Here is a 111,720-nt window from a genome sequence, read left to right on the forward strand (position 1 = left end):
ATACATTGTATCTTTCCACTTAGATCTGGTTGTTACCCTGTACATCTATGTAACAGCTTTCTCCAAGTTTACCTAGTGACCTTTCATTTCCTCCACAATCCGAACTACAGATTTTAGTCCACATCTTGCCTGATCCCGTTACATTTGATACTTTTTTTAAATATTTATTTATTTTTTTATATATAAGTAGATTGTAGCTGACTTCAGACACACCAGAAGAGAGCATCAGATCTCATTACAGATGATTGTGAGCCACCATGTGGTTGCTGGGATTTGAACTCAGGACCTCTGGAAGAGCAGTCAGTGCTCTTAACCACTGAGCCATCTCTCCAGCCCACATTTGATACTTTTAACAAATTTCCTTGATACTTTTCTGCTGCCCACCTTCCGATCTGTGCCTCCTCACTGTCCTATTTTCAGTCTCTTTCCCTCATCTCACCCCTCGAATGCACGCATCCTCTTTAGGCCACTGTTCTCTCTTATGGCTCAAAGAACTATACGCACACAAGTACACCTTAAACTTTGTTGGTTTCAAACCACATTAATTCATATTTACTTGCCTAAAAGACATCCCGCAGATCGCCCTTAAAACTAAAGCAACCCAGTTATTCAAGTCAGAACATTCATCTCCTTATCCAACGCATGTCTCCTACCTACACATCACCGCCATGTCTTCCTTAGCTTCATTATTGTTCTTTCTACTTTTGTAAACCATCTCTTATATGCTAAGCAGTGATGTCTCTCCATACCCAGCCCCACTCCCCAGGGACTGAACGCCAGGCCTAACCGTCCTAAGAACACATTCTATCACAATGCTAAAATCCTAGCGGTCTTCTTCGCTTAAATTAAGCCCAAATTGATCTCCATCTCCAAGGCTCAAGTAATCCTGCCTCAGGCTCCAGGCCAGCACTAACATGCCCAGAGCTGACAAGCTGTGATCTTTCTACAATACAAATATAATTGTTCACACCTCTGTTTAGACCCTTCAAAGCCTCTTCAACTGCCCTTAGGATAAAATAAATTTGCAAGGTCTTGCGTCATGGAGTCCCTCCCTATCTCACAGATCTTCGTATTACCTTTTCCTTTAGCCACATCAGGCTGTTGGCAGCTCCAGAACATACTTGAGCCTATCCCACCTCAACCCCCAATTCAATTCTCAACAGTCCTTCACGAGTCAGCTGAGGCGACTTTCGACAGGAAATGGGAGCTCAAAAGGAAAATACTGAAGGGATGAATTCCGAGAGAGTCTGTGAAGCGTTGCTGTAAAGTCCGGGTTTCAGAACGTCTGGGTGACAGGAAGTTCAAAGCAAAGGTTAAATCCAGATCTTGAACTTTCACCTAAGTTCACCGGGCAGTCCGACTCCGGTACTATTCCGCCCTTATGTATCATGGCTGCCAGTCCCACTCTCCCAAGGGCCTTGAAGTCCGATACCAGCCAGCTCTGGCGCCACCAAGGCTTTCACATTCAAATACGTTATCTCTCCACTTCTTAGAACCTCCGGGAAGCTGCCGTTAGAAAAACCCTGCGTTGCCAGCTTGCCCCAAAGCAAGATGGCTGCCAGTCTCCAGTCTCTCTTCCCGACGTGAAGCTATCTACTCCCAGCTTAATGCCGTTGCCAGGCTGCCCTCACCTAGTATGGCTACTCTGCTCATGCCTCGTTATGGTCTCGAAGCCGACACTAACCGACCAGGTTCCGGGAGGCGCTGTGCAGGATGCAGCCACCCCCGCCCGGCCCTCCCCTCCCCCACGCCCGCGGCGGCGGCGGCGGTGGCGGAGGCGGTGGCGGCTGGAGCCCGGATGCGGCGCGGTGAGACAGGCCCGGGAGAGCAGCGCGGATGGATCCAACATGGCGGCGCCGAACCTGAGCCGAGAGTGAGGCGGCGGGGCGGCGGGCGTGGGGAGGGGGAGTCGAGTGGGACGGGGCGGGGCCGGGCGGGGCCGCGAAGGGCTTGGGGAAGGAAAGTGAAGGGGGAGGTGGTGGCGACGTCCAGCCAGAGAACCTCCAGAGAGGGAGGTGACGGGACGCTACGAGGTGGGGGAGGGGAGCAGCCGAGGGGGGCGTGCAGGGGAGATGGCAACTGTGGGAGAGGGCAGGGGTCGGGGCGCAGGAGTGCGAGCATGGGGAGGGGCGTAAACAAGGGCCCAGGCTGGGCCAGGCCAGGGGCATTAAAGAGGCCGAGGTGGGGAGTGGGGCTGTGAGCCAGCGCTTGAGAGGGGTAGGAGCAGGAGGGAGAGGCTGAGGGTGTTGAGGGGAAGGGGGCTTGTGGCATGTGGTTGCAGGGAGGACTGGACTCCCGTGAGCGCTGTTGTGAGGACGTGGGAGGGGGGGGGGTTGAATTGGACTTGAGACGTTTGCTGGAGGGAGGTTTTCAAAGTGTTCAAATTGGAAGCGGAAGGGCCTAGAGGAGAATTTGGGTGGAAGAGAAGAGAAGGGGGGCTCGGGGAATGGAGAGAGAGGAGATGTGACGGGGTAACGTAGAAAGTGAGAGACCCGGAGGAAAGTTTGGAAGGAAGGGGGAGATAGGGCAGTGGAGCTGCACGGATGATAGAGGGTTTGGGGGTTTCCCTTTCCCCTGTGGAAAGGCAGCAGAGTTAAGCAGTATCAGTTGCAGCCAATTTTAATTGCCAGGCGCTTAGCTTTTAATAGGGTGGGAAGGGCAGAAAGGAATGGTCATGTGGGTTTGGAGAATTGGGGTTGAATGAGGGTTCAACCGGATTTGCTTTCCAAAACACTCTCTTGCTTACTGCTTCCTTGTTTTTCCTGGTTACAAATAGGGAGATTAGTAAAGCACTTTCCTAGGTGGTTTCTTTTCTCTCTCTCTCTCTCTCTCTCTCTCTCTCTCTCTCTCTCACTCTCACTCTCACTCTCTCTCTCAATTAGCATTTCAGGAATGGGGAAAGAGACTTTTCTGGAGCCTTATATACCAAGGTGGGGGGGGGGGGGCTCTGGAAGCCTGAGGAAGGAATAGAAGAGGCAGACTGGTATTTAGGTAGTCTGGCTAATTAAATATACTCACCTTTACAGACCCTTCTTTTGCTCCTCAAGTTCTAGGAGAGGAGGAGGTGTCAGTATGCATATTTAGAAGAAAAAAAAAAAAAACCGTTTCCTACCGGAGTGTAGAAGTGAGTGGATGCTGCTTTAGTGGTTATTTTGTTCTCATTGTGTGCTGAAGAGGTGAAGCTCGAGTTTGATTCTGGCCTCATGAGTGACATGATGAGGAGAAGAGCTTGCTTTGATTGTAACTTTTCCCCTTCCAGTTCCCCCTTACCAGTCATGTTGTAAGAAACTAGATGGAGTAAGGAATTGAGGAAGGCCAGACGGTATCAGGGTGATGGTTTATTCCCAGAAGCGGTTGAGTTGGGACCTTTGTAGCTATGAGCCTTTGTACCTGGAAAATTTAGGGGCCGATACTATATTGTGAATTGCCGATTAGAGAAGGGGACTTTGGTATGTTTGAGCTCTCTTTAGTTTGGAATAGTTTGGCCAATGAAGTAATGAAGTGACTTTAGGCTTAGATGACTTTTTTTTTTTTTTTTTTGGCACTGACACTAACTGTGAACCTTTGAAATTTCAAAATAAAGCCTGAAACGTTGCTCTTTTACCCCCCTTATTTGTTTTTGTTTTTGTTTTTCTGCTGGCTTTGAAACTTGTGCTAGGAAGAGCCCTGGGAGATTAAGTTTCTTGCAAAGGTAAGTCTGGAACTTCTTCTTGTTTGCACACAATGGGAGGGAATGGAAGTGGTATGAGGTGCATTGGGTAGAGCCTACTTAACCAGGTAGATGCTAGGGAAAAGGAGTGTCTCTCTCTCTCTCTCTCTCTCTCTCTCTCTCTCTCTCTCTCTCTCTCTCTCTCTGTGAGTTCATTAAGGTTTGTTGCAGTCACTGCTCAGGTAACTGGAGAAAGACAGGAGGAGGGAAAAGAGGGGATATTAAATGTCCCGGGACAGGGTCCCAGCTTTGGTTTGCTATTGTCTAGCTTTCTGGTCAGCTCTGAGTGAAACATGTTTAACATAGTGGAAAGCTGTGTTCTTGTACATTAGCTACGAAGTATTTCCCTTGGAGGGTGGCTAAGGATCTTCAGTGAGATTTTTTCCCCCCCAAGTTTACTGTTTCTTCCATCTGTTCAGAGTTCTTGGGATTTTTTGAAAACATACTGTGTAATTCTGCCCTCCAGATACATTCGATTATGTTTTCCTGGTCCCACCAGCAAGAAAGCGCTCCGTTAGCTCTTGGCTCTCTTCAAGATTGCCCAAGTAGTTTTCACTTCAAGGTTCAAGCTGTCGTCCTTTTTGTAAGACAGGTTCTCACTGTGTAGTCCTGGCTAGCCTATAATTTGCTATCTAGACCATGTTAGCCTCAAACTCACAGAGATCTATCTACCTCCCAAGTGTGGGGATGAAAGGGATATGCCACTATGTGTGGCTGTTGTCACTTTTTTTTTTTTTTTTTAAAGTTCTTCCACATGACTTTCTGGTAAGGGCTTCTGAGAGAGTCAAATATTTCTCTCTTTTTTTTCTTGTAAAAATATAGATGTTATTCCTGTCAGAAACTAGACTGCCATTTCCATTTCAAGATAATTCTTCTACCCATTCTTTGCTTTGGTAAGTCAAAGTACTTTAAAAAGCTAGGATTGTCATTTCTGGATGGGAGAGTCTAGATTGCTTAGGCACAGAAACACAATAGAGTAACCTATCAAGAAGAAACTGTCTGGGTACAAATAGACTCTTATTGGCTCTTACTACTTCAGACCTCACTAAAGGAAAATGAGCTACAAGGCCAGGAAATCCAGCAATTCATCAGGCTCTAGAATTAGTCTCTGCTAGGGATGTAGCTCAGTGGTAGAGAGAGCACAAGTAGGTAATACTTGTTAAATCCCTCTTACCATAAAAAGGACTCATTAGTAGCAGGGACATTCAGTGGACCAGTACATTTGTTTACAGTTGTGGAGGGTTTTGTTTGTTTGTATGTAGGGTCTCACTGTGTAGACCAGGTTGGCTGTGAACTCAGAGATCCACCTGCCTCTGCCTCCCAGGTGCTAGGATTTAAAGGCGTGTACCACCCTTCCCTGCTTACTGCTGCTTTTGTCTCTTGGTATTTATCAGGATTTGAGATGATCAACACATGAGTTCTGTCTAATCTGTTTGGAGGAGGGCACTCTCTTCACGGCGGTGTCTTTCTTCTAGGAGAGCTGTGGCTAGGCTGGGCTCTCTTGCCACTGAAAGCTGAGTATAGTTTGCTTTAAGAGGAAGTTGGTGGCGTTCTTTTCATCCTGAAGTTAGATTCTTAGACACCCTGGCTGGGTTGCTGAGTTAACTCACAATCCTGGATGATAGTTAAGTGGGGAGAGCTGCCTGTCAGTCTGCATGCCAGTCTCTTGACATTATTCTGAGAGGCTTGCCTTGGGAAATGCTTGCTTCTGCGTTTTTGCTTCATTGAATACTGTGAGTCTGATTAGTGACCCAACAAGGAAGGGCCTGCTATCCAATCTTTTTTGGGGACTTTATAAACGGGCGCAAGGGTCATTTGTGTTTGTCTTAAGTTGGCCTTTTTCTTATTTCCACAAAACTCCAGATTGAACTGGGTCAAAGTAGACCTCCTGGGATGGACCAAAGGGAGTATGTTCGCCACCTGCTATTCACCTGAATGGCCACAGCAGGTGATGGAGGAGGCGTTCGTTGCTGGGGTGAGATGATTGTCTTTGTGATGGTTGGCTTCATGAGTTAAGTGAGCCTGTGTCCGACTGGCCCTCCTTTGCTTCTAGAGTAAGATTGCAGTGTTTGGGGTGGAGAAGCCTCACAGCTTCCCTCTGTAGGTCTAATAAGGAAAGTGATGTGTACGCTTTTGATCCTTCATCGTGTTTCACTTCAAATAGGATTCTTAACTGCTCTAGACATTTTAGTCCAGGGATCTTTGTTGTTAGTAATTATCCCATGCTGCCTATGGTGTGTGTAACTCCTCTCCCCAAAGCTTGACAATCAGAACTGTCTCCAGTCATTGCTAAATGTTCCCCGGAGAGCAAACTGCTCCAGGTGGAGAACCACTGACCTAGAAGCTCTGATGATTCCTCGTGCCTTGGTTGATCTGGCCTGGGATCTGGGACTTCACGGTGACTCTGTTCCTGTCAAGTGAAGGGAGTCAATTCTCAGAGGATTGAGACCTATTGCAGAATTGCGTTGATTATATAATTAGGACTATAGTGTTTTCCCTTATTTTGCCTCATTTTCTAGGGACAGAGTATGTGTCTGTGGGGGTGGTTTTTCTTAATTGCTTGGGTTTTAAGGACACTTTGAGTTAGGGAAACCAAGCAACAATCTGCTCTTCTGATTGGTTGGATGTGAAACCTGCCCATCTGTTTTCTCTGGGCTCCTTATAATCAGCAGCTGGCCAAAGGGAACAGGTGGGGCAGGGACCATGGAAAAGTTGCAGGGTTCTAAGGGAGCTCAGTTTTCTCCTGCTGCCTGCTTGAGTCAAAAGGTATTTCTCCTCAGCAACCCCATCTGTGCCGAGTGACAACAGGTGAAATGAGAGGACGAGAAGGAAAGCCAGTGTTTGAAGATGAGTTTCTCAGCTGTCTCCCATACTTTGGGGGAGGTAACTGGGCTTCGAGAAGTACATGTGGGTCACGTTTATTTTTTACTTGGGATTCTTCTCCCTGAACCCAAAGGAGAATGAGAGAGTCTCTGTACTTTCCCTGTTGGCTGACTGTGGGAGAACGGGTCACGCTTTATTGCTTCTCGGCTTACTCATCTTCATGGCTCTTCTGAAGAAGCTTACCATTCTGATTTTCTTCTCTTCTGGGTACCAGAAATGCCATCCAAGGCCGCGTGGTTGCTGAGCGTTGCTCTACCACTGTCATTTCCAAAGTTTCATTTTCTGTCCCGTAGATTAGCCTGTATTTTCATGTGTAAAGCGGGAGAGCACCATCTTGTTGAATAGGGTGGTTTGGTGTGAGTAGTTGTCTGTGGTATGGAGACTGCTCTGACTAGCCAGAATCCGCGCATGGTTACTGAATATTGAGTGTGTTTTTGTGTGCACTCCTCACTTGCCCTGCTCTGAGACAGGTTTCACTGTATAACTCAGACTGGCCTGTGTCTGTCCTCTGCCTCAGCCTTCCTAATTCTGGGATGATAAGCATACGTGTGTACCACCATGCCTGGTTTACATGTGTCTTTTGGGTGGGGTCCCCTCTTACTCTTAGGCTCTGATAGTTTTGGTTTTCAACTGGTGTTGCTTGTATTGACTTCTTGGAAATTAAGTTCAGTTCTCAGCAACAGGCAGCTGCTACAACTGTCTACTACTAACTATTATGAATATAAAGATGATTTTGATGTAGCAGTACTCCATGAACTGTGCAGGATTTAAATAATTTTAGTACACTGATATAAAACAAACGTTCAGTTTTCTATAAGGGCACAGAAGAGGACCACTTAAGTCAGCCTTAGAGATAAAACGTTGACACTCCCCCCTCCTTTTTTTAACGATAGTCTTAAATTGGCTTCAAACTCATTGAGATACGCTTGGCTCCACTTTTGCATTGGTGGGATAAAAGGCAAGACGCCACCACCATACCCAGCTAAATTGTTGGGTTTTCTTTGATTGGTTGAGTTTTGTTGTTGTTGTTTTGTTTCTTTGTTTTTGCTTTTTTTTTTTTTTTTTTTTTTGACAGGGTTTTCTGTGTCGTCCTGTCTGTCCTCGCACTCTCTCTGTAGGCTAGACTGGCCTGGAACTCATAGAGCTGGGATTAAAGGCATGAGCTAACACCATCCTGAGGGAGTTTGGTCTTCTGATGGGTTAGCCATCTGAAAAAGAGGGGCATATAGGGATGTGGAATAGACACACAAGAAAGGGAATTCAGGCAAAGGGAATTCAGAGAAAAGTATAGAGGAATGAACAGATTACATAATAAATGTAAACTCTAGAAATGGGTTGGAAGAGTACTGGTTAATAAAAGCTAAGATGTGTGGTAGCTGAGGAAGATGAGCTGGTCTGTTCTGGAAGACTGGATAAACAGTATAAGGAACTAGAAGCCAGCTTAGTAAAGAGCGGCATCCCTCCCTTGGATCCTCAGCTCGCTTGGTTTTTCATTTTGCATGTTAGCAGGTAAATGTGGGGTAGGTTTCTGTAGACTACGGCCGATGGTGACAGGCTCGGTGTAATGGTGCCCACCTTTAATCCCAGTGCTCAGGAGGCAGAGGCAGGCAGAGCTCTATGAGTTGGAGGTCAACCTGGACTACATAGAGTTCCAGGACAGCCAGTGATACATATACCCTATCTCAAAAAACCACTGCTTCCCCAAAAGTATTGATGGCGGCAGTGCATGCCTGTAATCCTATCATTCAGAAGGCTCGGGACTGAAAGGTCAGTGTCTACTTAGGTTACCTAGCAAGTCTAAGGCCAGTCTGGGCTTCATCTTGAGATCTTGTGTCAAAAATGAAAAGATAGAAGCGTTGGAAAACAGACTTCTTGGAAGAGTCATTTTCAGGAGCTGGTGAGATGGCTCAGCAGGCTCAGGCATTCATTACCAAGCCTGATAGCCTGACTTCCATCCCTGGGACCCATTAGTGGAAGAGAGAACCAACCCCTGAAAGGGGTTCTCTGACCTCCACATGTGCACTGTGGTCGCATACATGCACACACAAAGTAAGTAAATGTAATAGAAATTAAAAAGACAGACAGAGCCAGCTGCACTTACAGTTGAGACAAACCATGGCAATGACAGTAAAGTGAAGGTAGGGCACATTTAAGAAATATTTTGTATGTTACTACAGTAGGAATTAAGAACCGATTGAATGGCTGGAGATTGTGGTCAGAGTGGAACGGTACTCGATATAGTGCTGTCTTGAAAGACAGTAGGTATGAATGACTGTGGAAGTGAAAGTTAGTGCTAGATGATTGGTTGATGCCATTATACAGGGTGAATTAGTGAATCAAACACAGGGCTGTGGTTGGTCTTTGACCAGGGTTTGTTATATGCCATCTGTAAGGGCTTTGTTTTGGCTTTGTATTCTTTTTGAGACCCTATGGCCCAGACTGGACTCAGACTCCCAACTTTCCTGTTTCATGAGCTGAGATTATGGCCTGGGCCGCTGTCATCACTTGCCACTGAGTTTGAAGTTAAAGGATAGGCTTAAAGTCACATAGCTAAAGTCGGTCATAGCACAGTCAGTTCTAACCCGTGACTTAAAACTGTTCACCTGATTCAGCTTCTGTAGCAAAGATTGAACTGTCTACTTTTCAGTTTTGCCTATATTTTAGAAATGAACCTGAAAGGTTGTAACACAAGCTCTTAATTCCATCACTCAAGAGGCAGAGGCAGGTGGATCTCTGAGTTCAAGACTAACCTGGTCTATAGAGTTAGTTCCAGGACATCCAGGGCTATACAGAGAAACCCTGTGTTGCAAAACAAAACAAACCAAGGAAAGAAGGAGGGAGGGAGGGAAGGAGAGAGAGAGAGAAAAGACAGACAGACAAGCAAGCAAGCAAACCAGCCAGCCAGGTGTGGTGGTGTATGCCTTTAATCTCATTCAAAAGGCAGAAGTAAGCAGATCTCGAGTTTGAGGCCAACCTGGACATAGTCCTAGGACAGCCAGATTTACATAGTGAGATCATGTCTTAAAAAAGAAAAAGAAAATAGAAATAAATGAACTGCTTAGGAAGGGGGAAATGTAGTTTTCTTTCGTTAGTTTTTTTTTTTTTAATATTTACTTATTTTATGTATATAAGTACACTGTAGCTGTCTTCAGACACACCAGAAGAAGGCGTTGGATCCCATTACAGATGGTTGTAAGCTACCATGTGGTTGCTGGGAATTGAACTAGGACCTCTGGAAGGGCAGTCAGTGTTCTTAACCGCTGAGCCATCACTCTAGCCCTTTTGTTAGGTTTTTTTTTTTTTTTTTTAATTTTTATTTATATGAGTACACTGTCGCTGTCTTCAGATACACCAGAATAGGGCACCAGATCTCATTACAGATGGTTGTGAGCCACCATGTGGTTGCTGGGAATTGAACTCAGGACCTCTGGAAGAGCAGTTAGGGCTCTTATCCACTGAGCCATCTCTCCAGCCCCCGTTAGTTTTTTTTTAAAAAAAGATTTAAAATGGTTTGAGACAAAGTTTCATTGTAGCTTTGGCTGGCCTAGAACTCATAGATCTGCCTCCTCTGTTTTCCAGAATTAAAGCTGTATACCACCATTCTAAAAAAAAAAAAAAAATGGATTTTAATTTTTATTTAGTTATGTGTGTGACTGAAGGTGCCTATCGAGGTCTTGGGCCAGAGGCATTGGGTCCCCTCAGAGCTGGAGTTACATGTGGGTTAAGCCTATCCTTGTGGGTGCTGGGAATTGAACTTAGGTATTCTGGAGGAATAGCCAGTGCCCTTAGCCATTAACACCCCTAAGCCCTTTTGAGACTTGGTTATGCTATTTAAACCTGGCTGGCCTAAAACTTTGTCTGTGGAATACTAGATTGGTTTCACACTCACAGAGCTCCTTCTGAGTTCTAGGATCAAGGGGGTACACTGCTACACCCAGATGTTATCCTGTTACTATATTTTTGTTGTTTCTGTAAGACAGTTTCAGTATGTAGATGGGGTTGGCCTGGAATCAGATCCTTGGCCTCCTCAATGCTAGTTACAGGCATGTACTTCTATGCCCAGCAAATCAGTGTTTCGAGGGACTAAAAGCAGTGTTTTGGGGACAAGGGGAACATTTGGATATAATTTTAAAAACCAACCAACCAACAAAGCAACCAACTTTGAGACAGAGTTTCATGTAACTCAGGCTGGCCTTGATCTTGTCCTGTGGCTGAGGATGGCCTTAAACTCATGATCCTTCTTCCCTCCACCTCTTAAGCGCTGGTGTTTTAGGCATGCTTTATCAGACTGGCTTGTTTTGGTTTTGAGATACGGTCTACCTATATCCCTGGCTGGATGCAACTTGCTGAGCAGACCAGAATGGCTTCAAACTTGGGGTAATCCTCCTGCCTCTGGCTCCTGAGTGCTGTAATTATAGGTGTTTACTCTCATGCCTGGCTGCAACGGAAACTTCTGGCCTCTGCATTACTAAAATCACACAAAACATTCTCACTCTAGGAGCTGTGTCCCTTGTAGGATCTAGACTCAGGGCATCATCTCTTAAATGAAGAACATTGGTTTTTGTTTGTTTGTTTGTTTTGCTTTTTTGTTGTTTTTTGCTTTTTTGAGACAAGGTCTCTGTGTAGCCCTGACTGTCCTGGAACTCTGTGATCTACTTGTCTCTGCTTCCTAAGTGCTGAGATGAAAGGCGTGTACCACCACACCTAGCATGAACACTTTATGATATTTAATAGACGTATTAAGCATTGTGCTGTGTTAGTAGCATGTTAAGATAATACAGATAAATAAAATTGGTTGCTACCAGTGCCTTGGCTCATGGGATCTTGTCCTGTCTTACAGATCGCTGGTGATTGTAGCTGCTGAGCAGAGATTCTGGAAAGCACTCCATTTCTGAGCCTCTAGCATGGCGGGCCTAAAGAGGCGGGCAAGCCAGGTGTGGCCCGAAGAGCGCGTTGAGCAGGAACATGGGCTCTACAGCCTCCACCGCATGTTTGACATCGTGGGCACCCACCTGACACACAGAGATGTTCGAGTGCTTTCCTTCCTTTTTGTTGATGTTATTGATGACCATGAACGAGGACTTATCCGAAATGGACGTGACTTCTTGTTGGCACTGGAGCGCCAGGGCCGCTGTGATGAGAGTAACTTTCGCCAGGTGCTGCAGCTGCTGCGTATCATCACTCGCCATGACTTGCTGCCCTATGTTACTCTCAAGAAGAGACGGGCTGGTGAGGGCTTACGGGGTCTGGGAACACTTGAGTAAGAGAGGATTTGTGGGAGGCCCAGGAGTGAGTAGTGCGGGAGTCTGTAAGGGGGTGGTCCTGAACTGGAGAGTCCCTAGGAGGATGGAAAGCCTTTGGGAGAAGACAGATGACATTTTTTTCTTGAGTGACTCCTTCTCCTCCTGCAGTGTGCCCTGATCTTGTAGACAAGTATCTGGAGGAAACATCAATTCGCTATGTGACCCCCAGAGCCCTCAGCGATCCAGAACCGAGGCCTCCCCAGCCCTCTAAAACAGGTGAGACGATATTACTTGTCATTTTCTTTTTCTTTTTTTTTTTTTTTTTTTTTTTTTTTTTTCTTTTTTTCGGAGCTGGGGACCAAACCCAGGGCCTTGCGCTTGCTAGGCAAGTGCTCTACCACTGAGCTAGATCCCCAACCCCCTACTTGTCATTTTCATATGCAAGAGAACATTTATTCCATCACATTTGTGGCTGAGCCAACATCAGTGAAAGGATACAGTCCCTCTACATCGATCCCATTAAAAAAAAATCAGAAGCTGGGGAAACGGCTCACTTGGTAAAGTGCTTGCTGCATAAGCCTGAAGGTCTGAGTTCAGATTCCCAGCACCCACATAGAAAAAGCCAGATAACAAAAGTGTCTGTAATCTCCGTGTTGGAGGGCAGAGAAAGGTGGATCCCTGGAGCTCATACAGGCAGCCAGCCTCAGCACATTTGTGAACTCATGGCTCAGTGAAAGCCCTTGTCTAACAAAAGATGGGGAGAGGGTTGATGAAGACACCTAATGCTGACCTTTGACCTTCACATGCAGGCACACTCACATAGGAACACATGGATGTGAACATGTACACACACAAATCAGGTCAAGTATACATTGCCTAGGTCTAATGTTTGCTTTCCTTTTAGGTCACTTTTTTTTTTTTTTTTTTCTGGAGCTGGGGACCGAACCCAGGGCCTTGTGCTTGCTAGGCAAGCGCTCTACCACTGAGCTAAATCCCCAACCCCTTTAGGTCACTTTTTAAAAATCAGTTTATGTGTATGAGTATATTGTCTGCATGTGTGTTGAGCCATCTCTCTAGACCCTAGGCCAGTTTTTAAAAAAACTATTCTTCTGTGTGAGTATTTGCCTGCATATCTGTATGTCGCTGTGTGTGTCTGGTGCCTATAGAGGCAGAAGGTGGTTTCAGATCCCCTCAGACTGGAGTTAGACATGGTTGTTAGCAACCATGTAGGACCATGTAGGCGAGCCTGGGTCCTCTGCAAAAACTACAAGTGCTCTCAACCTCTCCAGCCCCAACTTTTTTTTTTTGGGGGGGGGATCTTCCTATTTAATTTGAGTAGGTATAGAACTCTGTAAAGGCCAAGTTGACCTTCCTTCCTTCACCTTTTTTTGTTTTTGTTTTAATTAATCAGGACCACCCCCTTATAGACTCCTGCACTACTCACTCCTGGGCCTCCCACAAATCTTCTCTTACTCTTAATTAATTAATTTGAGACACGGTTTCTTTGTGAAGCCCTGCCTGTCCTGGAACTTACTCTGTAGACCAAGCTGGCATTGAACTCAGAGATTGGATTGCCTCTGCCTCCCAAGTGTTGGGATTAAAGGTGTATGCCACCACTACCTGGCTTTCCTTCCTTCAACCTTAAGTGCTCCGATGATAGATTTCTTCCACCATACTTAGTGCCTGCCACCTCCATTGCTAGAGCTGAATCCAGATCTTCATGAATGTTTGGCAGACATTGACCACTGAGCTATACCCCTCAGCCTTCAGGTGACATCACCAATACTGCTCAATGATTCCTTTGAATATTCCAAATGAAGCATTCAAGTTCTGCTTTTAAAACCTTGTGTTTTCCATTTACTTTCTGGTCAGTGCCTCCCCACTATCCTGTGGTGTGCTGCCCCACTTCGGGTTCTCAAATGTGTAGTAAGCGGCCAGCCCGAGGGAGAACCACACTTGGGAGTCAGAGAAAACGCCGGAAGTCAGTGACTCCAGACCCGAAGGAAAAGCAGACATGTGGTGAGAAAATTCAAGGATTTTTGAGATGTAGACTTGAGGGAAAATATAAAGAACTCCTGGGGTGATGGGCAGTCTGTGATTCAGTGCAAAGCAGTCTGTGCTGTATTCAGGTCAGCTTTAGTTTGCATGAGACCTGTTATCTTTTTGGCAATGGCGTATTACAATTCTTTTTAGTTACTATTAAAGGAATGCCAACGTCATCCTTATATAAGACGAACCAAGTCAAGACAGAGAATTAAACTGTGCAACTTTTTAATAAAACAGGCCTTCTAAGCACGGTGCTGTCTGTGAGTGACCTGAACACACTCATTGTAGGGCAGCTCCAGCGTTAAGGCCAGGGCTACAAGGACACAAGGAAGAACTAGTGCTTGGGGAGAGGTAAAGACATTGCAAGAGGAGGTCTCTGTGCTTCTTGCCTGCTTTTCTAGCTTTCATTGTAAACACAGTCATGTTTTACAACCATTCTCCTTAAATTTCTCCCAGACATCAGGCTGCGAGTTCGGGCGGAATACTGCCAGCACGAGACTGCTCTGCAAGGCAATGTCTTCTCTAATAAGCAGGACCCACTTGAGCGCCAGTTTGAGCGCTTTAACCAGGCCAACACTATCCTCAAGTCCCGGGACCTGGGCTCCATCATCTGTGACATCAAGTTCTCTGAGCTCACCTACCTCGACGCATTCTGGCGAGACTACATTAATGGCTCATTATTAGAGGCACTGAAAGGCGTTTTCATCACAGACTCTCTCAAGCAAGCTGTGGGCCATGAAGCCATCAAGCTGCTGGTGAACGTGGATGAGGAGGACTATGAGCTGGGCCGACAGAAACTCCTGAGGAACTTGATGCTGCAAGCATTACCCTGACCTTTCCCCGCCTCACCTTTCTGGGGACTGTTTGCTCCGTCACCTCTGGAGCCGACATACTGTTCTGGGGTTTGTTCTCTACCCTTTCCAACCAATCACACCGCCTTTTTTTTTTTTTTTTTTTTTTTTTTAAAGGAAAAGACAAAGGAAGGTGGAAGTGGTGTCCCTGCCCTCCCTGCACCCATGTGCCTGGGCTTCCCCGTTTCCTGTTGCCACTTACCCTAATGTGTGTCTACAGCCACCTTACCACTGAGCCGTAAGACAAGTGAATAGGGACAGAGTCTTTGGAACATAGCCTTTGTAAGGGATTGAACACTGCTTTCAGGTGCATTGAAGGGTAATCAATACTTATGGCTTTATGAGGGCTCATAAATTTTGTCTGAAAAACCAAAGGGCTGTGAGTAAAGGAGCTATGTGGAAGGTGGGACTCTGAAGTGTATTTTGGAAATTAATTACCACCTTCTTCCAAATTATAGAATTTTTTAAAAACAAAGAAGCTGTGGCCCTTTGCACTGTCTCCTGGCCTCGGGTGCTGCTCCTCTCCGCCTTCCTTCATCCCATAGCTTGAGACTGCTGCCTGGTGTGGATCCCTCCTTCCTCTGTCAGATCTTCAGCAGACTTATGGAGGGCTGTGCCAGCCTACTTCCCCTCCCAACCGTGATGTGTAGGTGAACACCACTACATGGGACGGGCGGAGTAGAGGCTGCTAGTTAGAGTACACTTTCTCTGAAAAGGAAGGGGCGGGGGCGTGACATTTCCCTCCCCTTTTCCAGTGAAAATAACAAACTCTTACCCCACCCAGGGCCCTGTCCCTTTGCTTCCTTCTGGCTTGAGAGAAAGTGGGGTATTTAGCATCAACTCCTCCTCCTGTTCCTTTATCCTCCCTTCTCCCACACTTGGGAGAACAGAGCTGGTCCATGCACTGAGCATTGCACTTTGTTAGGTAGGGAGGCACGTTTGAGCCAGGAGACTAAGAAGCCTAGTCGAGCAGGTACAATTCCACCTCCCTTCCCAGCCCCAAAAGAGATGTCCAGACATTATGATTGATTATTATATTTTTTTTCAATGCCAGTGCTGCTCAGCCCTCAGCACAACTTCAGTTTTCATGAAATAAACAGTGACTATATAAAATTTCATTTTTCTGAAACTGAAATCTGAGATCAGGTCAAAGTCTCTTCTTTCCCATGGACTTGATTGAGCCTGTGTTCCATTAGGAGAGTTAAGTCCTGCAAGTGAAGGGAACCGTGCTTGGGTCCAGCCTACAAGTCACGGTAGCATCACCTCACAGTTGGCGTGTGTTTGTCTGTCTCAACCAACAGAAATTAAAAACATTAGGAGAGTGGCAGGAGACTGCCATAAAGGTCAGGTCTGCGATGCTGGAACACAGGCAAGTGTTGGCGCATCTGTTGCAGAAAGTGGAGATCAATTCGAGCAAGGCAAAGGCCTGGTCCCTCGGAACAGCTGGCCACCACTGTGCCCCAGGGGTCAACCACCATGCTGTGGCCGTAACTTGCTCTTGTCTCATGGTGGCGTCCACACTGTGCTGCTGCTATCACGTAGCACTGAGACTCAATGGCGCGGGCCCGCAGCAGCACCTGAGGATGAGACGTGCGTACTCAGGAACATACAGCATTTAATAGGCGAGTGACAAGAAGCGGACACTGTGGGCCCAATCTACTCATTGACTATTGATCAACTAGAATTAGTAACTAACTATAACATGACTCACACCTATCTAAGAAACGAATTTCCTCACCAGATCGGAAGGGAAGAAAATCCTTCAAGTAGAAGGGGAGGGGTGTGTTTGTGTTTTGTATTTTTTTATATAAGGTCTCCTTGTATAACCTTGGTTGGCCTGGACCCACAGAGATCTGCCGGCCTCTGCCTTACAGTGCGGAGATAAAAAGCACACACCACCATGCACCACTATTTTGGGTGGTGTGGGTTACTTTTGTTTTGTTTTGTTTTGTTTTGTTTTGAGACGGTTTCTCTGTGTAGCCCTGGCTGTCCTGGAACCTACTCTGTAGACCAGGCTGGTCTTGAACTCAGATCCACTTGCTTCTGCCTCCTGAGGGCTGGGATTAAAGGTGTGCACCCCCACTGCCCAGCTTCTATTTTGTTTTCTGTTTTACTCGAGGCATCACTATGCTGGCTTTGAACCTGTGGCTATCCCCTGAAGTGCTTAGAGTTTAGGTTTGTGCTACTCTGTCCCCACTACTAAAAATAAGATTAAAGGAGGCCTATATGTTATGAAGAGGCATTCTCCTACCTCCCAGTGGGCTGGGCCGGTAACAGATCCAAAGGCTGAAGGATAAGTAAGTATTTCTGCCCCAGCTTGAGCCAATTTCAGAGAAAGTTCAGGGAACCGCATGTCATAACAGATTGCTAGACCAACCTGAAACGAGAAACAACCCACTCATCTTCCCTGTCCTGGTCAACGTAACATTGAATACTACCTCCATCATCCTACACCAAAGGGAGATGTTACAACTTTTTCAACATATTCCTATTTTCTTTTCAAACTCCTACCTTGCCTGCTGGTGTCTTGACAGGTGGTTCAAGAGCGTATCCAGGCATGGTATAGTTGCTTTCTCTCATAGGCCCCTGACCTGGGATCTCTACATCACATAGATGTGTCTTCCTGTAACTGGCCACTACTGATCCTAAAGTAAGAGAAAATGCTCAGTACAGACACTGGAAGTCCAGCTTAGCTCTTCTCCCAAAGAGTAATTTTTAGGCTAAGAACAGAAGCATTCAAAACAAAACAAAAAAACCCCTAAAGCCAAGCAGTTGAGAAAAATGCTGAAGATCTGAGTTGGAAGAAGGTAGATGAGCCTAGGAAGAGGCAAGCTGAAGGACTGTGAAGTCTCACCCTTGCTGTTCAGAAGCACATGACAATTGTAGATTTTCTGAGTCTGCTCCCAGTCTTGGCCACGCTCGTGGAAACCACCCAAGGACAGCCAGATTCCACATTCCCTGAGGGGGAGGGACACTGACAACTCTACCCCCTCTATGTGGCAATCCAGGAACACTGCCCAACAGGGATTCTACCCCTCCCCACCCCCACCCTACCCTTGTACCTGGCAAGCTGGCTATATTGTCCCAAAAGGTCCCCATCCAGTGGTTCGGACAGGAGTAATGTCTCGGCAGGATTTCGTGCAATAAAGTCAAATGCCTCAGGCAGAAAGGCCAGGCAAGCGCCCAGTCTGGTAGCCTCTTGAACCAGCTCAGCACACGTTTTAAAGTTCTCTTGCTTGTTTGGTGTTGATGTTACCTGGCACACAGCCACCAGGGGCAGCTCCCAGGAAGTCGATGAGGACTCTGCCATGGCTCTGGGCCTGTGAATGACACAGGCAGTTTTCTCAGGATTTCTACCGCGTGCCGCGGAGAAACTTGGGAGGCTCAAGTGGGGGTGGAGCCGGAAACTTACTTTTTTTTTTTCTGATTTTACCTCCCCTTTGAGACCGGGTCTTTTTGTAGCCCAGGCAGACCTTTCTATGTAGCGGGGATGATCTTAAACTCCTAGTTGATCCTCCTGCCTGTTTCCCGAGTGCTGGGATTAGAGGTGTGTCCCACCAACCCTAGCGACTTGTTTTCATTCTTCCAGAGCATTAAATAACCCTAAGCTACTGGAGTACACGCATTAAATGTTTGGTGGATGGCAGGTCCACTATTCGGTTAATAAACATGGACTTAGCAACTACGTGCTAGACAAAGAACATAAAATATGTTACCTGGGCTGAGTACAAAGTACTGAGATTTGAGGTAATCGGTATCCGGTACACAGAAGGGACAGGAGTTGATGAGGAGGCCTGGTGATGAAGCCCAGCCTGAAGAAGGTGAAAAATCAGGACACCTAACCCTCCTTCAAGCTGTAAGTTTCTAGAATTCTCTGCCATTTCCAGACCTGGCCAGTAATCCCCTCCCCCAAGGCTTCGAAAACACTTTACTACTAGTAGTTATGAGATCATAAAATGGGAAAATGGAAGAGGACACTATGATCGGTGCCTTAATACCTCAACTTCCAGTGATCTCACATTAAAACTGAAGCCCTTTTCCTCTGCCAAACGTTTCCGCAGTTCAAGTCATCTCATGGAACCTTCCTCGTTTCCCCAATTCTCTCTTCTCGGCTGTGCCACCTGGACAGCTTTATAGACTCAACATGTATCTTTCCCCTTGTACCAGAATCTCAGAAGGAAAGTTCACCCTCCTTAGATCTCCACCATTCTCGTGGTGGGTAGGTAGATGGGTACAAGATCAGATCCCAACCCGAGCCCCCGCCCTCTGATTAGCGCGTCCTTCCCCGGCTCTCCCCGGGGCAAGAATCTCTGTTGCACAAGTTAAAGCATAGCAGGTGGAATTCACCGCAGCAGGCAGGGTTGGGGAGTAGGTCCTACATGAAGACACAGCCAAAACCATTCGCAGGGTCGGATCTGAAGAGCTGCCAGAAGCCAGAAGCGCAGGAGCAAGTGGGCGGTAACCACTAGAGCGGATGTGACGCAGTGGGAGTGCGCAGGCCGGAAAGCTTGCAGGTGGGGAAGATGGCGGACAGCAGCGGTCGTGTGGGCAAGAGCGGCGGGAGTGGCACGGGGAAGGGGGCGGTGTCGGCGGAACAGGTGAGGAACCGCGAGCGTAGAAGGCACCTGGGTCGGTGTCGAGTTCGTGCAAGGAAAAGGACTTGTGATTCAGAGGGGCCTTTAGTCCTTCCCACGTTCTCCGTGGTCACGCACAGGGGAGAGGGCGTTTTTGGGGGTGATCACAATCCTTTCTAGGGCGTGAGTAGGTGGGGTAGGTAGGTGAGAGGCACGCCCGGGGTGTGGGTGGGTAGTCGAGAGAGAAAGCTCTTAGATGCAGGATCTGGGAGGGTTGTCCAGGTCCCTAAGGACATGGATCGTCGTCTCCCCCTCTACGAGGTACCCTAAAGAGAATATGGTGTTTGAAGTGTCATCTAGTAACGAATCCCAGGCTGTTCTTAGTCAGTGAGTGGGTTATTTAGTCTTTGACTCCAAAACCGTGTTCACCATCACAAACACGCTGCAGAGCCACGTGACTCAGACTCTGACCAGTTTAGTGTTCAGTAACTATTTGGACTAAGGAGACTGTGGCTTAGTTATTTTCTTGTTTTGTTTTGTTTTTGTTTTGTCTTGGGGTGGGGATGAGGGTTGCTATAGGGTCGGGCTGGGTCGCTCTATGTAGCCTTGCTTTTCTGGAATTCACTATGTAGACCAAGCTGGCCTGGAACTCACAGAGATTCGCTTGTTTCTGCCTCCCAAATACTGGGATTATCTGGGACTACTATTCCTGGCTCGGGTTGTTTTCGTTTTTTGAGACATGGTCCAGCTCACTCTCTATGCTCCCTTCTGCAGAGACTTAAGTTTTCAGAAGAGGCTAGAAACCATTTTCTAATGCAGGTGTGATTCTGCTCTTCATAACATCGGGATACATCTGACGAATTAATCAGAAAGCCCTTTGTGGTATAGGGACCATGTTTTGTTAGTCTTGGGACTAGTGTTTAATTGATATTAGAAGAACACACAATTGGGGTTGGGGATTTAGTTTAGCTCAGTGGTAGAGCGCTTGCCTAGGAAGCGCAAGGCCCTGGGTTCGGTCCCCAGCTCCGAAAAAAAGAACCAAAAAAAAAAAAAAAAAAGAAGAAGAAGAACACACAATCGAAATGAAAATAGTTGAAGCTAGGGGTGTAGTTTGGTGGGTTAAATGGGAAAGCCTTGAGGTGTGGGGTCTGGGTGGGTGTCTGTTCTCACCTGGTATGGAGGTCCAGGGTTGGGATTGAAGAGCTATTTTAATCATATATTTGTCAGTTGCTTGTTGAGCAATCACTGCAGGTAAAAGTATCAGCATAGGGACTGGAGTGGTGGCTCAGCCGTTAAGAGCACTGACTGCTCTTCCATGGGTCCTGGGTTCAAATCCCAGAAACCACATGGTGACTCCCAACCATCTGTAATGAGATCTGATGCCTTCTGGTGTGTCTGAGGATAGCTACAGTGTACTTATATATAATAAATAAATACATCTTTAAAAAAAAGTATCAGCAGAAATAGTTTAAAACCCATACTGTTGGAGAGCATCGTCTGTTGAAGTGGGGTTTACAGTTCTACTATGAGTCGGAAAGTAAGTATTCAAAGAGAAGTGACATTCTGGGGATGGAAGAGGCACCTTGACAGTGGGAAAGAAAAAAAGTAAAGCTTTTGAGAGTCTGTCTTGTGTTATACTTTGCTTAACACAGAGAAACAGGTAAGTGAAATAGACTTTATCTTAAATTTGGACACAGCCAAGTGTGATGGCTCATACCCATAATCCCAATGGGTTACCCTCTCAGTTCCAGGCTAGCCTAGGTTACAGAGTGAAACACAATCTCAAAAACAAACAAGACAGACAGAATGGCAAATAAAAATGAAACAACGAGACTTCAAAAATATGTTATGTATATTTGCATGTCTGAGTGTGTGCATGTACCACACCTGTGCAGGAGCCATTGGAGGCCAGAAGAGGGGTCCAAGCCCCTGATAACTGCTTATTAGCTACCATGTGGGTCTTGAGAACCAAACCCAGGCCTTCTGCTATAGAAGTAACAGTTCTTCCACCGAGCCATTGCTCCAGTCCTTACACCAAAAACTTCTGCACATGATTTCTCTTCTTACTTTTTACCCTCCTCTATCTGTGAAAACATGTACTTCCCATTTCATAACTATTTAGTGTACTAGGCAAGAAAATTCATTCGACACCCTCCCCCCCCATCACCATGACTAAAAAACAGAGACTACAGAGTGTGTTGACTAAATGCTAGTTAGGGGTGGAGAGATGGCTTCTGCACTTGAGCACCTCATCTCACACAAACACATACATACATGCACATGATCTGAACAATCTTTCTAAATGCTAATTTGTTTTTATTTTCTAGAGGATTCTTCAGCTTAATTCTAAAGGCTGAGGAAAGTTAGTCAATGTGAGGATTTTTTTTTTTTCGTTAGAAGAAATGTGTTCATAAGCCTTGAGCCATGAACTGCCCGGCCTTGGAAATGCTGGAAGATTTAAAAGAGCTGTATTGCAAGACTTGAAGAAGACACAGTCAGCCTTGTTGTTCTTTGACACAAGTTTTTTTCATGTGGCCTAGAACTCACCAGCCAGGCTAGGATGGCTGGCCAGAGAGTCCATTGACCCTCTCTTCCCCAGCACTTGGATAACAAGCCTCAGAATTTAAGTTCCCTAGCATTCCATTGCCAGGCAGTTCATGCCTCAATACCATACCTCCCCCACCCCCCAAGTTCTCAAACTCTGGTTCTTTGGTTCTTTACCTGTGGAACTTTTCTTCCCAATTTAAGTGTTTGTCACTGATACAAATTCAAGCCTGATGTGACTTTCACAAGGAAGATAGGAGCAGGTCATACTTTCTACTAGGCCCTTGTTTTATTTTCGGTTTATCCTATTTCTATTTATTGTTTATTGGTTTGCTGCTGTTTTATCTGAGAGAGGATCTCCCTCTGTAGCCCTGGCTAGCCTGGAACTTGCTATGTAGACCATGCTAGTCTAGGGCTTGTGGCATTCTTCCTGCTTTGATCTCCCAGGTGTACCACAGCACTTGGAGGAGTGAGTGCGCGCGCGTGTGCGCGTGCATGTGCGCGTGTGCGCGTGCATGTGTGCGTGTGCATGTGTGCGCATGTGCCAGCCAGCCACCCACATGCGTGCCTGGTGACCTTGGACTGTGGGGGTCAGAGCATTGGATCCTCTGGAGTTAGAGACAGTGATAGTTATGGGTTTCCATGTAGGTGCAGAGCCACAAGTGCTGCTGAGCCATCTCTTTAGCTCCCCCAAATCGAGACACATAAACATTATGTACACACATATAATAATGAACTAAACAACTGAAAAGCCCTGCTGCAAAGTAGATTGTGATGTACACGCCTGTAAGAGATCCCCTGTATTTGGGGGAGAGGTAGAGAGGCAGGATTAGGAGTTCAAGTTCGGGGTTGGGGATTTAGCTCAGTGGTAGAGCGCTTGCCTAGCAACCGCAAGGCCCTGGGTTCAGTCCCCAGCTCCGGGAAAAAAAAAAAAAAAAAAAAAAAAAAAGAAAAAAGGAGTTCAAGTTCATCCTCAACTAAATAGCATATTTGAGGCCAGTGTGAATCTCAAAAAGACAAGAAAATTCCTGTCACTTGTCAAAGTTCAACAGGTGTTTCGAAGAGGACAGAGCCTACTCAAACACTGCTTTATACCCCTTACCCTCCAAACTCATGACCTTATAATGTAAAATACAATCATTCTGTCCCAGTAGTCCCCAGAGTCTTACATTGTTCCAGTACTAACTCAAAATTCCAGGGTCAGTTGTGAGCCTGTGCAATGAGAGTAGCATATGCACGTTCATCATGTAATGCAGAGGCAGGCAGAGGGTAGACATTCCCGTTCTAAAGGAGAGAAGTAAAGCCAGGAGGAGGCTTTACTGTTAAAGCCTTAAGTCTGAATTCCGAGAGGGCAGGCATGGTCTTACCGTTCTATGATAAATTATCCCTATATATGGCATTTGGAAACTCTGGGGCAGGAATTGGGCCTCTAAAATACTAGACAGCTCCACAGGGCACAGTCCATGCTTCATGCACTTGGGCTGGGGGCATACCAGTGCCTGCAGCTTGCCCGGTTAGGCACTGTCCACTGACAGTTGCTGTACTATTAGAGATCATGGTGGCTGCCTGGCCTAGGGCTTGTTCCAGTGAGGATTCCCCGACAGCTCCCATTCCTACATCAGGGTTTTCCTTGCACCCCTGTTTAACCTCCCACAGTCCAGTGCATCTTGTGAAGTTTTGGTAGAGGAAGCCATTTCTCCACAGCTCTTGCATTCTGCATGCCTCCAGAATTAGCACCACGAGGCATAGATACTACCACAGGTTACTGCTAGTAATGCTTTCTCCAGCTGCAGTACAAGCTGTACTTGAATAAATAATGGAGCATGCTGGGATGTGAGGAGCAGAGGCTAGGTATACTGGGCTGTGAGTTCTTTCTGCCCTTAAGACCCTAGCTTTTGGTTCCATGATTGGAAAGACAGCCAGGGTCTCCAAAATGCCTTCGGAACGTTTTTTGTCATTGTATGGTAAATAGTAACACTCAGCTTTCTCTGTCAGTGCTAATTTGTGCACTTGCTTGGTAAACCTCTTTGGGGGGGGGCAGGTTGGGAAGGGAGGGAAACAGGTTTGCATTTATTTATTTTGTGTTTGTGGAAATGCCACAATGCTCATGTGGTGGCCAAAGGACAATTTGCAGCAGCTGTTCTCTTCTTCCACCTTGTCCATCCTGGGATCAAACTCAGGTAGCCAAGATTGGCTGCAAAGTCCCCTTACCAGTTGAGCCATCTTACTGGCCACTGTCTTGACCTATTTCCACTTTGTACATAGACAGCCTGTGAATTGTATTAGATTTCAGGCTCTATTTCCTTCCTTCCTTCCTTCCTTCCTTCCTTCCTTCCTTCCTTCCTTCCTTTCTTTCTTTCTTTTTTTTTTAAAGATTTATTTTTATTTATTTTATAGATGTGAATACACTGTCTCTGTCTTCAGACACACCAGAAGAGGGCATCAGATCCTGTTACGGATGGTTGTGAGCCACCATGTGGTTGCTGGGATTTGAACTCAGGACCTCTGGAAGAGCAGTCAGCGCTCTTAACCGCTGAGCCATCTCTCCAGCCCCACTTCTTTTCTTTTTTTTTTTTTTTTTTTTTTTTTTAAAGACCTATTTATTTATTTTATGTATGTGAGTACACTGTAGCTGTCTTCATACACACCAGAAGAGGACATCAGATCCCATTACAGATGGCTGTGAGCCACCATGTGGTTGCTGGGAATTGAACTCAGGACCTGTGGAAGAGCAGACAGTGCTCTTAACCGCTGAGCCATCTCTCCAGCCCCTCTTTTCTTTTTTTAAAGTTTATTTTTATTATTTTTATTTCATGAATATTGGTGTTTTGCCTGCATGTATGTCTGTATGTTAGAAACTCCAGAACTGGAGTTACAGAGAGATGTGAGTAAAAAAGGGGGTCATTCTTATCCCTACCTCACTCACAGATGAGAGGGACTCAAACTGTGACTTTTTATTTTGGCTTTGGCAGGTACTGGGGATTAGCCCTCATCTACTTTTCTAATGGTTGGATTGCTTCTTCCCCAGCTGTGGACCTCAGATACTTGCTTTTGAACTCTTCCTGGGTCATTTCTGCTCCAGTAGTTGGTGTTCTGGTGTTCTGGGGAGGCATTTTGTCCTGGCACATGCTGCTGGTCCATCATGACTAATGGAGACCTTCTGTTCTCTCTGTCCTCCTTCCCCTTCTTTCTCATTTCTCCTTCTCCGTTGTGGTCCCTACCTGTGACCCCAGCCCTGGGACTCAAGCTCCACTTCTCTCTGTTCTTCCCGGTAATTGGTTGTAGCCGCATTTATTTAACCAATGCTTTTAAATTGGGGGGTAATGTTTGCATAGCAGAAGCTGATGTAATGGGGATTGCTTGTCCTGGGGCAATGAGATCTTGGGGTACAGAGTTTAGCATTTGAATACATAGCAGCACTCGAGTAACCCCCAACAGGTGAGTTGCCATGTGGGTGCTGAAACTGAACCTGAGTTCTGGAAGAGCAGCCAGCGTTCTTACCTGCTGAGCCATCTCTTATTTTCTTTTGATTATGAATTCTGTCTTTAAGCTGGGTGGTATGTTTCTTGAAAACGACAGATTTGGATCTTGTTTTATAATCTGGTCATCTGGTCTTTCTTTTTTTTTAAGTTCTTGATACAAGGTCTTACTATGTATCTCTACCTGTCTTTGAGCTGACTAGATAGACCAGAGTGGCCTTGAATTCACAAAGATCTACCTGTCTCTGCTTCCCAGATGCTGTGATTAAAGGCATGGGCCTTTGGTGTTTTAATTAGAGTGTTAAGACTACTTACATTTAGGGTTATTGATAGGGGTTTGTTAATTACTGTGATTTTGTTGAATGTGTTTCTGGTTGATTGAATTATTGTTGGTTTGTTTTCTTCATTCTTCCTATTTGAGGTTTTGGACTGTGTTGGCCATGGTGTGTGTCTGTGTGAATGTGTGTGTGTGCACGTGCACTCACTCATGCTCGCTCTCCCTCTCCCTCTCCCTCTCCCTCTCCCTCTCTTCACCTCTGCCTGCCTGTTGCTTATAGACCCCAGTCTGGCTTTGAACTCACAATGTAATTAGGGCTGACCTTGAGCTCCTGATCCCTCTGGTTCAACTTCCCAGATGCTGGGATTTCAGGCATATACCAGCAGTCTCTATTTTAGGAATGATAGTCTTCCTTAGTTCTTCTGTTCCTATCTTGAAATTTATTCTTCCTTGTGTGTCTTTGTCCTCTGTGTATAGGATTCCTCGTTGGCTTGGAAGGCTTGGACTGACTTGGTTTGGTGCTTTCCTTGCAGTGCCCTGTTTCTTACTCTGTTCCAATGTTTTAACATACTTTTATTGTGTATGGTTGCATGTTTGTACAGGCCACAGCACTGGTGTGGCAGCCAGAGGATAATGCCTTTCCTCCTACCATGTGGCTCCTGCTGATTAAACTTAGGTTGTCAGGCTTAGCAGCGAGTGCCTGTTCCTCCTAAGCCATCATGCTGGCTCAAAACTGGTTCTCTCTTCCCAACTTTACATGGATTCTGGAAATGTAATTCTAGTCATCAGGCTTAGGCAGCAAGAGCAATTACCTGGCCTGAAAAAAAAAAAGTTTTAAATCTCATGTAACTGATAATTGTTAGTTTGGGTGAAGGCTTGGGTTCAAAAACTATAGAAATAGTGTAGATAATAAAATAAAGAAATAGTATGAACACACTCTTTAATCATATTCCCACCATAGAAATGAGGGGGCAAGGACTTTGAAAAAGAGGAGTAGATCTCAGCCTTTCTGCCGTCTCGTGGTGTTGGTTCTCAGCCTAGTGACTTGTCCCTAGGAAACAGTTGGTAGCGCCCAAAGTGTGTTTGGTTTTTATTGGGTAGAATGCAGGGATGTTGCTGAGTACTGTAAAATGTACAAGATTACCAGCGTAAGTACCAGTAGTACTCAATAAGAAACTGTCCTATTGTGTATTGTTTATATTTTATAGGAACAAAAAGGAAAAGAAGGGGTTGGGGTTTTAGCTCAGCGGTAGAGTGCTTGCCTAGCGAGCGCAAGGCCCTGGGTTCGGTCCCCAGCTCTGAAAAAAAAAAAAAAAAGGAAAAGAAGACAAGTAGCTTAGTCATGTAGCAGTGAACAGCTAAAGGCAGAGTATTTTGTCTTGTGAGTGAGTGCCTACAAGTATGTAGTGTACCACATGTATTCCTGGTACCCAGAAGAGGGTATCATATCAGATCCTCTGGAACTGGAGTTACAGGCTGTTTTAAGCCACCATATGTATGCCTTGAGAAAAAACAATTGGATTATGCAGTTGGTTATACAGGAGGCGATTCAAGATCTTCGGGAGGATAGTTTGGTGAGCAATACTAATACCACAGAGAAATCAGAAGGAAATGTAAAGTAAGTTAGAGGCAATGGGTATAGTCTGGTTCTCAGTTTGAAGAGAAGGGATGAGTACCCTTCTGTAATAGAGTGGTAAGATCAAGAACAGTTAGAGGGCACTGAGACCAGTGAACCCAGGACTCGGGAAGTGGAGATGGGAGGAGCAGGAGTTCAGGTCGTCTTTTCCATATATGTCCGTAGTAGGCTAGCTCAAGCACCTGAGCCTTTGTCTCAGAAACAGTAGAAACCAGGGGAGGGACAGACGACGGATGCTGAAAGGGAAAGAGGCAGTTAATGAGGCAGTGTCTCTCTCTCTCTCTCTCTCTCTCTCTCTCTCTCTCTCTCTCTCTCTCTCTCTCAGTGCACTTTGGATGTATTCAGGCAGAATTCTCACCTTCTGTTCTCTCAGTATTCAATTAAGTAATGGCCTGTAACACAGCCGAAGAACGTTTTTTTGGGAAAGGTGATGTGGGTGAGAACAGGTGTTTGTTGCCAGACCTGACAAGCTGCATTCAGTCAGAAAGAACCATAGGATGGAAGGATAAAATTGAGTTCCACAAGTTGTCTTCTGACATGTGTGTCCACCTGTGTGCCCCTAACCTCATAATTTTTGTTGTTGTTTGAGATGGGGTTTCTCTGCTTATAGCCCTGGCTGTCCTGGAACTCACTCTGTGTGGATCAGGCTAGCTTTGAACTCACATAGATCTGTCTGCCTCTGCCTCCTAAGTGCTAGTTCATAAATTTAACTAAAAAGGACAATGTGAGGGTTGGGGATTTGGCTCAGTGGTAGAGCGCTTGCCTAGCAAGTGCAAGGCCCTGGGTTCAGTCCCCAGCTCTGAAAAAAAGAAAAAGAAAAAAAAAAAAAAAAAAAAGGACAATGTGTCCCTTGGGTTCCTTTTTGAAAAGCTTTTTTTTTTTTTAAACAATTTACTTCCTTGAATGTATGAGTTATGTACCCTGGTGCCATCAGAGGTTAGAAGCAAGAGTTGGGGGTTGGATCCTTTGAACTGGAGTTACACATGGTTGTAAGTCACCATGTAGGTGATGGGAACTGAACCTTAGTCCTCTGCAAGAGCAACAAGTGTCCTTAACTGAACCATCTCTCCATTCCTCTCCCCCTTAAAAATATTTATTTTTAATTTGTATTTTATGTATATGTGTTTTGTCTGCATATATGCATAACACTTGTTTGTTTGGTGTCTGCATAGTCCAGAAGAGACCTTAGGACTGGAGTTACAGATGGCTATGAGCTGGGGTGTGGGAACTGAACCTAGCATTAGTGCCTGATACCCGTAGAGACCGGAAGACGACAGATCCATACAACCTAAAATATTTGAGACTTACTGCTTCCTTAGTCTAAAGGGAGATACATAATCCACCCTTCTTTTCTCTTTCATCATCCCCCCACCCGATTCACCCCCCAACATTAGATAGGAGAGAGGTAGGGGGCGGGGATCCCTGAATCCACCCTCCTTCTCTTTGTTTCTTCCCTGGTCGTAACCATTAACAACCAACCACCAACCTCCTAAAGGACAACAAACATCCACAACCCACCGAACACCAGTACCACCCACTCCGCCTCTCAGGATTGAGGGAGGGCTTCCTGATGTCTGCAGGCAATGGATGGTGTCTTTGGGGACTCTAAGAAAATTGGAATGCTAGCCAATTCCTGAGAAACCTGGCTGTTTCATTTACTGTCCAGGAAGGTGCAAGCCTCACTGAGGCAGTCTGTGAGGCTACACCAATTGAGGCTAGCCACTTTGAAACTGTCCTGGATGCAGATTTTTGAGGAGACGGCAGCTGAGGCTGTCTGAGTCTGGATCACCTGGGGCTAGATACTTTGATTGCACTGGTGTCTGGTTGTTTTGTTCTGAAGAACACAAACTTAATAGTAACATTGTAGGGACATTTTTATATGTATATATGAAGTATGTGGTATGCACAAATCAACTAATAATGATTCTCTGCTTTGTGTTTGAGTAGGTGAAAGGCATGTGTAAGTCAGTTTGGATTGAATAACCAAACTGCACTTGGGTGTTAATCCCCATCTATGCCATATGAGAAAATGGCATGTAATAAGTCACGAGGACCAGGTAGCCAAAGAGTCATTGTCTACTGCAGAGAGCTCCATGTCTCCTCAATCTCCCAGCTGTCCCTGGGTAGGAGGTCAGCATTTGCACCACCTGCTTTGCTGTCCTTTTGGGTCTCTTCTTCCGTGTCAGCAGCCAAGATTTTCAGGAAGTCTCTGATGGTCAGATTTAATCTTTATTAACGTTGAAGAAATCCACAGCATTTCTTTCTTTTCCTGTGAAGATAAAGGTGTAGCCTCTTCCTCAACAGAGCATATTTCCTGACTCTGACACTGAGGTTTATATATTCTTAAAGTGTACAGGCTGATTTAATCCAGCAGCCCATTCTAAGAGCCAGTGTTTTTCAGCATTGCTACCTGTCTCACTGGCATTTAAACAGTCTAAAGTTAATAGAGCGTTACGTAACCTATCTCTGGGAGGTCTCGCATCCCTTGTGTTTTATGAACATCTCCTTTAAAGTGCTGTTAGATCTTTCCACAGTGCTTGACCGTAGGACTGGAGGGCACACCTGTAATGTGTTTTGTTTGTTTAATTTCAGTGGACATAAGCCAAAGCATTATAAGCTTTCATCTGTAAAGATGTCATTAGGATAGCCATCACTTCTACATGTGGAATTACAGAATGCCTTCCCAGAACTCAAGGCAGAAGGAAGCTCACTGGGACCCTCAGTAGGCATCAGTGTATAATGTACATAGTGTAACTTTTCAAACTCTGAAAAATGAAACACATCGGCCAGCTTTCATTTCCGTGGGTGCCTTTAGGGTTTCTCCTGGCGGGTAATGGAGCTAGATTATACAGAAACAAGCAGGGCAGGTTTTTATAATTTCTTTGGCTTAGTATCAGATTATAGAAAAAAATTTCTTGTTGGTCATCCCAACAAATACAGCTTTGCAAGAGAATTTGATTTGAAACCAGAAAAGAGAATTTAGTTTTCGGCAGAGAAATAAGGAGTGAGGGAAGTTTGTAAAAGCTCACCAGGAGGAGTAGAGAGTTTACATAATGTCCGGGACACTACCAGTGGCATAAGAAGACAGCAAAAGGTGACATAAGAAGACAGCTAAGGGGGGGCTGGAGAGATGGTTCAGAGGTTAAGAGCATTGGCTGCTCTTCCAGAGGTCCTGAGTTCAATTCCCAGCAACCACATGGTGGCTTGCAACCATCTATAATGAGATCTGGTGGTCTCTTTTGGTGTGTCTGAAGACAGCTGTAGTGTACTCATATACATAAAATTAAAAAAAAAAAAAAAGACAGCTAAGATGAGAGAAGGCCTGTGTGGGGAGTAAACTGGACCAGGTCTTACGGATTTTCAATGTGATATGGAATTTTGGTTGTATTCTTGGGACAGAGGCAGGAAGTCTCAAGGGAGGGAGGGAGGATTAAAAAGAAAAAGACAACTAGACAACATTATAACATGACTCCTGCCAGTGCTGAGGCTGAAGTGAGTTTATTTTTTCCCAATCAGCTTTTATACCATTCTGGGTACTTGCAGAGAATAGGATCAATTCTTAGATCAAAGAAAAAGTGATCAGACAAGGCAGTAAAAAAACCCTCTGGTTACTGTTTCTAGGGGTTTGTCAGGATGACCAAGATAAAGGAGTCCCACACATTGAGCCTTGTGTTAGCCCAAATGTAAATACTCTGAGCCTACATCCCTGAGCCCAGTCATAAGTTTTTGTGAAATTTCTAGAAGCGGGGAGTGGGGAGGTCTCTACAATCTCAGGTTCAAAGCTAGACTGGCAATCTGTATTCAGAGATCCTGCCTCAAAACAAATAAAAAACTGTGCACACACATAAACAAACACCTCTCCCAATATTTTTATCAATGGGGAACAAATTCTATGTCATGCTTAAAAAGAAATCTGGGGCTAGAGAAATGGCTCAGTGGTTAAGATCTTCTAGAGGACCTGGGTTCAATTTCCAGCTCAGTACACAAAGGGTAGCTCATACTTTGGGGGATCTAATGCCTTCTTCTGGCCTCTTTGGTCCTCAGGCGTGCACATAGTGGACATACACATGCAGGTAAGGCACATAAAAATAAATCTTAGGGGAAAGATCTTTGTGTATAAAAATAAGTTTTTGAAAGACCTTGTACATGTAAATAAGAATGTAAAGAGCTCTATGTCGTCATAAGAGATGATGTTGATTTAGGAAAGAATACATAATATTAATTAAATGGGACTATTTCAGTGGGGATATTTACATACAGTATGATTTAATAGGGTAAAGAGACTAGTCTATTCCTGTTTACACGAGACTGTCCAGGTTCCCTCTGTTGCTATGTATTGCAATGCTAAATACCGGCCCCCAAGGTCTAGTTGCCCACAGGGATGAGGACATCCTCACGTGCACCAAATGATGCTGTGTAACCTTGTGCCTTAATATAAAATGTCTGGTTGAATAAAGATGCCTACTGCCTGGGCAGAAGAGAGGTAGGCGGGGCTTTGGTTCCCAAGCTTGAGGCAGAGACCACAAGAGGAGAGAAGAGGAAGGAGGAGGACAACATAGGGAAGGTAGATCATGAGAAGATGTCCCTGAGGGCCAGCCAATTGGAGTAGGAAGGGCAGAACATGGCAGGTCATATCTCAGGGTTAGTGACAGGGAAGTAGACAAAATAGTATAGAGGGTTGGTAAGTGCTCCGCTCTAGTGCTGTTAAGGGTAATTGTAAAGATGAAGGTTGTGTGTGTGTGTGTGTGTGTGTGTGTGTGTGTGTGTGTGTGTGTGTGTGTGTGTGTGTTTTAAAGGGAACTGAGTGATCAAAGGTGAGGTAGAAGCTCCAGTTAATTTTTACATTTTGGCACCCAGCGTGGGGTGCTATTAGTAAATACTTGATTTGCCTGGCTCTTCCTCCAAGCCCCATGCTCCCAGAAATAAGATTCAGACTCAAAATGTATATACAATACCTTGGTCATGCAGCTAGGCTCTTCTCTGACTAGGTCATAACTTAAAATGACCCCTTTATTTTAACTTGTATTCTGCCAAGTGGCTGGTCACCTGTGCTCAGGTACTGTGCATCCGTCTTCTCACCTCTCCCCAGGGGAATCTCCCAGGCCTGGCTCTATCCCAGAATCCTTTCTCCTCCTGACTGTCCCGTCTCCCGTTTCTTGCCTAACTTACAGGCCATCAGATTTTTACTGACAGGTGCTACATCTGTACAGGCACAAGACATTCTTTCTAGATTTGTCTTTGGTGTGCGGCTGGGACTTTGACCCTGGTGCCTCTTGCACACTGAGGCCATTCTCACTGAGGGTTCCTCCAGCCCTGAGCTTATTCTACCAAGCTTGCGTGGCTTGACGGGGAAGGCACTCGATGCACAAGTGTGCCCTAACCTGATCACCATCCTGGGAACTCAGATTGTCCTCTCTGGAGTTCAACACCCGTACCCAGCAGCTCACAGCCGCCTGTGAATGAAGCTCCGGGTGAAACCGACACCCTCTTCTGATCTCCATATGTTTATATACACACAGGCACACACATAAATATAAACATCCTGAAATCTTTAAAAAAAAAAAAACAAAAACAAAAACAAGGACTTCTGTTGTGGTTTTCCCTGGAGTTATCTGTATTTTGATGCTAATTCCACTGCCCCAAGGACAGCTGCCTAGTCACTTACTCAGGAATCAGGTGACTACACCAGAACCTTCTCCCCATTGAATTTGTAAAGTACAGGTGAGGGGCAGGTACAAGATAGAAGGAGGCCTGTCATTGGAGGAGAAGGAAGGATGGGCGGGAGAGAAGTTTGAAGGAAGAGGAGGAGACTGGAAGAGAAAGGAGGAGAGAGGAGAGGGTGAGAAGCCATGGCAGGTGATGTTAAGAGTCTGCTCTGTGTATTTACAGGTTGTTATTAATGTTCCTAAGGGATGGATGGTACCGGGCTTTGTATGTTTAAGTGGGCAATTATATCTTATCAATTGGATCCAAGATTATTGCATTGTGTGTTCTTTTATGTGAGGGTTTGAGTATAGGAGAGTGTGTGGCTGGGATGTGTTTCCGCAAGATATCTAGCAGATATCTTGGGGCACCACAGTGCAGGACCTAGTGAGGTAAAAGACACCTATACCTTTTTATTGTTTTATATTTTTACAACAACAGACTTCAGAGATGATGACTCGATGATTAGGCATATAAAAGTTCACACTGTGGGGCTGGAATGATGGCTCAGAGGTTAAGAGCACTGAGATCAGTTCCCAGCAACCACATGGGGGCTCACAACCGTCTGTAATGGGATCCAATGCCTTCTCCTGGTGTGTCTGAAGACAGCTACAGGGTACTCATATATATATAATTAAATAATTCTTAAAAAAAAAAAAAAGTATACACTGCTCTTCTAGAAGACCCAGGTTTGATTTCTAGCACCCATATCCGGCCCGTGACTCCATCACCCTCTTCTGGTCTCTGAGAACTGCACTCGTTTGCACAAACACACAGTTATCCATATAATTAAAAAAAAATCCGGGCTGGGGGTGGCAAACTGGCAAGCAGCTCAGTGGCTAAAAGAACTTAAGAGAAAAATGGTTAAAAGATTTTGCCTAGGACCCAGGCTCAATTTCCAGCACACACAGGGTGGCTCACGACCACTCACTATTCCAGCTTCAGGAAATCTGATGCCTTCTTCCGGCCTCTGGGCACTAGGCACACACAGCGTGCACATATATACATACTTCCAGGTATAATAGCACTCATCAACATGTAGTAAAAATTAATAAGTTGGGGGGAGGCATAAAAAAGCTGTGACAGACTCTTTACTGGCAAGTCTCTCTAGGTATTCCAGCAGCTCCTCCCCTCCCCCATCTCTCCCATCCAAGTCTATTGTTAAATCGCCCCCTTGTGCCTAGTAAATATCTCATACATAGAGGCATGCAGACGTATTCTACAACTTTCCCAAGATAGGTATCCATCCACTACTGCGCCTCTGTGACTTGTCCTCCCGGGGGCTGCCTCTGCTTTCTGGTTTTCACTGGCTCATTTCTCTCTTAGGTAATTGCTGGCTTTAATCGCCTTCGGCAGGAACAGAGGGGCTTGGCCTCCAAAGCAGCTGAGCTGGAGATGGAACTGAATGAGCATAGGTAAGAATGCCGCAGAGAGACAGTATTGGAGGGAGGCTTGCAGGGGAGCAGGACTATTCTGAGGTCTTGTCTTGCTCTCCTACCCTACCTAGCCTGGTGATCGATACGCTGAAGGAAGTGGATGAGACCCGCAAGTGCTACCGCATGGTTGGCGGTGTGCTGGTAGAGCGGACGGTCAAGGAGGTGCTGCCTGCCTTGGAGGGTAACAAGGAGCAGGTGAGCACAGATCCCTGAGGTGGCATTCGGGCAATCAAGAGGTTAAATATGGGTGGCCAGGGATTTAGGGAATGCGAGGAAAGAAAGTCCAGGCAGAAATTCATGTTGACAGTATATTATGTCTGTTGGCTATATGCTATGTCCTTTATAAGTCAAAAGTCCAACTCCTGAAGTGAGGAGTTGTTGGCTGTGGCCCCTTTCCATGGGCCCTTTGATGTGGTTGAGTTGGGAGGGGAATGGGTAGAGCAGTTTCTTACAATATAGTCTGGATCCCTGAGTCAGAGTCACCTGAAGAACTTGTTTAGCAGTGTTGGGCATCAAACCCAGGGCCTTATGCACAGCAGGCTAAATACTCTATCATTGGGCTATGCCTCCATCCAAGAACCAATTTAAACTGTAACTTCTTAGGATATCTCTGGATCCGTGGAGCCAAACCCTTGAAGAAACCATAAGTGACATTTCAAAGGAAGAAAGAGTCCTGACTGGGATGTCATACATTGGTGATTAACTTGCTGAGATGATGAGGCAGGAGAATCTTGGGTTTGAAGCCTGCCTAGGCTAACTATAAAACAATCAATAAAAAAAGAATGTGACCTAAAAGAAGGAACGATAGCATCATAAATGCTCTTTAAAAAACAAGCAACCCTGGGCTGGAGAGATGGCTCAGTGATTAAGAGCACCGACTGCTCTTCCCGAGGTCCTGAGTTCAAATCCCAGCAACCACATGGTGGCTCACAACCATCTGAAATGAGATCTGATACCCTCTTCTGGTGTGTCTGAAGATAGTGACAGTGTAATCATAATATATAATAAATAAATATTTAAAAAACAAGCAACCCACCCTCCCTGGGGAGCCACTGAGGACTGAAGGTTGCTAGAGATGGGGCAGTCATTGTCTTAAGTGATGTATCCCCTGGCAAGCTGCTCCTGTGGCTAGCCCACAAGGGTGCCCTGGTTAGACCCATGGGTCACAAAACAAAACAGAAATATGATTTTGAGATGGGTTGTGTTGGTGGCCAGTGGGTAAGAGTGGGGTTAAGTTTGAGAAGAATAATTATATACTTTTATAACATTATCAAAGAATAGTGAAAGCAAGTAGCCCAGATGTTCCCTTTTATAAGCCACTCACTGTGTTTGAGAATTCACTTGAGAGTCTGGGCTTTGCTGATGCTGGGCTAAAAGGTGAGCTTAAATGTGTTGTTTCACTGCCTCTAACCATAGCACATTCCAGGTCAGAGGAGGGAGACCTGCAATCCTTCTGTATCCTCTTTTCTTTGCCTTTTAGATACAAAAGATCATTGAGACACTGTCACAGCAGCTTCAGGCAAAGGGAAAAGAACTCAATGAATTCCGGGAAAAGCACAACATTCGTCTTATGGGAGAAGATGAGAAGCCAGCAGCCAAGGAAAACTCAGAAGGAGCTGGGGCTAAGTCCAGCTCAGCAGGGGTGCTGGTCTCTTAGGGACTAAGGCCTCTGCATTCTATTTTACCCTGATTCCCACTTCTAATTTCTTTTTATTGTTATTATTATTTTTCTGCTATTGTAATTTTTTTGTTGTTGTTAATTAAATGTTTTGGTCAAATACTTAACTGTAGCCTGAAACTCTCTTACTTAGGGCTACACTGACAGCATACAGCTGGGCATGGTGGCAGACATATCTTAGTGCTGGGGACACAACAGGAGGCAGATCTCTGAGTTCCAGGCCAGCCCAGTGTACAAAGCGAGTCCGCAGTCATCCAAGGCTATATAGTGAGACCCTGCCTCAAACAAAACAGAAAGATAACTTGGTTTTGTTCTTTCTACCAGGTTAATGGCTCACACTGTCAGAAAGGAGCCACAGTTTGCCTTTCCCTTGCAAATAAAGACATCTGCTTATTTAGTGCTCTTCTAAAAAGGATTCAGAGGGCTAGAGAGCTGGCCTAGCGGAAGAGCTCTGTCTACTCATCCAGAGGACATCCATTTTGTTATCCCTAACAACCACATGGTGGCCCCCAACCAGCTCTAACGGGGTCTGATGCCCTCTTTTGGCACGAAGGTGTACATGCAGATAGAGCACTTACATAAATCTCTTAAAAGGATTCAGAGACAAAACGTTGACTCAGATTGAATTTAATGAGTGTCTGAAGTGGGGCAGTAGCTGTGGTGAGGATGCTTTGTAGGTTCGCCACCAGAGGCTTGGCCGAGTGCCTTCCTGCTGTTCTTCAGGTGAAGAACTCCAGTGTGCAAACCTGTGGGCTAGCTGTCCTGCCGTCCTCACCAAAACCCCCAACCAAATAAAGCTGGTCGTTCCAAAGGCAAGTACGGTGGCCCACGCGCTTCAGTCCACGGTCCGTACAGGGGAAGTGGAACCACAGAGGTGGAGACTTGCCTGTTGGGTTGAGAGCAGAGGGTGGTTACTGAGGCACGGGTAATTACTCTGCTCCAACACTATCCAGTATGCATGCCTGTTACTTCCCCATTTGCTTTGTTGGCCTTCTCAAATGTTTAATACTCTACTTACATTGTGTCTGTTGTATTTCGTTTTCTTTTTGAAAAGTGGTCTCACTCTGTCACCCTGCCAGTCTCACACTCTAGACCAGGCTGACTGACCTCAAAAACTCCCAGAGAGCCACCTGCCTCTGCCTCCCAAGTGCTGGAATTAAAGGTGTGTAAACCACTATGCCTGGCTCGATTTTTGTTTTGTTTTCCATAACAAGGTTTCTCTGTGTAGCCCAGGATGGCCTGGAATTCACTATACAGACCAGGCTGGCTTTGAACTCAGAGATCCTCAGACCTCCACCTCTGAAGTGCTGAGGTGGAAATCAGAGTTACCTTATCTGGCTCTGTGTATTTTGTTTGGTGGTTTGGTTATGAACCTTAGCCTTTGAAGGCCGGAATATCTTTTTGGTTCTCCGTCTTGAGTTTTTCTTGAGCATTTCTTGAGTTTTTGTTGTTGTTGTTTGTCTTGTTTTTTGTTTTTGAGACAAGGTTTGTCTATATAGCTCTGGCTGTCCTGGAACTCACTGAGCTGTCCTCTCAGCGACCCGTCCCTCCGCCCCGGCCCCCCCCCCCAACCTTACCCTCCCCCCCCCAGCAACATGCACCACCACAACTGGACTGCATTTCTTTAGCTCTTGCCAACTGGTTTTTCCTCTTTCTATCCCAGCAGTCCCGTTTTATAATGTTTAAGTTCTCCCTTTCAAATGTTGGTTTGGCTCTCACGGGTATCATAGATGTAGAGATCATTGCAGATCGTGTCTCGAGCTCTGGTCAGAGTTTCTCCACCAAATAGTACGGCGAAGGGCCCCACCACGGAACAGGAATGATGCCGCAGGCTCTGCGGTCCTTGCTGCAACCCCTGCCCACTGCTCACAAGGTTTGCAAGCTGTTCCGTCAACCGAGGCGCAACCGGCGCTTCCTCCTTTGGGGAGAAAAGCAAGAAGGATTTGTCTGAACGGTTTGCTTATTGGAGTTTCAGGCCTTTCCTGATTTACCTAAGTAGCTGATACCTTAATTTTCCCAGGGCTCCATTGCCCTGCTACTTCTGGTCCAACTGAGTTGCAACCCCCAAAGAGCAAAAGCTGATGGCCCGGGTGGGGTCCTGCAGTTGGCAGCAAGGCAGCACAGTGACCTGACCGTGAGGCTGTGTGGCAGCCTTCTTCTTTGTAGCTGTTGGTACACAGAAATTCGGGCCTGAGTTTGGTTTTCTGAAAAGATACAAATAGTGTTCTTTGCCAGAAAGCCCTAGTGAAAGAGAAAATCAGGCTTGGGGCAGATAGAGTTAAGCTGTCTTGGAAAATGTAAATACCAAAGTGGAATGTGCTATAGATAACAAGTAAGTTTGTTTCGGTTTTGTTTTTCTAGAGTATAGAGAAAACAAACGAACGTTTGGGGGCAAAGTCGCAGTACCAATAAGTTCGGGTGCTGTGGTCCAACTTTAACGTGTAGATGCTACCGTAGCGTCGCTGAGTGCGGGTACCACCCTCTCTGCCAGATACCCGAAACTCTCGGTCTGAGATTCGGGTGCAGGTGTGGCTGCTGAGGCCAGCAGGAGGGCAGTTGGCAGGCTTCGCGGTCCATACTTCCCACACTCCACTCGAAGTGTCCAGCGCAGCCACCGTGGATAAGCGACGTGACCCGTCCCAGCCACCCACCACGCAGAGCCAACGTCCTCCCACCAGTGCCGCATCGTGGTGGCTGCGAAGGGGACCTCCTCGGGCTAGCAGTCGCACCGCTTGGCCCCTAGCTGGGTCAAAGATCACAGTGTCGTTGCTGGGCACTCTTGCACCACCTTCTAGGAGACCCCCTACCAGATAGAACCGTCCTTCCAGTTCTGTGCATGAATGGAAGGCACGAGCCAAAAGCGCATCTCGCGCCACTGGCCTCCAGGTCCAAGTCGAGCCTCTTGCTCGACCGTGAGACTGCACCCCAGCCATAGGCCAAAGGGAGGGGAGAGCAGCTCTGTTGCTTCGGGTCGCACTCCTTCACGCGAGGCCCAGCACTTCCTCCAGGCATGGGCTAGCTTCCCCTCCAATACCAGCCCAGGTCCTTACTCAAACCACCTCTTCTCTCCACCGTCGTCTCCCAGCAACCACTGCAGGGACTGCAGTGCGACCGCTGCAAACTGAAGGTCGCAAAGCGCCTGTTACCTTGGAAACAAGAGACCTGGTTAGTTACCGCGATCTTACAGTGATGTCAAGGCGACGAGATGTGGGGAAGCCAGTAAAGATCCTATAAGATTTGGGCTCCAAAAGGCTAGAAGTACAGTTCATTAGAAGAACCCAGTAGCGGCTAACTAGCCTGTGATTTTGACACTTGAGGCAGGTGTTGGGAGTAGGATGGATGGAGACCGTGTCTTTTTCTTTCTTTTTCGCTGCAGGGTTTCCTACGTGGAATCTTCTTTAGGGATGAGATAGGAAGGAAACAAGTCACAAGCCAGAAGTTGAGGGAATGAACGTGAACTAAGTTGCTTGGGATTCAGAGATTTGAGTAGACTTACTTCCTCAGCGTTCCCTTTTATGAATCGGTTAGTGGTAAAATTCCTTGAGGACGCTGATTGGGTAGGAGAGTTCTCTCTGCTTTGGCCACTGGAGGGCAGTAGAGTCCAGTCGCAGTGAGAGAAGCGACAGGAAAGAAAGGTGGTGGTGAGAAAGATGAATTAGGGTGGATGATGTGGGAGAGCAAAAATAGGTTAGGCATATCTTGGACAACTTTTCACTACTTAGTCCTAGGAAGAATAATCGTTTTATCTTGCCTCATTAAAATAATGTAACACATTAAACGCAGGCACCGGGGAACTCAGCATTGAGGGCAGGGAGTTTCCCCTGATAAGATCCTGGGCAGAAGCTGCCCAGCCTTAGAAGGTGGGTGGAGATGAGATGGGGAGGAGAGAGAGACACCGACTCCTGCCCCTCCCTGCTCTCTTCCTTTTATTCAGGCTGGGTTACTGAAGGCCTAACTCTGTCCTCACAAGACTCAGTGTAGAACGAAGAGGTCCGGATCAAGGCAGGCTAAATGGTTTCTGCTGTAGGAGGAAATACGGATTTCTACTCGTAGCCCCAGCTGGGGTGGAACGGAAACAGGATCTCTGTCCCCCGGCTGGGCTTTGGTCATGTGATTCTGAAGACCTGGAGCACACTGGGCCTTTTTCCTCCTGATCCCAATTAGATCTTGAGAGAGAACTCCGCGGGGAGGGTATACACAGGCATGGAGTAAAGAACTGAGCCTAGACCATGTGCCAGGTGACACTGGACTACGGCCCTGTATCTCCACGCCACTCTCCTTTTTTTGTCTTGATAAGTTCGTTACCCAGGATGGCCTTGAACTCATTTTGTAGCTCTGCTTAGACAGCTTTTGTTTGCTTCAACCTCCTGCGTTGAGTAGCTAAGATTGCAGGCCTGCCCACCAGGCCTGTCCCCACCTGTATGTTAAGCAGAGATCCAACAATAACTTTGTGTCTTTGAAAAGATCGTCCAACCATCTTTTCCTGTCTCTGACAAGTAAGATCCTCCGTTTTCCAAGGTTATGGTAAGATTCTCTTCTAAATAAACACCAGGCGCTGGAGAGATGCCTTCAGCGGTGAAGAGCGCTGGCTGCTCTTCCAGAGGTTCTGAGTTTGATACCCAGCACAGTAGCTCCCAACTGTCCATAACTCTAGTTCCAGGGAATCTGACACCCTTGGTCCTATGCACATAAAATAAATTAAATAAAAAATAAACATGCATCGAAGGCTCAGGTGTCATCTCAGGGATGCAAGTCCCTGGACCTGAGCTCTATCTCCAGCTCGATGAGGCTCCCAGTGCTGGCATGGAAGAGACATGGATCCCTAGGGCTTGGTGGCCACCTGCCCTAGTCTGTTAGGTGAGCTCCAGGTCACTGAGAGACCCTGTCTCAAAATGCTAAGTGGATAAACCGGAGAAACGATAGCTGAGGTTGTCCTCTGGCTTCCACATGCACATGCAGGCATGCGTGAACATGAATACATGGCACCTTTGATTTCACCACTTGGGACCCTGATGCAGGAGATTGGCTAGTCTAGGCTGCCCAGATCAAAGCCAACCATCTTTAATTTTTAACTTTAAAAATTAAATAACAACCCCAACAAAAACAAAGTCTCCCCCCTCACAAATTCTTGTATCTCACAAATTCTTATATCTGTAGATAAAAGTTAATCTCCACAAGGCTTCTCACTGGCTCACTTCCCAACAACTGGACACAGGTCTGATTGTAGGTTAGACAAGGTGCTGACAAGAGGAGGATCATTTTGCTTCAACCTCATTGGTCTGCTAACCATTTTAGGCCCTTGCTTTTGCCTGTCTTTGGCTGAGCAGGTCTTGTTTTCTGCCTCTCCTTATGATGAATAGGAACTACTCCTGTCAGGGTCCTTTCCAGTTTCTCTCTGCTTTCTTTCTTTTTCTCCTAGCTGGACTCCAATGCTGCCTCCTTTGCATCTTACCTGGATACACAGTCTATGCCTCCTTCATTTCCACCCAATAATAACCAAAGACCTGAGAGAGGGGATGCCTAGAACTCCCGCTTCTCCCAATTATTCTGAACCAAGTCTATATCTTGGAGGAAAGCAGGAAAGAAGACATAAAGACATAAAAACGCTGGTAGGAGGCAGCGGGCACAAGCCAGCCAATCTGCATTTGTATGGTATTTACTTTATGCCTGACAATGGCATCCGAAGTGGTCTATGCATCCCAATCCGAGATATCTTTGTCCTAACCCCCAAACTATGTCTTGAGTTGAATCTTCACGATGCTTTTTCTTATTTTCTCCTTGCCTTACTCTCACATTCTTTTCTTTTTTGACACAGGGTATTGCTAAGTACCCCAGGCAGACTTGTCAGGAGCCATCTAGGATAGACTAAAGGCTAGCAGATGACTCTCCTGGAGATGCCCCACCATTTTTTGTTTTTGTTTGTTTTGTTTATGTGTTTGTGTTTGCATGGTCTGTGATGGGTGAGTTGTAACAAGCAAGACCCCAAAAGACTTCATCCCAGGATTGTTTCTTGCTATTGATATGCTTCTTCTATCACTACTACATAATCTAACGATCCCTGGGCATCACTCTACCCTACTGGGCAAATTTCCTGCAGGTCAACATGAAAATGAATTTTCATGAATTAATGCTGCTTAGGTGAATTAATGATTTTATAGAATTCCTGATCTGATTCAAATAAGTTTAGGAAGACAGCTTTAAGAGATGGCTTTATAATAAACTTACAATCAAGACTAGCATGTGCTCACTCCTTATAATAGTAAGTAAAGGTTGCATAATAAGAAATACAATGAGGGGCTGGAGAGATGGCTCAGAGGTTAAGAGAACTGACAGCTCTTCCAGAGGTCCTGAGTTCAATTCCCAGCAACCACATAGTGGTTCAACAACCATCTCTAATGGGATCCAAAGCCCTTTTCTGGTGTTTATATAAACAAAATAAATCTTTTTTTAAAAAAAATACAATGAGCCTTCATAATTACACTAAAAAAAAAAAAAGAAAAGAAATAGGCTTAGAACAAATTTGTGTTCAGGGAAAAACATTCCGGTCCGAGGATGAAGGCACAGGTGTGCAGCGTGATAAGGTAAGGCCATGTAAAAACTGTTGCTTAGAACTTATAATGAGCTTACAGTGTGAAACACTGCTTTGAACTTGTTAGTGATACACTTCTGTAACTCCCCTTTTAACAATTTTATCTATGAGGTAATTCTTACATAGAGAACATTTTAACCTATAAAAAGGGTGAAAGCAATAAAGGAAGGTGGTGTAGCTATTTTTCACTTCACTCTGTGTGTGTGCTGCCTGTGTGAATGACTTCTTTCCTTTCTTTTCTCTCTGGTTCAAAAAGAGACAAAGAGTTCCAAGCCTCTCACCTGATCAGAGAGGGGCTCCTGACTGACTTGCCAGAGAAAGGAGCTCTAGCAATAAGTCCTTTTACTTGATTCCCTGCAGCTCAACAGCACTATTAACCACCAGATATCAGTGCTTATTTACACACTAATCATAAGAGATAAAGAGATTAGTTTCCTTAGCACTTATTTAAGAATAAAGAGTTAAGGGCTAGAAAGATGGCTCAATGGTTAAGAGCACTGACTACTTTTCCAGAGGTTCTGAGTTCAAATCCCAGCAACCACATGGTGGCTCACAACCATCTGTAGTGAGATCTGACGCTCTCTTCTGGTATGTCTGAAGACAGCTACAGTGTACTTATATATAATAAATAAATATGTCTTTTAAAAAAAGAGTTAAGGTTAATTTTTTTTAGCTTATTTTTTAAAATACTAGGAATAGACTCTAGGTCCTAGACCAGAACTCTGCTTCTCCATTGCTAGAAACTACCTCTCACCACCAGAGATTCTTGCACTGTAACTGGCTGGGAACTCATTGTGTAGACCAGGGTGGCCTTGAACGTACAGTATTTTCCTACCTTCGCTAAGATTAGAGAATGTGCCCCCATTCCTGGCCTGTGCCAGCCCTTGAAAATTATTACTGTTGTTGTTGTTGTTGTTGTTGTTGTTGTTTATATGTGGCTCTGGCTGTCCTGAAACTAGCTGTGTAGACCAAGCTGGCCTCAAAATCACAGAGATCTGCCTGCCTCTGCCTCCTGAATGCTGGGACTAAAGGCTTGCACCAGAACTGCCCAGCAGAAAAATATTTTGAGACAGGATCTGCTCACGAGTTTGTGCCTCCCATACAGAATACAGGCACTCCAGAGGGCTTCCTTCCCTTCCACTGGGGGGGAAAAATGCCTCAGCCTCCCACCCGTCCTGGATCGGAACACCTGCTTACTTTCTTTTCTTTTTCTTCCCAGTGTAACTTGTTTTTCTGATAGTTTGCATCTGTCTCTGTTTTCACTTGTTTTCCTTTTAGGGTTTTTGTCCTTTCCTCTCTGCTGAATGGAGCCACCACCTGACTTATCCAGGAACGGCTAGGCATCTTCCTTTCAGCCATATCGTAGAACCACACCTCAGTGTAGAACCCCTGGGCACAGTCGCAAGGCCTTAGTAACTGATGAGAACCTGAGGGAGCACCCAGTAGGACTTCTCCAGGAATTTCCCCAGAGAAGACCCCAGTGAGTATGTAAACCTGGGTGCAGGGAGGGAAACACTGGCCAGGTAGGTTAGATGCCAGTCCTTATTCTTCTACCCTTTCCGTATGGCCTATAGACTGAGCCTCCTGACCTTGCTAGTTATCAGCGGCAGCGGAGATTCTTTTTTTTTTTTTTTTGTTCTTTTTTTTTTTCCGGAGCTGGGGACCGAACCCAGGGCCTTGCACTTCCTAGGTGAGCGCTCTACCACTGAGCTAAATCCCCAGCCCCGGCAGCGGCAGCGGAGATTCTTGATGCCTAACCCTTTAACATTTATGCTGATTCTACAACTGAGGGAGAAACTAACCCAGGAAGACGTCAAGATGGAGCCGGAAGGATAGTCTCACCTCTGACTGTCTTTACATACAGGTGGGCTCCCGGGGAGGAACCTAGCTCTTTCTATGATTGGTAGTGAGAACAGGAAGAACTCAGCCAGGGTCCTCACTGGAATCCATTTTCCCACCAAATTCTCAGGCTCCCCCCTTACCGTAGCTCTTGCTCCCTGAATGACCCTACGTCTTCTGCTGTAATTGTCTCCACTCAGAAGACTGATTTCCTTGAGAGTCCTATTCTCATCCAGTGCCAACTAGAGCCTTCTAAAAGTGGTCAACCCATCCATAAACACAGGGTAAAATAATAAAGGCTTTTGTCTCTTAACCGGGTATTCTATTTGCCGATGTGGAAGTATGTTTATAGAGGGCTGAATGAACGAAGAGGAGAGGCTCTGCGTTTAACTGGGCCTGTTGAGAAACAGGACCCAAATATGCCACGTGTTTGGCCCTCTCTTTTCCTGGGTGGCTTTATTCCCACTTCAGAACCCTTGAGGAACAAGCAGGCCCAGCCCCCTGAGCTCTGAGGGATGCTGTTAGGCAACCAGGAAATGCGATTGTCATTTAGAGATGGGCTGGGTATTGAGACTGCCTGACTGGCAGGTGAGAACAGCTCAGCAGATAGCAACATTTAGACAGCATCTCTTGGAGCACAAGATGCCACGGTCCCAGTGTTGGGCATAGTGAGGTTTAAGGTGGAGAAGCAGGGAGCAAGGGCATTGTTTCAGGGTAGGAAGGACTTCTGGAGATCCTGTGTTGTGTATGGGGGAAGGCTCTCTCCACATCTCCATAACTGGTGAGGCATCCTATGGGCGAACAGTAAAAGTAGACACCAAGCTACCTTCTGTAGCCTCAGTCCTAGGGACAGAACCAAGCCCAGCTACCAACAATCCTCTACCTTGTCAGTCAGCAGGCCACAGCTTTCCGTGCAAACTGTGTGAGAAACAGGAGGATGAACAGATGAGGAAGAGCTTATCAAAGCTGCGCAGAAACAGAGCACCACCATTTCACCCACACCCAGGCTTCTCCCTAGTTGCACTCAGATTTATCGTTCACCCTCCCCTCTCCCAATGCCAGAGTCTCCTTTAAGTTTCTGCCTGTTTCCTGACCTGGAATCTCATGGCAGACAAACAGGATGTCACTAAGGAGCGCTCCTATTTACTCCTACCCCAGGCCCATTCTCCTGGTACTCCACCCGATCCCTTCCCACTTGGACCCACCCCCTCCCACCCCTGATCACTCAATCTGACCCTCACTCTCACTCTTCTTCCCCCACACCACTCCACCCAGCCTTGTCCCTCCCTGACTCACCTCAGGTCCCATTGTCACAAACACAAATTTCAGCATAAGCCTCTCCAACCGGTTTGGCTTAGGTGTGCAGCCTTCCATGGGGACTGAGACCAGTTTAAGTGGATGCTTGGATGCATGCAGATAGCATCCACGTGGCTATGGACAGAGGCAGCCCCGTATATGTTAGTGACATAGACACACAGAGGACAGTTGTGATAGTGGGATGTAATTTGTTGCAGATATCCATGTGCCTGCCTTCTCCTGATTGAGGGGCCCTTGAGGGCAGGGATCATGTGTCCTACGGTCTCTGTTGCCTCCCTTGAGTCTGACACAGTGATTTTCATTAAATGTCTGTTGAATGAATGTTTGCTCGCAGGCACGCACAATGATGCTACACAGACAAATTCACGTGCTAAGGATGCCATCCCTCGTGGCTTGAATTGTTCCCATTCTTAGGGCTCGGAACGTAGGCAGGAACAGGGTAGGTAGTGAGGCATGAGGGGAATGGGGAGTCACTGGAGAAGAAAGAACTGAGCTCTGAGTATAGGCCTTGGTCTAGAATGGCTTCCATAACCATTATTGTCAGATAGCCCCTGACCTGAGGTATAGCTTCTGTGGTAATTCATCCCAGAAGAGGATAGAAAAAGCCTGTGTATAGACAACATTTTCCTCAGGACTATGGTCCATATGAAACATGGCAGGAGTATGGAGAGAAAGAGGACGTGAAGATAAATATTTGTTAGATGAGGAAAGAAAGAGTCCTACCTCAGAGGCATGGGTGGTGGCCTTATTCTCTCTGGCCAGTGCAGTCCCCATTTTAAGGACATTTACTAGGGCCTGCCCATATCCATGGAGATGTGGGTGTGTTTGTTCCTTTAATATCCGCCTCAGAGAGGTTCTGTTTCCTTTCCATGATCCCCCTGCCTAAAGCTGGGGTGAGTAATTTAGGGTCCCACCATCTACAAACTCAGAGGTATTCTGCCTGGAAGCACTTTGGAATGTATATTGTGAACGGAAAAGTCAAAGCGGACTGGATTTTCAATTCATGATCTAACTGCTTTCCTGCCCCTATGCCTCAGCTTCTCTGGTGACTTCCTGTACCTAGAGGGATGGATCCGTGGGAAGGAAAAAGCTCCTCTGAAAGCCTGTGATAGGATCCAAGGTGTGATGATTATAATTATAACACAGGATGCTCCCCCTCCCATTCCCCCTGGCCCTACCCCACCCCTGCCACACTGGATCTCAAAGCAGCATCGGGGTGGGGCTGTTCCCCTGGCATAGGTGGGGATCTGAGTCCTGAAGAGGGGAAGGGGTTTGCCAAGGTGGGGGTGGAGAAAAACTAAGGTGTTTTGGCACCCAGCCTGACCCTTGAATCTGCCTCTGACCGACAGGGAGATTCAGGGAAGAGGCCACTATCATGTTCAGGGCTGAGGGGTGGGATCCAGAGACAGGTCTACTCGAAGGGCAGATTACAACCCAGGTACCGTATGGTAATCTATGATCATTTGAGATCTCTGCCGACTCCACCCACCACCTTCTCTATATGGACACTCGTTTACTTAGAAACGAAGGCCTTTGTCAAAAACGCACTTTGTTCCCATTGCGGGTTGTGAACTGCCCTGGCATGGTTGACTGGACACAATTAGAAGACCAGCCCAGCTTTGAAGGACTTCACAGAGGACGGCTGTCATCCTTCCCCATGGCTTAACACGTTTACCGAATCTCTGTTGTACAACAGGCCTCAATCAATGGTCCCTGTATTAAAGCTGACAATTTAGTTGAGGAGATAAGGTGAACACAAATTATGGGTACAGAAGCTATAATAAAGAGACTGGCAAAAGCTGAGGAAGAAGAGGAGAGAGAGAAAGCGTGATCCCGAGGGGGAGGAGCTGGGAAGGCTTTGTGGGAGATGTGGCATTTGGGGTCAGTTTTTGAGGGATGAGTGAGATTTACGTGTAAGGGGCCGAGGATCAGGGGTACGGAACTTGTATGCACAAAGCCCTGGTTCAAAGCCTCCACCTACAAAACAAACAAACAAAAACCTTAACAGTTAGAGCTGGGGAATGTGCCTGTTGATAATTCATTCTTCTTTTCTATCTGTTTCCAGATATGAAACTTAGCTAACATATGTTTTCTTTCTCTGGTTGTCTCTCCATATTTATGTGTTTTAAAAATTATTCTGTTCTCGATGGGCAGTGGTGGCACACGCTTTTAATCCCAGGACTTAGGAGGCAGAGACAGGTGGTTCTCTGAGTTCTGAGTTTGAGGCCAGCCTGGTCTACAGAGCAAGCTCCGGACAGCTAAGACCATATAGAGAAACCTTATCTCAAAAAAAAAAAAAAATGTGTGTGTGTGTGTGTGTGTGTGTGTGTGTGTGTGTGTGTGTGGTTCTTGTTGTTTGAGGTAGAGCCTCCTATAGCTCAGGATAGCCCAAAACTCTGTGACTGTGTGTAGCCAAGGCTATCAGAGAAATCTTGATCTTTATGCCTTCACCTCCCAAGTCCTGGGACTGCAGGTCTGCACCAGCATTCCTGGCTTTTACCTGACTTTGAAATTCCAGTGTTCCAGAGATCTTGCCCCTCTCTTTCAGGGGATAAAGATCCCCCCCCCTTCTTCTGGCTCCCCTGCTGTCACGTGTTGGTTACTTTTATTCGTCCAAACTGGAAATATGTGGTGAGGTGCGTCTGAGTGTTAAAGGAGTAAAGGGATAGTGTGAAATTAATTCCACCTTTGCAAAGTCCAGACATGTTGTCCTTCCCCATGACCATGGGGGACATGCCATTGAGAAGAAGAAAAAGCCCTCTTCCTTTTAAAACTCAGGGTCAGGTGTCAAGTTGTGGAGAGAAGGTTCCGAGAAGAAACCAAGAACCCACAGAGCTAATTCCTTGGTCAGTTCCTCCGCCTCTCCCATGTAGAGAGTCGCCAGAGGAGTGCCGTGAGGTTCTTTCTTCAGGGCCCTCTGAACTGGCTTCCTACTTCCAGAAGACCACCAGACCGAGCTTGACCATTCTCGGCAAAGTCCAGTCTCGGATTTGGGCCTCCTGAAGGATGAGGGACCAGCAAGCCAGGGACATCCTCAGTTCTCCCCTGCTTCTGGGGCACCAAAGCGGAGCCCTTCAGGAGTTTGAGGAAGTTGTCAAGGACCCCAGGAAACAGCTGACCTGTGAGATCATTAGGTTCCTTTTCACACGCAAGGGGCTTTTGCCCCTGTTCATCCTGGTGCCTTTCTCTTTAAGACACTCAGCCCTCCTTGTTGCACACACACACACACCGCCGGGACTCCCCCTTACAGTCAGGCCCATGCTCTCACAGGTAAAACCCCTGTTGAGGATAAGATCCCACTGCCTGCACCCAGATCCTTTCCTTCTTCCCTCCCTCTCTGGCGCCCATTAGCTAGCCCAGGCCGTGGGGGCGGTGGCTGCGAAGTCTCCTCTCTGTGCCAGGCCCGGCCCCCGGAGACGCACCTGTTCTGACCTGCTTAGCAGGTTCCCAGGTTTCTGCCTTCGTTGTTGGCCACGGCGTGGGAAGCAGCTCTGGGGGAGCTCAGGGCTCCCGATTACGGCTTCTCCAGGGTAGCCACGGCTGGGTGGGTAGAACTGGGGTCTGGGTCCCTTAGTGGAGACCCAAGTGGGATAGGCAGGTTCGTCAGTGCCTGACTTCCTGCCTTCTGGGTCAGAGCCTTACACAGCTCCAGAACCGGCTCCCAGGGAGAACTCCGTGGAACTCCAGAATCACTGGGCAGGTCTGCCTTTCAGCCAATGCCCCTGTCCCTGGGAGCCGAGATGTGGGGCCCTGAAGCCTGGCTGCTGCTGCTGTTCCTGGCATCATTTACAGGTAGGACTTGCCTGAACCGTCAGGACTCTTGCTTCTGAGCCCTACCCGGCACAGACAGACAGACAGACAGACACACACACACACACACACACAGAGAGAAGCATAGATATATGCACACACACACACACACACACACACACCCCGCATACACAAACATTCCCTTTCCTTGGACTCTGGGTGAAGGAGACCATCTCTTTGTACCACTCCACTAGCCGGCAGTGCCTCAGGAAGAACCAGTATAGTCTTCCTTCTTAAGTCCCCTTTGAGCCCCAAAGCCAGACCACTTAGTGCCTGCAGTCCCTAACTACCTCTGCCCAAGCCTTGCTTGCCAAGGCCTCTGTGGGGACACACACACACACACACACACACACACACACACACACACACATCTGGAGCAGGTAGGCTGAAAGGTGGAAGCCAAGGATCCTGCTCACATTTGTGGCCACTACTCACCAGGTGCAGGAACCCTGATGTCTAAGGAGTAGGTGGACATATCTGTGTTCTCTCAAGACAATAGTCTGAGCCCCAGGATTGGGGTGTTTGTTGAAGGACTACAGGAAAGCCAAGAGAGTCCTTGTACCTCTTCCCTGGCACACACACACACTAATAGGTATAGAATGCTGTATGGGTTAGGGGGAGCTTAGAGGGTCAAGGTAAAAGGCCTTCTAAATGGAGTATAACCACTTTTATTTATTTGTTTATTATCTCGCCGTTTCCTCTGTTGGGTGCCTTATATCACACTTTCTGCCTGTCTAGAATATATATAAAGCGCAAGGCCCTGGGTTCGGTCCCCAGCTCCGGAAAAAAAAAAAAAGAATATATATATATATATATATATATATATATATATATATATATGGAGAGAGAGAGAATATATATATGGAATGTATCCTTTTCAGAGAGGGAGTGTGTGTACACAGGGGAGCATAGTGTAGGATACCGTTGGCTGTTTCTGGGGAATGAGGAGCCAAGCACTCTTTCTCCTTAGAAAGACAGGGCTCTCTCTGTCTGGCCGAGGACGGTAGGATCTTCAGCCCAAGAAGCCGTAGGTAGCACCAAGGGAAAGTCAGTTGTCCAGCAGCACTAGGCGATCCCCTCCCAACCCCCATTCTCAGCTGAAGCTCAAGAAAACAAGGCGTAGATGCCTGGACTGGCACTCCGGTCTTCTAACAGAAGAGTCAATGGTCTACTCTCTAATCTCAGAATTCTAAGCTCCAACCTTTGCCCCCTGCCCTTACCCCCAACCCTGCTGTTAATTCCCATTCTCTAGAGAACCCTCTTCACTTAAGGCCAGAAGGTGGGGCCTCCTGCTGGGCCAGGGAACCCAACCGTCACTCTGCTGTAGCATCAACCCACACTTGAAGAGTGGAGTCCTGCTGTCTCCAGGACTTGGGTGGGATCAAGAAGACCCGGTACTTCAGCTCTTTTATTTTATAGATGGGGACAACCAAGAGAAACAGATAGCTAGGTGAGTCTACAAGATCACTCAGTGTGAACACTTGAGAGCATACTGGGTCCAGCCAGGATCCTAGATGCTGGCAATAGAACAATAAAGGGTACTATCCCTGCCCTCTCTTTCCATGCTCCAAAACTGTTCCTTCTAATAGAAGCTCAGTGACGAGGGAAAGAACTCCTGGCTAGAAAATTACCCCAGACTTCATCCAGACCTGAGAGAAGCTATTCGGAAGAGAAAGGTTGGCTCCAGGATGGCCCAGGCAGCTAGTAACTATTCAGACATCACCGTACTTCTGTGGCAATGACCTGCACAGAGATGAAGGCCAGTCCCAGGGACCCTGGAAACTTGGATAGTTTCCATCATCCCCATTCTGGCTCCCCTAATGTGTGGGCACGTCTTTAATGGGCCTACGAACCTAGACTAAGTCTGTGTCTCTGATCACCTCTCACGTCTGGAAATCAGGAGCCTTGAGTTCTGATCTCATTTCTTCCATTAATTTGTTAGGTGTTTTTAAACAGCTAAGAGACTCTGCTTCAGGAGAACAAGAAGGACTGGATGGTCTCTGCAGACCTGACTCTGAAATGCTAGGCTTCTGTGGTTGTCCAGCTCCAGGCTTGAAGTGGAGTGTTTGTGCTGTTTGAAGAACTGATCAGTCTCCTTGTGGCTGAGAGGACCCTTCCCAAGGACTCTGCCTCCCTGGCTCTATTGCAAAGGGACACTTGCCCCCCAACTCCAGGGCTATTAGAGCTCTGAGCTCTAGGGCCCTGCCCCACCCCTGTCAGGGAGAGGAGCCCAGGCTTGGGAGGCGCCTCCAACACCACAGCTCTTTGTCTCTCCTTAATGGGATGAGTTTCCGGGTGAGGTCCCATCCCTCCGCCCTCCCCCATCCTCCCTCTCTTGCCCTGGGGCTGAGGGGCCTGAATCTGCAAACTCCTTTCCAATAGGATCCCAGTCCCTAACTCTTTGGGTCCTGTACTACCTGGGAGTGAGCTGTTCCATGAATTCTAAATTCTGTCTTCTGAGGGTTAGGATCAGCTTTCTGTTGAGATTAATTTCCTAGAAAGGGAGGGGCCCCATCCCTGCTTTTCTACTCCTGATGACAGAGGTGGGCAGGCCCTTTCCGTAGGACTTACCCAAACCTAGAGAAGCCAGAAAGGGAGGTTTGCTTCCCCGCCCAAGTGTGGAGAACTAGGAGAATCCCAGGGAAGCCTTTGGCCCCAGTGACCCTGGTTTCATCCTAGTATTTTGTAGTGATGGGGCTGGGGTGAAAGAGTCCAGCTTCAGAGATGGCAGTGAGGAATTTAGTGTGCACCGTTCCATCTTCTAGAGCACGGGCTCAAGATACAGGGATCCTCAGGCAAACTGAGTGGGTGCTAACCCCTGAGAGGGTCAAGTCCTGTGAGAAGAGAATGTCAGCATAATCCAGCCTCCAAAATTTACACTGATGATAAAGATTAGGCCAAGAAGGGATGGAAATGAAAGATGGGAAACTGAGTCAGGAGTACAGAGAGTAGAGAAACTCTGGGGTCTAGATCTGGGGACAGAATCTAAAGCAATTAAGTTCTGAGTGAGGAGTCACACCCCTGTTTTTTGGAGGATACTGGAGTTACCATACTCCACTCTGACACCAGAACAGAAGCAGGCATGGTGGCTGCTGCCTAAGAAGCCATACCGGTGGCCTTCTGCTCCCCTCCCCCCACGTCTCTAAAACTGTTGTAAAAGTGAAGGTTGAGGCTGTGATGTGTGTGGCGTGAGGGGGAGCCGGCCGCAGTGGAGGAGGGGGGTGGTCTGAATTCGGAGGGGAGGTTGTATCTCAAGAGTCTGAGAGAAGCTGAATTCTGGGTCTCCCACCCACAGTGGTGACTCAGCAGGGCTCAGACTCTGGCTCCGGGGGGTTTAGGGGACTTATCTGGGCTGAGGGCTGGGTCTAATGCAGAGCTGGCTGCCTCTCTCATTGTTCTTCCTCCTTCCCCTCAGTTACTTATGTGCACCCCCCCACACACACACACATTAATCTGTGGGTGGGCACTTTGCCTGCCTTGGGACGCTCTTGCTAAGCTTGGGGGCTTAGGAAAAGTGGGGGGTAAGGGAGGGAGGTGGGTAAAAGCGAAGGGAAAGTTTTTGGTTTTCTGAGTTCCTCAATTCCAAGGCCAAGGTTATGGGCAGGGGATGGGCCTAAGTGGCTTTTCTTTGTTTATGACATCTTGGGCAATTGGGGGTCTAGATGCTTCTCTCTCATGACTTTTCTTACCTCAAACTAACACACCTAGGCCAGTCTTCTCTGGTGAACCTGGTGGAGGGAGGCAAGAGTTAACAAAAAAGAATGAGACCCCAGACAACTTGGACCCCTCCCCCTAGCCTCAGGCAGATTACCCCCCCCCCCCCTTGCTTCCCACCAAACCTCACCAGACAGCTCTTACCCCAGGCCTAGAGTCAGAGCTGGTTTTTCTGGTGGTGGCAAGCAGAAAAGCCCTGACAGAGATTCCCAGAGAAGAAACTCTGCTTGGGGGGCCAGAAGGACTGGGGGGCCTTGGGGTGTGGCCACAGGGGGTAAAAAGGGTGGGAGTCCCTTTGTAGAAACCCAAAGAGCAAGAGAGAGGAAGCCTTTGTTTTTTTGTTTTTTTGTTTTTTTTTTTTTTTTTTTTTGTCAGAGAGGCTCAGTGGCAATTTCCCATCACCTGGAGGGGCAGTGACCTCATCTCTGGTTACCTCCACCTTGGACCTGAGATGATTCTGCCCTGAAGTCTTGGGGTGAGATGGGGAGGGATGCCAGGGGCAACATTAGAACGGGCAGAAGCCCAGAGCCACACACTGACCAAAGGCAGCTGAGCCACACACTGGGGAAGCCAAGACAAACGACATCAAAATATTTACTATGTGCACAGAGTCGTGCAGAGCAGGAATGTGTACCGGGCGCTCAGAGGGTGAGCCAAACATGTGATGGTATTCATGAATCTTATGAATATATAAATACACATAGCTCTTTCCTCTGTGTATAGAAAAGGCAGGATGTATATTTCCCTGAAGAGCAATGTGACCACATCTATGTATGAAACATCCCCAAGTTCTTACAAGAAAATAGCTTCATGTGCAAGTGAACTAGAAAAACTGGCCTAGCCCTCATCCAAAGATACTACAAACATTCAGACACAAAAGACAGTTCCCTTTGACACACAGATGAACCTCAAAGACCCCGTGTGTGTGTGTGTGTGTGTGTGTGTGTGTGTGTGTGTGTGTGTGTGTGTCCCCGTCCTTTTATTTATTTTATTTTTTTTTTTGTTCTTTTTTTCGGAGCTGGGGACCGAACCCAGGGCTTTGCGCTTCCTAGGTAAGCGCTCTACCACTGAGCTAAATCCCCAGCCCCGTGTCCGTCCTTTTATGAATCAGCAGAAAATGCTGATGGGTAAAAATCCTTCAAAAGAAAAGATCTTCTTCCCAAAGATGTTGCTATGGCTGAATATCTGCAAGGGCCAGCCTCAGTTTCCCCTTTTGAGCTCAGAAGCCAAGCCTTACGCAGAAAGGAAAGTTGGAGCCAAAGAACAGGGTAGGGTGTAGCCAGCTAGCCTAAGCCAGGAATGGAGGACCTGTCTGGGAGCGGGGCGGGGTACACAAAGGGCAGGGCCCCAAAGAGGCCTGAGGGGGCCTGGCCAGGGGTGGGGGAGGCTGAGGGCAGGGATCCCGTCTGGCCAGTTGGGCCTGTTCTCTCCCTTGCGCAAGGTAGTGGTGGCTGTGGCTAGGCCTGCTGCTGTGTGGCAGCTTCTGAGTCACTAAGGCCCCTGACCAGCGTCCTGGTGCTCCTTGAGAGGAGGGGTGGGGAGAGTCAGGAGGAGGAGGAGGAGTGCCCAAGAAGCCAGAGGCCACCAGCCTTAGCAAGCAACATCCAACAGAAGGGTCTGTGGGCTTGGCCTGGCCTGGCTACTACATGCCCATAAGGTGACCTCACCAGGCAGGCGGTGTGTCTCCTTCAGTCTGGTGACATCATCATGCTGACGCCAGGCAAGCACTAGGTGGGGGAGAGGAGGAGGCAATTCTGGCCTGCTCTGGTTTGGAAGCCTGGGCTTCTGGTCCATTTAGCCCAGGACAAGGGTACTTGGGCTCAAGTTGTCTTAATTTGTTTCTTTAGATTTAGAAGAAGAACTGAAGGCCCTTGAGCATGCCTTGGCCTGAGATGCTTTCATTAGCCGTTGGCTTTAGGATAGTGTGAGTTTTTTAGGAGCGGTTCCAGAGGGACTTCCCTGTTGCTGCGCTGGGTTTCTTGGTCTGCAGAACTGGGACTTGTACCTTCAGGATGAGGATCTTAGCTTCACGGGTTAGGGACATCGAGGATGAAGACTCAGGCATGCAGTGGGCACCCAATTCCTGCTGTGCCCTAAAGAGAGATGAGGGGGCAGAATCTGGGTGATTTGTGGTGGTGGGGGGGGCTAGAGCAGGGATTAAAAATAGAAATAAACAGGCTGGAGAGATGGCTCAGCAGTTAAGAGCACTTACTCTTGCAGAGGACCTAGGTACAGTTCCCCCCAATCTACATGGCGGTTAACAGCCATCTGTAACTCCCGTTTCAGGATATCTGACACCCTCTTCTGACCTACAGGGGCTCCAGGCACATGGTATACATATATGCAGGCAAACATCCGTCCACATAGAATAAAAATAAATAAATAACTTAAGGATGGAAATATTGGGTCTGACAGTGTTATAGACATAGCCTTTGGAAGGATTTGAGTCTTCCAGTGGCGCAGGCACTTGGAGTTTCTGTGCCCCGCATCCACATCATTGTGACTTAAATCCACATGAGTGTTTTGCAGCAGAGTGAGCTGTACAGCCTCTATCCACCCCACCCCCAGCCCTTCTCTGACAACCTTACTCCCTTTAGTGCTAGGAGGACGTACCTGGGAGGGGTGCAAGTAGTTAGCTGGACTCCCAGGCTGGGCTGGGTGGGACCAGTGTCAGCTTAGGCAGGTCAGGGCCCAGGTATCTGGACTTGCAGGTCTGTCCTGTCCAGTCTGGGGCCCTCCCAACTCCCAACAGCATCTTCCTTCCCTCTCCTCCTCCTATCAGAGCCACAAGACCCATTCATTTATCTCACGGAAACCCTCAGCCCTACTCCATGCTTCAGTTTCTTGATGTATGTCTGTGTACAGCCCCTTCTTCTCTGTCTAGTCCGAAGATGCTCCCTTTGGCAGTGAACCCGGATAGCCAGCCTATCTTGCTCCACCCCAAAGTTACCATGACAACACTTTCCCTGCCTAGTCCAACTAAGGACTCTTGGGGCTACTTCCTTCCTGATGCTTATCTTTCATGTGTTTGCTCATTCATTTGTATATTCTTTTTGTTTTTGAGGGGTGGGGATTGTCTCCCTGTCACCCAGGGTGGCCTAGAACCAGACCTTCTTGCTTGAGTCTCTCCAAGTATTGGGATTGCAGGTCTGGCTCCACCCATCCATCCATCCATCCATCCATCCATCCATCCATCCATCCGTTTATTCAGTCAGTCAATAAACATTCGTCAAGGTCCACTTATGTGACAGGAGGGAGGCCACATGCCGCTGACTGAGCATGAAATAAAAAAAAAAAAAAACCAACATGTTTTTAATATGTGGTCAGTGACCCAGTTTTGATACCTATGGAGCACAATGCCTTGGAGAAGGAGAACAGGAAAATAGAGAGCCAAATGTATAGGTCAAAGGGCTATGACTGGGGTTGAAGCCCAGTGCTGGAAAAGCACAGGGGTAGAGCACCTGAAGCTGCCTGAGGTGGGGGAAGGGAGGGAGGACTCAGCAGGAAATGATGCCTAAGCAGAGTCTTAAGGCATGAGTAGGAGTTCTCCAGACAGTGATGAGTAGGAGCGGCCAGACACAGGGAGGAGAGCATTCCAGGCAGGGGTACATTGTGAGTAAAGGTGACGGGCAACAGGGTGTGTGGGGTGCCGGTTAGAGGCAAGGACTATAAACAGTTGGATGTGTAAAGGGAAGGAGCTCTTGACATCTCAGAGCACTCTCTGCCCTGGCCCAGCCTCTGGCCCTGGTTTTGTTTGGTTTTTTTCATAACCATAGGCATTCCCAGGCTCAACCTCCTTTATTGGTTACTCATCCTGAAAATCCAGTTATCTTTGAACCTTCCCTCTCTTTCCAGCCAGTGGCCAAATGTCCCCCTTTTATCTGCCCAGCACCACCTTGCCAGGGATGCAGCTACAGGTTCACTGTGTCTGCCTCAGTCTCCTTCCGTGACCTGTTTTCTGGTCAGACTGCACTTTGTCGTTTGCTTCATGGCCCTTGCTGACTAGGAAAGCTTTGGTGACTCTCCATTTCCTCTTGACCAAATCTGAATTCCTTTTCCTGGCATGGGCGGTCTTGGGCTATCTGGACCCACCCTACCCCAGCTATATTTTCCACAGCTGCTCAACACACACGCCCTCCCATAGGTTGGGTCCTTTTCTCTTTGCTTCCTGAACCAGCAGCCAGTCTCCCCACCTCCTAGTGTTTGCTTACCTTGATGCTGTACCTGCAGTGCCTTCCTAAATCTCCTGGGCCTCCAATTCCACCCAAAGCATGAATGAAGCCCTACCTCATGACTCTCACATCCCTCAAATCAACCGATGACAAACCACCAAACATTAAGTCAAACACCACCATTCAAGTCGTGTGTGGTGGGTGGTACATCCTATAATTCAAGTACTCTGGAGCCTAGGCAGGAGAATAGTAAGTTTGAAGCCAGTCCAGCAAGCTACATAGTTAGGCTTGGTCTTAAAAAGAAAGAAGAGGGCTGGAGAGATGGCTCAGTGGTTAAGAGCACTGACTGCTCTTCCAGAGGTCCTGAGTTCAAATCCCAGCACCCACATGGTGGCTCACAACCATCTGTAATCGGATCCGATGCCCTCTTCTGGTGTATCTGAAGACAGCTACAATGTGCTCATATACATAAAATAAATAAATAAATCTTTAAAAAGAAAGAGGAAGAGGAGGAGGAAAAGGAGGAAAGAAATAATCATTGGTTGATTTCATATGTATTTATATCTGTAGATGATAGATAGATAGATAGATGATAGATAGATAGATAGATAGATAGATAGATAGATAGATAGATTGTCTCTCTGCCATTTTTTCCTCCTAAACAGACCTCAGGTCCGTGAGGGCAGGAAATGGATCTTTATTTACCAATAAGGTTACATAATGAACAAACCTAATTTCAAAATCTTCAAATGCTCCATACAGCTGCTCATCAATCACCAACACACCAGTCCTTCCTCCCTGGTCCTCTGATTCTGGCTCAACATAATGACACAATGGCTGTGCCTACCTTGACCTCATCTCTCCAGTCCCCTGACCTGGAGGCTCTTTCTGTCTTTAGTGACTTGCTGGTTCCTACCCCCAGACTTCAGTTCATGCCATTCCTCCCACATAGAATACCTCCTTCTCTCTGGGAATCTAGGTCTCTCATCTTCAAGCCATGTGAAAAATGTTCCCGAGAATGGACCTTACCCTCCTAACATGTCTCATTCCAGGCACCAAATGTTCTGAGCCTTTTCTATGACTCCTTGCCATGCTTTCCAAAAGTGTTGAACCTCCTTGAGAAATTTGTCCTTGGTTTCCTGGTTCCGTGCACAGGGATTCCATTTCCTTGAAGCCTGTGAGCTCCTTCAGGACAGTAGCTCCATCCCTGCTTCTGTTTTAGTTTCTCACTTTGCTCAAATAGAATCCTAGGCTGCAAAAGATTGACTCTTCCATGTGTAACTCATCTGTGTGGCCGTAGGCAAGCCACTTCCCCTCTCTGGATCTCAGTTTCCTCCTCTGTTAAACGGCGATAATAACGCCTACCTCTTGGGAATGCAGTGTGGATCTAATGAGGTAATGGACTGAATGTGCTTTGCAAGCACAAACCACTCCAGGAGTTCCGGCAGCTTTTGCTGTCATTATCATTCTGGATGCATTCCATTGGTCCCGACTTGTCCCCCTCAGCCTGACTGCTTCTGTCTGCCCCCTGCAGGCCGATACTCCGCGGGTGAGCTGGAGACCTCGGACTTAGTGACAGTGGTGCTGGGCCAGGACGCAAAACTGCCCTGCTTCTACCGAGGGGATCCCGATGAACAGGTGGGGCAGGTGGCATGGGCTCGAGTGGACCCAAACGAAGGCACCCGGGAGCTGGCCCTGCTGCACTCCAAATACGGGCTTCATGTGAGCCCTGCCTATGAGGACCGCGTGGAGCAACCACCACCCCCACGAGACCCTCTAGACGGCTCCATCCTCCTGCGCAATGCTGTGCAAGCAGATGAGGGCGAGTACGAATGCAGAGTCAGCACCTTCCCAGCCGGCAGCTTTCAGGCACGGATGCGGCTTCGTGTTCTGGGTGAGTGGAGCCAACTAGGTATGATCAGTATTGCTGAGTGGGTGGAAGAGGGAGACAGAACGGGACTGCAGAGATGGATGAGACAGAGGCAGTACAGGCAGACATAAAAGATGAGGATCTATAGAGGAGAGGGAAAATTATCCAGCCCCTCCTACCCGATCCAGAAATTCTCTCCAAAAGCGGCCAAAGCTGGGGTATAATCCGCATATGAGGAAGTTTGTCTTTCTGATGGGCCGGTTTTCCCTCCGTGCACCCTTGTCCATCTGGAGCAGCACGGGTTTATTCTGTCTTCTGCATAGCTTTTCAAAGAGCTGAGGACTTCTGCCAGACTCCACTTACTTCTGCTCTTTTCCAAGCGGCACTCACTGGTTCCTGCCTCAGTTCTACACAAGACACCAACTCAGAGCCACCTTCACGGTCCTAGGCTCTGTGGTTTGAAATGTGTGTAGGTAATCCCCCCCCCCCCTTTTCTTTTTCAAGATAGCCGTTCTCTGTGTACGTAGCCCTGGCTCTTCTGGAATTCCTCTGTAAACCAGGCTGGCCTCAAACATAGGTCATTTAAAAACCTACGAAAGTAGGAGTCCCAGATGTGGACGTGAGGTCTAGCTATGTTGTAATATCTGAGTTGGGGGAGGGGTTGGTAATACAGTCTTTGATTGGACCTTCAGGGAGTGTGGTCTAAGACTACACTACCTTGCACTATGGGCACTTGTGCTGGTCAACCTGGACCTGTGATCAAGCTGCCTTTCCACTTCTGTGCTTGGGCTATTTTGAAACTAGAAATAAAAGTGGTTTTGCTTTGAGTGGAAGTTAAAAGCATAAGTTTTGGAGGGAAAAATAAAACAAAACAAAGCTTGATTTAAAGAATAAGAGGAAGAAACTGGGCATAGTGGTACATATCTATACTTACACTGTTCTAGAAGCTAAGGCAGGAGGATGGAGAATTTGAGACACACACATACTCCAAAACAAAATCTGTGACTCTAGGCTTTGTCATGTAAGAAGTGATGACCTGCAACAAACCACTGAATCTCCCTGAGCTTTGGTTTTTCTCATCTGAGGAAGAAGCATAATAATACCCACCTCACTAGTTTGTTAGCGAAATTAAATGAGATAATGTATGTAAAGTTTTAACATAATAGTTGGCACATAGTTAGTAGTGGTTATTATTGTTATTATTACATAGATAGTATCTAATTAGTTTTAAAATTATTTTTATTTTTTTAAATGACCTATGTTTGAGGCCAGCCTGGTTTACAGAGGAATTCCAGAAGAGCCAGGGCTACGTACACAGAGAAACGTTGTCTTGAAAAAGAAAAGAAGGGCTAGAGAGATGACTCAGTGGTGCTCTTCCAGAGGTCCTGAGTTCAAATCCCAGCAACCACATGGTGACTCACAACCATCTGTAATGAGGTCAGATGCCCTCTTCTAGTGTATCTGAAAACAGCTACAGTGTACATGTGTATATGTGTGTCTGTGTGTATATATATGTATAAAATAAATTTTTAAAAAAGAAAAGAAAAGAAAATAATTACCTACACATTGTAGAAAAAAATCTAATAGTGAAGATGTAAAGTCACTTAAAATGATACCACTGATCTGGCACATTTATTGGTGAGATGAGAAAACCCGGGAGTATGGGCTGGAGAGGTAGCTCAGCCGTTAAGAGCACTGACTGCTCTTCCAGAGGTCCTGAGTTCAAATCCCAGCAACCACATGGTGGCTCACAACCATATGTAATGGGATCTGATGCCCTCTTCTGGTGTGTCTGAAGAGAGCAACAGTGTACTCATATTCATAAAATAAATAAGTACATTAAATAAATAAGTGTTCTTTTGAAAAAGAAAGAAAAGAGGAGCTGAAGTTTGCAACTGGGTTAGACTGATGGAATGGTATCTGACTGTGACTGTGAAGGTCTTTCACACTCCCGCTCCCCCACAGTGCCTCCCCTGCCTTCCCTGAATCCTGGTCCACCACTAGAAGAAGGCCAGGGCCTGACGTTGGCAGCCTCTTGCACTGCTGAGGGCAGCCCAGCTCCCAGTGTGACCTGGGACACAGAGGTCAAAGGCACACAGTCCAGCCGCTCTTTCAAGCACTCCCGCTCAGCTGCCGTCACTTCAGAGTTTCATCTGGTGCCCAGCCGAAGCATGAATGGGCAGCCACTGACCTGTGTGGTGTCTCACCCTGGCCTGCTCCAGGACCAAAGAATCACCCACACCCTCCAAGTGGCCTGTGAGTATTGAGATGCTACGGGTGAGATATCCCTATGTTCTAAAATAATGCTAAGACACTATGACCCTGAACCTATGGCAGGAAGGTCAGCCTGAGTCTAAGTCTAATCCAAAGGTAGAAGACGTGGGGGGGGGTCAAGATAGAGGTCCTGGGAAAATCATTGTGGTCTTTGTGAGAGTTCTGTTTTGTTTTGTTTTTGAAGGAAGGTTTCTCTATGTAGGCCTGGCTGTCCTGGAACTCACTCTCATAGACCAGGCTGGCCTAAAAACTCAAGAGATCCACCTGTCTCCGCTTCCTGAGTGTTGGAATTGAAGGTGTGCACTGCCACCGCCTGGCGTCTCTGTGACCTTTACAGGAGAGACTGCCTTGTTTCCACAGTGTAGATGGGAGAATAAAATAGAAGTGTGGAATTGAAAGTGTTTGCAAAGCATAGAGTTTAGAGTTTGGAGGCAGGCTTGGGACAGGCCCCTATCCTGCTGTTTGCCAACACTTATTTAATCTGGTTAGACTCCATTTCCTCCACAAGCAGATGAGTGTAATTATGCCAACTTCGTGGGATTCTGATGAGAATTAGCATCTGTGAGCGCAAAGCATCTCGCAGATCCTAAATCCTACAAGGCTTCCCAGAGATAGACTCCACACCCGAATTAAAATATCATTTGGCCCAGAGTAGGAAATCAGCAAATGCTCGCCGAGAAAATGAACAGACTGCTGGGTCGTTCGGCAGCCATTGAGCACCCACGTTGTGAGCAGCACTGTGCTAGATGCCACAGGAGGTCCCCGGTGTGAAACTCCATCACCTCAAGGGTCTTATGGCCTTATGGCACAGGTCAACCAGAATAGACTCTGAGCTTGGGGTAGGGATCAAGTGTGGTCGGGAGCTGTGGATGAGGATAGGGGGAGGTTGTTCCAGCAGGGGAAGAGGAGGGGTTTAAAGGAATCCTTCTGTTCTTTCTCTTCCCTTCTCCCACTCCAGTCCTTGCGGAAGCCTCTGTGAGGGGCCTTGAGGACCAAAACTTATGGCATGTTGGCCGAGAAGGAGCCACACTCAAATGCCTGAGTGAAGGACAGCCCCCTCCCAAATACAACTGGACACGGTAAGGACCTGTGCTGGGAGAAGGGCCTAGCACTCTGGCCTTTTCAGAGTCAGGCCCACTATTTTCAGGGCCAGGATGAACTCATTATGAGCAAGGACCACATATTCTGAGCCCTAGATAAGTCGGGGCATATATTCAGACCAATATAAAAATATGTATAGTCAGCAAATATTACTGGCTTGTTCCAGGAAATATGTGGTGACTGCCCATAGGGAATGTGTAGGTATCTTGGCTTTTCGCCCTAACTTTAAATGATGAAATATAACTACATTAAATAGTAATCTTTTATGTATTTGTGAGGGCTAAAAGCGCGTGTGTCACAAAGAAAACTGACTACTGTCGCGCCCACGCTACTTCTAACCATAATGTTGCCAGCACCTCAGAAACACAGACCCACTCCCACCAGCTCCTTCAAGAGTCCGAGCCATTTTTCCAGAAAGGGATAGGATACCCATGTGTATGAGCCCATGATAGACATGTTCTTAATGTAGACACATGATATCTATGGCCTTGTGCCTAGTGGCTAGGTTTGTTTACTCCACCATCCAATATCATGGGTGTTGGAGCATGCAGTCACAGGTTCCCAGTACCTCTGAGCCCAGCTAGGAATGGAGTGTCCTGTTGTGTGGACTTTATAGCATGTATACCTGTTACTTGGTGCTGGGTGACAGGATACCTGTGGGAGCATGTGGAATGGCATGCCTGTGGATCTTCCCCAAGTGTGTGTGGGGGTGCCCGGGTCAGGCTGGGCGGCAGGGAGAAAGGGCCTCTGCCTAGACCTGTCTAGGGTAGGGAGGGGCACCGTGGGAACAGCCCGAGGCTTTGGGTGACGTCATGGGGGAGGGGGATGAAGAGCTGCCTGGGCACGTTGGGTGGTGGCAGCCTTAGCCTGCCCCAGCCAGCACCCTTCAGCTTCCCTGTCCTTCAGGCTGGATGGACCTCTGCCTAGTGGGGTGCGAGTGAAAGGGGACACTCTGGGCTTCCCCCCACTGACTACTGAGCACAGTGGTGTCTACGTCTGCCACGTCAGCAACGAACTTTCTTCGAGGGCTTCTCAAGTCACTGTAGAAGTTCTTGGTAAGCACAGTGGTTGGAGAACAAAGACAAGGATTCTGAGTCCAGAGCTGGGGGGTCATCAACGGGAGGCAAGACAGAGAAAGAAATGGGAAAGAATGTCTTTGGGGATGACGGATGTTATATTTTGGAGAGGATTAAGCTGAGTGGGTAGCTGTGGATGTGGTTTGTGAGGATGATATGTGGGTAGCAATAGGGTCTGGGGTGGGTCAGGGGAGGATGGGGCCTGCATCTCAGACACTGGCCTGTCTCCAGCAGACCCTGAGGATCCAGGAAAGCAGGTGGATCTGGTGTCTGCGTCAGTGGTCGTAGTGGGTGTGATTGCTGCACTCCTGTTCTGTCTCCTGGTGGTGGTGGTGGTGCTCATGTCCCGATATCATCGCCGCAAAGCCCAGCAGATGACCCAGAAATAGTGAGTCCCGGCTCCTCTGAGTGGGTGGCCCTGAGCTGAGAACAAAAAGGAATAAAGCGGGAGGAGAGTCAGAACAGAGGAGAAAGAAGGCCGTGTGGCCTAGTGACAGCTGGACAGCTTGTACAGCAGAGGTGGGCAGAGTCTTTGGGGAAATAAGAAAGACATGGGACCCGGAGCACAACCAGTGAGGAGACATGCGTGAGAGAAGCACAGATCCACATCCCCCAGGTGTCACCTACCACGCACACTTTAGCACTCCGTAGCACACCCCTGCTCTCCAGCCACACTGTCATCTGCAGCCACATACGCTCACCTTCGAGGGCATAGTTAGGAAATCATACCCTTCAGCGGTCTCACATAGGATCAGCCAGGCTAGACTCATCTTAGGAGGCTGTCACTGCTGTCCTTTCCTGACAAGGGGTTGTCTTTCCCAGCGAGGAGGAGCTGACTTTGACCAGGGAGAACTCCATCCGGAGGCTGCACTCTCACCACACGGACCCTAGGAGCCAGGTGTGTGCTAAAGTTGGGTGTGTGTTGGGGGCCTGGGCGCACAAGTTTGCTTTGAGTCTGGGCTCCTCTGTAGATGTACCAGGTCTGGCTGCTTACTCTTAGCTGGAGCTGAGCTGAGGCTGGGTATTAGCTGGGGGTAGGAGGTGGGGGTAGATTGATGCTCTGGGACTGCCAGCACTCCTGCTTGCAAGACCCTCTTAGCACTGGGATGGGGGCTGCTCTAGGAATTCACCACCGGTGCTGGTGCCAGGGTGGGTTTTGAGAGTGAGGGATGAAAGATGCTTGTGTCAGATATGGAGCTAAAGGTTGGGGGAAAATGATCAGGGAAGAGACTTCTGGAGGATGAGGAAAGCGAAGGGAGGCTGAGGGGAAGAGATTGAGGGCTCTTCTAACTCCTCCCCTATGTCTGGGCCCCTGCAGCCGGAGGAGAGTGTAGGGCTGAGAGCGGAGGGCCACCCTGATAGTCTCAAGGACAACAGTAGCTGCTCTGTGATGGTGAGGCCCCCCCGGCCCCACTGGTGCCCAACACTCTCCTCAGGCCCCTCTCCTGGCCCCAGATGTGGTGTGACAGCAGCCCTCCCCCACAATTGCATCCCTGGCTTACATGCGCACCCCGCCCCCCATTTCTGCTATGCCTTTGTTCTCTGTGTCCCCACCCCTATGTATAACACTTGTTCTCCCCACCCCGCCCCAACCCCAAATTTCCAAGCCCCTATACCTCTGGCAGAACCATTACCCGTGCTTTACCTGACCTCTGACCCTATCACAACCCAGCCCTACCTGGCCTGTTTGATCTTGATTCCTGACTTGTCTTCTGCCCTTGGTCTCCAGAGTGAAGAGCCAGAGGGCCGCAGCTACTCCACGTTGACCACAGTGAGAGAGATCGAAACACAGACTGAACTGCTCTCCCCAGGCTCGGGGCGGACAGAGGAGGAGGACGATCAGGATGAAGGCATCAAACAGGCCATGAACCATTTTGTTCAGGAAAATGGGACCCTGAGGGCCAAACCTACAGGCAATGGTATCTACATCAACGGGCGAGGGCACTTGGTCTGACCCAGGCCTGCCTCCCTCCCTGAGGCCTGGCTCTTCTGCTTCCATGGGGGAACTTCAGCTCTTCTTAGGGCAAACACCCTTAAATGCCTGCATTTCTTTAGGAAGGTACTTCCCACCCTACTGACTGCTCCACTTTTACCTCCAATCCTGCTGTTCATCAGGAGGGCTCCGCTGGTTGAGTGCCTCCCACCATTGAGTGTAGGTCATTCCGTGTGTGTGTGTGTGTGTGTGAACATTCATGGACTGTATGTGCATGAAGGGGTGACTGTCCATCCTATGCACCATCCTGTCATGGTAAGAGTCCAAGTGAATGATATATGTGTGCCACAGGATCTGTGGCTGTGTGCCGAGAGCGTTACTAGGGTGTGGTTTGTGAGTAGTGTGCCTTACGTGTGACCCCTGCCTGCAGAGGCAGGGATATTCCTCAGACCCCAGAGCAGTATTAGCGAGGCAGAGGTTAGAAGTGAGAGGTGGAGACTGTCGCCAGATCCAGGTGTGCGGGCATAACTGGAGCTAGAATCTGACCTCCAACGTGTGGGATCTGTGTTCCCACCCCTTGGGAATAAGTGTAAAGCAGACATCCAGGGGTCTGCCAGAGGCCAGAACTGTTACAGAAGCCCTCTGCCCTCTGGTGGTCTGTGGGCCTGCTCCATGGACATACCTTCTGTAAACTCAACTCCAAGGGAGCTTCCTGAGTTCTGCTCAGACTCCCTTAATAAGAGAAAAAGAAAATTTAGAACAAACAAACAAAAAGCTTTATTGATTTATGTGCATTTTTTTGTTGTTTGTTTGTTTGTTTTAAAACTGGGCTTTAAACAGCAAGGCCAGCCCACACAGGCATTCAAGAAAACCGTTTAGCAGACCCCCACAGCAGAGATTAATGCCTGTGGTTCTGGAAAGTTCTCTTCCAAGGATGCCTTCACCCAGAGAGGTTCTGGGGAAGGAGCTGACAGCTGAAGGAGCCTGGAGCTTGGGGTGTGAAGTACAAACACTGGATAGGAGGTTAGGGATAAGGTGCTTGACTCCCATGGTTCCTCAGATCTTGTCCTAGCTGTGTCTACAGAGGTTTGTGCCTTCACGGAGTTGGGACTTGGTGTCAAGGGCTCCTGGTTCAGTTGTGTTGAGGGCAGAGGGTAGTGGGAAGGTGGAAGTTCAGGTGAGGAGAAAGGGGTGTCATGGGTGAGGGTGAGAACAGGTCCTTCCCCAGGGGTTTCTGAGTCAGTCATTTGGGGCTCTCTGGCACTTTGTACGTGTGGGACCTGGGGTTAGATGTTAGGGTTTTGTTTTGTTTTTTTTAGCCCAAACGTTTGCAGCCAGAATACGGAGATTTAGTATCCAAACCTTGTGTGGCCTGAAATCTGCTGGTCTGAAGGAGAAGCTCTCATTTCATCCCCAAGTAACCCAGGACTTATGGACCCCAAGGATCTGGGGTCTTAGTGTGTATATTTCATGTAAATATATGTATATTTGTACATAAAATGATATTCTGTTTTTAAATAAACAGATAAAACCCTTTTTGTCTGATTTCTGTCTTGCCCCTTGAACTGGGTAAGTCACAAGTGCTATGTATGTACTGAGTTTCTCTGTGATCCCTTCTTTGCTCCCAGGCAAGGACCCAGATACTTAGAGCTCTGAGAGCCCTCAGGTAGGGCAGTGTGGTTATAACCTCCTTTAGGGGAAGCCAGTGCCTTAGTTTGCAAAGTGTTTCTAATTTGACTGTACTGGAAACTTCCAGCAGCTGTGTGGCGTGGACAGCCGTGTACCCTTTTACAGACAAAGAAACTGAAACTCAAAAGTCACCTGGTCTGTGTCCTCATTTTCAAATGTACAGCGACCGAGGCTCAGTGAAGGACCAAGATGCCAGAGTCGTCAAAGACATCCCCTACCCTGGGTATGTTCTGCATGGTCCTTTCCGGGCATGCTCACAGGCAAAGCCTCAGGTCTCTGTCCCATCCTAGAATTTTGATCTCTAGAAATGTCTGCCACCTGCTCACACCCCAGGCACCCTTACTCCACCCCGGGGTTCTGACATCACCTTCGTCTGTGACCAATGGATGAAGTCCCAGCAATGATGAGGATGTGAATGTCAGCTACCTCCCCCACCCGAGGGCCTGTGGTTGCAAAGATGCTCTAACAGGAAGCGGGTTTGAGGAGCTGCACAGCTTCCTGCTCCCCTCGAGCTGCACAGGACGAGAAGGGCTAGTGCTCAGCTTGGCCACGAGACACAGCTTCATGCCAGGGTTCTGGTAGCTTCCTCTTCCATATCTACTTCCGTGTGGCCCCAGGGGCCCTGAGAGGCAAGCTCTGCTGTCTCTTGCCCAGGCCACCCCCCACCTCCAGTTTGGAGCCCTGCCCCCCTGGGGCTGGGCCAAACCCAACTACTGACTGGGATTCCATGGGGGACTGGTAGGTCAAAGGTCTTGGGGGACAGAGGTCCGGGGGGCTCTGGCCATGAAGTCTCGACAAAAAGGAAAGAAGAAAGGCAGCTCCAAGGAACGGGTGTTTGGGTGTGACCTACGGGAGCATCTACAACAGTCCGGCCAGGAAGGTAAGGAGGCCAACTGGAACCGGGCAGCTGGGTGGCTGTAATGCCATGCAAGCACTTTTCTCCGTTGGGCAGAACCAGCTTTTAAGGAAGGGGCAGTGACCTAGGACCACCATCCATGACACCTAGGCAAAGGCAAGACAGGAAATGTGGCTCAGAGAAGGAGGTAGAAAGGCGCCCTTCTGTAATAGTTAGGGAACAGGTAGCCGAGAAGTTGAGGATGGGGACACCAAGAGAACATGTCGGGAAGAGGATTGGGTGGGGGATGAAATTTGGAAAGTCTGAAGAGGTGGATGAATCAGATGAGAGGATGGAGAGTGGGGGCAGGGTCGGGGGAATGGAGCTCGTATGTTGGAAGGGTGGCTGAAGAGTTAGTTGATGGTCTAGTAAGTGGAGCACAGGTGGGAATGGGCCCAGCAAGTCTGAGGATATAACTTGGGGAGGGAAGAGGGAGGTATCCTAGCTGGAGGACAGCACCAAGAGACAAGGACCTGGCCCTTCTGCACCTTTGCTGGGCCCCAGGAGGGTGGGAGGAGTGAAGCTCTTCTTTAAATTGCTTGCAAAGAAGCCGGTTGGTGGCAAATGGTTGGCTGTAGAGGGCTCGGGGGGGGGGGGGGGGGGGGGGAAGCTGCAGGGAATGCAGGAAAAGTGAACCAGACAGCTTCAGCCCTGGTTTGAAGTTGGGAGTGGAAATTGCAATAAACAGGGGTGTGGACCCTGTCTGGAGTTCCCTCCGCTCCTTCTCCAGTTTACTCTGCAATGGGCCTGGAAGCCAGCAGGCCCAGGTACAACTGCAGGCTCCCCACTGTACTGGGCATGCAGTAGCTATTCAGAACCATAACTCAGTTTGATCTGAAGTTGATCAGAGCCGTCCCGACTACACTGTCCAGCTTGTTTTCAGTCCGCTGAGCAACTTACAAAAAAAAAAAAAAAAAAAAAGGGCACGATTCTGCCCCCCTCCACCCCACCCCACCCCAATCTGTCATTTCCTCTTTGTCCCCTTCTCTGGTTGTGGTGCCTGCAGAGAAGGGAGGGTGGTGGTGGTTCCCAGCTCATTTCCTGCTCTTGGCCCCGCCCTTGTGTCCCCAGACACCTCCTTCCCCTTTTCTCCTCCATCAGAGGGCCCCATCCCTACTGGCCTCCATGAAGGAAAAGCCCAGGCCCTAAGCAATAGTTCAACAACAGCTGAGGTGGACTTTCCTGTGCCTTCTCCTCACGGAGCTTGGCTCCTTTATAACCACCCCACTCAAGATAATTATTCTTTTCCAAAAAAGGGGCGATCGCTCTGCTTATTTAGATATGCTGTGTATGTACTGGGGAGGGGCCCATTAGTTCCTGTGCGGGTGTAGAGGTCAGAGGCAACTTGACCTAGAGGTCAGAGGACAACTTGAGGGGATTGATTTTCTCCTCCTATCATGTGGGTCCCAGGGATCAAACTCAGGTCATCAGGTTTGATAGTAAGCACCTTTACCCACTGAACCATCTCACAGGTCATATTTACTGTTTGTCATGTGTGTGTGTGTGTGTGTGTGTGTGTGTGTGTGTGTGTGTGTGTCTGCATGTACCACGGTGCATGTGTGAAGAGGACACCTTTTGGAAGCTGGTTCTCTCTTTCTACCATGTGGGTCCCAGGGCTTGATGGGAGGTGTCCTTTATCCTCTGAGGTGGATGATGAAAACATTTTTTGAGATATGTTTACTCTTATTTGACATGTGTGCGTGTTGCCCGCATGAATGTCTGTGATGCACACGTGTGATGTGCCCATACAGGATAGGAGAGAATGTCAGATTCTCTTTGGAACTGGAGTTCCAGACAATTGTTAGCTGTCATTGTGGGTGTTGGGAACTGAACCCAGGTCCTCTGAAACAGTAGTCCGTCCCCTTAACTGATGAGCCGTCTAGCCAGCACTAGATAACCATACGGCTTAATTGCGGATGATATTCTTTTGGCTCTGCATTCCGAGTTCAGCCTCCTTATGCTGGTTCTCTCCCCTTTCCTGAGATTTTCAGCATCAACTCTGTCTTAAAACATGAGACCCATAGACAGCCAGACTCTTCTTCTGTGATCCTCTGGTCCACCATTCCCAGCAGGTGAAGGGAATTCTCTCTAGAGATCCAGGGATAATGAAAGGTGGCTGGGCTCCCGATGGCAAGTGAGTCCCAGAGCATGAGAGAGGCACCTGCTGCCCCTCGGCAGAACCTCACCTGAGTCCAAGGTTCCAGAGGTGAATCTTGGCTAGCAGAGCATCACAGAAACCCTCCCCTTTCCATTCCCAGCACAGAGAGGTAGGAAGTATTTAGATGAAGAGGCTGCTTGAGAACAGCTTCTCATTAGCCAAAGACCCAGTAAGTGAATGAAGGCTCGGATGGGGAGATCACCCACTTCTGCTGAATTGATATTCCCAGATATTATCATCTTGGTGTTCTCTACCTTTACCTCCTTGCTCAATCTCAGACCTGTGCCCCAACTCTTTTCCCCTAAATGGGTCTTTTTCTTCCCCTAAGCCCTACTACACATGCTTAGATGCCTTGCTTAGGTTTCTGGTTCACTGTAGGTCCTTCTTCCTTGACTCCGCCCATCTCCTTCTAGTCATTTTGATTCCATTACCCCATCTTGTCTCTAGACTGTATCTCTGACTTAATTTTTCTGATTTATATCTGCAGCTCCACCAGCTCTCTGACCCTGCTATCTCTTAGCCCATTTCCTTTATGGCTCAGGTTCCTTGAGATCTTCCATTTCTGTACAGACCTACTCCAGGGGTTCCAAATCAACTGGGAAGAGTAGGAGAGGGAAGCCTAGTTCAGGTTGACCTAGGTAGGGGCCAAGATGAAAGTGGGCTACTGATGTTTATATATTTATTTTGAGACACAGCAGTGCCGTGCAGCTCTGAGTTCTGGGATTACTAGTGTGCACTAACCAGGCCCAGATAGCAGGCTATTTATGAATCAGCAGGGTAATGTGGTGGCTGAAAGAGTTGATGTAGCATTAGGCATTCAATGGCAGAATGGTAACGTTGACAATGGGGTTGGCCTCATCTCTGCATTCCGTGCAGAGAGGTAGGAACAGGGGAATCCTGGGAAAATGCAAACAAGCTTTGAAGGTATGAACAGTAATCCACAAGCCTGGGGCTGGAGTGAGATGAGGAAAGGTGACAAGGGCCCCAAATTTCAGGAACCACTCAGTCTAGGGACATTGTGCAAATGTCCTAGGTCCCTCATTCTAAGGATGGTGCACACTAACATATGCGCTGCCCTGAACATGAAGCCTTCCTTCAGGGTCTTTTACCCTCCATGGTTCTTTTCTTGGCTTACCCAACTTCTGGTTATGAGCGAAGAGAGAAAGGATCTGAAAACCAGGTCACAGGAAGGAAACTGAAAGCTGCTGGTGGGTCTATATCTTTCGCCCTGCTTTTCTGCAATTCTTTATTCCACGAAAAGCTCGGGATGGCTTCTGAGATCCTACACAATGAACAGCATGAATGACTGAAGAAGCTGGGGTGAAGAGAAAGGAAGAAGGGCAGCAGCCAGAAATGTGTGCCAGATAGCTCTGTGTCGCTGCTAGGGGTGGGCCTTGAACTGCCTAGTAGTTAAAGTCATATGAGACTCACGAGGCTCATATGTGTTCGGGGAACACAGCAAAGGCAGCTTAGAAGAAGCACAGCTGGGGCTGGGGATTTAGCTCAGTGGTAGAGCGCTTACCTAGGAAGCGCAAGGCCCTGGGTTCGGTCCCCAGCTCCGGAAAAAAAAAGAAAAAAAAAAAAGAAGAAGAAGCACAGCTTTCCCTGACAGTGACATGTGGAGGAGTTTCCCTAGTGAGTCCCAATGAACAGGACCCAGTGTTCCATCAAAGGCAATGTCCTTTATCCGGTCTCATCTATGGTTCTGATGTGAGTTCTGAATTCGTTCACTTTATAATCTAACAAACATTCAGTGTTTCACTTCAAAGAGAAATAGGATTCTCTGATGAGATAGCACCTTTTATCAGGAGGCATAGACACAACACACTTATAATAAAGTGTGGTAAGTACATTAGGCTAAGGAGACGGCTCAGCAGTTCAGAGCATTTGCTGCTCTTGCAGAGGACCTGGGTTTAGTTCCCAGCACCCACATAGTGTAGCTCCCAACCACCTGTAACTCCAGTTCCATCTTAAACTGACGCCCTCTTCTGGACACTTCGGGTACTGCATGCAGGTGGTATGCATACAAATTAAAAACAGCTTTTAAAAAATATTATAACACTGAGATGAGCAAAGGAGCATGGGAACTGTACTATCGATATATGCAAAGAGTTCAGAGTTCACAGTGGCGGTACACATGTACGCGGAGATTTGAGACTGGTGTTTTGGATCTTCCTCTATCACTCTCCACCATCTTATTTTGGGGAGGATCTCACAGTCAAACCCACAGTTTGCTGATGTTGCTAGTATCACTCTGAGGCATCCCAGTCTCTCCACCATTTACATGGGTTCTGGGGATATAAACTCCAGTCCTCTTGGTTTCCAGGCAGGCCTGGCTCCCTCCCTAGCCCTTGTTTACTTTTTGTGTTTGTTTGTTTTCAGGTGGTCTCATTACATTGTAGGCTGTCCCTGAATTCCTGGGCTCGAGTGATTCTCCTGCCTCAGCCTCCCTAGAGACACGTGCCACTTTGCCCAGCTAGGAGGTGAGGCTTGAGATGTGTTTTCAGGAATAGCTTACCAGGCAATTGGAGGGGAAGGTATTTCCAGACAGGAGAATAAAACAAGTGCCTTAATTTTGTGCTACAGCAGAACCCCTCAAATGGAGAAATTATGAAGAGGTTGATTCGGCTCATGACTACAATGGCTGAGGGGTTCAGAGAGCACATGTTGGCATCCTGGCAAGGAACCCCTCACAATATGATGAGGTGTCTGCATATAGAAGGGCACAGGAGCGTGGAGTGGAATTGCTTATGACAACCCACTCTCTGATCCAGTTGCACAAAGCCCAGCCTACCCCAAAGAGGTAGCACTAGGAGGCTTGGTGGAACAGTTATAATCCCAGAACCTGAAAAGATAGGAGCATCTTGAAAGGCCAACCTGGGGCTGGGGATTTAGCTCAGTGGTAGAGCGCTTACCTAGGAAGCGCAAGGCCCTGGGCTCGGTCCCCAGCTCTGAAAAAAAGAACCAAAAAAAAAAAAAAAAAAAAAAAAAAGGCCAGCCTGAGCCCCCTGACCTAATCATCATTCACTACGTCCCGCCTTCTGAACTGTCTCCCCATCTAGACATCACCACACTGGAAACCAGGCTTCTAGCACAGAAACCTTTGAGAGAAAAGAGCACGTCCAAACCACATCAATGAGGGATGGTACCCAGGCTTGTTTAGGAACTAGCAAAGGGCTGAGTCACGGAATTTGTCAGGACCTAGTTTGTGAAGGTCTTATATCCTAGGCTGAGGAGCTCCTATTTTATTTTTCATTCTGTGTACTCCTAGTTTAAGATAAGCAATGGGGCCTGGTGGCAGTGCTGGCGCACTCCTTTAATTCCAGGACTTGGGAGGCAGAGGCAAGTGATTCTCCAAGTTCAAAGACTACAGCATGAGTTCTAAGACAGCCAGGGTTACACAGAGAAACCCTGTGTGGAAACAGACAAATAAATGAAGAAATAAAACAAACAAACAAACAAACAAACCCCCAAACGGGGTTGGGGATTTAGCTCAGTGGTAGAGCGCTTGCCTAGCAAGCACAAGGCCCTGGGTTCGGTCCCCAGCTCCGGAAAAAAAAGAAAAAAAAAAATACCAAAAACCCACAACTAACCAATCAAACAAACACAAAACAAAATAAAATAATACAAAACAAACAAAAAACCCAAACAAACAAAGGAACAAAACAAATGCGAAGATAAGCAGTGGATGGAGTCAGCTGGGTGCTGACGTAGGCAAGGATTCCAAGGGCGGAAAGAACCTCATTGTACAGTTCTGTGTTAGGTTGCACTCATAGCTATCCCTAGGTGGGATTCAGTAGTTGTTCCTGAGACTCTATCCCAGCTAATATTATGTCAAGATAACATGAGGAATACCACGTATTATCTTTAAGGAGATTAATCTGGTACCACAGTGGTGGCCCAGGGTCAGACGAGGTCATACAATTTCTTTTGCACTTTTAAAAAGTGTTTACTTATTTTGTGTGTGTATGTGTGGGCGCACATGCGCTGTGGAGGGCAGTGTGGAGCTCAAAGGACAACTGTGGAAGTCAGCTCTCTTCTCTCACACTTGACCACGTGATCAGACGTGGTACTTTCCAGTGTCAAACTGAATAACAGCAAGCTTTCTTACCGGTAAAAATACCTCAAGAGGGGCTGGGGATTTAGCTCAGTGGTAGAGCGCTTACCTAGGAAGCGCAAGGCCCTGGGTTCGGTCCCCAGCTCCGGAAAAAAAAAAAAAAAAAAAAAAAAAAAAAAGAAAAAAAAATACCTCAAGATACCTTCGGCTGGGTTCCATTTCAGTTGGACAAGCAATGCTCATTTTCTCATGAAAGCAAATTGGGGACCAGACTTTTACTTTGACTCCCCTGCTGCAAAAGATTGCTGTCCCCCTTAAAAATTCTGGAGTAATAGCTGATGTCAACAAGAAGTGTCAGTTTCAAAGTTGCAGACCTGTGCTTCCCATGACTCCTGTAATGAAATCCAAATTAGAGGCAATTAGAACACATGCTACTCTTCCAGAGGACCAGGGTTCGGTTCCCAGCACTCCTGTTGGGCAATCTTGTGTGCACAGGCGCTCACACATGCAGAATTAAAAATTTAAAAAGATGAAAGTTGAATATTTTTTTTCTTTTTTTTTTTTCAGAGCTGGGGACCGAACCCAGGGCCTTGCAGTTGCTAGGCAAGCGCTCTACCATTGAGCTAAATCCCCAACCCCCTGTTATACTTTTTGCTTTTCAAAATTATTATCTATTCGGGCAGCTTTTGAGAGTTGGTCCTTGCCTTTCATCTTGTGAGGAGGGTCTCTCTTGTTTCTGCTGCTACACAGTGTACTCCAGGTTAGCTGGCCCACCAACTTACATGTGGCTCCTCTGTCTCTGCCTCCCATCATGCCGTAGGAGCGCTGGGATTATAGATTCAAGCCACTGCATCTGGCTTCTTTATGTGGGTGACCTGCAAAGCCATATCTCCCTGGCCTTGCTTTAAGTGTTGTCTCCCTGGTGTATTCGGAGTTTCTGTGAAGGATAAAAGTCAAATAAGACTGGTTTGGTGGTGGTGGTGGTGGTGATTATGATGATTATGATGATGATGGTGGTGGTGGTGGTGGTGGTGGTGGTAATGATGATGGCGATGACGAGGACAACGACGACGACAACGGTGGTGGTGGTGATGGTGGTGGTGGTGATTATGATGATTATGATGATGATGGTGGTGGTGGTGGTGATTATGATGATTATGATGATGGTGGTGGTGGTGGTGATGGTGGTGGTGGTGATTATGATGATTATGATGATGATGGTGGTGGTGGTGGTGATTATGATGATTATGATGATGGTGGTGGTGGTGGTGGTGGTGATGGTGGTGGTGGTGATTATGATGATTATGATGATGGTGGTGGTGGTGGTGATGGTGGTGGTGGTGATTATGATGATGGTGGTGGTGGTGGTGGTGGTGATGGTGGTGGTGGTGATTATGATGATTATGATGATGGTGGTGGTGGTGGTGGTGGTGATGGTGGTGGTGGTGATTATGATGATTATGATGATGGTGGTGGTGGTGGTGGTGGTGATGGTGGTGGTGGTGATTATGATGATTATGATGGTGGTGGTGGTGGTGGTGATGGTGATTATGATGATTATGATGGTGGTGGTGGTGGTGATGGTGGTGGTGGTGATTATGATGATTATGATGGTGGTGGTGGTGGTGGTGGTGGTGATTATGATGATTATGATGATGATGGTGGTGGTGGTGGTGATTATGATGATTATGATGATTATGATGGTGGTGGTGGTGATGGTGGTGGTGGTGATTATGATGATTATGATGATTATGATGGTGGTGGTGGTGATGGTGGTGGTGGTGATTATGATGATTATGATGGTGGTGGTGGTGATGGTGGTGGTGGTGATTATGATGATTATGATGATGATGGTGGTGGTGGTGATTATGATGATGATGATGGTGGTGGTGGTGGTGATGGTGGTGGTGGTGATTATGATGATTATGATGGTGGTGGTGGTGGTGGTGATGGTGGTGGTGGTGATTATGATGATTATGATGGTGGTGGTGGTGGTGGTGGTGATTATGATGATTATGATGATGATGGTGGTGGTGGTGGTGATGGTGGTGGTGGTGATTATGATGATTATGATGGTGGTGGTGGTGGTGGTGGTGGTTGCTTTTATTGAGACAAGGTCTTTCCATGTAGCCCTGGTTTTCTGGGATCTCACTTTATAGACCAGGCTGGCTTTAAACTCAGAGACCCACCTGCCTCTCTGCCTCTCAAGTCCTGGAATTAAAGGCATTTGCCACCACACCCAGCTTAATTATTTATTTATTTATTTATTTATTTTTTTAAAATATAAGATTTATTCATTTATTATATATAAGTACACTGTAGCTGTCTTCAGATACACCAGAAGAGGGCATCGGATCTCTTTACAGATGGTTGTGAGCCACCATGTGGTTGCTGGGAATTGAACTCAGGACCTCTGGAAGAGCAGTCAGTGCTCTTAACCGCTGAGCCATCTCTCCAGCCCTTTTTTTATTTTATTTTATTTTATTTTTTTTTTCGGAGCTGGGGACCGAACCCAGGGCCTTGCGCTTGCTAGGCAAGCGCTCTACCACTGAGCTAAATCCCCAACCCCTTAATTATTTATTTTTAAGCTAATTTTTATGGTTTTGCTATCTGAATTTACACATAAGCGTTGAATGTATTTAGGGTTAAAATAGAATGCAAGGCTATTGTAGAAAGTGGTTTATTGCTCTACAACTCTAGCCCACCGTTTTCTTTAAACCACAAATAATAAACTGGATATAGGACTGAGTATACCATCACAAAAGGAGGGACTGAAGTAGCTTGGTTTGGCAGAGTGCTTGCCTAGCATGCACAGACCCTAGGTGTGGTTCCCAGTATCACATAAACCAAATATGGGGCATTTGCTTATACCTCAGCTTTCAGGAAGTGGAAGCGGTAGGATCAGGAATTCAGTCACGAGTTAAAGGTCATCCTAGGGTAGGTCAAAGTCTCAGAAACAAACAGCATGCCATGGAGCACACCTGTAATCCCAAGGAGGATCAGAAATTCAAGGTCATCCTCTTCTATGGGTTGAAGGCCAGCCCCAGATCTCTGAAACCTGTCTCAAAAGCAAACAAATGAGTCAGGCAGTGGAGGCTCATTCCTGGGAGGTAGAGGCGGGCTGTTCTCTGTAAGTTTGAGGCAGCCTGGTCTATATAGGGAGTTCTAGGATAGCTTGGGCTACACAGAGAAACCCTGTCTCAGATAAAAAACATTGAGTTTTGAAAAGAGAACCGAGAGGGTTAATATTGAGTAGCAGTCAGTTCCTCCTCAGTACAGGCGTTTATGCTGTACTCCAGGACCAAGGGATAGAAATATTACACAAAGATAGGTTCACCTGTAAGAACCTTTCTAGTGAGGGTTGGGTTTATTTTTTTTTTAATTTATTTAATAAGCTTTACCCTTAATCTTAGTGAAGCCTCTTTTGTGATGCTTCCATTTCTCAGATTCTTTAGCCGAGAAGCTAGAAACATTTTCTTTCTTTTTTCTGCCTTCTATGTCCCCAGTGCCCCAGGTGCTACGGAGCTGTGCAGAGTTTGTGCAAGAGTATGGAGTGGTGGATGGAATCTACCGCCTCTCAGGGGTCTCCTCTAACATCCAGAAGCTCCGGTGAGTCAGAGCAGGCAGACTCTGTGGGCAGGAGGCCAGGGAGCCAAGGTAAAGCTGCTAGAGAGAGCTGGAGGAGGCGTGAGGGGAAGTGGGAGGAAGAGTCTAGATGTTAGGTACTACTCCATGGAGAGGATCTAAAGTCTGGTCAGGTGAAGTGGGGACCCAAGCTCCTCACTCTCCCAACACACATGCACTGTCCATTCTCACATATACACAATCTGCATTTAACACACACACACACACACACACACACACACACACACACGATTTGCATACTATAGCATTCACCATTTACAAATCTCTGAGTCGGTCATTGCAGTACATTTATTCACAACACTGCAACCATCACCACGGCACATCCAGAGCATGTCGCCACCCTTCAAAGAAACTCTTTTCTTCGGCACCTATCCCTGGATGACTTCCTGTCTGTATGGATCTGTCTGTCCTGGACGTCTCATACAAACCAATGAAACGATTTGTTTTTCTAAGTCTGCTCTTCACTCTGAGTTCTTTCAAAGTTCACGCACCCCATGGCATGTGCTAGCATTTCACTGCTCTCTATAGATGAATACAATCCCCTGGCAGAGCTACACAGCATTTCTTTAAACTCATTCATCAGTTGATGGTTGTCCAGGTTTCCACCATTTGGTTATTCCAAATGATTGTGCTACAAATATGTGCAAGTTGTTGTGGGCGTAATTTCAGTTATTATGAGTGTACACCTGAGTGGAATTGCTGAGCCATATGGTAACTTCGTACTGAACTTTTAATCGTAACTCCCAGACTGTTTTCCTTAACAGTTGGACCACTTATATCCCAGAACCACTTACATCCCCAGACCACTTATATCCCTGGACCACTTACATCCCCGGACCACTTACATCCCCGGCAGCAATAGATGAAGGTTCCAATTTCTCCACATCCCTGCCAACTTCTGTTACTGTGTCTTTTTGGTTGTAGTTATCATGGTGGGTGTGTCCTTGTGACTTATGTATGTGTCTCCCCAGATGTGGATGAAGCCGAACAGCTTTCACGTACTTCTTCCGAGATATGCCTGTTCAAATTGTATGCTTGCACTTACATTTCAGTTTTTAACTCATTGAGTTGTGACAAGATTGTATGTTCTGAATACTAGACTTTAATCAGGAGTGTGTGAGCAGTATTCTTCCCTCCCCATCTGTGGGTTGTCTTTCCCTCCCCCTTCCCTTCTTCTTCTTCTTCCTCCTTCTCTTCTTTGTGGTAATGGGGATTTTGAACCCAGGGTTCATTTTACTGATAATGTCTTTTGACATATAAATGTTTCTTTTCTTTCTTCTTTCTTGTGTTATAGGTAAAGATGTATTGGTTGTGTGCATTTGTGTGGAGGTCAGAGGTCAATGTTACTTGTCTTTTGAAATCACTCTTCACTTTATTTTTTAAATTCATGTATTTTTTTTTCTTTTTTTCGGAGCTGGGGACTGAACCCAGGGCCTTGCACTTAGCTAGGCAAGCGCTCTACCACTGAGCTAAATCCCCAACCCCAATTCATGTTATTTATTTATTTATTTATTTATTTATTTATTTATTTATTCATTATAAGTACATGGTAGCTGTTTTCAGACACACCAGAAGAGGGCATCAGATCCCATTACAGATGGTTGTGAGCCACCATGTGGTTGCTGGGATTTGAACTCAGGGCTTCTGGAAGAACAGTCAGTGCTCTTAACCTCTGAGCCATCTCTCCAGCCCCCATATTTTTTATATTTATTTATTTATTTTGCTTATGAGTGATCAGTCTTCAGACACACCAGAAGAGAGCATCAGATCTCATTACAGATGGTTGTAAGCCACCATGTGGATGCTGGGAACTGAATTCATGACCTCTGGAAGAACAGTCAGTGCTCTTAACCTCTGAGCCATCTCTCCAGCCCCCATATTTTTATATTTATTTATTTATTTATTTTGCTTATGAGTGATCAGTCTTCAGACACACCAGAAGAGAGCATCAGATCTCATTACAGATGGTTGTAAGCCACCATGTGGATGCTGGGAACTGAATTCATGACCTCTGGAAGAGCAGTCAGTGCTCTTAACCACTGAGCCATCTCTCCAGTCCCCTCTACATTATTGCTATTCTTGTTGTTTGAAGACAGGCTATCTTGCTGAACTTGAAACTTGCAGATTTGGCTAGACAGATTGGCCGGCAAGCTCCTGGGATCCCCAGTATATGTTTCCCCAGTGCTGAGCTTACAGGCTTCTGTTGCTATGCCTGACTTCTTATTTAGGTGCTGGGAATCTGAACTCAGATTCATATGCTTGTGTGGTAAGCGCTTTATCCACTGAGATAGCTCCCTAGCCCCTTGTCTTGGTTTCTCTTTTCTTTTTCTTCAGTCTTACTCAAACTGGCCTAGAACTCCTTCTGCAGCATAAGCTAATCTCAAATTCGAGGAAACCCGTCTTTCTCAGGAGAATCTGTGGTATCGTTTTATCTATTTTTTTTCTTTTGGTTGTTGGTAAGATGGGTATCAGACTGAGCAACTGTTGGCTAATCTAATCAAGACCATGAAGACTTAACATGTTTGTTTTAAGCATTATACCCAGGCTAAGCATAGTGGCACACAGCGTGGATGCCAGCCTTCATGGGGTGGATGGATCTCTGTGAGTCAGAGGTTAGCTTGGTTTATACATTGAGTTCCAGGCCACCCGGAGTTATACAGTGGGATCCTTTCTCAAAAAAGAAAGAAGGAACAAAAGGAAAGGAAAAGGGAAAGATGTTTAGGTACACTCCCGTGTCTACTGATTCCTACATACCCCTTTGTTACTAATCATATATGCCTGGTTGGTCATGCACAGATCCACTTACCTACTTACACCCATTCCTATATTCACATCTACATATCCACTTATGCAATTCCTAATATTTGTTGACATACATAGGAAATATATGTAAATATGCCAGTTTTTAATATATATAATGTATATATATATGTATATGTACCTCCCAACATTCTCCTTTCAAGTCTCACTTATGTTGAACCACGACCTCTATAGCTCCTGCTTCTCCCTACATATCTATCCTCTGTCTCACCTTTACCACTCCTGAGCCCCCTGTACCTCCCCAGGCAGGAGTTTGAGGCTGAGAGGAAGCCAGACCTGCGGCGGGACGTTTACCTCCAGGACATCCACTGTGTCTCCTCCTTGTGCAAGGCCTATTTCAGAGAACTACCAGATCCCCTCCTCACTTACCGGCTCTATGACAAATTTGCTGTGAGTTGAGAGGTGGAAGGGTGGAAGACAGGGTTCAAGGGCAACCACTTCAGTTTTGACATCCCAGATGGGCCCCATGACAGCCACAGTCCTAGTGGAATGGCTATCTTGGAAATGCCATGATGGGTTGAAGCCGGTGATGCAAAAGCCCACTGGGCATGTACCAATACTGTGATGCTCCAACACTAGTGATAGTGAGTGACAGTGAAGTATGACTGGGAAGAACATTGCTCCTCCCCAGATCTACTAGTCCCACTCATCTTCATTTTCTCCCTATTGGTGTATTTCCCGGAAGGCCTGCAGACCACACACAGCACAGTAGTAAAACTTGGGAGATAAAGGGCAGGTTGTCAGAGCCAAGAGGCCTTGGAAAGCACCTAGACCAGAGTTTCCCTACACTTAAGAGAACAAGGAAGCTGTTCACATGGTAAAAACATTTTCAGGAATGTCCTTCCATCAACTGTCTAACAGCTTTGGAGGAGAAGACATACAGCAAAAATGGTATCCTGATTTGAGTAATATTTCTAAAAATAAAGTTCTAGCTACTCGGGGAGTTGAGGCAAGAGGATTTCTGGAAAATAGAGTGTGAGTCCAGGCTGGACAGCATAGCAGAATCTTATCTACTTGCCGAAAGGGTGTGCATTTTATTGAGTGCAACTATGCGGAGACTCTGAATAGCAACTACATCCTGCTCAGTCCATCCAGCCTAGCCTGGAGGGGTCACCTCCCTAGACACCTTTAAACAGCTCTGAAGTCTAGTTCCAGAGCTGTACCAAAGTGGACACTGAGGCTGGGGAATGATAATGAGTAGATCAAGGTCATAAGACAGACTATTAAGTGTAGACGTAAGATCTAGCAGTCATTTTTGGTCCTAGGATTTCCTCCTGGGCAGAATTCTGGGGCTCAAACCATGTCTTGGGCATGCAAGGCCAGCACTGTAGCATGAAGCTAATTCCTTGCCCTTGTTTTCTAGCTTCTGCATCTACCGCTAGAGTGTTGGGCCATAGGCATGCACTATCATACTCAGGCAGAGGTGTTTTACTATTTTATGATGCCTTGAAGATCTAGGTGAGGCCATTGTGGAATATAGCACAGATCGTCCCTAAGAGTTTGACTTGGAGCTCTGAGAACAGGGTCAAGTCTGAGTCAATGGCTCCTACTTACACCTTTGTTCCCAATTAGGAGGCAGTGGCTGTGCAGCTAGAGCCAGAACGCTTGGTCAAGATCCTAGAAGTACTTCAAGAACTCCCTGTCCCAAACTACAGGTGTGTGAGGCTCCACCTCCTGCACTCCAGAGATGTCCCCTCACCCTACCTATGGCCCAAGCCTTGCCTGTCCTTCCCAGCTTTCAAGTCTCAGCCTAAACCCTGCTCAGAGTATATTTTAGATAATCTCTTCCTTCCTTCCTTCCTTCCTTCAGGACGCTGGAGTTCCTTATGCGCCACTTGGTCCACATGGCCTCATTTAGTGCCCAAACCAACATGCATGCCCGCAATTTGGCGATTGTGTGGGCCCCCAACCTGCTGAGGTAGGTGCATATCTAAGCAGTGTGAAGCTTCTGGGAGGCTTACCTTGCTGTAGCAAGATGTACACAGATGGATGTGGTTGTGTGGGCGCACTGGAGAAGGGGTTGGACATCTCATAAACCCAGAAGACAGGAAAGTTCAGCAGTAGCCAAGTAGTATAAAGTTCACCAACTTGGGACTTCTCTGAGACAAAGTGAAGTTCTTAAGAGCAAGACCTCTGTTTCCTTACACTGTGTTGTGGAGTTCAGGAACTAGAATGTTGGTCTTTGTCAACCATTTGTTGAGCAAACATCCTTGCAATCTATTCAAGAACTGTCCTTGGGTTGGGGATTTAGCTCAGCGGTAGAGCGCTTGCCTAGCAGGCACAAGGCCCTGGGTTCGATCCCCAGCTCCGGGAAAAAAAAAAAAAAAGAGGAGTTGTTTGGGACTTATCTTGGGCTGGAGAGATGGCTCAGTGGTTAAGAACACCCGACTGTTCTTCCAGAGGTCATGAGTTCAATTCCCAGCAACTACATGGTGGCTCACAACCATCTGTAAAGAGATCCGATGCCCTCTTCTGGTGTATCTGAAGACAGCTACAGTGTACTTATATATAATAAATAAAATAAATCTTTAAAAAAAAAAAAAAAAAAGAACTGTCCTGTACATCAGTTCAGCACAAAGCATTATTAATTATACCAATTGTCATAGCCTGCCTTTTGTGCTACAGTGCAAAAAGTGTGAAAGGAAAGTAGATATTACTTGAGGGTGTTTAAGATGGCTTTCCTGGGAGACTTGACATTTCAGCTTGAATCATACATATGGCTTATGAGGTAGAACTGGAGGTAAGGACAAGGAAAGGAGAGCAGGAGAGATTAGAGTATTTCAGAGGCTGGACATTTTGTAACATACTTTAACACTATCACTTAGGAAACAGAGGCAGGTGGATCTTTGTGAGTTCAAGGCTAGCCACAGTAATATAATGAGATCATGTCATATATTCATATATTTATGTATGTATGTAATACACAGCACATATGTGTATATATACATGCATATTCATATTATACATATGCATATATGTACATACATGTTTACACACACACACATATGTTTCAGGAAGACTTTAGATAGGAAAAGTGTTTTGAGACATGAGAGGGACCAACTCCACATCTTCACAGGTCTAAGGACATAGAAGCCTCGGGCTTCAATGGGACAGCAGCATTCATGGAGGTTCGTGTGCAGTCCATTGTTGTGGAGTTCATCCTCACCCATGTGGACCAGCTCTTTAGGGGTGATTCCCTCTCTGGTTAGTATCCTTTCTGCCCATTACATATCACCACTGTCTGCCAGGGGAATCATGTGATAGAGAGCTTTAGTTGTTTTGTGACCTTTTAATTAAGACCGAGTGTAGAGAGCCTCAAAGTCATTTGATTCAGATCTCTCATTTTGTGGGTAGGAAGAACGTGTCTCTCACAGAGAGAAGTAGGTGATAGTTATATACAGAGAACCCCGGAGAGATATTAATACAGCTAGGGTTTGAGCAGGCTCTTTCTACTGTCATTGTAGCATACAGTTTGGCCTCTGCATTACCACTTGGGATCTCCTGGTCCCTTTTGTTCATGAGAACACCCTTCTGAAATGGATACAGAGGGTCTATCTCCAAGAGCCTCTGAATATACCTTTAGCTTGGTAGATAGTGAGGTAGGGATGGACTGGGGACTTGAGGTTCCTTTCTTGGCTCTGTTTTTGACTGACCAATTCTTTTCGTTTTCCTAGCTGGTGTAGATTTGGAGAGTGGATGGAAATCACTTCCAGGGGCCCGGGCCTCAGGCAGCGCTGAGGACCTCATGCCCACACCTCTTTCCTACCACTTGCCTAGCATCTTGCAGGCTGGGGATGGACCGCCACAGATCCGACCGTACCATACTATCATTGAGATTGCAGAACACAAGTAAGGTCTCCTACCTGGGACTCCTTCCCTTGACTGGTCTTCAGGTTGCACTCCTAATCGTATCTCCATTATCTGCAGGAGAAAGGGGTCATTGAAGGTCAGGAAATGGCGCTCTATCTTCAATTTGGGTCGCTCTGGACACGAGACAAAACGTAAACTTCCATTGAGGACTGAGGACAGGGGTAAGTCTGGGATGGTGGGGGAAGAGGACTCTGCTGAATGTGTTCAAAGTCCTGGTGCTATGTACATCCATATTTTCAGAAGAAAAATCCAGTAAGGGGACACTGCGACCTGCTAAGAGCATGGACTCACTGAGTGCTGCTGCTGGAGTCAGTGACGGTGAGTATGGGTCTTAGTGGCTGTGTGTGTGTGTGTGTGTGTGTGTGTGTGTGTGTGTGTGTGTGCGCGCGCCGTGACAACAGCAGCAAAGGCCTATGGGTTTCTAAGTGTAGCCAACTATGCCCAGTAATTTAAAAAAAAAATCAAGTTCCTATTAATATACCAGTCGTGGAGATAGATGCCAAGTTTTATGGTGATGAAACTATTGTCTAATCTCTGAGTTATTCATGAGTATTTGTATGTGGAGACTCTGGGTATGTGTATGTAGGGGAGTGTAAACACACGCATGCATGTGTGTGGTAGTGGTAGCTGGTGACCATATTTACAGAGAGGAAGAAGATCCGTCAGGCATGTGTGACCTTTGCTCTGCTGACTGGGTGGATAAGTTGCAGTAGTGGCTAAGGGAGCTGGGTCTGGTACCTTCCACTTATTCTGCCTCTAGAATCTAAGAAAACAGAGCAGATGAAGTCTTGCATGAGCTGTCAAGACCCTTTGAGGCTGAGGCTAATGACTGCCCGACCTTCTCTTCTACAGAGCCAGAGGGGCTGGTGGGCTCCAGCAGTTCTCAGCCAAGCTCACTGATGATTGAGAGCTTGGAGAATAGTTCTATGGATGCAGCAGAAGGTGAACAGGAGCCCGAAGCAGAGGCACTGGGTAGTGCAAATTCTGAGCCAGGAACTCCACAAGCTGGGCGGTCGGCTGTTCGGGCCTTAGGTAGCAGTCGAGCCGAGCGTTGTGCTGGTGTCCACATCTCAGACCCCTACAACGTCAACCTCCCTCTGCACATAACCTCTATCCTCAGTGTACCTCCAAACATCATCTCTAACGTCTCCTTGGTCAGGCTCACCCGTGGCCTTGAGTGCCCTGCTCTACAAGCCCGGCCAAGCCCTGCTTCAGGTCCTGGCCCAGGCCCAGGCCTTGGCCCTGGCCCCCCAGGTGAGAACTTGGAGATTGCCTAGGGCTGGGAAGGGGTCTAAAAATTTAGATTAAAGTTCTGGACTGAGGATGTAGGCTTGGGAGGTCAGAGACTTCAGCTCTTAGGCTTTTTGTTGTGTGATATTGCCTGCCTAGATTTGGAGTTTGGGAACCCATATCATATTATCATGTTATATAAAGTCCTCAGAGTGGAATCTCTGCCAGGCTTCAATCCACTGATTTATCCCAAGAATAGGGCTGTGTGCCAGACACATGAAGGAGTTTGGTAAACATGAGTAAGTCAAGAGCTGATGTTAAGAGTCACTGCAGGGGTTGGGGATTTAGCTCAGTGGTAGAGCGCTTACCTAGGAAGCGCAAGGCCCTGGGTTCGGTCCCCAGCTCCGGAAAAAAAGAACCAAAAAAAAAAAAAAAAAGAGTCACTGCAAAGCTGGGCGGTGGTGGCACAGGCTTTTAGTCTCAGCACTTGGAGGGCAGAGGCAAGCGGATCTCTGAGTTTGAGGCCAGCCTGGTCTACAGAGTGAGTTCCAGGACAGCCAGGATTCTAAGAGCTAGCCAACATTTATTTATCAACATGTACTGAGCATAGGGGAACATTGGCTCACTTCATTCTTTCATAGTATGAAGATATGAGTACTGTTATTCTCACATTACAACAGTGGAGCCCGAGAGTCATCTCAAACAGTTTACTACTACTGAGTCAGGTAGGAAGAAGCAAAGCTAGAATCTGACCCATGCTCCCATTCCTCATCCCATGGGGTCTCTGATGAGAAACGCTGAGGTTGGATAGGGCAGACATAAGTGGGACAATTAAGTACACGGAAGTTCAGGTTTTGTCTGTACCACATATTAGCTGTGTGACCTCGGACACATTGCTTTGAGCTTCGGTTTTATTACATACAATACAAGGATAAGGATCGAAGGATGTGCTCCGTTGGTAGGATGCTTGCCTGGGATGCACAAAGCACAAGGTGTGATCTCCAGCAGCACAGAAACCTGGTATGAAGGCTTACATCTGTAATCCAACACTTAGGAGATGGGGATGGGAACAATGGAAGAGTTCTTGATTCCTGGAACCATCTTTCTCTCAACAGATGAGAAATCAGAGGCAAGATCAGTCCCAGGCCCCCTGGATGACTTGAGCCCTATGGACATGGCTCCTGCCCTGGAGGACTCCTTGTCCCAGGAGGTGCAGGATTCCTTCTCCTTCCTAGAGGATTTGAGCAGCTCAGAGCCTGAGTGGGTGGGGGTGGAGGATAGGGAGGTGGCCAAGGCAGAAGCCGCAGAAGCAACAGGAGCAGCAGGAGCAGCAGGAGCAGCAGCTTTCTCCCTTGGGGAGGATGACCCTGGGATGGGCTACCTGGAGGAGCTCCTGAGAGTTGGGCCTCAGGTAAGGAGGAGATACGTTGGGTCTAAGAGTAGTGTATAGCCCAGAAAGTGGATAGAGCTACCTGGTCCTTAGCCACAATCTTATGCCTACAGGTGGAAGAGTTCTCTGTGGAGCCACCCCTGGATGATCTGTCTCTGGATGATGCACAATATGTCCTGGCTCCTAACTGCTGTTCCCTTGATTCTGCTAGTCCTGACGTAGAAGAGGACTATGGGGAAGAAGTCTTCTTGAGTGCCTATGATGATCTGAGTCCCCTTCTGGGGCCTAAACCCATCAACTGGGAAGGTGTAGGGAGTCTGGAGGAAGAGACAGCAAGGTGTGGGAAACAATCTCCAACACAGGCTGAAGAAGAACAGGCATGCTGGGAAACTGGGCAGGACACAGAGGCTGAGCCCCAAAGCACATCAGATAACAGGGAAGAAGCCGAGTCAGCTCCAGAGACTGAGATTGAGGCTGGAAAGCCTGATGAGAAAGGAGGGGAGGCTGAAAGAAGCCAAGAGGTGATGGGTAGTTTGGAAGAAGGGAATGGGGAAGAGCTAGAGGCCAAGGAAGAAAATTCCAAAGGTCAAGAGGCTGAAAGTATAGAGGAGATCAAGGATATGGGCAAAACAAGAGAACAGGGTAGAGATGAGGAGAGAGAGATCGAGAGAAAAGGAGGAGCCGAGAAAGGAGAGGACACCCCAGTAGAATCTGAGCTGGATCCAGAGCATATGCCCCAGGAATACCTGGTTCCTGAGGAGAGCTGGGTTGTTATTCATAAACATGAGGCTGAGAAAGGCAGAGAGGGTGATATCAGACTGAGGAGGAAGAGTGACCATAAGTCAAGAGAAGACCAAGGACACGGTGAAGACAGTAGAAGTCCAGAAGAAGGTGATAATGGGAAGGAAGTGGATAACAGCAAGGAACAAAAAAGCATAGATGTAGAAACTGAAGGCATGAGAGGTGTTGGTGTCCACTTAGAAGAGGGGGGCCTCTCTGAAGGGCCAGGTGTCGAGTTACTGAGGGTTGCCAGCACAGAAGAAATCAATGAAACCTCTGAAATGGAACAAGCCCCCGTACAGCCATCTGAAATGGAAGGGATGGAGGCTGAGGGACAGCTCAACCCTGAGACATGTGACATGTATTCTTGTCCCTGTGGGTCAACTGGTGGTGTGGGCATGCGTCTGGCTTCCACCCTAGTTCAGGTCCGACAGGTCCGTTCTGTTCCTGTAGTGCCCCCCAAACCACAGTTTGCCAAGATGCCCAGTGCAATGTGTAGCAAGATCCACATAGCACCAGCAAACCCATGTCCAAGGCCTGGTAGGCTTGATGGGACTCCTGGAGAAAAATGGAGTTCTCGAGCTTCCTGGAGGAATGGAGGTAGTCTTTCTTTTGATGCTGCTGTGGCCCTGGCCCGGGAACGCCAGAGGACCGAAGCTCAGGGAGTTCGGCGGACCCAGACCTGTACTGGAGGTGGGGATTATAGCCTCAATTCCAGAACCTCTCCTTGTAGCATGATCCCTGCCCATTCTTCCCGGCCCTTTAGCTGTCTGGAGCTCCCACCTGATGCCATAGAAGGGTCTGAGCCCAGGAGTCGGTTTAGTCTGCCCCCTAGAGAGCTTCACCCTGCTGTACCTCTTGTGGTCCCTCAGCGCCAGACATATGCATTTGAAACACAGACCAATCATGGGAAAGATGAAAGGGTGTGATGAAGACTGGACAAGAAGGACCAAGAAATCATCACCAATCTCTGGAGTACTTGCCTAACTATCTTTGATGCCTTAGCAGCTGTGATGTCTAATTCCATAGGCTTGGGTCCTCCAGTTACTTGTTTTGACCTTAGGAGGCACTGCCTTGGTGGGTGTACTTGAGTTTGTGTTAGACACAAAAAGCACTTATGTCTTAGCAGAGTCTTAAGGAATATAAAAGATCTTGTTTCCATGGAACTGTGTTATTAGCCAAAACATAGGGAAGGTAGAAGCTTACGGTTTTTATTCTAAATTTAATACAGAGGGGGAATTCCAGACAAACTCCCGCCCTCTTCTAAGACTGTGAACTTCTGTTCACAGAAGTCTAGGGTAGATGTGGGAGATATAGGACCAGATATAGAATAGCTCACCCCTGTTTTGTTCCCAGATTTTTGTCCATCTCCTGACCCTCTTTAGTTTCAGAGTAGGAGAAACATATATCCAAGAAGTTCTTTAAAGTCCTCAGTGTTTGCTGAAGAGAATGGATGACATCTCTGCCTTCAATTGTTTTACAGAAGAGGTCCTATACAGATCTCACTGATGTTTCTTTTCCCCATTAGAATAACCTCCATTAGAATAACCTCCTCCCATTTTAGGAAAAGAAAATTTTGTCACTTTGGCCCTACCACTGTCTCTACTCAAGCTGGGACTACAGGTCCCATTTAGCAATGGTGGCTGTTTGATAATAAAAGCTGATTTTTTTTTTTTTTTTACTTTTAAATTGTGTATGTACTTACTTTTATTAAAGTTTTGGGTGAAAGGGATCACATTTGTTGCCAAAATGTACATATCTCGTTTTTTCTTATTTAGATATTCTTCCTCAGTTGTCATGGAAACCTGTGGCTAGAAAGTAGAACTGGGTTCACGGTGGTCAAGAAATGGGGAAGAGAAAACTGTATTTACATAATGTTCAACTAATGCCAGGAATTGGGCTAGATTTGTATGCTTAAAAACTCTTGAATTTATTCAATCCACTAATTTGGTGAAGGTGAATTGGCATTCGAATTTTACAGGGACATTGAGGAGATTAAGTTGTAACTAAGTAAAAATGCTTATCAAAGATCTCAGAGTCAAGAAATGGCCGTTTCTAGGTGTGGTGGCATGTCTTTAATCCTAGCAGTTAGGGGTTGGGGGGAGATCTCGTGTATTGAGTCCAGCATGATTTATGTAGGACAGGCAGTTCAGGACTATGTAAAGAGACCTTATCTCAAAGAAAAAAACAAAGAAACAAAAGAAAAAAAAAAAACAAAAAACAAAAGGGTGTCAGTTCAGGGTCCGAATGACTTCAGAATCTGAATTCTACCTATTACACTTCACTATTCCAAAATCATTCTGGGTGTTTTCACTATTCCAAAATCATTCTGGGTATACACCCAGGAAAATGGTAATCAAAATAGTCACACAAATGAGGTAAACTGGAAGCTATAAGATCTTCAGAGTATTGTTGACGCTAATACAAAGGAATATACTCAGATCCACGTACGCCCAGAAATGTCCCAAACTCCACTTGGAAACCCCTCAAAATGATGCCCTGATCCAAGATGGCGTCCCAAATTGCCCTTATGAAAGATGGCGCCTAAGAACGCCGTTTCTCCCTCTACTTCCTTTGACTGGAACTAAAAAAAGGCTCCGCCTACCACAAAGATGGAAATATAATATAGTCGTTCTTTTTTTTTCCTGGTTCTTGCTGAAAGCAAGTAGGACTCTAGCGACGTTCCCAACGATACTGTTTCTCTTCTGAGCCCGTATCAACTCACATCTCCAGGTCGGTTCTAGACCGCATCAAGTTTGAAGTGAACGGAAGTGCGGCAGCTCTGGGGCTGTCTGTAGGTTGGGCGGGTCGAGGACACACTTCCGCCCCTCACCAATATGGCCGCAGGCTGGGACTGCGCATGAGCAGCTGTCTATGGAGAGACCTAGATCCAAAGACGGAGAACGCTGCCGGGGGAAATTGGCGACTGAAGCGGCCTGGGCCGGTGAGTGCGTTGGAGCGGGCCAGAGTCCGGAGACGGGGTGGATCGGCAAGGCGGGGCACCTTTGGTTTTTGCTAGATTTTTCTCAGGCAAGGCCACGCCTGGGCACGGAGCCTTTGTTTTGGGGGAGGGGGCCGTGCCTGGCTCTTTATCTCCTGCCCTGCTTTGTGGGCCAGGCTCGCTCCCCGCCCTGGAGTGCACACGTCCCACCCGCCCCCGGTGTTCAGCTGCGAGCCTCAGGCCTCGGGAGGTCTCCGGCGTCCTAACCCGTCTCTCCTCCGCGGAGCAGCTGGGGCGTGGGCGAGCGGGGCTGGGCCGGCGGGGTCACCGCGCGGGCTGTGGGGCTCGCGCCTGGCGGGTGCTCAAGTCCCCAAGCGCCTACTACTAGTTGGTGGGCCTGGAGGGAGACGCCTCGTTCTCAGGCAAGGTCCCGGCGCCTGAATTCTTTGGGAACTTGATCTATTTGTGTGCGTGTTTCTTTTATTTCTTTTTTTTTTCTTTCTGCCTTTGCGTCTGTGCTTGGTGAGGACGTTTGCTGGGCCCTCCTTTTTTTTTTGAGCATGCAAACCACAACATCCTAGGCTGATTTCCGTGTCACATATTATTAATGCTCAGGAAACGCTTCCGGATGTACAACCAAGATTTGAGTAAGTAGCCTAACGCCGTTGCTGGGTGGCCTCAGAAGTTGCGCTGACAGCTGTGGGCTATACAGTTGCCTTCTGTGCCTTGCCCTCTCTTTCATTGCCTCCTCCTGCTGGCCATGCAACAAGCTTGGGAGGAGGAAGAGTTCCTCCCGTTAGAGGATGGAGACCTAGGTGGTCCCCAAGCCCGGACTCTGCCTCCCTTTGCAGCATTACTTTGTACGGACAGTTTCACTTTCAGTTCCTTTTTGTTGTTGTTTTTGTTGTTGATGATGATGTTACCGTTTTCTTTGCACACGGTCTTTCCAAGGCATATTATCCGCTAAACTAAGATTTTCCTTGGATTAGAAAGGTTTGGAGGATTATACGGGTAGAGCATTTTAAAAATCTTGTTCTTTCTTGTTGAGATTATTTTATTGCTTTGTACTGTGTAGCTGTTTCTTTCTGGAGGCATCTGTCTGTACAGTCCTTTGTTTTTCCTTTTCTCTGGCGGGTTGTCAAAAGTCCTAAGGCAGGAACATTGTAGATGGACTCCTCCCCCATTGTCTTCTTCAGAACCCTGAGCCTGGAGGTTTTTCCCCCCTCCTCCTGAGGCTTAGTTGATTTGGAGTTGTCATGGCAACATTTTAGCAACTGTGTTGCTCTACAGGAAGCCTTGCTGAATAAAATAAAGAAGCCTTGAATATGATGCACTTGGGCACTGGTGTTTGTAACAGATGCTGTAAATCTGGACTCTCACAAAACAAGAGCCCTGATAGCAGAATGATGCCCAAGAGCCAAACCTCAGTTTTATGTTTAGCGATGGTTTCCCAGTGGCAAAAAACATGTCAGTTTTTCCCTTCTTAGAGAGGACTGGAATGCATTTTCTGTTCTTACTTGATTTTGAAGCAGGATCTCTCTATACATAGCCTTGGCTGTCCTGAAACTCTGTAGACCAAGCTGGCGTTGAACTCACAGAGAATCACCTGCCTCTGCCCCCTAAGTGCTGGGACTGTGTGCACCAAAACCCCTGGTGAGGACTAGAATGTCTTTTTAGAATGTTCTTTTTTGTTTTTTTGTAGAAAGGGTTTCTCTGTGTAGCCCTGGCTGTCCTAGAACTCACCCTGTTGATCACCCTGTTGATCAGGCTGGCCTTGAACTCCGAGATCTGCCTGCTTCTGCCTTCTGAGTGTTGGGATCAAAGGATCCAACCACTACCTCCCAGCTTTGAATTTCTTTTTGCAGTCTGTGTCTGAGAAGCTGGAACCAGATGGACCGTAGGTAGGTAGGTAGGTTGGTTATGATGTGGTGGGTGTTAGTTAATAGTTTGGATAGTGGTGGTCTAAACTTTGCCCTTGCTATTCCTAAGGAGCTGCTGTCATCGAGTATAATGGCTTTAGTAATAATCTGTAATAGCTTCAAATACGCACCCTGAGACACATTGTTTCTCAGTCTTCAAGGATAACTTTCTCCTTGCCACCAGGAGTTGGGATGAAAATGGAGGAGCAGCTGAGTGGTGGTGACCATGCCTTTAATCCTAGCACTAGGTGGGCAGAGGCAGGCAGGATCTCTGAGTTCAGAGGCCAACCTGATCTACAGAGTGAGTTCTAGGAGGATCAGGGCTACAAGAGAAACCCTGTCTCAGAAAGGAAGGAAGGAAGGACGGACGGACGGACAGGTTATGGTGTGTACGTGCACATACATGTTTATGGTGTGTACGTGCACATACATGTGTGCGATGGGCTGGGTACCTGGGATGGTCAGGACAACTTTCAGGAGTTGCTTTTTGTCTGTCTGTTTTGGTTTGGTTTGTTTGAGATACGGGTTCTTTGTGTTGCCCTGGCTGCCCTAAAACTCTAGCCCAGGCCAGCCTTGAACTCAGAGACCCACTTGCTTCTGTCTCCCAAGTACTGGAATTAGGCGCTGCCACCACACCCTGCTTCCTGCGCCATACTAACAGCCTTTCTCTTGGTCAGAGGAGAGCCTTGTGATCATTTCTTGTCTTTCCACGTTCCTGGAGACAGGGACTCTTCGTGGCTACAGTTGGCACCCCACTTCTGGAGATTCTCTCATGTCTAGCTCTCTGTCGACGTGCCCTGTGGTTATACACGCTCGCACTACTGCATACCATTCTTTTCTTTCTTTCTTTCTTTCTTTTTTTTTTTTCTTCTTTTTTTTTCCTTTTTTCGGAGCTGGGGACCGAACCCAGGGCCTTGCGCTTGCTAGGCAAGCACTCTACCACTGAGCTAAATCCCCAACCCCCCCCCCCCCTTTTTTTTTTACTGCATACCATTCTTGTGTAGGTTTCGGTACTCACATTCATTCTGAGACTTTTCGTTCCGAGTGTCTTTTGAGCCACCTCTTGGTTCTGTTTGTTTATAGACAAGTTCTTGTAGCCCAGCCTAGTGTGAGACTAGCTTTGCACCCCAGGGTGGCCTTGAACTAATTCTTTTGCCTCCACCTCCTGTGTTTTGGTATTATAGGCACGGGCAAGCACACACCTGGTTCTTTTCCTCTGTAATAAAGTCTCATTCTATACCCAAGGCCAGCCTCAAGCTTGTACCATTCCTGTCTCTTTTCTCCTGAGTGTCAGGATTCCAGGGAGTAAGCCACCATGTCCCATGAAGAGTTGCTTTTTTGGTCATTGCAGGCCAGCCTTGCCATCAGAATTGGGAGAGCTGACTGCTCTTTGAGGATGATTGGTTTATCTCCTGGTTGCGTCTTCTTGGAGCCTGGGATGCCTGTTCAGTTGCTTTGCCTCACTGCAGACTCTGATTCCCACCAGGATTTAGCATTCAGACCTTGGCGTCAGGAGATACGAGGTCCTCCAAAAAAAGACCAGTGCCTCGGATGAGCCCCCTCACAGAGAGATGAAGGGGTAAGTGAAGAGGGCTGTCTGGGAAGAGAAGGGTGGCCTGGGAGAATGCAGAATGACTGAGCATTAGATTGGGGAAGACCTGGGTTCAGGTCCCAGCTCCAACACTTATCCGCTATGTGACTTCATTTCCCTATCTATAAAACTGTACACTGTTTACTTCATGTGCTGTTATTAGTATCAAGATAGTATGCTGGGCGGTGGTGGTGTGTGGCTTTAATCTCAGCACTGTGGAGGCAGAGACAGGCTTATCTCTGAGTTCAAGGTTAGCCTAGTCCACAAAACAAGTTCCCGGACAGCCAGAGCTACACAAAGAAAAACCCTTTCTTGAAAAACAAAACAAAACCAACCAACAAAAAAAGTGCTTATAGCTTGTAAGCACTTAGTGCTTATAGTCTATGTATATGGTAAATACTTAGTTACTAGTTTTGTTTGTTTGTTTGTTTTTACTTATTTTGTTTTTTGAGACAAAATAATCTCTACATATTCCTGGTTATTTAGTCCCAGCTGCCCTGGAACTCACTATGTAGACCAGCCTGGTCTCAAACTCACAGAAATCCACCTACCCATCTAGATTAAAGGAATGTGCCACCATGAGCAGCAGTAATACTGTCATGGTCTAACCTCGCCTAACGTCTGTTGTGGGTGCCAGTCAGTTGGGAACCATATTACCAGGTCAGACTTCTCACGTCTTCCATTTGTTTCTTGTTTTTGTTTCACCACAAATAGGCAGCAGAAAACAGCCGAAACCGAAGAGGGGACAGTGCAGATTCAGGAAGGTGAATGTTGAGTCAAGACTTAAGAGCTCATCCTCGCCTCCCCCTCTCCTCAGATGACCGGTCCACCTTCTACATTCCGTGTGTCAAGTGCTGTGCAAGTAGAACAGTGGGAAGTTAACTTCTAGATCTTTCCTTGCCTCTTAATTTAGGTGCAGTGGCTACTGGAGAGGACCCAACTAGTGTAGCTATCGCCAGCATCCAATCAGCTGCCACTTTCCCCGACCCCAACGTCAAGTACGTCTTCCGAACTGAGAATGGGGGCCAGGTAAGGGAGGGGCCAGGTGGCTGCAGATGTTGTTACCTGGGGTTGGGATTAAGGGAGGTGCATGAACATAATTTTGGGGAGCTGTGGCTTGGAGAATGAGATGAGACTGTGTACTGTTGGAAGCTTAGAGACTGGTGTGGGGCTGGGTGTGCTAAAGTCTGGGGGTTTGGGGGGCAGTTGCTGAGTCTGTCTCTGAAAGACTCCTGGGACTTTACATATACAAGTACAGAGGCTGTTCTGAGAGGGCCTATGGTTCTGGATATTTACTCTTGTCTTGTCCCTCTTCCCCCCTCTTCTTGCTTCTAGGTGATGTACAGGGTGATCCAGGTGTCTGAGGGGCAGCTGGATGGCCAGACAGAGGGCTCTGGCGCTATCAGTGGCTACCCTGCCACTCAGTCTATGACTCAGGTACTGAGGGGGAGACTGAGAGGACTAGAGAGCTTTTAGCAATAAGAACTAAGGAGCCGGGGTTGGGGATTTAGCTCAGTGGTAGAGCGCTTGCCTAGGAAGCGCAAGGCCCTGGGTATGGTCCCCAGCTCCAGGGGGGAAAAAAAAAAGAACTAAGGAGCCAACAGAAAGGAGGGGTGGAATTCGGGACAGTGGCCCAAATTTGGCCCAAAGTACTAGGTCCAGATATTTTCAACCTTTTGCCCCATTACCCTGTGGTCTACAACGATCATGCCTCACATGGAGCTGGAAGGGTGGCTTGGCACTTAAGAGCACCTCTTGCTCTTACAGAGGGAGGACCTGAGTTCAGTTCCTAATAACTGTGCGGTGGTTCACAACCATCTGGTTCAGGGATCGAATGTCCTTTGATCTCCATAGGCGCCTGGCACACACACTCAGAACATATATATACATACATCCAGGCAAAATAACCATACAAATCTTAAATGTACACACACTTGAATTTAAAAGAAACACCCTCATATTTTGAGTAACTTTAGTTTTGTGTTGGATTGCATTCATAGCTATCTTTGGCCCTGTGGCTTTCTGTGTTTCTCTTTCTTGAGGGTGATAGAGTGGGAATGCGTCCTGACTGACCGGACTCCTCTCATTTCCCTTCTCAGGCAGTAATCCAGGGGGCTTTCACCAGTGATGATGCTGTTGACGCGGAGGGAACAGCTGCCGAGACCCACTACACTTACTTCCCCAGCACCGCAGTGGGAGATGGGTCAGGGGGTACGACATCTGGGAGTACAACCGCCGTGGTCACCACCCAGGGCTCAGAGGCACTGCTGGGGCAGGCAACCCCGCCCAGCACAGGTGAGATGTTGCACAAGGCGGCCAGCCTGAGGGGCTGGGCTCTGGGATGTGCTGGGGGCTCTGGGCTTCAGCACATGACTTGTGGTAATAGGATCAGAGAACATGGTGAGTCTGGGCTACTTTACAAACTGGTGGGAGCATGTTCTCAAAAGGGGCCCAGGGTCTGATAAAACCTATCTCGTATCTTTACAGGCCAATTCTTTGTGATGATGTCACCACAAGAAGTGTTACAGGGAGGGAGCCAGCGGTCAATTGCCCCCAGGACCCACCCTTATTCCCCGTGAGTAGCCTTTTGTTGTTATGAGTGGTTTCAGTGCCTGCCAAATCTTACGTAATTCCTCACCCTAAACACCAGTCTTGGTTTTGTTTGCTTCTTTGTCTTTTGCTTGGTCTGTTCACCCTGGACTCTCTTATCAGGAAGTCAGAGGCTCCCAGGACAACGCGAGATGAGAAACGGAGGGCTCAACATAACGAAGGTAGGTGGTGTCCAGGGCGAAGCCAGGAGACCTAAGTAGATTTGGGAACTACAGCGTGAGGAGGAAGACTGGTGAGTCACTCTGTTCTTCACTTTGCCCCACAGTGGAGCGCCGCCGCCGGGACAAGATCAACAACTGGATTGTACAGCTGTCCAAAATCATCCCAGACTGCTCTATGGAGAGCACCAAGTCTGGCCAGGTCCTGGCAAGACCCTGGTAACGGGCAGGAGGCTAGAGTTCGGGAGGCAGAACTCCAAGAATGGTGTCAAGTAGAGTGTCCATGGCGGCCCTCTCCGTAACACTCTGAGATGCTGCATCCCCACTCTGAGGAGAGATAGCCCTAAAGTGTGAATGTGCTCGCTCTTGGAAGGCCAGCTGGGTGTTCGAGGCTTCCACCCTCACCTTGTTGGCTTTGCCTTGCAGAGTAAGGGTGGAATCCTGTCCAAAGCCTGTGACTATATCCAGGAACTACGTCAGAGCAACCACCGGCTGTCTGAAGAGCTGCAGGGGTTAGATCAGTTGCAGCTCGACAATGACGTGCTTCGACAGCAGGTCAGGCTAATTCCAGGACGGCCCCCTTGGCACCCTGTAGCTGCTGCCCAGTTTGGATTCCCTGGAAAACACTTACGTTGTCCTTCTCCACCATGGCTGTCAGGCTGACTCGATGGCTCAGCAGTGACACTATTGTTTTTTCCTAATTATTTCCGTTATTGCCTTCTTTCTGTGCAGGTGGAAGATCTTAAAAACAAGAACCTGCTACTACGAGCTCAGTTACGGCACCACGGATTAGAGGTCGTCATCAAGAATGACAGCAACTAACTGTGGGGACTCAGGGGCTTTGGGCCCGAGAACTGCACATAGCCCAGGAGCAACAGGCTGACCCCATGCCCCTCTCTTTCACTGCCTACTTCTGGCGTGGGACTCGGGGGAGTTGGGCAAGTGTGATTTTGAACTGAGGCCTGTGGCATGGCAGTCTGCAGTGAGTGCTGGGAAACCGTGTGGACACGCACCGCCAGCCTTGCCTGCCCCCACCGCGCAGTCCCCGGGCCCTGGTGCTCCTTTGGCACACTGCATGTGCTGTCTCCTTGGTGGACACTGGACACACGAAATCTGGGCTCGCCGCGTGCTTGCTTAGAGTGCCTGGCAGAGGGTCTGTGGGCCGAGTACTTCACTGGTTCTTCCTTTCTCTGAAGCAGAAGTTAAGATACATACCTGATTACTCTGGGGAGCAGGCTTACTCAAGAGGTGGGGAAGGATGCTAGCGGGCTGCTCTCCCAGGAGTAGAGGGGGCAGTGAGCAGCCGAAGCCTCTGCAGAAGGCCCTGGAGTCAGGGAGAGCTATAGGCAGGGCGGGTTCACAGAGAGCCCGCCCTGTTCCAGGGGTGGTTCTTTTTATTTCTTTACTTTTTTTTTTTTTAAGATAAAATTGTTTAGAGCCACAGTTGTCTGTCTTCCTCCTTTTTGTGGGGCCCCGGGGGAAGGGAGTGTGCATATTACTCTTTGACCGGTAAGGGCTGGGTCAACCTTTGAGTGGGGTGCTACTGTTCTCTACTCATTACCCAGAGTCCTGGCACCTGTGCCAAACCTGGGTGAAATTTCCGGCCTAAGCTGGGCAGTCTATAAAGGTATAAAGTATGAGCGAGTGTTAGAGGGATCACTAACAGGTGCTATTGGACTCTGTGTGTGTGTGTGTGTGTGTGTGTGTGTGTGTGTCCTCGAGTGGCCATGCCGTGTGTGTGTGTGTGTGTGTGTGTGTGTGTGTGTGTGTGTGTGTGTCCTCGAGTGGCCATGCCCTTGCTTCCGGTTCCGGTCTCTGTCTGGGCTCTGGGAGAGAGAGGGAGATGCTTCGGGTTGCAGTTCTGCGTCAGAGTCACACAGGTGCTGCTGCTGGAACCATGACTGGAGGTGCCTGAGAACCCCTGGGATGTGAGGGTGAGGTGTCTGCAGGTCCCCTGGGGAGGGCTGTTTGTGGAGAGAGGAGCATGGGGTGTGGCTGCAGGTCTCAAACAGCCAGGGAGGGGGGTGCAGAGGCAAGTGTCTTGTCCTCCAGCCCTCAAGTCTTTCTTTTCTTTCCCAGTGCCTACAGTCTCCTTCTCTGAACTCCGTCAACTCCTAGCCTCAGGCAGGGCCAGGCTCTTCGATGTCCGCTCACGGGAGGAGGCAGCGGCTGGTACCATTCCCGGGGCACTCAACATCCCTGGTATAGGATTTCCCTTGTTGGCAGAGGAACTGTCCACGATGGTTTTAACTAAAGGAGCCTCATTTAGTACGCAGTGGGGTTGGTGTGTGGTAGACATAGGGCCTTATATTTTGCTCAAGCCAGCCCTCAGGTTCCCTAGGGAAAGGCTAAGTGGAGCCGATCTGGCAGCTGAACTAGCTCATCCAGTTTGAGGGGACAGCAGGTGGCCAGAGGGGCAGAGCCCATCTGAATGCCGACTTCCCTGAAGCTGGAAGCTTTAATCCACTTGATCTTCCACTGCCGGCTTAAGGCTCAGCGAGGGGCAGAGGTTGCTGGCCTAACTTTGCGTTGGTGTGTTGTTCCTTGTCTTTGAGGATGGTGTGGGGAGGGGGTGGCCACCGTATGTTTGGAAGGTCTCTGCAATAGGCTGCTGCCAGGATTCATTCAGCTCTTTCAGCCCCATCTTGTGAACCTCTGCATGCCACTAGCTTTCCAATTTGTCCCCTCTCAGTGTCTGAGTTGGAAATGGCCTTGAACATGGACCCAGCTGCTTTTCAGACTTCATACTGTGCTGAGAAGCCAAAGCTAGAAGACAAGAATCTTATTTTCTTCTGTCAGATGGGCAGGCGGGGCCTCCAGGCCACACAGCTGGCACAAGGTCTTGGATACACAGGGTATGACAAGCATAAGGCTTGCTGGCTGGGTACTGATGGGGACTCTGTCTGCTGGACCTGTCCTTCCCTCAGTATTTCTTTTTTTTTTTTTTTTTCTTTTCTTTTTTCTTTTTTTTTTTTTTCAGAGCTGGGGACCGAACCCAGGGCCTTGCGCTTGCTAGGCAAGCGCTCTACCATTGAGCTAAATCCCCAACCCCAATATTTCTTTTTCTCCACAGGGCTCGAAACTATGCCGGGGCCTATAAGGAATGGCTGGAGAAAGAGGGCTAAATAGAAGGCTTACTGATTTGTGATTGCTCTCATGGCCACCTTGGTGTGCTCGGCAAATCCTTGTAGTGTTTTACACATGACAAATTTAAATAAAAAGAGCATTTAATGAAGTGTTAAGCATTTAATTTGTCACATGGACAAAAAAATTATTCTGGTATTAATCTAGTGCTGTTTCCCTCCCGGTCTTTGTCCATTCGTCTGTTCCCTACCACCCAATTAAAGCAGGCAACTGAACATGACTTTGAACAGTATTCTCCAGCCCAGAATGCACATCAATTAATTATCTAATAGCCTCAAAAAAAATCTTGGAGCTAGGTGGTGGGGGAGTGGGTTGCGGGGTAGTGGTCTGTGCCACCAGACAAAACCTGGTAAGGTTCAATGGACTCAGGAACCAGGTTCCTGCAATGGAACTCGTGACCACAATACCCCATGGAGAGGACTGTGACAATCAGTCACTTAGGGACAACACCTGAAGTTCTTCCACATGCAAATGAGGTATCCCTAACATCTCAGACCAAGCCAATAAAAAGCCTCTGCCTCTAGATTCCACCCCAATTTTTATAAGGTCCTATCCACAAGGAATAAAGAGTTATTTCACCAAAGATGCCTGAGAGCGCCTGTCTTACTGAGCTGTAACACTCCCGGGAAGGGTTTTCTCTCCCAAAGCTTTTGTTGTTAACCTGACATGAGGAGCTGGGTGTGCTAGCCTGACCACCCACAGTCTCTTCCTGCTCCTTGGTCCCCTGCTGCCCACTGTGTCCTACAGCCTTCCCCTTGGAGAGCTGTAACTCTTTGGCTGCTGTGGCCGAGCCAGAACCCCCTTAGATCTCCTTGAACGGAGGCAGTGGCACCAGCCTTACGTTAGGTTCTTATCTGGTCTGAGGTACATTGTGAACTCTGGGTAGCCAGGGTACAGGATAAGTTCTACGCAGCCATGGTAACTAGCATAGCAAAACCTCTGTAGCAAAAGGAAAACCCCCCACTGGGCTTGATGGCCCACACCCTTAAGTACCAGGCTGGGAACTCAGAGGCAGGTGAATCTATGTGAGTTTGAGGCCAGCTTGGTCTACCTGGTGAGTTCTAGGCCAGCAGGGCTACATTGTTAGACACTGCCTGAAAAGAAAACCAAGTCACAAAATGAACAAAAAACCCACATATGGGCTGGTGAGATGGTCTAACAACTAAAGACACATGCTGCCGAACTTTATAACCTGAGTTCAATCCTTAGGACCCACAGGGTGGAAACACAGACTGACTCTACAGGTGAAGTGGAAATTTCTGGTTCCTTGGAAAGTTAGTTATGTCAAATGCTGTTTTGCTGGGGCACAGAGGTGAAAGGATGTTTGCCTGAAGCAGACACAGGTGAAGGAATGTTTGGCTACAGCAAACACATGAAAGGATGCTTGATGAAGGAGTATAAATATGACCCCCACAGACAGTGGGAGACAGGCACTGAGCCCTGGTTTGGTTTGCTCTGCCTTGTTATTCTTCGCTAAAGACAAGCATGTATTGGTTCACCTTACATAGTGTTTTCTGTGGAGCTCAACTTGTGATAACTCTGACATTGAGAGAAACTCACTCCAGCGCAGCTTGTGGCATCTGCAGCCTCCCCTCAGGCTAGTTGGTGAGCCTGGTGGTTTCTTCAGAACTGGACGACAGCTGCCTCATCATATTTGGTGGTTGCTAAGGGACTGAACTGCTGCCCAAGAAGATTGAACTCACCCCAAAGAACTATTACTGAACAGGTCCCCTTCCCTCATATCTGAATTACTTTTTTCTACCACTACCTCTGCTGGTTGAACCTAGAGGAGAGGCTCAACCCTTATTAAAAGTAGGTTGCAGGGCTGGAGAGATGGCTCAGCATTAAGAGCATTGACTGCTCTTCCAGAGGTCCTGAGTTCAATTCCCAGCAGCCACATGGTGGCTCACAACCATCTGTAATGAGATCTGATGCCCTCTTCTGGTGTGTCTGAAGACAAAAAAAAAAAAAAGTAGGTTGCAAAATCTTATGCCTACATACAGGTTGCCTCTGGCCTCACGTATGTGGCATATACCCATATACAACACACAAAATATAATGTATGTTTGTCTTTTTTTTTTTTTTTTTTTTTTTTTGACTGGAGCTGAGGACTGAACCCAGGGCCTTGCACTTGCTAGGCAAGTGCTCTACCACTAAGCTAAATCCCCAACATCTAATGTATTTTTATAAACTACCTAAAGTATTCCTTGGGGCTGGAGAGATGGTTCAGCCGTTAAGAGTACTGAGCATTGTCTGTTCATCCGAAGACCCGGGTTTGATTCCCAGTATCCTCAGGGGAGCTTATGACCGTCTGTCCCTCCAGTTCCAAGGGACCCGACACTCTCACACATTCTCCGGTGCACACACAACACCCATACACATAGAATGAAATGAAAAGTTTAACGTTTTATTCCTTTAGCTTAGGAGAGCAGGGTGGTTCAGACAGGAATCCAACTTTCTTATTTTTCAAGTGCTTGAAACAATGTTATCAGACAGGTCCTGTTTTCTTTGCTTTTTTTCTTTCTTTCCTTTTTCTCGGCCTCCAGCTTTGGGCAGCAGCCAGCAGACCTCTGCATTGTCTGCCTCACACCCCACATTCTGCACCTTCTCCCACCCACCTGGTTCAGTCATTGACCCAGCCCACCTTCTCGTGGGCTTTTGGAGTTTAGCCAGTCACTGTTGCCTTTAGTTTTTGTTTGCTCGTGCTCTCCGGGTGCACCACTACTTCCTGAGCCTTGCAGATCAAAGCGGAATTAGCCTCAGGGTCCCGTAAATGACAGGTGTCAGTTTTTCTCCCAAAACCCAATCACTGACTCTGAAATAGATTGGGAAATCTCTCCCATTCTGTGTCTACACACTCCTCCCATCATTTTAGTACAGATCATAGTTCTTCTTTATGGTTTTATAATCACAAGACAACAAAATACAGCATAGTTCATTGAAGGATTTTGCTTTTGACAAACCAAACTGGGTCTTAACATATTTTTTTTTTTTTTTGATTCTTTTTTTCAGAGCTGGGGACCGAACCCAGGGCCTTGCGCTTCCTAGGTAAGCGCTCTACCACTGAGCTAAATCCCCAGCCCCCCCCCCCCCTTTTTATTTTTTTTATTTTTTTTTATTTTTTATTTTTTTTTATTTTTTTATTTTTTATTTTTTTATTTTTTTTTAAGATTTATTTTATGTATGAGGACACTGTAGCTTTAGACACACCAGAAGAGGGCATCAGATCCCATTACAGATGGTTGTGAGCCCCCATGTGGTTGCTGGGAATTGAACTCAGGACCTCTGGAAGAGCAGCCAGTGCTCTTAACTGCTGAGCCATCTCTCCAGCCCTATTTTTTATTTTTTTTACTTTTTTTTTTTTAACATATTTTAAACGTTTTAATCGGAGCCAGGATTTCACAAAGTTGAGTTGAACCCGTGGCACTTTCCACTTTCTGAGCACTGAAACTACAGGTGTGTGCCATTTTATGTGGTGCCAGGGATTGAACTCAGCCCTAAGACTGTTTCATAAAGCATTACCCTTAAGATGGTTCAGCCAATAAAGCTACTTGCTGCTAAGACAACCTGAGTTCGTTTCCCAAAACCACAGGCCTGGAAGAAGAGAATCAACTCTTGCGATTGTCCTATGACGTACACATACACACATAAATAAATATAATTTCCAAAGGCATTTACTGAGGGCCGGAGAGATAGCTTAATGGTCAAGAACATTTCTTGCAGAGGACCTGGTTCAATTCCCAGCACCTACATGGCCCATCACAACTGTTAGTAACTCCATCTCCAGGGGATCTGATACCCTCTTCAGACCTCCCCCAACATCAGGTACATACATGGTGCACAGATAAAAACACATAAAGGAATAAAAAAAAATTTTACTAAAATAAAATGAACCCTCCCCCCTTTTAAAACAAAATTTTAGGGGAGGAGGTGGGGTCTTGCTATGTAGCCCTGGCTGGCCTCCAGCTCACAGTAATCCTCCTGTGCTCTGTGGATGCTGGGATTCCAAGTGTGAGTCAGTAAATCCTGTTTTTGTTTGTTTGTTTTTATGAGGCTGAGAATTGAACCCAGGATTTCTTGTACTCTTATCAACAACTACATTTTCAGCCTTGAACTGGTGACTCTCCTGCCTCAGACTGCTCAAAGTGCTGGAATTACAGACAGTGACGCTTCGCATTCTGATCCTTCCTTCTGCGCTGAGTATGTTCGTCCATAGCCACTTCCCTAAGCAAAGACTAACCAGGAGACCTCAAAGCCTTTTCTGGGTGCCTCTTCTAGGTTTGTTCCATTTACACTCTATGCTCACTTTTTTAGCCCCAAACTTGTAATCCTCCTCTGTCAGGCTCTTTCTTCTCTCTCTCTCTCTCTCTAAAGTCTCACTACATAGCTCAGGCTGGTCTCAGATGCTTGCACCTTCTCCATTTGCCTGAGATTACGGGATGTGCCAGCATGCTTGGTTTCTAGGCAACACCTTTCTATCTTCGATCAGCACGAATTAGTTTCTAGCTGCCCTCCTGGCCTGCCAACACCACTCCTTGGTTTCCTGTGGCTTTAAGGCTGAGGGTTAGAGAGAATTTTAGAAGTGAACTGATAAGGCCCTCTACACAGTTGATCATTGAGTGAAAAATTCCTTCTTCCTCATTAAGTGGGTGGTTCATAACCCTGATAGGCTGTTCCAATCCATTACCCCACCCTATAAAAGGTTCTTTTCCTTTCCTCATAGCTATTGTGCCAGAATACCAGGGCGAGCCAGCCATACAGAGCAACCTTGGAATGTTTTGCTTTCCTTTTCGTATTAAAGTGGACGTCCCAGTAGACTTTCACCCTGCTTTTCCTCAGGTTGTGTTTAGCAGGTGTTTGAATCACACTACTTTTTGTTGTTGTTGTTGTTGTTGTTGTTGTTGTTGTTGTTGTTGTTGTTGTTGAAATCTCTCTCCTACATGGGTGTCTTAAAGGCAGGAACCTTTCTTTACCTCCAACTGAGTTCTCCGTAGGTGTCAAGCCTTGCTAATCTTCTGACCTTCAGAATCTTCTAATTTCAGCTCTTCCGAAGTATGGCTGCCTGCCTAACCTTGAAGTAACATTTGTTATCAGTCAGCGAGTTGATAATTTACAGCAGGTCTCTGTTGCTTAATGACTGGAACATGTCTCATCCCGACTCTGAGAAATCCGAGGTTGAGATCTGGCTTCACCCTGCCTTAGCCAAACCCTCCTGCCAGGGCTTGCTCCCACCAGCCTGATGTCCTTACTGACCCAGCACAGTATATTTCTTTCTGACCTTGGCCTTCACTCCTCGTCATCTTTCCCGCTTGGGAAGCGTCCAGCCCTTCAAACCCTCTGCATTTCATAAGAATTGGAAGAATGTATCTGGCAGGAGTTCTGCTGCTCTCCTCTAGAGGTTTTTGTTTTGTTTTTTTAACATGGAAAAGATGAAAAAATTAGCAGATGAATATGCAGAGCTGCATTCCATGAAGGACGCAGATGCTAAGCAGTGCGGCTCCAGCGTGACCTGAGCCACATTGTATGGTCACTTGCTTTTTCTTTTCTTCTCTTTAGACTTAGCTCTTGAAAGACGGGGATTGTTATTTCTTTGTGATAAACTAGCCATGGAACATAAACTAAACACGACATCTGTTTATTAAACGAGCTCAGTAATTTCAAAGGGGCGGAGGATGAGAAATAACAATGAGGCGTGGTGATAGTTTATTGTGGGAAGGTAAGGTTGGGTTCTAGGTCTGGCTTACTATGACTAAGTAGTTACCACAAGGGACATTTTTATTTGTTTGTTTGTTTGTTTTTACGATTTGTTTATTTATTTATTTCATGTATGTGGGTACACTGTCACTGTCTTCAGACACACCAGAAGAGGGCATTGGATCCCTGTTACAGATGGTTGTAAGCCACCATGTAGTTGCTGGGAATTGAACTCAGGACCTCTGGAAGAGCAGCCAGTGCTCTTAACCGCTGAGCCATCTCTCCAGCCCCACAAGGCACTTTTAACTAGTTCATCTCTCTCATGATTTGTGAAATAGGACTTAGAAGATTTACATCTGTACCAGGCATGGTGGCTCGTGCCTATAATCCCAGAGACTTCAGAGACTGAGGCAGGAGGACTGCATTGAGTTCAAGGCCAGCTTCAATGATAGCAGATTTTTCTCTGTGGATGGACGTGAGAGTTTAATACCCACGAAGCACCTGTCACATAGACCACATGGATTGGTATACGTGTGTACAAGTGTAAATAATAAATGTAAGGTAAATACAGAGACCGAGGTATCATTGGAAGAAGCAGCCAGCATACCAGAAGCTGAGGAAAGAGGATCAGGAGTTTGAGGCTAGCCTAGGCTACATAGTAAAATGCTGCTTAAAGCACTCTGGAGGCAGAGGCAGGTGGATCTTTAGTTCAAGGACAGCCTGGTCTACAGAGTGAGTTCCAGGACAACCAAGGCTACCCTGTCTGGAAAAACAACAGCCACAAGAAAAAAAACCAAACCAACCACCACCACCACCACCACCACCACCACCACCACCACCACCACCACCAACAACAACAACAACAACAACGACAATAACAAAATAGCCACTCGGCCATGCAGAGGCAGGCAGATATCGGAGTTCAATCAAGGTCAGCCCGGTCTACAGATTGAGTTTTAGGACAGCCAGAATTACACAGAGAAACCTTATCTTGAAAAGAAAAACAAAAGACATCATACACATGCAGAAGATAAAGTGTTACAAATGAGTGAATTCTTTTGACCAGTTCTGTGTGGTACAGAAAATATACACTATATGGTTTAGGAAAACATGTTGAGGCTTGTCTGGTGGCTAAATTTGTTAATGGTCAAAGACCACTTAAAAGATGGTGTGTTGGGGCTGGAGAGATGGCTCAGCAGTTAAGAGCACTGACTGCTCTTCCAGAGGTCCTGAGTTCAATTCCCAGCAACCAGATGAGGCTCACAACCATCTGTAATGGGATCGGATGCCCTCTTCCGGTGTGTGTGAAAACAGATATGGTGTACTCATATAAATAAAATAAATCTTAAAAAAAAAAGATGGTATGTTGACAGGAATAGTGGCACACACCTATAATTGCAGCAGTAGGGAGGCTAAGGCAGGAGGATAATGGGTTCAAGGCTAGCCTCAACACAGACATAGGAGTACCTAAAGAATTCCTATTTCAAGAGGGGTGGTGGTGATGTTAACATAGTGAGAATTCTGGTTTCTTTAAAACATAGAAATATTGTAAGAATATGTTTTTGTTTTAATTCCAGGTGTGGGCTCATGGGGATTCTTTGTAGCAGCTGACTATGATTTGCCTCATGCTCTAGCAAGAGGTTTGGTTGACAGCTGCAGATAGTCACTGTGATTGTGTGACATTTGGAATTCCGGCAACTTTTCAGAGGATGTATATATGCTAAGGCTCTGATAGCTCTGATAGGCATGGTTGGTAGCTGGTGGTTTTTCTGGGAGGTTGGTTGTGGTTTGTTAGTGGTTGTGCTCAAAGAAGAAATAAGAAGACATTAAATTCAGGGGTCTCTCTCCCTCCCCACTCTTTCTTTCTTTATCTAGCCATAGGGGTAGAACTGGGAATGAGAGATAAAAGGTGGGAAAAAGAAGAACCCACAAAGTAGCAAAGATGAGCTAAAAGCAAAGAAACAAGAAGAAATTGGATTCAAGGATCCTCCCTCCCCTTTATCCTTTTTTCTCTCCTATCTAGTTAGTGATAGGGGGTAAATCAGGGGGGATATAGGGTGGGATAAACAACCCACAAAGTGGGTTGGGGATTTAGCTCAGTGGTAGAGCACTTGCCTAGCAAGTGCAAGGCCCTGGGTTCCGTCCCCAGCTCCGGAAAAAAAAAACAAAAAACAACTCACAAAGTAGCAAAGACAAGTGATACCTCAAGGTGGATCTTGAAAGTTAAGGATACAAATGGGAAATTTTATTTCAAATGCTGTAGAGAAAATGGCAAGGGACAAAGGAACAGATACTTTTATTCAAGATACCAGCCCAAAAAAAAATTATTTTGGCTGCTACTGCTAGGATATGCCAGTCCCCACCACCACTTTATTCCCAGAGGGGATTTTCTCCTCTTCCTCCTCTTCTTTTTAATATATTCTGTTTCAGAAAAAGGTTGGAAACACAAGTAGGGAAAATGGGGAAACAAATAATGGCTGAAATGGGATAACGAAAGGGGGATCACTCTACTCTCTTTTTTCTGAAAGGATTGAAAAGTTGTCAGTAAAACTGGAAAGGTTGTGTGGAGATGGTAGCACTTGGAAAGTGAGGAACACTGGAAAAGAGAGGACAAAAAGGCTCAGTCCTAGTAACTGAACAAGAGAGCAGGAGTTTCCTACAGGAAGATGGAAAGAAACGGTACTGGAGGGAAGATGAGTTAGAGAAAAGCTAAGAGGATAATCTGATGAAGCAGCCATTTTAAAAGAAAGAACTGTGAAGCCAGAATTAGCGAGGAAGGGTAGCCTGGGGTTACTAGATCACCATCAGCTTCCCCAGTAGTCATACAGCATAGGCCTGCTAATGGTGTGGAACAAGGTTATGATGAAACAGGATGGCATCCTATAGGGATGATAAATCTAAGGTGTTTTAAAGAGGCTATGATTTCATATGGGATGCACTCACTTTATGTGAAACAAATTCTAAATAACTAAGCTGTTCAAAATAGAATTACTCCTCAAGACTGGAAGGGATTGGTATCAGCTGTACTAGAGGCGGGTTCACAGTTGCAATGGTTATCATGGCAGATGGAAGAAACCTTGAATATTTAACAGTGAAATTGAACAAGGAGAATGAATAATAATCAGTTGCCTGGTGAAAGGTGGTATTCTGCGAGAATAGATTCAATTTGATGATGTCACTATAGAACAATGTTGCTTAGTGGCTTTAAGAGATTGGGGCAAAGTTGAAGAGCCTGGGGGGGGGGGAATCTCTTTACAAAGATTATACAAGGCTCTGGAGAAGCTGCCACTGATTTATTTATTTATTTAAATTACAAAGATTAGTGTCAGCTGCGGACAAAGTCAAACCAGACCCTGACACAAGGAGACAGAAACATTGGTACTTGAAAATGTGAATACTGATTGTTAAAAAAAAAGTTATTAGACCATTAAAGGTATGGGCAGCATCATTCCGTGCTAATGTAATAGATCAAGCTATAGCTAGAATTCTCCGACATCAAAGTGACTGGTACTTCAATTGCAAGAAATATGGTCATTTGCAAAGAACCTGTGATCAAGCTGCTAAAGGTCTCAGATCTCAAAATGCCTGGTGCTTTAACTGTGGGAAATGTGGTCATTTGTAACAAAATTGTGAAACAAGGCATTTCTTTTTTTTTTTTTTTTTTTTTTTTTTTGGTTCTTTTTTTCGGAGCTGGGGACCGAACCCAGGGCCTTGCGCTTCCTAGGTAAGCGCTCTACCACTGAGCTAAATCCCCAGCCCCGAAACAAGGCATTTCTAAGGGTAATGGTTGTTCTAAATATAAACCAGGAAAAAGGACTGGTGTGCCGCTGATGTGATAAGGTTTGGACCAATGAGTATAGGTTCAAAACAGACATTCAAGATAATTTCTTACCGTTGGGAAAGAGCCTCGGGGGCCTAGCTTGAGGCCCGAAGCAAAACTTATGAACTATTTTAGCCAGAGAGAGATGTGAAGATCAAAATATCACTTTTTAAAAAGAATTATTTATTAATTGATTTTTTTATGTATGTGAGTACACTGTAGCTGTCTTCATGATACCAGAAGAAGGCATCGGATCTCATTGCAGATGGTTGTGAGCCACCATGTGGTTGCTGGGATTTTAACTCAGGACCTCTGGGACAGCAGTCAGTGCTCCTAACCACTGAGCCATCTGTCCAGCCCCAAAATACCACTTGATATTGGAGATTTTAATGCAAACTACTGCAGGCAGCATAGGTCTAGACTTTGGAGACTCTGTCTCCAAAAATAACTAGTGGGGTTTCTGGTTCTTTGCAGTTGGGGACAATAGGGACGATCTTGGGAAGGAGTGAATTGAGTTCCCAAAGAGTCGTTGTGCATCCAGGAATTATACATGAAGATTACAAAGGAGAAATTAAAATTATAGCCCACATAAAAAGAGAACTACAACTTAATGCAGGTGACGGGATTTCTCAGCTGCCACTGTTTCCCTACCTCAAAGGCAAAGAGCTACAGTAGCAAAAACAGAGGGTTTGGAAGGACTGGAAAACATGAGTTCTGGCAAACAGTTGTTAATGATCAGAAGCTAAAATTTAAAACTGCAAGTAAAATGGTATTGAAATAGAAGTTTTGGAGGGCACAGAAGCTGATGTAACTATCAACTCACAAAAAAATCTTGGAATTCAGAATGGCCTTGTCAAAAGATTTATACCCAGTTTCTAAGAATTGGGAAGTTATCTCAGATAAAACAGTGTGTGATGGGTTAAGTGTGGGGGACTGGAAGGTCAAAAGGTGGGGGAAGATATCTTCTAGAACAGTGGGGTACTCAGATTAATATTCCTGCAATCCCAGAAACAGCCCATGATGGAATAAAGGGTAGGAAAAAGAAGAATTCAAAAAGTAGGGAAGGTCATCTACAGGCAACAAAGAAACAAGGAGAAATTAGATTCAAGGATCAATCTCTCTTACCACCTCCCTCCCCCTTGTTTCTTTCCCAGGGGGTGAAACTGGAGGGAGATCTAAAAGGGTGGGAAAAAAGAAGAATCCACAAAGTAGCAAAGATGGGATACATGTTAATCTTGATTGTCAACTTAGATTTATTTAGAAGCCATAACTGTGGGTCCCTCTGTGAGACTTAATTGATGTCCCTGAATGTGGACCCCTGGGCTGAGGTCCAGGACGAGGAGAGAAGCAGGCAAGCTGAGTGTCAGCATTCAGGCCTCTCTGGTTTCCGACTTCAGAGGCAATTCTAGCAATTGCCTTACACTTCTGCAGCCGCATCTGGAGCTGTTCTCTCTACCGCCTTTCGCCCCACAGGCTGACTCAACTGCATGCCAAGACAGACCTTTCCTACCCAAAATACCCTTGTTGGGTATTTTGTCCCACAACGTGAAAAGTA

General features: G+C 47.0%; 8 protein-coding genes across 53 annotated transcripts; 6 read left to right on the forward strand and 2 right to left on the reverse strand.

The window, feature by feature from the left end:
* The first annotated feature begins 1,747 nt into the window (after positions 1-1,747).
* Positions 1,748-15,867, forward strand: Dedd (death effector domain-containing). Of its 14 annotated transcripts, none has more exons than XM_087581793.1 (8): positions 1,748-1,873; positions 3,659-3,691; positions 4,532-4,602; positions 5,573-5,684; positions 11,433-11,821; positions 12,004-12,111; positions 13,708-13,854; positions 14,338-15,867. In XM_087581793.1, exons 5-8 carry the CDS (start codon positions 11,497-11,499, stop codon positions 14,712-14,714), a joined length of 957 nt encoding a protein of 318 aa, XP_087437919.1. In that variant the 5' UTR covers positions 1,748-1,873; positions 3,659-3,691; positions 4,532-4,602; positions 5,573-5,684; positions 11,433-11,496; the 3' UTR covers positions 14,715-15,867.
* Positions 15,752-19,188, reverse strand: Nit1 (nitrilase 1). 8 transcript variants are annotated; one of them, NM_001305646.1, is made up of 7 exons: positions 19,112-19,188; positions 18,449-18,526; positions 17,795-18,052; positions 17,587-17,690; positions 17,244-17,377; positions 16,984-17,109; positions 15,752-16,309 (listed from the first exon to the last, which is right to left on the reverse strand). In NM_001305646.1, coding segments are annotated over exons 1-7 (966 nt in total). In that variant the 5' UTR covers positions 19,114-19,188; the 3' UTR covers positions 15,752-16,045. The 8 variants fall into 8 exon arrangements, with proteins under 8 accessions (NP_001292575.1, NP_872609.2, NP_001076049.1 ...); NM_182668.2 differs by having other exon boundaries at positions 18,449-18,544; NM_001082580.1 differs by having other exon boundaries at positions 18,449-18,544; positions 19,080-19,188.
* Positions 19,189-19,215: 27 nt separating this feature from the next.
* On the forward strand, positions 19,216-36,431 carry Pfdn2 (prefoldin subunit 2). 2 transcript variants are annotated; one of them, XM_087581654.1, is made up of 4 exons: positions 19,216-19,246; positions 34,272-34,360; positions 34,453-34,576; positions 35,862-36,166. In XM_087581654.1, exons 2-4 carry the CDS (start codon positions 34,341-34,343, stop codon positions 36,036-36,038), a joined length of 321 nt encoding a protein of 106 aa, XP_087437780.1. In that variant the 5' UTR covers positions 19,216-19,246; positions 34,272-34,340; the 3' UTR covers positions 36,039-36,166. The 2 variants fall into 2 exon arrangements, with proteins under 2 accessions (XP_087437780.1, NP_001102946.1); NM_001109476.1 differs by having other exon boundaries at positions 19,246-19,330; positions 35,862-36,431.
* On the reverse strand, positions 36,427-40,741 carry Klhdc9 (kelch domain containing 9). 2 transcript variants are annotated; one of them, NM_001108350.2, is made up of 4 exons: positions 38,466-39,076; positions 38,066-38,225; positions 37,779-37,977; positions 36,427-36,945 (listed from the first exon to the last, which is right to left on the reverse strand). In NM_001108350.2, exons 1-4 carry the CDS (start codon positions 38,990-38,992, stop codon positions 36,779-36,781), a joined length of 1,053 nt encoding a protein of 350 aa, NP_001101820.1. In that variant the 5' UTR covers positions 38,993-39,076; the 3' UTR covers positions 36,427-36,778. The 2 variants fall into 2 exon arrangements, with proteins under 2 accessions (NP_001101820.1, XP_087437394.1); XM_087581268.1 differs by lacking the exon at positions 38,466-39,076 and adding an exon at positions 39,245-40,741 and having other exon boundaries at positions 36,671-36,945; positions 38,066-38,263.
* An 8,215-nt stretch (positions 40,742-48,956) lies between these two features.
* Nectin4 (nectin cell adhesion molecule 4) lies at positions 48,957-67,292 on the forward strand. Of its 5 annotated transcripts, NM_001429809.1 has the most exons (10): positions 48,957-49,074; positions 49,439-49,596; positions 59,035-59,394; positions 61,336-61,626; positions 62,603-62,723; positions 63,652-63,800; positions 64,053-64,209; positions 64,644-64,719; positions 65,140-65,214; positions 65,551-67,288. In NM_001429809.1, the coding sequence occupies exons 2-10, from the start codon at positions 49,521-49,523 to the stop codon at positions 65,773-65,775; spliced, it is 1,530 nt and encodes a 509-aa protein (NP_001416738.1). In that variant the 5' UTR covers positions 48,957-49,074; positions 49,439-49,520; the 3' UTR covers positions 65,776-67,288. The 5 variants fall into 5 exon arrangements, with proteins under 5 accessions (NP_001416738.1, XP_087437524.1, NP_001416736.1 ...); NM_001429807.1 differs by lacking the exon at positions 48,957-49,074 and having other exon boundaries at positions 49,262-49,596; NM_001109076.2 differs by lacking the exon at positions 48,957-49,074 and having other exon boundaries at positions 49,262-49,596; positions 64,056-64,209.
* Positions 67,293-67,888: 596 nt separating this feature from the next.
* On the forward strand, positions 67,889-90,020 carry Arhgap30 (Rho GTPase activating protein 30). Of its 6 annotated transcripts, none has more exons than XM_087581401.1 (12): positions 67,889-68,323; positions 78,060-78,162; positions 80,533-81,408; positions 82,591-82,673; positions 82,829-82,936; positions 84,095-84,222; positions 84,693-84,867; positions 84,946-85,049; positions 85,129-85,206; positions 85,741-86,142; positions 87,234-87,529; positions 87,622-90,020. In XM_087581401.1, exons 5-12 carry the CDS (start codon positions 82,845-82,847, stop codon positions 89,215-89,217), a joined length of 2,871 nt encoding a protein of 956 aa, XP_087437527.1. In that variant the 5' UTR covers positions 67,889-68,323; positions 78,060-78,162; positions 80,533-81,408; positions 82,591-82,673; positions 82,829-82,844; the 3' UTR covers positions 89,218-90,020. The 6 variants fall into 6 exon arrangements, with proteins under 6 accessions (XP_087437527.1, XP_087437526.1, XP_087437530.1 ...); XM_087581400.1 differs by having other exon boundaries at positions 81,264-81,408; positions 87,234-87,328; NM_001109077.1 differs by having other exon boundaries at positions 68,153-68,323; positions 81,264-81,408; positions 87,622-89,500.
* A 1,084-nt stretch (positions 90,021-91,104) lies between these two features.
* Usf1 (upstream transcription factor 1) lies at positions 91,105-98,950 on the forward strand. Of its 13 annotated transcripts, none has more exons than XM_087581778.1 (12): positions 91,105-91,232; positions 93,095-93,130; positions 94,635-94,727; positions 95,454-95,503; positions 95,653-95,768; positions 96,075-96,176; positions 96,839-97,034; positions 97,227-97,314; positions 97,452-97,510; positions 97,615-97,709; positions 97,934-98,062; positions 98,240-98,950. In XM_087581778.1, exons 3-12 carry the CDS (start codon positions 94,720-94,722, stop codon positions 98,327-98,329), a joined length of 933 nt encoding a protein of 310 aa, XP_087437904.1. In that variant the 5' UTR covers positions 91,105-91,232; positions 93,095-93,130; positions 94,635-94,719; the 3' UTR covers positions 98,330-98,950. The 13 variants fall into 13 exon arrangements, with proteins under 13 accessions (XP_087437904.1, XP_087437910.1, XP_087437903.1 ...); XM_087581784.1 differs by having other exon boundaries at positions 95,653-95,737; XM_087581780.1 differs by having other exon boundaries at positions 91,140-91,876.
* A 374-nt stretch (positions 98,951-99,324) lies between these two features.
* On the forward strand, positions 99,325-100,742 carry Tstd1 (thiosulfate sulfurtransferase like domain containing 1). 3 transcript variants are annotated; one of them, NM_001430847.1, is made up of 4 exons: positions 99,325-99,414; positions 99,587-99,709; positions 100,200-100,362; positions 100,581-100,742. In NM_001430847.1, exons 1-4 carry the CDS (start codon positions 99,351-99,353, stop codon positions 100,630-100,632), a joined length of 402 nt encoding a protein of 133 aa, NP_001417776.1. In that variant the 5' UTR covers positions 99,325-99,350; the 3' UTR covers positions 100,633-100,742. The 3 variants fall into 3 exon arrangements, with proteins under 3 accessions (NP_001417776.1, NP_001417778.1, NP_001417777.1); NM_001430849.1 differs by having other exon boundaries at positions 99,587-99,679; NM_001430848.1 differs by having other exon boundaries at positions 99,325-99,387.
* The last annotated feature ends 10,978 nt before the right edge of the window (positions 100,743-111,720 follow it).

Source organism: Rattus norvegicus, chromosome 13 (assembly GCF_021556685.1).
Source record: "Rattus norvegicus strain SHRSP/BbbUtx chromosome 13, alternate assembly SHRSP_T2T, whole genome shotgun sequence".
NCBI classification, from domain to species: domain Eukaryota; kingdom Metazoa; phylum Chordata; class Mammalia; order Rodentia; family Muridae; genus Rattus; species Rattus norvegicus.

What these genes read in the sequence shown, in the direction of transcription:
- Dedd (XM_087581793.1), top strand. Translation starts at nt 11,497, where the DNA reads ATGGCGGGCCTAAAGAGGCGGGCAAGCCAGGTGTGGCCCGAAGAGCGC. An exon ending in TCTCAAGAAGAGACGGGCTG is followed by an intron (nt 11,822 to 12,003) that starts GTGAGGGCTTAC and finishes CTCCTCCTGCAG; the next exon opens with TGTGCCCTGATCTTGTAGAC. An exon ending in TCCCCAGCCCTCTAAAACAG is followed by an intron (nt 12,112 to 13,707) that starts GTGAGACGATAT and finishes CTTTCTGGTCAG; the next exon opens with TGCCTCCCCACTATCCTGTG.
- Nit1 (NM_182668.2), bottom strand. An exon ending in TCAAGACACCAGCAGGCAAG is followed by an intron (nt 17,110 to 17,243) that starts GTAGGAGTTTGA and finishes TTCTCGTTTCAG; the next exon opens with GTTGGTCTAGCAATCTGTTA. An exon ending in CCGGCCCAGCCCACTGGGAG is followed by an intron (nt 16,310 to 16,983) that starts GTAGGAGAATGC and finishes TCTCATCCTCAG; the next exon opens with GTGCTGCTGCGGGCCCGCGC.
- Pfdn2 (NM_001109476.1), top strand. Translation starts at nt 19,256, where the DNA reads ATGGCGGACAGCAGCGGTCGTGTGGGCAAGAGCGGCGGGAGTGGCACG. An exon ending in GGGCGGTGTCGGCGGAACAG is followed by an intron (nt 19,331 to 34,271) that starts GTGAGGAACCGC and finishes TTTCTCTCTTAG; the next exon opens with GTAATTGCTGGCTTTAATCG. An exon ending in ATGGAACTGAATGAGCATAG is followed by an intron (nt 34,361 to 34,452) that starts GTAAGAATGCCG and finishes TACCCTACCTAG; the next exon opens with CCTGGTGATCGATACGCTGA.
- Klhdc9 (NM_001108350.2), bottom strand. Translation starts at nt 38,992, where the DNA reads ATGGCTGGGGTGCAGTCTCACGGTCGAGCAAGAGGCTCGACTTGGACC. An exon ending in GGAGCCCTGGGAAAATTAAG is followed by an intron (nt 37,978 to 38,065) that starts GTATCAGCTACT and finishes TTCTCCCCAAAG; the next exon opens with GAGGAAGCGCCGGTTGCGCC. An exon ending in TCTCTACATCTATGATACCC is followed by an intron (nt 36,946 to 37,778) that starts GTGAGAGCCAAA and finishes TCAACCCAACAG; the next exon opens with GCAAGTCTCCACCTCTGTGG.
- Nectin4 (NM_001429809.1), top strand. Translation starts at nt 49,521, where the DNA reads ATGCCCCTGTCCCTGGGAGCCGAGATGTGGGGCCCTGAAGCCTGGCTG. An exon ending in GATGCGGCTTCGTGTTCTGG is followed by an intron (nt 59,395 to 61,335) that starts GTGAGTGGAGCC and finishes GCTCCCCCACAG; the next exon opens with TGCCTCCCCTGCCTTCCCTG. An exon ending in AGTCACTGTAGAAGTTCTTG is followed by an intron (nt 63,801 to 64,052) that starts GTAAGCACAGTG and finishes GCCTGTCTCCAG; the next exon opens with CAGACCCTGAGGATCCAGGA.
- Arhgap30 (NM_001109077.1), top strand. Translation starts at nt 68,227, where the DNA reads ATGAAGTCTCGACAAAAAGGAAAGAAGAAAGGCAGCTCCAAGGAACGG. An exon ending in TCTAACATCCAGAAGCTCCG is followed by an intron (nt 78,163 to 81,263) that starts GTGAGTCAGAGC and finishes GTACCTCCCCAG; the next exon opens with GCAGGAGTTTGAGGCTGAGA. An exon ending in ATTGAGGACTGAGGACAGGG is followed by an intron (nt 85,050 to 85,128) that starts GTAAGTCTGGGA and finishes CCATATTTTCAG; the next exon opens with AAGAAAAATCCAGTAAGGGG.
- Usf1 (XM_087581777.1), top strand. An exon ending in GACAGTGCAGATTCAGGAAG is followed by an intron (nt 95,504 to 95,652) that starts GTGAATGTTGAG and finishes CTCTTAATTTAG; the next exon opens with GTGCAGTGGCTACTGGAGAG. An exon ending in AGGACCCACCCTTATTCCCC is followed by an intron (nt 97,315 to 97,451) that starts GTGAGTAGCCTT and finishes CTCTCTTATCAG; the next exon opens with GAAGTCAGAGGCTCCCAGGA.
- Tstd1 (NM_001430847.1), top strand. Translation starts at nt 99,351, where the DNA reads ATGCTTCGGGTTGCAGTTCTGCGTCAGAGTCACACAGGTGCTGCTGCT. An exon ending in TGCTGGAACCATGACTGGAG is followed by an intron (nt 99,415 to 99,586) that starts GTGCCTGAGAAC and finishes TTTCTTTCCCAG; the next exon opens with TGCCTACAGTCTCCTTCTCT. An exon ending in CGGGGCACTCAACATCCCTG is followed by an intron (nt 99,710 to 100,199) that starts GTATAGGATTTC and finishes GTCCCCTCTCAG; the next exon opens with TGTCTGAGTTGGAAATGGCC.